This window comes from Myodes glareolus, chromosome 6, assembly GCF_982192425.1.
Source record: "Myodes glareolus chromosome 6, mMyoGla1.1, whole genome shotgun sequence".
Taxonomy (NCBI): Eukaryota; Metazoa; Chordata; class Mammalia; order Rodentia; family Cricetidae; genus Myodes; species Myodes glareolus.
The window spans coordinates 25,910,688-26,020,450 of NC_142031.1; the positions used below are offsets into that span (position 1 = coordinate 25,910,688).

The 109,763-nt window shown below is 49.1% G+C and overlaps 4 protein-coding genes and 1 pseudogene across 5 annotated transcripts; 4 read left to right on the forward strand and 1 right to left on the reverse strand.

Moving 5' to 3' along the window:
- Positions 1-23,415: 23,415 nt before the first annotated feature.
- Vax2 (ventral anterior homeobox 2) lies at positions 23,416-51,237 on the forward strand. The gene is made up of 3 exons (XM_048416637.3): positions 23,416-23,662; positions 46,412-46,599; positions 50,568-51,237. Exons 1-3 carry the CDS (start codon positions 23,416-23,418, stop codon positions 50,997-50,999), a joined length of 867 nt encoding a protein of 288 aa, XP_048272594.3. The 3' UTR covers positions 51,000-51,237.
- Positions 33,612-33,708, forward strand: LOC125388564 (U6 spliceosomal RNA; annotated as a pseudogene).
- A 2,516-nt stretch (positions 51,238-53,753) lies between the features above and the next one.
- On the forward strand, positions 53,754-74,281 carry Atp6v1b1 (ATPase H+ transporting V1 subunit B1). Its single transcript, XM_048416660.2, has 14 exons — positions 53,754-53,947; positions 60,676-60,731; positions 67,240-67,338; positions 67,488-67,581; positions 68,089-68,166; positions 68,960-69,099; positions 69,883-69,984; positions 70,576-70,673; positions 71,427-71,550; positions 71,772-71,922; positions 72,070-72,152; positions 73,469-73,573; positions 73,726-73,855; positions 73,941-74,281. Exons 1-14 carry the CDS (start codon positions 53,830-53,832, stop codon positions 74,102-74,104), a joined length of 1,542 nt encoding a protein of 513 aa, XP_048272617.1. The 5' UTR covers positions 53,754-53,829; the 3' UTR covers positions 74,105-74,281.
- A 5,200-nt stretch (positions 74,282-79,481) lies between these two features.
- On the forward strand, positions 79,482-87,700 carry Ankrd53 (ankyrin repeat domain 53). 2 transcript variants are annotated; one of them, XM_048416659.3, is made up of 6 exons: positions 79,482-82,078; positions 82,167-82,296; positions 82,531-82,730; positions 84,503-84,667; positions 85,048-85,168; positions 86,804-87,700. In XM_048416659.3, the coding sequence occupies exons 1-6, from the start codon at positions 81,840-81,842 to the stop codon at positions 87,482-87,484; spliced, it is 1,536 nt and encodes a 511-aa protein (XP_048272616.2). In that variant the 5' UTR covers positions 79,482-81,839; the 3' UTR covers positions 87,485-87,700. The 2 variants fall into 2 exon arrangements, with proteins under 2 accessions (XP_048272616.2, XP_085546654.1); XM_085690528.2 differs by lacking the exons at positions 79,482-82,078; positions 82,167-82,296 and having other exon boundaries at positions 82,435-82,730.
- Positions 87,701-89,804: 2,104 nt separating this feature from the next.
- Tex261 (testis expressed 261) lies at positions 89,805-95,136 on the reverse strand. The gene is made up of 6 exons (XM_085690529.2): positions 94,993-95,136; positions 94,344-94,423; positions 93,021-93,174; positions 91,471-91,538; positions 90,876-90,978; positions 89,805-90,736 (listed from the first exon to the last, which is right to left on the reverse strand). The coding sequence occupies exons 1-6, from the start codon at positions 95,060-95,062 to the stop codon at positions 90,621-90,623; spliced, it is 591 nt and encodes a 196-aa protein (XP_085546655.1). The 5' UTR covers positions 95,063-95,136; the 3' UTR covers positions 89,805-90,620.
- Positions 95,137-109,763: the final 14,627 nt, after the last annotated feature.

Below are 109,763 nucleotides of genomic sequence, written 5' to 3' on the forward strand. Positions count from 1 at the left end.
GTCATCAAAAGTTTCCCAACCAAAAAAATCCCAGGACCAGATGGTTTCAGTTCATAATTCTACAAGACTTTCAAAGAACTAATACCAATACTCCTCAAATTATTCCACACAATAGAAACAGAAGGAACATTGTCAAACTCTTTTTGTGAGGCTACAATTATTAAGAGTCAAACCACACAGAGTCATTACTAAGAAAGTGAATTACAGACCAATCTCATTCATGAACATTGATGCAAAAATACTAAATAAAATACTGGCAAATCGAATATAAGAACACATCAGAACCATCATTCACTATGATCAGGTCAGCTTCATCTCAGACATGCAGGCACGGTTCAACATATGAAAATCTGTCAACGTAATCCATCCACCATATAAACAAACTGAAAAATAAAAACCACATGATTATCTAATTAGATGCTGAAAAAGCTTTTGACAAAATACAACATCCCTTCATAATAAAGGTCTTGGAGAGAGCAGGGATATAAGGAACATAATAAAGACAGTGTACAGCAAGCCAATAGCAAACATCAAACTAAATGGTGATAAACTTCCAGCAATTCTACTGACATCAGGAACAAGACAAGGTTGTCCACTCTCTCCATATCTATTCAATATAGTTCTTGAGGTCCTAGCTAGAGCAATAAGACAACAAAAGAAGATCAAGGGGATACAAATTGGAAAAGAAGAAGTCAAACTCTCACTGTTTGCTGATGATATGATAGTTTACATAAGTGAATCCAAAAATTCTACCAAGGAACTTTTATAACTCATAAACACTTTCAGTAATGTAGCAGGATACAAGATTAACTCAAAAAAATCAGTAGGCCTCCTGTGTACAGATGATAAAGGGGCTGGAAAAGAAATCAGAGAAACAACATCCATCACAATAGCCACAAATAGCATATAATATCTCACAGTAACTCTAACCAAACAAGTGTATGACTTGTATGACAAGAACTTTAAATCTTTGAAGAAAGAAATTGAAGGAGACATCAGAAAGTGGAAAGATCTCCCATGCTCTTGGGTAGGCAGAATTAACATAGTAAAAATGGCAATCTTACCAAAAGCAATCTACAAATTCAAGCAATGCTCATCAAAATCCCAGCAAAATTCCTCACAGACCTCGAAAGAACAGTACTCAACTTCATATGGAAAAACAAAAAACCCAGGATAGCCGAAACAATCCTGTACAATAAGAGAACTTCTGGAGGCATCACAATCCCTGACTTCAAACTCTACTACAGAGCTACAGTACTGAAAACAGCCTGGTATTAGCATAAGAGCATACAGGAGGACCAATGGAATCGAATCAAAGACCCAGATATTAATTCACATACCTTCAAACACCTGACTTTTAACAAAGAATCAAAAAATATCAAATGGAAAAAAGAAAGCATATTTAACAAATGGTGTTGGCATAACTGGATATCAACATGTAGAAGAATTAAAATAGATACATGTCTATCACCATGCACAAAACTCATGTCCAAAAGGATCAAAGACCTGAACATAAAGTCAGCCACACTGAACATCATAGAAGAAAAAATGGGAAGTATGCTTGAATGCATTGGCACAGGAGACCACTTCCTAAATATAATGCCAGAAGCACAGACAGATAAACAATTAATAAGTGGGACCTCCTGAAACGGAAAAGCTTCTGTAAAGCAAAGAACATGGTCAACAAGACAAAACAGCAGCCTACAGAATGGGAAAAGATCTTCACCAACCCTACATCACACAGAGGGCTGATCTCCAAAATATACAAAGAACTCAAGAAATTGGTCATCAAAAGAACAAATAACCCAATAAAAGAAAGTGGAGTACAGACCTAAATAGAGAACTCTCAACAGAGGAATATAAAATGGCTGAAAGACATTTAAGGAAATGCTCAACATCCTTAGTCATCAGAGAAATGCAAATCAAAACAACTCTGAGATCTATCTTACACCTGTAAGAATGGCCAAGATCAAAAACACTGATGGCAACTTATGCTGGAGAGGTTGTGGGGTAAAGGGAACACTCCTGCATTGCTGGTGGGAATGCAAACTGGTACAGCCCCTTTGGATGTCAGTATGGCGATTTCTTAGAAAGTTAGGAAACAACCTTCTTCAAGACCCAGCAATATCATTTTGGGGTATATATCCAAAGGATGCTCAATCATGCCACAAGGTCATGTGCTCAACTATGTTCATAGCAGAATTATTTGTCATAGCCAGAACCTGGAGACAACCTAAATGTCCCTGACCAAAGAATGGTTAAGGAAAATGTGGTTCATTTACACAATGGAGTACTACACAACAGAAAAAAATAATGACATCTTGAAATTTACAGCAAATGGATGGAGCTAGAAAACACCATATTGAGTGAGGTAACCCAGACCCAGAAGGACATTATCATATGTACTCATCCATAAGTGATTTTTAAACATAAGGCAAAGAAAACCAGCCTACAGTTCACAATCCCAGAGAACCTAGACAACAATGAGGACCCTAAGAGACATACACGGATCTAATCTACATGAGAAGTATAAAAAGACAAGATCTCCTGAGTAGATTGAGAGCATGGGGAGCGTGGGAGAGGGTTGAAGGGGAGGGGAGAGGCAGGGAGGGGAGTGGAAAAAAAATGAGGAGCTCAATAAAATCAATTAAAAGTACATATTTCAATGTAAATATTATTACAAAGGATTCAAATTATTGAGCAATAAATATGTGGAATTATGGACTTTGAAAGTTAAAGTTTATACTTAGAAATAGAACCTGAAGAAATGGCTCAGTAGTTAAAAGCACACCCAGACTCAGGTTCAGTTTCCAGCACCCACATGGCCGCTCACAATGATCTATAACTCCATTTCCAGGGGATATGACACCCTCTTTCTTTTTTATTTACTTTTTTAATTTTTATTTTTTTATTACTTTATAGATAATACCAATCAAAATTTCCACTTCCTCCCCTCCTCCTACTTCCCTCCCACTCCCTCACTCACCCTCCCCCCTCTCCCTCCAGTCCTAAGAGAAGGCAAGGTACCCTGCTCTGTGGTAATTCCAAGGCCTTCCCCACTCCATCCAGGCTTAGCAAGATATGCATCCAAATAGAATAGGATCCCAAAAAGCCAGTACATGCAGTAGAGACAAATCCCATTATCATTGACTTCTCAGTCTGCCCCAATTGTCAGCCACATTCAGAGAGTTCAGTTTGATCACATGCTCACTCAGTCCCAGTCCAGCTGGATTTGGTGAGCTCCCATTAGCTCAGACACACTGCCTCAGTGGGTGGACCAACCCCTCATGGTCCTGACTTCCTTGCTCATCTTCTCCCTCCTTCTGTTCTTCAACTGGACCTTGGGAGCTCAGTCCAGTGCTCTGATATGGTGACACCCACTTTCTTTTGGCCTCCACTGGCACCAGGCCTGCATGTGGTGGACATACATACATTCAGACAAGACAACCATAAGCATAAAATAAAATACATAGTTATTTTTAAATATGGCCCAGCTACTTTACTCCTCGCAAATAGCCAGAGAATCCCACACCCTACCACAGAGATGTTTGCACATTCACCTCTACCGATGCTTTATTCACTATAGTAAGGAAGTGGGACCAACCTAGATGGCCATCAACAGTTAATGAATAGTGAAAATCTGATACATCTATAAAAATGAAATACTATTCAGCTCTAAAGAAAAACCAAATCACAAAATTTTCAAGAGAGTTTAGAATACCAAACGAGGTCACCCAATTAGAAACAGAAGCCATGTGCTCTCCCTCATCTGTGATCTAAAAACAAATGTGCACGTGTAGAACAGAAAGGGCAGCGTTAGGAGAAGAGGACCAAGTGCAGGGAAGGACACGGGTCCTGACGTAGGATGGAAGGCTAATCATTTTTCTAGTTTAAACTCTGTTGTGGACTTTCCATCTTTCTGTGGTAGGTGATGTATAAAAATGAATTGATGGTGAAAGTTGAAACCCAAAGAACGGCCCCACAGCTGCAGAATGGCCACGGTTCATTAAGTTTACAGACTTCCGGCCTGGACAGGAGCTTGTCCGCCTGGCTACTTTAACCTCGGCTCCCTGACCTTTTCATCTATTTTCAAGTTTCTTTACAATAAAGCAAATTTCATTTTAAGCAATTGTTTCCAGTTTGCAGTACCTGATCATGATTATTATGTTGTTGTTTAAAATAACAACACAGTTAGACTCCCAGCAAACTGTCATTCTGGACAGGAGGGTAAGAAGTGCTCCCACCCCTGTCCTCCACGGCCTCCTCATCAAAACTCACAGGATCTGCTTTCCTGGAACTTTGGGGAGAAAATATTTCTTCCTGTGTTTCTGAGATTTTTGTTTAATAAACAACATTCTCAACATCACGTCTATTCTCAAAGTTAAGTTCGTTGGTACAGGAGAAAAGTCCTGAGAAAATAAAGATAAAGAAGACAAACGAAAAGTGTTTGTGTCCTCAGAAGAAAATAACAGTTCTCTATTGATGTGGGGTTCCCCTTCCATATGCTGTGAATATGTTTTATTACCATATTTATTTATTACCAGCTGCTTTGGGTCTATTGCAGTACAGAATAGAGCAAGGTGTGAATTTCAAGCAGAGGTAGAAGTAGAAAAGAAGGCAGAGTCAGGGAGACACCATGTAGCCCCCTAAAAGAGACAGACACCCAGGAACCTGGTAAACCATGAGCCTCGTGGTAAAACACAAAATAATAGGAATGAGTTAAAGGGTTAATTTAAAATGTAAAGAGTTAGTTAATAAGAAGCTTGAGCTAATAGGCCAAGCACTGTTGTAATTAATACAGTTTCTGTGTGATTATTTTGGGTCTGGGCAGCCTCTGCCTACACTCTATCCAAAAGGGAACCCTGAGCATAGCATCTGCCACTTGCCATTGTGTAAATATTTCCACAGTGGCAGTTAGAGTTTTTGCAGTGTGTCTACGTGCACAATTGAGATGAGGCATACTGCAGCTCTCGTCCTGCAAGGCCAGTTCCTACACATACCACAGGACAAGACATGTTTTTCTTCTCAGGGATCAGACTATCCAATAGGAGCCTTTTCTCCAGTGACAGTCTCCAGGAAGTAGAGAAGAGGCATTGACTACAGATGTTGAGATGAAAAGACTGTGACACTCTGAAATGCCATCGGGGAGACACAAAGGAAGGGAAAGATGCAAAAACCCCAAGATAAGGTGTAGCCTGAGCCCCGATCTCCTGGGAGTCGCTAGCCTCAGACTGCACTCATCCATTTGGAACAATCCCACCAATAAGACACCTTTGCTGGTTGGAGGCTCTGTCTGTAATCTCCAGAATGAAGTGTTCCTCCTTGCTGGCCACAGAGGCCTGGCTGTCTCACCACTGCCACCACTGCAGCCCTGACGTGAGCATGGGTCCCCACCCTGAATGTGGCTCATGGTCACATTCTCAAAGCAGGTGACTTGCCAGGGAAACCCCTGCGAACTGGGTACTTGCTTGGAGCAAGATCCACTCCCATCTCAGAGCCCCGTGCTTGGCCACCAGTGACATGGTAGGAGAGTGCCATGTGTGTCTGCGAGAAACAAAGTCCCTTTCCACGGGGAGAACAAAACTCTAGGGCTAGGACATTTCTGGGTCTGTGAAGGCAGTGGGGACATGCAGCAAATGAAATCAGAGCCAGAGGAGGCCAAATAAAGGGTGCTGGGAAGAATTTGTGGAGGGTTATTCTCTGTAAGGTTGTGGCACCTGTGGAAGTTTATAGTTTTGGAAGCATTTCTGAGACTACCAGGTCATCTGCGTAGGATGTGTAAGAACCCTTTCTTCCTACTGTCCTGACTTTCCTCATTTTGTTGTTGTTAGGGTTGACACTAGCGACTCCATTTTGATTTTCTCTAACACCTTCTTGCACCCTTCCCAGATCCTTTCAGGTCTGGCAGTCATGAGCCGTGACTCTGGATCGGGACTGCACAGTCTACGGACAAGCATCCTCTCAGCAAGAGGCAAAACCTTACAAGGAACTTTATCAAAAGTCTATGAATTGTTCATTTCATGGTCCAGCCAATGAGGGCCAGCCACCATCCCTTCTCATCCTTCCAGCCTCAAGAGGTCCCCTGCCCTGTGTGCTCACCTGCTCCGAGCAGTGCCCACTCAGAGAGCGCCCCGGCAGATCTCTGTCTGACACCATTGTATAGGAGAGTAATCCAGCACTCAGGAGGCTAAGGCAGGGGAATCACAAGTTTGACTAGCAACGGCTACAAAGTGAAATCCTATCTTAAAACCAATCAACCAACAAATTGTTCAGAAACAGGAGTCTGTTCTTGAGCCAGAGGAGTACATCAGGACAGGTCCTTTGGGAAGCAGACGTCATGACAGGATTAAAAATACACTAAACGCACAGAAAGTGATCAGCACAGGTCTTGGGGCTAATTGGGCGGGGCTGGACTGGGTCTGGACAGGACAGGGCTGGGCTGGGCTGGGACTGAAGGGGAGGGGGCTGGGGCTGGACTGGGGCTTGACTGGAGCCAGGCTGGGGGCTAAAAGGGCTGGGGCTGAGCTGGGGCTGGGGCTGGACTTGGGGGGTACCTGGGCTGGAGGGGATAAGGGGTTGGGGCTGGGCTGGGGCTGCAACAGAGTTGGTAGAGTGCTTGACTACCATGCATAAAGCCCTAGGTTTGATCCCCAGCAGCACCGTGATTCACTCCTGTAATCCCAGCACTTGGGAGTCAGAAGCAGAAGGATCAAAAGTCCAGGATCATCCTCAGCCACACAGTGAGGCTAAGAACCAATGGGGCTACAAGAAAACTTCTCAGGAGAAAAGGAAAGGAAAGGAAAGGAAAGGAAAGGAAAGGAAAGGAAAGGAAAGGAAAGGAAAGGAAAGGAAAGGAAAGGAAAGGAAAGGAAAGGAAAGGAAAGGAAAGAAAAGAAGAGAAAGAAGAGAGAGGGAGAGAACTAGCGATACCATGATTGTTTGACTTCCTTCACTGCCTAGACCAGGACCTAAGCTATTTCAGCAAATATCAAAGCTGATGTGAAATTTAGCCCCAGGTTCTAAAAGTGAAGAGAACCTACGGGTTGTACCCCTCCCCCTCCCCCTCTCTCTCTCTCTCTCACACACACACAACACACACGTAATTTTTAAAAAAGAAACTATGAGCCAGGCAGTGGTGGCACACCCCTTTAATCCCAGCACTGGGAGGCAGAGGCAGGTAGATCTCTAAGTTAGAGGCTAGTCTGGTCTACAGAGCAAGCTCCAGGACAGTCAGGGCTGCACAGAGAAACCTTTCTCTATTCTCTATAGCTTTCTTTACTTCTTACTCCATGGCTGGTTGTGTAACTGGGTGGCTGGCCCCTGACATCCTCCTCTCCTTCTCTTTCCTTTGCTCTTTAATCTTTTCCCCCCAGATTTCTCCCCTGTTTATTCTCTCATCCCCCCAGCCCATCTGTCCTTTCTCCTACCTAGCTATTGACCAGTCAGCTCTCTATTAGACCAGTGAGGTGTTGTAGACAGGCAAGGTAACACAGCTTCACAGAGTTAAACAAATGCAACATAAAAGAATACAACACGTCGTTGCATCATTTAAAAAAATCCACCACATAAAAGAATTTAACACATCTTAAACTAATATTCCACAACGGGCATCTGGCACAGTGATGGAGGAAATGGGCTTTGTAATGGCTGTGTGGCTCTGGACAAGCTACCTGCCCTATCTGAGACTTGACTTCCCCCGTCTATTAAATGGACCAGTGGGGCGCACTGGGAGGTTAGGGAACTCAGGAACCCAAAACAAAAGGCTTGCCCAGAGGGTACCCTTTGCATTTTTCTTTTCCATATTGAGTATGGGTGTTTGGTCTGCCTGCACGTCTGTGTCTGTGCACCACATGCATGCCTGATGCCTTTGGAGGCCAGGAGAGGGTATGGGATCCCATGAAACTTGAGTTGCAAGTGGTTAGTTGCAAGCTAACCTTGTGGGTGCTGGGACTTGAAACAGGTCCTCTGTAAGAACAGTCAGCGCTCTGAAGCACCGACTCCTCTCTCCAGTCCCTTAGCCCTTCTCTGAGCGCTCCACACTTGCCTGAATTGACATCTGTTCTGTGACGTTTTCTGGGGCGACATGAAGGGTCGTCTCTCCTGAGTGGGCACCAACCACAATCAAAGTGACCAGTCCACACAAATCTACCTTGGAGAACCGAAGAGTTTATTGGCTTTACTTCTAGGAGCCTGGGTGTCTTGAAGGCAGTTGTCATTACTGAGAGGCCCACCCCAGCATGAGTGACTACTCAGGAAAGCTGAAAGCCTGGGCAGCCCCTCCCAGCTTACAGCCAGCTGCACAGAATAGTCTCCTCTCCCCAAAAATGGGTCCTGTTTATACAACCCTGGGGAGCAGCCTTGAGTGTCCCTTGAGCTTGAGGCCTCTGCACCTCCCTCCCTGCAGGTAAGAATGCTTCCACTAGGGGGAGCTGCAGGCTCTCCTTTCATAGTTGTCTGAGGTGTTTGGGAAACCTTCCTTGGGATCTCTCTCTAAAAGGAGATGTTCCTTGGGTAGTTGACTCTTGTCTGTCCCAGGAGCCAGCACTGTCCCAGTCGGAGGTGGCTGCTCAGGGGGGCTGGTATGCAGCCAAAGAACTAAGCAAGGTTGTGATTTGAATGAGAAATGTCCCCTATAGTCTCTGACATTTGAGTACTTGGTTCCCAGTTGGTGGCACCATTTGGGGAGGCTGAGGTGGTGCAGGCTTGCTGGAGAAAGTCACTGGGATTGGGCTTTAAAAGTAAAAAGGCTTTAGCCACTTCCAGTCAGTTCTTTCTGCTCCATGCTTACGGTAAAGGATGTACATTCTCAGCTCCCGGTGCCTGCTGCTTCGTCTGCTACTGCTGCCCCACAGTGAACTCTTACCCCTCTGAACTGCAAGCCAAAATGAAAACTCACTTGTAAGATGTTTAGGTCACGGTGTTTTGTCACAGCATAGGGAGTTCCAAAATATCCAGGGCTCTGTGCGTGCGTGTATACATACATATATGTGTCTATGCATACATATGTGTAAATGTATTGCATGTATGTATACATATGCGTGAACATATGTGTGTGTGTGTGTGTGTACATACGTGGTGTGCATGTCCTTGAAGGTGAGGAGGAAGCAGGTGAGTGTGACAGAACGCCGTCACCGAGTGTTGACTCAGACAGACACCTTCACATCTTGGACCCCGGTGCTCTGCTCCTGAGCAGACAGACATCTCAGAGATTCTTTTCTGCGGGTGAATTCAGAACTCTGCACACGGAGTCTTGCAGTGGTGATGTTTGAGGTGACGAGGATGGATGAGTGGAGTCACCTGAGCTTTTTTTCCTGGAGGAGAACAATAAGAGGGAGCGGCCACATACAGGGAGAGTTATGCTATAGTGCCAGGGAGAGGGTGTAAGCTTAAAACACAAGGCTTCTTTTTCTTCCCACCTGAAAAGTCCCCGCAAAAGTCAGTAGGTGGCGCCAAACCAGGCCAGGTTCCCTGCCAGGAAGGGTGTGTGCCCCAGCAACCAATTGCAGGGAGAGCCTTTCTCCGCAGTGTCTGGAGTGGGCGTCTAAACCCCACCCGGAGGGCCTCTAGATCGGCCTTAACAGGACTGTAATAACAGCAGGGGACTGATCAAGTCAACCGCAAAGACGGGAGGAGCCAGCTTTCTCAGCACCAGATAAAAGAACGATGTAAATAGGAAAGGAAACCGTGGGGGGAGGGGGGGGACAAGGCTCAGCATGCAGAAAGCCCTGGCACCGACCCCCAGCACTGTATAAACTGGGTGTGGGGGCTCAGGCTTGTAATCCCAGCACTTGGGAGATGGAAGCAGGAGGGTCAGAATTTAAGGTCATCCTTGGCTATATAATATGGGGCCACCGTGGGCTACATGAAGACCTGTCTCAGAAATAATGAAAAGAGGGTGTCAAATGCCTTTCAGCTCAGCACTCAGGCAAAGAGCAACACTCTGGCAGGTCCTTTGGTTAGTTCTAGGGGCAAACTTAACTGAAACAGAATGTTTGAAAAGACTCCGCCCTGTACAAGAGCTTCCCAGCAGAGTGACCGAAACCAGAACCAACCCAGACACTGCCTTCTGAATCTGCTACATTAGAGAACCAAGATTCCTCGGGAGAAAGAATTGGCTGAGTCAAAACTGTAACACAGAAAGCCACATGAGAAACGTAAATTTTGCGCTAGAAAATAAGGGATACCGAGAATGCTAAAGACTGGGCAGAAGAAATGGTTTGCTTTTCTTTATTTTTCTTTGGTGCTGGGGAAGAAACCTGGAGCCTCACACACGGTGCGCCACAGCCTGGTCCCAGGGTTCCTTTCCTTGGTGATGATGACGTTCTCAAACTGATCAGAGGGTGGCTGCGGGATCCTGAGAGTTTGCTGAAATCCCCTGAAAGGTGCCTTTACCCAAGCCAATGATGTGATAAGTAACTCAGACCCCAACAAAGCCATCCCCAAAAGGACAGAAAATGATTTTTTACAGGACTGCAACATTGAAGAGAATTAAATAAATAGTGACAATAACCAGAAATCCATTTTAGCACAGCAGGAATCCGTTTGATCACGTGGCCTCAAAACTCCACCTTGTAAGATGCTAATTAATTACGGAGCGGAACCGTAAGTTTAAGGAGAAAGTCTGTATCCCATTTTACTCTGTTGCTGTGGTAAAGCACCCTGAAAAAGAAAACTGCCGGGGAGGGTGGGGGTTATCCAGCTCACAGTTCCAGGACACCGTTCATTGTTGTGGAGAAGTCATGGCAGGAACTGGGAGCAGCCAGCCACATCACATCCATGGTCCAGGAGCAGAGAGCGGGTGGTTGCATGCGCCTTTAGTCCCAGCACTAAGGAGGCATTGGCAGGTGGAGCTCTCTGAGTTCGAGGCCAGCAGGGTCTACAGAGCAAGTTGCAGGACAGTCAGAACTGTTTCTGGAGAAACCTTGTCTTGAAAAACAAACAAACAAGTTCGCGCGCGCGCGCGCGCGCGCGCGAGAGAGAGAGAGAGAGAGAGAGAGAGAGAGAAAGAGAGAGTGAGAGACAGAGACAGAGACAGAGAGACAGAGAGAGAGAGAGACAGAGAGAGAGAGAGAGAGAGAGAGAGAGAGAGAGAGAGAGAGAGCGCAGAGAGAAATACACGGAACTTGCGACTGCTCAGTTCACCCTCTCCAGGATTCTAGACCTGAGACCAGGGAATGGTGCCGCCCGTAGTAGACTGGGTCTTCCCACAGCAGCTGTCATAATCAAGACAATTCCCAGACAGCAAGCTGCCAGATCTTTCTCACTGAGTCTACTTCCAGACTGACAATCAAAACCGTCCCCCTCAACAAATGCCATCTCTCTCCAACAATCAGGCAATTTCTCCAATAAGAGTAAATCACAATCATGTGCCTCTGAGAGAATGCATAAGCCCTCAGAGTGACTTCTCAGATGTCCTCACCACAGGTATACAATCTGAGTTCAATCGCAAGAACACAAGAGGCAAATCCACATCGAGGGACATTCTACCAGACAACTGGCCGTGAAGGTCAGGCAAAGACTATCTTTAGTGTCCCCAAGCTGAAAGGGATCAGAAAGAAACAACAACCAAATACAAAACCTCAGACCCTGCATCCATAAATGAGGAGCACTCCAGGACACTGGTGAGGTTTCACAGGGCTGAGGACTCAGGGACAGGCAGCTTTCCTGATTTTAGTGACTGCATTGTGACCCCAAGAGAATGCCTTTGTTCATTAGGATGTAAAATAAAGCATTGTGACAGCAATTTATGCACAAATAGGCTAGTATAAGGATTCTTTATACAGTCCTTTTCTGCATCAGATTACTTAAACTAAAACAGGAGGCAGCTGAGGCAGGAAAATCATAAATATTTTCAGGCTAATCTGGGCTATGTAGTGAGTCCCTGCCTCAAAAATCAATTAGTTAATTAATTAGAAATCTAAAATGCATGCAAAAATCGGTGTGTCCTTCAAAATTATATTGCAAAGCAAACAAAAAATGAATGAACAATTTCTAGCTGAGAGACTGAGAGGATTTTTACGACAGAATTAATGAACAATACTGAATTAAAATTTGTACTAAAAAAAAAAGAAGAGAAAGGATATTATTGAGACAGTTGATAAAAGCCAGTAGGATGTGGAATCAGTGTTAAAGTGTCCTGATTTTGTTCCCAGCACTGAGGTGGGTGAAACCTTCCTCTTACAGGGAAACACACTGTAACCCTGAGGAGCAAGGACACAATGGGAGTCTGCAGTTTGTTCTCAAATCCCCACCACACTAACTAGAGCTGCATGAAGGGAGAAACGGATAAAACATCTGAGGGCTGTCTACTATTCTGCTAACTTCCAGAAATTTGAAATTTTAATTTTCTTAAAATCAAAACTAAAATTAAATAAGAAAACTCATTGTCACAATCACAAATTTAGACACAGACACACAAAACAATATATATATACTATATATTGTATATATTTATATAGTGGGAACAGAGATAGATACACTAAACATAGTGTTTGGGAAGGGAGACAGAAAGGAATACTCTAAAAGAGACTATTTATCATTATTATTATTATTATTATTATTAAATCATTATTATTAAGACTAGAGAGGCCATCAGACAGAACAATCTTCAGGTTTCTTTCTTCTCTCTTTCTCTCTGTCTAGAATATATATTCCAGGGTAGCTTCAAATTCAATCTGTGACCAATAGTGTTCTAAATCCCCAGCCTCAACCCCCTACCCCCCAGTGCTGGGTGACAGATGAGTGCCCCCAAACCGCAGGAGAGTAACTGAGGTAGTAAGAAACCAATAGTTTGGACACGCACTTGATTCCCTCAACCAGGATTAACTTAGACACACACATGGTTACTGCAGCCAAGCTTAGCTTACACACCCACATGGTTCCTCCGGCTGGACCGGTCCTGAAGCAAAGACAGACTTCTTCTTCCCACTTCTGTCTAGTTAGGTATGCATCTCTGCTGTGTCCTAATTGTAAAATTAATCTTACAACACATGCATAGTCTCATTATGATAAAATTCAAATGCTGCATACAATGCTTAAATTATTTACACTGTGTCCAGGAAATGAGTGCACACGTGACACCTCAGGATTGGATGGTACAAGCAAGAGAATCAAGAGTTCCGGGTCCACTTGACTCCAGACTGTGTCTCAAGAAAGAACTAAACTAAAATATGTGTCAGGGTGGCTCAAGGAAGGAACCAGTTCTTAGAAGACAGGTCCCAAGAATGAAATGTCTCTTTCAAAACCCAAACCACAGTAATCATGTAATCTAGTGATACTCTAACCTTCTCAGATCCTACAAATGCCTGGGATGAGGAGGTCTATTTCCTAGTCCCTTGACCAAGATGGCCAGGGGGTAGCCTTCCCTGGCTTTCCCACCTGCACTCTGAGATACATCCACTGCTATAGAGTGTCCGGTATCCCTCGGCAAACCCCAGAGCCAAGAGGTCTGTGCTGGCCAAGCTCCCCAGGTGGGCTCTGGTTCTCTCCACTCCACTAACCTGTTTTCTGTGTTTCAGCAGCAGCGTTCACTTCCCAGATGAAAGAGAGAGCTCAACACAAGCTTCAGCGACTGCCTCTTCCTCCTCGGTAGAAGTCTCTCCCCCTGTGCTCTGTCCAGGAACACCCCTGGATAGGTTCGGGAGTGCGGAGGGCAGGTTAGAGAGGGGACACAGTATTGGTGTCTGGGATTCCGATTTTTGCCAAATAAATTCCAAAGTAAACGCCTCTGATGGCCCTTTTAGAAATGCAGGCCCATGGTGGATTCTCCACAGTTGAGATTTCTCCATGCCGCCGTTGAGCCTGTAAAATGATGGTTTGAAGACTCTAAGGCGGAGAGACGGCTGCAGACAGGAAGACTTTGGTTGTGAGCTATTTCAGCACCGGCTAGCTGACTGCCCCGGGGTTGTGACAGCAGTTCCGCAAAGTAGAACAGGATATTAACCGGTGTTGAAAGGAAGACTCTTGGGGCCACTTACTGACTTGTGGGCTAACCTAGAAAAACCCAAAATCAGACACCTGACGTGGGACACCTAGTGTAACCATAGTAAGGACTGGAAGTTCAAGGTCATAATAAACTGGAAGACAGCCTAGGCCACGGGGACCTTGCCTCCTAAACGTACGGAACGGACAGAGAAATGACTCAGCGGGTAAAGGCTCCCGCCGCCAATAAAACTAATGGCTGGACGCATGCCCAGAACCCACGTAGTAGGACAGAACTCGTTCCTGAAAGTTGTCCTCTGACTTCGGGCTTGCAGATGTGCATAAATGTACACACATAATAAACAGATGGAATTTTAAGACTACTAGTTAAGGAGGCCAGAGGTTAAGAGCCCGACTCTTTGGTTCCAGTTATAAGGATCCGATGCCCTCTTCTGCCTGCTGTCCACCAGTATCTGCACGGGAGTAGGCCTGTGTGCAAACACAGACACACAGACACACAGACACACAGACACACACACACACAGAGAGAGAGAGAGAGAGAGAGAGAGAGAGAGAGAGAGAGAGAGAGAGAGCCCTAATAAATGAATCCTTTAAAATATTAGTTTGTTTTTTAAACAGAAAGGGCTACATACAAAACGGCACATTCAAGGTAAATTTATTCAGAAATCAGGATGCGCAGGGATGAGGGGCCACGCCAGAAGAGCAGGGGTAGAGCGGCGGTGGGAGGCTTTCCTTCTTCAGTCCATTATTTCTGGGGCTGCCCCTGGAACGCTGTGGGCCCTGCAAGCATCTCTGAGTGGAATCCCCTTCCTTTAAACAGCTGAAGAGTGAAGAGGTGGTGTCTTCAGCCCTGGGCGTTTTTCCAGAGGAACTGGGAACCCGGAAGGGCATTTGCATTGTGTCTCAGAGTCAAGCCACATCCACTAACTGCACTCGAACCCGAGCGGGTCCATCTGGAGCCGCCTCTCTGCACCGATTTCTAGTCTGCAGCCTGCAAGTCCGCGCCAGCACCCAGGGCCTGCAGGGGAGACGTGTTCAGAAGAGATCACCGGAGGAGCCGCCCCGCACTAGGGTTGCAGGACTGGAGCCGGGCGCTCCACACGCAGGAACCCAGATCCCCTTGGCACCACACCCCAGGCCTCTCCCAAGCCACCTCCGCTCCCCATTGCTCTCTGCCACCAGGGTCTCAGTCTCCAGAGCGCAGGAAATGTGAAATTTCTCTCCTGCGGGAGTCCACTAGGTCTTTCTCCAAAAAGCTAGCCCGAGCAGGATCCAGACCCGCCGGATTTCAACAAGAACAAGTTCACCCGCGTACCCCATTCCCCAGTCCGCCTAGCGCCGGAGGGAAAACAGAAAAGAAAGCGGGGACCAGGTCCCTAGAGCGGACTGTGTCACCGTGGAGACGGGGTCACCTTCACCCGGAGACACAAACGATTCATCCCCAACACCGGCAACATTGTGGATTTTTTTAAGGTCGCCAGCACGGCCAGGACTCGGAATTCCACGGTATCGATCGCCACGTTTGCACCCCATGAGAACTTAGGGACTTTTAGGGGATAAAAGGAGGAATGCTCATGACCCAACAAACGCTCGGGGCTCGGAGTCACGCAAGCATTTCTGTCTTTCGGAAAGAGAAAGAGTCTCAGCTCCTCCCAGCTCTCGCTCGGTATTGCAGTACGAACGCGAGAGAGGGATGCGATTATTTTAGACTGTCTCATAAGCCCCCTCCCCATTTGATCCACAAGGCCACTGATGCCGGGAGGAGAAAAAGATTCTTGAGAAGACAATTTTATCAGCGTGAGCCTATATATTTATCCGGCTAGAGAGATAAGAAATAATATTAAAAAGAAGAAGCGGGACATGGTAAGTCACGCCTGTGGCCTCAGCATTCGACAGGCTAGGGCAGGAGGAAGGCCAGCCTGGGCTACTGAGCGCCTCAAACAGAAAGAATGAAAAAAAAAGAGAGAGAAAATTAAAATGTAAAAGAATAGGGAAATTTTTCCCTCAAGTTGGGCACACGCTCAACTAGGGAGCTCTAGTGGGGTCCTGTAATCGGCACAGAGGAGCGTGGGGTCCCCTCTCCCTCTGGTCCCTGGCTAGGCAGCAGCCAGGCCTGCGCGGATCCCTGCGGATTCCCCGAGCCAGCCTCTGCCAAGGACCTTGACCTAGCAGGGACTTGGTCGCTACGCTTAGCTCCCCCTGACCTGCTTTTGAACCCGCTAATCCCACCCCAACTCTTTCTCGCGACGTTCGCTCCACGCGATAATTCCCACTGACCCCACAACCCCCACTCCCTCTCGGCACCACCAGGGCTCCACACTGGGTCCCCACTCAGGCCCGAGCTCCCCACCAAAGCAAACGACCTAGCTACAAACACCTCTCCTCTTAGCTCCCCTTAATTTAATTCGTTTCTTAAAACAATAGCAGTACAAATATCGGCAATGAATCTGGCAAACTGGGGGTGCGGCGGAGTAGTGGTAAGCCCGAAAGCCAGAAAGGCTGGAAGAAGCGCAGACCTACTGAGGATTTGAGGGAATTTTATGTCTGAGATGGGGCAAGAACTTGAATCCCAGAGATGGGGCCTGAGTCTGTAGGGACTCTTCTTAATCTGCCAAATTCTTACAATTCTTCCTATCTAGAGTCTTTTCATAGATGTATGTTTCCCTCTGTAAAAATTAAAACTGGTTGTTATTTTACTCGTTGGTGAAATTAGTCCACACCTGCACACCCGCCCAAGCTGTGAGTCTACAAGTTTGCTGGAAGTTGTTAGTTTTGTTCTGTAGCTGAACGGTGCTGAAGCAAGGCGCATCCTTTCTGGTCCTCAGGGAGAGGCTGTATAATTGTATCCTTGGATGCTGTTACGCTGAAAACCCGAGCTTGGACCCTGCGCCTGCCTGGTGCACATCTGTGAACCACCTGGTGGGGTGACCCAACCAGGACTTCCGAGATCCCCAGCCTTGGCTTGCATCACACAACATGTTTGACTGTGCAGGGCAAAGCCGGTGATCTCCAGAGATCTGTCTGTAGATCTGTCTATCTGTCTGTAGAGGGACTTGAATCTGTTTGGCTTCCAAAGGTGACAGACTAATGAAGATTATTCTGGAACATTGCAGCTGTTCCCGGAGAGAGGCATCTTACAAAGTCCTGAAGCTACAACTGCAGTGTGTGTGTGTTGGGTTGGGGGGGGGGAGCTCAGCCAATGGCTGGCATCTTTAGGCGATCCCAGGAGGCTCCTCGAGCACCAGCTGAGGGCTGCTCTTAACTCCACATCTTGGAAGTCATTTCCCAGAGTCAAGACTAGAATTGCGCATGGAGCTCATGCAAAAGATCCTGTGCTCAATCCCCAAAGGGCTGATACAGTGGGAAGCCCATGTCATCCCAGACTAGGATTCTCTAGAAATTTCCCAGCCATAGGCCAGGGAGCAGAGAGTTCTCAGGTTCTCCTTGAAGCAACAGGGCTTCTGGATCCTCAGTGCTGGAGACATAGAAAAGGATGGTCGGTGGCTTTAAATATTAAATAGGCAGTGTTCCTGCCATGTGGAAGCCACAGCAGCCAGAGAGGAAATTATATCTGTTACTCTTGATAAACACTAGAAGCAAAAGGTCTCTGCAAGCCCACTGGAATCAAGTACTTTTAAAATGCTATTTTATTGAATTCATTCAACCAGTGACAGACCACAAATTTAAAGGCACAGAAGGCCACAAAGGGCCACTGGTACTGACTGTCTCTAGGCTCCTCCGCAAAGGTAGACAGGGAAGTAGTATGGGCAGTTTATGCTGGGCTCCAGCAGGCACCTGGAAATTCTAGGCTTGAGGACTGAAACCTGCTAGTGGACAGCTCCACCAGCTCACTCCACCCCCGTTTCTCCCAGCAGAAGACTGATGTCTAGCCATCTCCCACAGCGCTCTTCCCGGGCCAGCAAAGGCTACAGGGTTGATGAACAGCTGAAGCATCTCGGGCTTAGAAATGCCTCAATTCTGGCTTCCAGGTAGACACCAGACTAGAATTACAAACAAGGAAAGATATGGTTGTGCCAGGTCCCCCAGGTTGGATGCCTAAGAACAGGGTTCTAGTTTGTGCTTCATATTTAATGGCCCTTTGGGGAAACAGAAGCTTAAACTATACTGGCTGATGTGCTAACCAGGGGCCATGGTGGCCAGTTGAGCTCCTTCTGTACTTCTACCCAGGACAGACACAGGGGGAAGCTGAGGTCATATGAGAAACTTTCCCCCACCCTCCTTTGTTATCATGACCTCCTCTGGTATCTGGCTTGACACTTGAATAATACAAGCATCTGTTTTTCTCTGGTACCAATGACTGCAGGCATGGAAACAAGTGGTCTACTAATTAATTTACTTATGATAACAATTCCAGGGGGTGGAGCTACTATTTTCATTAGATAGGTGGGGACACACTGGCACAGAAGCTAAGCAACCCACCAGTTGGTGACAGCAAGGATTAGCCAAGACCCACAGTTCTTAGTCATCTCTGCAGGCACCATCATCCATGCAAGCCAGCAGCCCCACAATGCCTCCTGATTGAACAGAATTGGTAAGGATGCTTCCAGAAGGTGACTGGAAGCATACATACACCCAGGTGAACAGCAATGCTACCTGAGCCTCTCCTCTGTCTTCTCCCCAGAAATTCCCCTCCTAGCTGAGCTGCTGGCTGGACACCCAGAATCAGTAAGGCTCCATTGGGATGCACAGAAAATTCAAATACAAACACACAAAAGTGCCTGCCACACAGTGGATGCTAGTTATAAGAAGCAGTGTGTTGCTACGTGCTACACATGATGAACCTTAAAGCACACTGAGAGAAAGAAGCCAGCCACAGGGGTTCACACTCATAGGAAACACTCCAAACAGGCAAATCCACAGTCAAAGCTCAGGGCTGAGAGGGAATAGGAGGAGCGTGAGTTTCCCCTCAAGGTCTCTTGTAGCCCAAGCTAACCTTAAACTTGCTATGAAGCCAAGGATGACTTTGAGTTCCTGATCCTCTCCTCTCCATCTGCCAAGAGCTGAGATTACAGGTATGGGGAAGGGTCTGGAAGTGGAGCCCAGGGCTTTCCATTTGCTAGACAAGCACTCTATCTGGGCTGCATCCCTCACCCATGAAAGTGTTGTTGGCTACACTTACCGGTGATACCCTCAAATCTACCAAACCGTACATTATAAAATGATAAGTTATGTGTTTATTTGAGCTATTTCTCAATAAAAGTGCCAATATCGCACACACCACTACCACTCTTGTCCCAGTCCTGTGACCCTCAGGTGGGAATCACCTGGAGACTGCCTACTATGTCTGTAAGAAACTTCTGGATTACCATGCACCTGCAGCTGAACACCAGAGATTTTATTACAGGTGATCTGGGTGGGTTCCTATTGAACAAGCCTTCCCTGCCTTTCCCCTCCCTTAAAATTCTCTGGTGCTGTTGTCAAAACCAGAGCCAAGATGAATACTGTCTGCTCCACACCTGCCTGTCTGGCACCTGGATGCAGTTAGCAGACCTTGCCTGTCACCACGTGCCCCTCCAGTGTGCCTTTCTTGGAGACTCACAGTCTCCCCAAGGTAGTCTCCTGGCAAGGCCGGGGACTCAGCAGCTCTGGAAAATGACAAACTCCTTGCTAGAGCAATGGGTGTTGGCTCACTTTAGAACTCTGGCAACCTGGTTAGGTTTCCTGCAAGAGCTGAATGAATAGACAGAGTGAAGTAGGGGAAACAGCCTGGATATCCTCCAAGAGACAGTTTAGACAAGTCAGAGTCATATCTTGGAACCCAGAGTGTTGGGAGAAAGAATCTAGCAACTGCAGACTGATAATTACCTGCCTTGTGACCTACAGCACTGCTGCCATCAGGGGACTCCAGCAGACAAAGGCCAGCAAGAGCAGAGCATGAGGAAGCAGGCTGGCGGTGAGTCCAGAGGTGACAGGTTGATATCCGCCACTGGGATTGGTAGCTCTAGCCTATAGCAGTTTCTATTCAGCCTCAGCAGTGACCTCTCAGGCTCTACCCACTCCCACTGTCCTACAGCACAAGGGTCCAGCTCCTTCAGAACCCGGGTCACAATCATCCTGTGTTGCTTAAAATGTATCTGTAGGGGTTATATGGGATGGCTCAGTGGTTAAGAGCACTTTCTGCTGGTGTAGAGGACCTGGGTTCAATTCCCATCTCCTACATGGTTGTTTACAACCATCCCTAACTAGTAACTCCAGCTCCAGGGAATCCTTCCTCTGACCTCCACGAGCACCAGGCACACACATGGTGTACAGACATACATACACACAAAGCACTCATACATAAAACTAAATCTTTTTTAAAAAATGTGTGTGTAACTACACATGACAAAGAGTGGCATGTTTGACTTTTTAAAAATGTGTCCACAAGCCTGGTTCAATTCAGCAGGAGGCCAGGCACCAGAATGTGAGGCACCACGTCCCCAGCACCTCTCTGCCTCCACAGGGACCTGCTAGAGAGCTCACTGCCACACCCGCCCCTTCTCTTTCAGCAGGGTTACTCGGCTCAGGTGCCATCATATCCCTATGGGAAAGGGATGGGTCGGACAGTGGTCCTCTGGCAGCTTTGTCAGTACCGAGGTCTGGCTCCCAGATGGGGGCTGAAAAGGGAAATGAGCAGGGTGGACATTTTCTGTGAGCTCTGCTTGTTCTGTGAGCCAGGACTGGGTCTACAAGCAGTTTTTCCTGCTCACCCCAAACTCCAAGCTCCCGTGATGACAAATCTAAGTACTGGATTACCTGGGGACAAAGCAAAAGTTACTCTGGGCCTCCCCAGGGATCTTTGGGGGGACTTCCAAACCAGGGAAGAGGATGACAGTGAGTGAGCAGGCAAGCTCAGCACACAAAGCTGGAGGACTGAGGAGATGGCCCACCCTGCCCTCAGCAAGAAGGAAGCAGCAGGGAAAAACTGGAGTGAGCTGGGTCTACGTCATCGTGTCCTCCTGTCTTCCTTCACCATCTTCCTGTCATAATTTCAGGGTTTTCACTACGCTTCAGAGGGAAAGCTGTTAATAGAGTGCGTGCCTAGCATGCGAGAAACTTGAGTTTAATCTCCAGCTCTGCATAACTCCAGACACACACCTATAATTTCAGCATTTTAGTGGGGCAGAAGGATCAAAAGTTCATCATAGCTACATGGCTGTGAGTTTGAGGCCAGGTTGTGCTACGTGAGACCCTGAAGAGGAAGAAAGGAGAAGAGGGGGAAGGAGAAAGAGGAAGAAACAGAGTGGGGAGGGGTGGAAGGAGAAGGAAGAGAGATTCTCAGGGTTGTGGCCAAGTTGAGTTGTGAGTGAGGCAGCAGGTGGGTGCTGATACCCAGGAGAGTACAGTAAAGTCCAGGCTTCCTGACTCCCTAACTTGTATGAAAAAAACCTTCAGCCTCCAGAATCCTCATCAGCTATAACTCAGATACACCATGCCTTTAGCCCTGGAAGGAGAAGGGATCCCAGAGCCACTCCTCTCTACAGGTCCTCCCTTCCCAGGGCACTTTCAGACACCCAGGAGAGCCAACAGCATCCCATTACCGCCACAGACTGTGGCACTCACTGACCAAGTGCATCCAAACTTCCTTTCCCAGGAGAGCACTAAAGAATGCAGTCTCCCTGAGCAGAAAAATGCACTGGCAAGAGACCAGTGGCACCGAAGGACCAATCTCCTGAGTGCTCACAGGTCACCAGGGGACCCAGAACAGCCCAAACCCCCAGACCCCAGTTCTCTGCAAAACTCTCCAGGAGGAATGGCCCAGCTTACTATGGTACTGGCTCTAGAAGAGGCTCATGGGCTAAGACTGACTTCCTCCCATTGGTGAAATGAAGGCTTAAAATCTTGAAAAGAAACGCAGCTTGTTGGAAGGGTCCAGAAGGAGCCACTTCACTTCTATAGGCATAGAAACAGCTTCATGGGAGGCAGGGGGAGGAGATGCCTGGGCAGAGAGTGTGAGGTCTCGCTGCCACTAACTTGTTCTTTGGTTTGCGTTTTTCTTTCTCCACTAGCTGTAAGATGTAATTTTAAAAATTGAGATAAATGCAGATGGAGCAGGTAAGGTGACCAGTGTTAGGGGCACACCCCTGTGGGGGCATACTTTCCGTGGGGGCTGGTGAGAAGTCCTACAGCCCTCCAGAGGCCAAACTGCGGTGAATCAGAGCAGGGCTGGCCACATCGCCCTTATCTCAGCTGAGACATAGAGTCCGCTTTAACTATCCAAGCGCTAGTGTTCCTTTATCTCTTCTCCCCCCACCCAAACATCCTGTGAACTCCAGGCGCCCACAGTTGGTACACACCGCTCCTCCTCTGCAGGCTCTATCACGTGCCCCGGGAGCCATTCCCCCTCTGTATCCTTGGCTTAGAACACTCTGATAGTGTCTTCTTCTCTCTCCCACTCTCCCAGGCTTCTTCCCTTCCTTTCTTTCCTAGTATGGACCAGCAGACACTCTCTCTTTACCCCTTTCCTTTCCTTTTCCAATACTTCACAAAGACCCAGTGAGAGTCGCTCTGTCACCGGTGCGTCTCTGCCAACCTCCCGTTTGGCTAAGGACACCTGGGACTGAACAATGCACACAATCATTTTCACACACACAAAACATAGGCCAAGGCCTTGACCGACTCCCCACGCTTACATATTTGTTCACCCTCACAGGGGCCAGGGGGATACTCGTCCGTGCCTGGTAATCACACACACCCTCAACCAGATCTTGGGGCCTCCTGAAGTATCTTGGGGCCTCCTGAAGTATCTTGGCTTGAACTCACACCAAGCATTTGGCTCCCCTCTAGTACCTGGCTTATCATCCCAGCTCTGTAGGTAGAAAAAGGGAAGGGACCGAGATGGGGGGCGGGGAAGTAAGTGTCCCCTAGCCTTTAGGGAAGGAGCCACGGACCTTGGTCACACTTACACGTGCCAGAAACCAGCAAACCTGTTTTCTGCAGGGTCGCGCCTGGGTCGCCTTCCTCGCACACTGGGTAATCCATCCAGCGGAGTCAGCCTGAACAGCTGGGTGCATTTCCCTGTGGATACAGGGGACAGTGAGGAAAGGCGTCTAGAAGGACCGGTGGGGAGTAATAAAGATTAGGAGCGGGTGTGAGGCCGTCTTCTGTAAGTCCGGACGGTCCGGACTCCCACTTCCAGGCTCTAAACGAGGCGCCACACGCAGAGGTGCAAGGACACCGGCCCCTCCCCTTCTTTTCTTTCTCTCCGGTCCGTCCACCTCTTCTCTCCCTCCCCTTTTCCCTCCTCACCTCCTCCCTCTTCCTCCCCACTCCATCCCCAATCTCCCGCTGCGCTGCGCCTCGCCGAGCCAGCCGGAGTCCCAGAACCCTAGCTGGCACCCAATCGCCGACGGGGGGCGGGGCCCTGAGAGGGGCGGGGTCGAAGAAGGAAGGGGCGGGGAGGGGCGGGGAAGGACCTGCTACCCTAAGCTTGGACTAGCAACTGCCGCCGCCAAACCAGCAGTGGTGGTGGGCATGGGCGATGGGGGCGCGGAGCGGGACCGCGGCCCCAAGCGCCGGGAGGAGCATGGTGGCCGGAGCGGGCGCCACGGAGACCACGGCGGAGCGGAAGATTTGCGTGCTGACACGGATAGTGGGAGTCCGAGGGAGGTTGCGGCGACCTCGGTCTCCAGCCCAGCGGGCTCCAGGGAGAGAGGCGGAGATAGCGAGGGACAGCCCGCGCTCGGTGAGACGGACCACTGCCGCCGCATCCTGGTACGAGGTAAGGGGACAGCCGCGGCTCTGGTTCCTTGGGCTACCATGCTGCCCTTCTTGGGCACTCTGACCTCTCTACAGCGTCCATCACTCAGTTCATATACTGGTTCATTCATTCGGCAGTACACCCAACAAATATTCCGAGTGCCTATTGTGTGCGGGACACTGAGTTGAACGTAGGGGACAAAGCAAGGGCTGGAAAGAGTCCCTGTTTCTCCGCCCAGCAGTTCGTCCTCCTGGGCTGATCCTTTTTCTCTAGGCCCATCCCGGCGGGTTGCTGTAGTAAGAGATGCTAATCAGTTGGGGAATCAAGACCCCGAGAGCCAGGGCCCTCGGACAGCGGTTCTCAGAGCAAGAGTGTTGAAAGTGTCACGCGCGCTCCGCAGGGACAGGATAGGGAGGAACCCGAGTGGGCAGATGCTGAAGAAGGCCGACCCTGCAGGCAGGCGGAGTGCTTCCCCGCCTTAGCACAGCCATGTTTCCCAGCATTGGGCCTTGCGTGGGTTAGTGCCCACACAAGGCTCGATGGGCCGAGGAAGGCTGGCTCGCCGCGGCTGCGCTGACCCAGTTCCCACTAGCTTGGACGCCGACTCTGGGCGCCCCATCCGCCTAGACTGGCTGACTGCTTTCTTCCTCAGCTCCGTTTGCGGTCACTCTGTTTCCCAATCCTTTTCCCGCGGGGAACTACCCTTCACAGCACTCTCCTACCACTGCCCATCCAGACTCAGGCCCCGGTATCAACCTCCTGGGTCTGGGCCTCTCCAATGTAGAATTCTTTCTATTTTTGGGTCCTGCCCTCAGCTGGGCCTGGGGCCTGTTGTCCTCCGCCATCCTGGTGTTTCGGATTCGCTGCTCACTTGGCTTCCCCTAGCTGCCCTTATGGAGCCTCTTCATCCCACGTGCTCAGAAGGCCACCGGCCACAGCAAATTTCCTCCCTTCTGCCTAGGAGAACCTAGGTTTCTCTCACCTGAGAGAATACCTTGGAGCCAGTGGAGTATAGCTTCCTTGTATCTTTGAGTGGCCCTGGACCTCTGAGATCCAGCTAGGGCAGGGCATAGGGACGGCCTGCCTGAAGGCATAAGAAGCTGTCTTGAATTCAGGAGAAGGGAAAGGAACACTCCTGGGAATAGGTGTGGTCACTAAAAGATTGGGTGGCCAGTGCCACTCTAGGGACCCGCATGGAATTAAGGCAGTCACACCACAAAGATGTGAGGACTTGTTGGTCATTTGGGGTTAAATTAGAATTCCGTTCTGCCGGTTGAGGGGTTCTGAGTGCAAGTGTATCACCAGTTGAGTTTCACTGAGGAAATCTGCAAGGCTTCCCTCCAGAGATGAAGGCACAGTCTAATGTTCCCAGCTCCTAGGGTAAGGTCTCCAGTCCTCACCAGTGCTGTGCATCAATGCCGCCTAAGAACAGATCTATCTTCCTGTCAGGTTGACTGAGTTTGGAGCCCAAAGACAACCCACCGCCCATGAACCTTTATGTAGAACAAATAAACCTTGTTCATGGGCATCAATGGGATTGTCTCTGGGGCAGACTCTAAAAGGTGGAAGTAAAAAGTGGCCCCCTCTTTCTGGGATAGAACCACTTAAGTCATTCAGGGACACATACGTAGGGTTGCCTGTACATCGTCAGGGATACACTTGTGTAGTGTACTCCCACAAGGCTGTTTGTTCTCTTACATTTGTAAAGTATAATGGAATTATTAACTATGAAGTACAGTTATCCACCTGCCTGCAATGGAAAGCAATTGCAGCCCTCACAAATCCCTCTGCCCCTCCCCCATTTAATGACAAGGATGTTATTACTGGCCTGAAATGCCCCGGATGTCGTTTACTGCTAATCCCTCCGAGGCAGAATCACTAGTGTCCAGCACTGCTCAATTACTTGAAGCCCCACCACAGCTAAGGGTGGATGGAGGCTTCCATAAGTGAAACCAGCCCAACACTGGGGCAGGGAAGCCTTCATTGTCCAAAATAAACAGCCCTCACATATGTCCTAAGCACATTTTACCCTGGTCCCCTGATCCTCTGAAGACATATTTTCCTCATATCTTCCAAGGCAGTCATTAAAAGGTGCAAGGGAGAGGATCTTTGCCCTGGCTGCTGGGAGGGTAGGGAGGGTAGAGAGTGATTCTTTCCACCCTCCCTCCCACCCCTGGTTGTGGGATGGATTGAGAAAGATCCTTAGCCCTGGAAAGTCCAAAGACAGCTGGAGCTAGAGGTGAGCAGCATTGGTGTCTCATCTCTGGCCTGACTGCCCTCCAGCCTTGGTGGTTTCATCTCCAGCGAGCTTGCTAAGGATCCAGTGTGCTGCCAGGACCACAGAAAGCACTCTGCAGGATCCCCACAAATATTTGTTGAAGGAAGGAGTGGGGAGCCCTTGGGTGACCTACAAATCCTGTCTGATGGATGGGGCAGTGTGATTTGGTAGTCAAGCCCCTGTTAACTACTCCCCCCCACACACACACACACATACACCATGGACCCAGGGACTGGGACTGAGCTCCTGGGGAAAGGTGAAGAACAACTGATAAAGGAGAATCAGACCACCTTGAAGAAAAGGAGGGGGCGGGGTGGTTCTTCTCTGTCTTCTAGGTAACCCTGCTTGGCCAATGTCTCAGATTTCCTCTGAGAATGCAAAGTTGGGAGTCCAGGAGGCCCCCTGTTCTGCTCACCAGCCTTCAAAATGGAGGCATTCTCTCCAGCGGTTGGCATAAGTACTGTGCACCAAGATGACAGACCAGACAAGGACACACCACAGGCTTCCACACAGTGAGGCTTCCTCCAGGACTCCACAGTCTCTAAGGCCCCTAGGCATCTGTTGTGCAGGGCCTTTGGCCAAGGAGGGGTAATGTGGAAGGAACCTTTTGTTTTATCTTGGAAGGGGCTCACCAATGGGGGCAGGCGAGGAATGGGGCCTCCAAGCTCTAACCTCACCCTGTTGTTGGTCAATCCTGTGCTTACTCTTTCAATGGAGAGGGATTGGGACAGGCAGAAGAGAGACAGTGTAATTTACAGAGCCCTGCAATTGATAAATAAGCCTGCCGCCTCCTTTGGCTCAGCCCGGTGGTGCCTTCCATATCAATCCAGACAAGAAAGCTCCACAGCTTTATGGTCAGTGCCAGGAGGCACCAATAATCTGCTCTGTCAGAAGAGCCCCTTGGAGCCTGCTGCCTCCTCTGCAGGTCTCCAAACGCTAGCCAAGACTCATCGGAGGCACCCCAGCCTTTGGGAGAACCATTTCCGAAAATGGCAAATCCTTCAGAGGAGTCCACCCGGCTAAAGCGCTCTGGAGAAGAAACTGGACAGATGCACCCGGTGCTTGGGGACCCAAGAACACTGGGTCTTTGACTTGAAATGACTTGAAACGACTTGAGCATGATTTGGCCCTTCAAAACTCGCAGCCAGCCGGGTGGGAGCACCCAGCACGCACACCCAGCCCAATGGTTGTGTGGGACTGGCCTGCCTTCTACAGCTGCACCGGGGAAAGCGGCGCAAAGGACAGTGGCTTCAAACAGCTGACTCTCTTCCACCACGGAAGGCTAGGCTCGATTTCCACGGGCCCCTGAGCCTGGGGAGACCTCCAGGCTGCAGGCCTGGCCTTGCTGGGCAAGCGCCGTGCTTCAAAGCCAGGGCCTCATTGAAATACAGAGAGCTAGGCAAAGTCCCAGTCTTGGGCCTCTGGGGTGTCCCCGAATCTCAGTCTGTGGATACATTCGGAAATCTGGTCCGGCACACAACCGCCTGCCCGAAGCAGATGTTGAGAGCTCTAGAAGACTCGTTCAGGAAACCGCATTTTGGAATTTCGGAAGATTTTGTTTGTTTGTTTGTTTGTGCTTGTTTTTTAATTTTAGTGTTTGCCGGGTGCACTTTAATTTTTCCCCGTTGTTTCGTTTGTTGTCAGAAGAACCGCATTCTCGCCACTGGTCTGTGCCCCGGTCATTTGGTTCTGTGTTTTCCCCTCTGTGTACTAGCCACACTCCCCACAGGAAACCGAAGCAGGCCGCAGAACGTGGCCTTGTTGCTGCTCTTCTGACCAAACCTCGTTTTTTTAGAGAACGATTGGGACGAGTTAGAGGGCTCTACACAATCACAGGACCCAATGAGGGGTGGCTGGGAACAAATCCCTGGAAAGCTGGAGCTGGGAGTGTGGATCGCTGGGGCTGGGGAAAAATCCGTGTCGCGTAGCAGGGCGGCCTCCGCTCTAAACTCGCCTTCAGGCTACCGGCGCCATCCGCTAGAAAGGACGTCTGTGCATCACGTAGGCCTCGACGCCATTGCTCAGCTGCCTCTGCCTTCTGTTTCTCTCCGGGTTGGACACATCTCTTCCATTTCATTTTAATCGGGGGCGACAGGGGGAGGTTTTTTGCCTTCCCTTTCCTGTTTGTTTCATATGAAAGAAATTGGCCTGGTTCTCCGGGGATCCGACGGCTGTGAAAGCCCCTGTTCTGCACCGCAGGTGGAGTCGGTCTGAGAAAAGGCGCTAAGTGCAGCAAGCCCTTCCGCGGAGAGCCAGAGTAGCCTAGGAGCTCCTAGTAGCCAGGAGTATCCTGCAGAAGGGAAGGGCCCCTAAGCTCTTCCACCGCCTGCAGACGCCGGGGTTTTCCAGGGGCCTAGACACTGCGGAGAAGGAGCAGCGACCGGTGGGGATCTGGTCTAGAAAGCCAAGGGCGGATGAAATTAAGTAGGTACAGGTTTCGTTGTTGTGACCAGAAGCAGGGTGTCAGCCTGCAGAGGCGGCGCCCTCTAACCGTTTGCTCTCAGAGCTGTGCCTTCCTTTCTTCTTGACTTAGTTCACAGACACCACCGTGCACTCCTGTGTACCTGAATGAATAAAGCCCGAGGAGCTTCTCAACCTGGAGATTTGCTGTGGAGACTCGAGGCTTCCAAACTGCGGCACTGGGCTCCTAGACAGCACAGTGGCAGAAAGGGAGGTGTCAGGAGAGCGGGCAGTCGGAATCCCCATTCTCTCTGTGCCCCTGGGAGGTGGATTCCTTGCCTGCCCAGCCCACGCCATTTTTCCTTTCTCAGCACACAGTAGGCACTCAAATATTTGCCAAATAAATGAAAGAAGACCATTTGCTGCTGTGACCTATTTCTTAAGCATGAGGCGGCTAGTGACCACTCCCCAACGAATGGGGAGTTCGTTGCACATTTGTTTGGACAGGAGGAGCATACAACGTAAATGCTAAGGTGTGAGGTCGTCAGAACCTTATTCTTAAAATTCCTAACTTTGGGAATCGCTTTAGAAAAACTAACATAGGACAAACTTAATTTCGTGTGTGTGTGTGTGTGTGTGTGTGTGTGTGTGTGTGTGTGTGTGCTGATCATAGGGCTGGGAAGGCATTGTTGAATCTCTTGAAAGGTCGTTGGACTTGCAGGATAGCAGTGGAAGTGCCAGTAAGGTTCCAGCAGAACCTAGCCTAAACGGATTGTCCAGAGTGGTAGCCAAGAATTTGCAATGGGTGCAGAGACAGGAGGATTGCCTCAGCTTCAAGGTTAGCCTCCTCATGGTCTATCAAAAACCAAAAGTAAAACAAAAACGAAAACAAACCAAAACAACAACAACAAAAATATCTAACAACAAATTAGCTAAAACCACTAGATAATTCTGCGTCCTGCCAACCCACAAGGCTATGGCAGCTTAGAAAATAGAGCTGTTCTTTCTTTTGCTGAAGGTTTGACCTCCCCGACTCTGACATTTGCCTGGGTGCCCTTGCGGGCTTGCGGGGAGGAACCCACACCCTCATGGTACAGCTTAGGCCGGCCACACTCAACCACATCGACTAGCCCGTGGAGGGCTTTAATTCCAGAATACAAGCCTCACAGGAAAACAGAAGCACAGGATGCGGGAAGCCGCATCCTTTCCTTGCGTGCTCCTCCAGGTGATTTCCTTATCCTATTTTGAAATTCACCTTTAAAAACTCTTAAAGGTTCCACCAGCTCAGTGTCCTTGATGGTGCAGTAAGCTAATCATGTTGCCCGGGGAGGACCTGCATTTGGTCCAATTTAGTACAAATACCGTGAAATGAATTCCCAAGGCCCCAGGCTTTGTGCAGATTTTTGTAATGTTTCAGTGAAATAAATTCCTAGCAGCAAAACTGCTGATTTGAAAAAGATTTCACTCAATTGTCAAGTAGGGAATCACCAAAATCTCCATAATATCATCATCTTTATTATATTATTATTATTATTATTATTATTATTATTATTATTATTATTATTATTATTATTTGGTGTGTATGTGTTCACTCATATATGGAGGTCAGAGGACAATTTCAGGAGTTGGTTCTTCCTACCATCTGGGTCCTGGGGAAGGAACTCAGGCTGTCGCTCCCAGGTTCTCTGCCTAGGACCTGCTGAACCTTCTCACCAGTCCCCAATCTCCCGCTCCCCCTTTTAAAGTCTAAGGCAAAAAACTCTTCCACTCTTTTTGGCCATTTGCATGTTTTTGCACATTTGTACAGCTATGTTTATTTTCCTACCACTGCATTTAGATGTAAAGAATTCTTGCGTATATTTAACAAATATTTGGTTTCTTTGTATGGCTCTTTGTCACATAGCCGGTGCCTGATGAGTGGACATTGAACTATTTTCTGTTGCTATTGCATACATACTGCAGTAAATAAACCTGGGGGGGGGGGTTGTTGGTTGGTTGGTTATTTTCATTTGCTGGGTATATCTGTGAGGGAGCTCCTCAAAATGGGTTACTGGGTCAAAGGGTGTCTTTGTTTGATTGTCCTTGGCAGTGACAATTTGCAGGGCTACCAAAAATGCTGGACAGTTATTTTCCCATACCCTCTCTGCACCTCAGGTGCTGGACAAGCCTCCCCCCACCTTTGAACTGTTTACCTAACCCCATCTCTAGACCTATTTTTTATGTTTGTTTGTTTGATTGATTGATTCAGAAGGTTGCTTGTTGTTAAATATTTTACAGTATGTGGAGGGAAGGAATGGGTGGGTGTTGTGTATGCACAAGGCCAAGAGAGGTAATTGGATCCCCTGGAGCTGGAGCTACAGACAGTTGTGAGCTGGATCATGCTCTGGTCCTTTGAAAGAGCAATATGCTTTTTCTACAAGAGAACAGTCTGCACTCTTAAGTGTTAAGTCATATCTCCAGCCTCTGGTTGTTTTTGGTTTTTTTTTTTACATTTTTATTTATTTATTGTATGTATGAGTGTGAGCGCTTGGCGGTCAGAGGACCACGTATGTGGAAGCAGGGGATGGAACTCGGGTCCTCGAGCTTGGCAGCATAGCACTTTGACCAGCTAAGCTATTTGGATGGTCCCTGGTTTTGGTATTTTGAGGCAGTATGTACATGTAGTCCAGGCTGGCTTAGAACTCACTATGTAGCCAAAGTTGATCTTGAACTCTGGAATCTTTGCCTCCATTTCCCCGTTGTGTGTGAGAGCCACCACACCTGGCCTGCTTACATATTGATAGATATTGTCAAATTAGTCTGCAAAAGAGGTCTAGTAATTCACACTGCTTTGCCTCATCCTTAGACATTGTGGGTCATTTAGACATGGTCAATGTCACTGGAGGAGGTGGCATCCAACTTCACGTCTTGGTTAGTGAAGCTGAGTGTCTTCCCACACCCGGGAGCCCAGGGGCATCTCCTCTGCAGCCAATTGCTGGTTCTTCATTTTGACCATATTTTCAAATACTCCTTTCCTCATCAGCCAATAGAAATTCTGTATATAGTCCCCCGCATTGCTCTCAGTTTTATTGTGGTTGTTCTAGTTTATAGCTTGATTTTCAATTTTATGATGGCCTTTGTTTTCTTTGGTGTAAGGTGTCTTTTTAATCATATAGTCCATCAAGCTGGTTTGCCTTGATATAGACAGACAGACAGACAGACAGACAGATAAAGACTCTTACTTCCCTGCATGATGTATGATGTTCCTAGTAATTGAAACATACAAACATGCGAGTTACATATTGCAAAATCGGGTAGTGTTTTCACAAACCCTTTTTCTCATTTAGCAAATGTTATGTGGAAATATATCTAGAATTCTTTCATTCTTTTTTGAATAAACTTCACAGTATGCAATTGTGTAGCTAACATGTTATTTATTTAACTATTTTTTTACTGATGGGTATTCAGGTTGGTTCTTTGTCACAATTCTAAACTCCGTGTGTGCGTGTGTGTTTTATTCATGGGAATGTCAGTGTGCACGCCCTAAGCACCCAGTACAAGTGCATGCAGAGGTCAGAGCAGGACAAGGCATGTTGTCCTCTATCCCTTACTGCCAATTGCCTTGAGAAAGGCTCTCTCACTGAACTGGAAGCTCCACATTTTGCCATTTCTACCAGGCTGACTGACTGATGAGTTCAGATCCATGTGGTGTCTCTGCCCTCGAGTGCTGGGGTTTTAGGCACACACCCTAGCTTTCTTTGTGGGTTCTGGGAATTCAAACTTAGGACCCTGTGCTTGCAGATCAAGCTCTCTTACCCAGCGAGTCATCTCCCTAGCCCCAAGGCTGCATCTTAATTAAACAAGTAGTTTTTTTCTTAATCTAATTTATGGGAAATATGGCAACAGTGAGATCATTCTTCTATATTAAGGAATTGTTGCTTTGGTTTTTATTATTGTCATTTCGTTTTGCTTTGTTTGAAATGGTGTCTGATCCTGTCTTGTAGTCATTCTCCTTCCTCTGCCTCCTGAGCTGGAGTTGCAGGTGGCCCTCCACACCTGGCATGGAATCACTCTTAACTTTTATTGCCATACTATTCCTCTGGCCAAGTTTCTTAGAGAGTCTCTTTGTGGGTAAAGTATTACGATGGTTTGCTAAAAAGTGTGGCCATACCAAAGAAATAGAACTGTTTCCGAGATAATAATTGGAACACAGGGAGGCAGTGAGCATCCATATGCCATTCTCTTTCATTTTGTATGTGTTTGAAATGTATCATAACAAAACATCTACAATAATTGAAATCATTTCACATATATACAGTGTGGTTACAATTACAAGATAAATTCATAGAAGTAAAAATTTAAAAACATGCCAGATAGTGATGGTGCATACTTTTAATCCCAGCTCTTGGGTGGTAGAGACAGACAGATCTCTGTGAGTTCGAGGCCAGCCTGGTCTACCGAGTGAGGTCCAGGATAGCCAGGGCTGCAGAGAGAAACTCAAAAAAAAAAAAAGAAAAAAAAGAAAGAAAAGAAAAGAAAAAAACTAAATACAACAAAGCCATTCTAGGTATTTATATATTTTATATCAAATGTGCCAGCTCACATTCCCAGCAAGCAAAATCACACGTGTAATTTCACTGCTTCCTTCCAGAAGAAAACCTTCCAGACTAAACCTTTACAAGTAAAAACAAAAACAAAAACAAAAAAAAAACACAAACAAACCCTCAGAGTTTCCAACTACTAGTAAGGTTAAACCTACTAATATTTATTCTGCATTCTTATTTTATCTGTTGTACACTTGATTACTTCTGTGTTGAATTAACTTCTCTTACCTCAAGTTTGAAAGAGTTCTTTTTAAAAATTTAATATTTACTTACTGTGTGTATATGAGTGTATTGCCTGCTTATATGTATGTGTGCCTTGTGTGTGCAATGGGTGCTTGTGAGCCGCCATGTGGGAGCTGCCGTGTGAGTGCTGGTTGTGAAACCTGGGGCCTTTGTGGAACAGACGTGCCCCCAATGGCTGAGGAGTCTCTCCAGACCTGCAAGGGCTACTTACTAACACGAAGGAAAGAAACCCTTCTGTGGCTTGTGTTGTAGACATCCCTCGGGTCTTTTTCTTTTTTCAATCATTCTGAGATTTATTTTGTTTGTGAATCGAAATTGAAACTGTCATCACATCTAATGACTGTCTCCTTTGGGCATTCTAGATTTTAGTTCCTGATGAGAAATGGAGAGGGGAGGGGGGGGAAGAAGGAGTTAGAATGTGGAAATGCTGAATTTGTGGAGGGAGGAATCCATTCTACACAATCCCGTGCAGACGCACACATACATTGGAAAAGACACGGAGAAAATTAGCATGGCCCCTGTGTGAGGATGACATGCAAGTGTGTGTAGCATTCCATATTAAAGGAAGAAAGAAGAAAGAAAAGAAAAGGGTGCTAGGCACACTTACCCTCCTGGTGTTTTTCCTTGTCAGTAGCATCAATGCTATGTAAATGTTGTTAATGGTCATTTTTTTTTTTTTTTGGTTTTTTTGAGACAGGGTTTCTCTGTAGCTTTGGAGCCTGTCCTGGAACTAGCTCTTGTAGACTAGGTTGGCCTCGAACTCACAGAGATCCGCCTGTCTCTGCCTCCCAAGTGCTAAGAGTAAAGCCAAGTGCCACCACTGCCCAGATCATTTAAGAAATTCTTCACTAAACATTTTGATTTGAATCTGCTTGGATCCTTGAACAAGCACAGAAACACACATCTAAGAGTTGTCTGACAGGTCAGGAGGAAGGTTGGGGGACAGCGGGAGAGTACTTGTCCCATGTGCTCAAGGCGCTTGGTGTCATCCTTAGAACTAGGGAAAATTTTGTCTTCAAAGCAAACTAAATACTTCAAAACATTAAACAAAGGATGCTGGGAGAAATTTTCCTTCTCTGATCAACTTCTAGTCCCCAGAGGAAACAGAAGGAAAGGCACATTCCCTGCCAGACATACACACACATACACACACACACACACACACACACACACACACACACACACGACTTGCTACTGTGTGGGTACATATGAACACACAGGAGTTTACTTTACAAATACATAACACACACACACATACCTACACATATACACATAGATACACACACATACATACATATACACACATGCACACATACATACCTACACATAGATACACACACAAACAGACACACACATACATACACAACTTCACACATACTTGCTGTCTCAAGTGACAGCGTCTGGTGAATGTCCACCCGGGGTTACTAGATGAAGACATTCCTCATTCTTACTAACGGCTCCAGAGTAGCCAAAGACTCGCTGGCTTCACCAGCCATTCTCCTATTATCAAGCTTTCAACATGTTTTTTGTTTGTTTTGCTTTTAATGAAACTACATTGCAGTGGATTTGTCTTCATCAAATTCCAGTGTTTCTTTAGGACAGACAGTTCTTCAAGGGCTCTAGGAGGGCCCTCATATTTATTGTTGTCTATGTGCTTATTTATGGATTGTATTGATTTTATGCTGTTGGTCTCACACAGACAATGGCTCTCCAGTACACCATCAGTCCCTCTGCCTTTCCTCCTCTCCCTGCAGTCCTATTTCCTCTTCTCTTTTATGCCGTGTGTGTCTGTGTGTGTGCACATACATGCATACATACATACATACATACATACGTACATGATTTGCAGTGTCTCTGAACAACTCTAAAACCCCAGAGTGTGAGAGAACATGTGTTTTTGTCCAGTTCTGCCTGATTTCATTTAACTTCAGTTAATGCAGTAGCCTCTATTTGCCAGCAAATGGCTTCTTTAATTAAAAAAACCTCCATCTTTAGAATCTCTGTGTGCATGTGTGACAAGCCACAGCACTTGTATGGACGTCAAAGGACAACGTTCTGTGAGTCTGCTCTCTCCTTCCACTATGTGGATCCGGGAGACGGAAACCAGGTCACCAGATTCAGTAGCAAATGCCTTAACCCCCTGAGCTCTCACCAGCCCCCAGTTTAATTCTTCTTTATGGCTGAATAAAACTCCATTGTGTTACCACATTCTATTTATCCACCCCTCTGTTGATGGACACCTCGGCAGAGCCTGATTCTTGGCTATTGTGAATGGGGCTGCAGTTGCCTCCACACCCAATACTCTTCATATTGTGTCCATTTGCATTTCTATTAGAAGCTTCAGGGAACCTAATTACTCTGACTCTGGCCAGCAGCTTTCCTAGTCTGAGAAATATGATGTTTCAAAAATCCCAAGGACCTCAAACTGCTCTCCTGGTCCTGTCTCTGACTTACTGTCAGCCTGGGCACTTCCCATTTTACTTTATTTTTAAAGTTTGCTTATTTTTACTTAATGTGCATGAGTGTTTTGCCTGCATGTATGTCTGTGCACCACATGCATGTGCAGCGCCATGGAGGTCAGAAGAGGGTGTCAGATAACCTGGAACCAGAGTCCCAGACAGCTGTGATCTGACATGTTAGTACTGGGACTCGAACCCCTGTCCTCTGGAAGAGCAGCCAGTGCTCAGCCACTGAGCTACCTCCCCACCAACACTTTTTATTTTAATTAACCACTTGTCTTTCTTCATCTCTGGAGAATTTGTTCAGCTTTCCATGGTACCGGCCAGCTTTGGCCCTGGCCTCGAGTGGCTTGTGTGTATTCTGACCTTGAGACGGTTCTGCCTGGTAAGTGTTCAACTCTCACTCCCTGGAGAAGCATTTTCTCAGAAGCACTCTCATGGTCATTGCTTTCCTCTGATGTCTCTTGTGTTTTTCCTTGATTTTTGAAGCTCTGTTGTTCACATTTAAGTGTTAATTTGGTGCTGCATACAGCGTCAGATAGATCGCCTTATTCCAAACAATGCGCTAAGTGTTCAGAGCCAATGTCTTGAACAGTCCTGCGTTTCCTCCAGCTAAATTGAAATGCCATCTTTGTAGGACATTCAGGATCCCTGAGGTGGTGTGGCTCTGCCTCAAAAAGCTCCTCTCAGAGTCTCTCTCACCACTTCAGCGACTCTGGATTTATCGTCGATTTTGCTGTTGTGGCAATGTGCGCATTGTCTCCTTTTTCTGTTTTGTTTTATATGTGTGTGTGCATGAATACAAAACTTTGTAAATACAAAACACAAATTTGTCTATTTGTTTGACACAAGGTCTCTCTATGTACAACCCTGACTGTCCTTGGAATTCATTACATGACCAGGCTGACCTCAAATTCAGAGATCCTTCGAAGTCTGCCTCTCAAGTGTGCAACCACATCCAGCTCTAGTTGGATGATTTTTATTGTCACATAGTCATTGTACATGGTGATGGGGTCACAGAGCCATTTTTTTTTCTGAGGCTGAGGAGATGATTCCTAGTAGAGCACCCATGCGAGGTGCAGGAGGCTGTGTGGGGCTGTTGGAGCCAGGAGGCAGACACAGAAGGATCCCTGGGGGTTGCTGGCCAACAGTCTAACCGACCCAGGAGCTCCAGGTTCTCTGTGAGAGTCTATCTGAAACAATAAGGTGGACAGCAATAGTGGAAGATGCCTCACATAGACCTCTGGCTGTCACACACTTGAATATCCACACATATGTACACACAGAGACATTTTCATACACATATATCATATGCTTTGACCAATTTATCCCTCCTTTACATTTCTCTCTTCTAATTATTCCCATTTGTTCCCCCAGTCTTGCTTCTACTTTTAATCCTATATACACTTATATATCATATATGCTTTTTCCCCCCGCAAGACAGGGTTTCTCTGTAGCTTTTGAGCCTGTCTTGGAACTCGCTCTTGTAGACCAGGCTGGCCTTGAACTCACAGAAATTTGCCTGCCTCTGCTTCCCAAGTGCTGGGATTAATGGCCTGAGCCACCACACCCCAGCTTGCCTCTTTATTTTTTCACCCAAGACAGGGTTTCTCTGCGCAACCCTGGCTGTCCTGGAACTCATTCTGCTTTTCAAGCTGGTCTCTAACTCTGAGCTCCACCTGTCTCTGTCTCCTGAGTGCTGGGTTTAAAGGCGCCAGCCCTGGCCCCATCACCGCCGCCACCACCATCTGGTGCCTCCTTTGAAAGACTTTTCCTTAACTATTTAAATTTCCACAGTAATCTTGCGTGAATTTTCCATAAGGAATTTTTATAGTGGCAATATTTTTTTCTGGATCAAGGCAGGAAGAATCTTGTCTCTTAGAAACCAACACATTAAAGAGAGATGTGGTGGCGTGTGCCTGTGATCCCAGTACTCCAGAGGCTGAAGCAGGACGATTGCTGAGTTCAAGACCAGTCTGGGCTACATAACACAACCTTGTCTCATAAATGAAAATGAATAACCACAAAGTCACACACAACAGCTTCTTGCAGAAAGGGCTTTCCTGGGGCAAGGTAGGAAGTCACGTCAGGGAGGGCGGTCAGGATGCTGTGGGAGAAGGGCCAGGGGCCCCTGTTTGATCTGGAGATTGAATTTGTAACTGTCAGGTCTTTTTTTTTTAAGGAGTGCGCCGCCACCACCTGGCCAGAGTTCCCTTTTTTATTTATTTATTTATTTATTATTTATTTATTTATTCATTATGTATACAATATTCTGTCTGCAGGCCAGAAGAGGGCACCAGACCCCATTACAGATGGTTGTGAGCCACCATGTGGTTGCTGGGAATTGAACTCAGGACCTTTGGAAGAGCAGTCAGTGCTCTTAACCACTGAGCCATCTCTCCAGCCCCAACTGTTAGGTTTTTTCATTATCTTCTCTGCTCCCATTTTTACATTGTTCTGTTTAAAAATTATTTTTTATTGTAAATAAATCAGTTATATTTAAAAATAATTTAAATTTATTCTTTCTCCCCTTTTCCCACACAGGATCTCTAGAAATAGAACCTTGTCTATTTTACTGGTCCCTATGTCCTCAGGGTCTAGAACAGTTCTTGGCACATTGATAAATATCTATTAAATGGTTAAATAGATATGATTCTTCTTATTTACATAGATGGAATAGTACTATACATCTTATTTTAACATATTTTTCAATAATATTTTATGTGTATAATGGCTTTGCATGTGTGTGTGCCACATACATGAAGTACCTGTGGAGGTCAGAAGAGAACTTCAGAGTCCCAGAAACTGGAGTTGCAGGCAGTTGTGAGCCAGTTGCTGGGAATGAATGACCCAGGGTTCTCTGCAAGACAACCCAGTGCTCTTAACTGCTGAGTCATCTCTCTAGCCCCCTAACTGTGTTATTATATGTTACTTTCTTACACTTAGTATCAGTTCACATGATCCTTACATCACTCTTTTTCACTTCTATTAGATACTTTATAGTAAGGGTCACAAGGGGTTCAGTTATTTCCCAGTCGAGAACATAGAGTGAGCTTTGAAAAAAATTTATTGTTATTGTTGCTTTGAGGTTGGGTCTCACTGTATAGCCCAGACTGACCTGAAGCTCATAGAGATCCACCTGCCTCTGCATTTTGAAGTGCTGAAATTAAAGATGTTCACTGCCGTGCCAAGCCTATGTTTTGAGGTTTGGTTTGTATGTGTGGGTATGAGGGTGTGATAAGTGCATAGGTAGAAACTGAGTCACTAGGTGTCTTCCACAATCATTCTCCGTGTGTTATTATTATGTATTTCTGTTTTGTGTAAGTATTTGTCCGCATACATATATATGCACACAGGTAGAGAATCTATAGAGGTCTGAGAGGGCTTTGGATCCCTTACAACTAAGGATGGTTGTGAGCCACCCTGTGGGTGCTGAGACCAAACCCGGTTCTCTGCAAGAGCACTAAGTGCTCTTAACTGATAAACTGTCTCTCCAGCCACTTCATCTTGGTTTTTGAGAGGTGGTCTCTCACTAAGCCTGGAGTTCATCAATTCACTTAGCTGTCTGGCCACTGAGCTCCAGGGATCCCTGTCTCTGCCCCCACTCCTGCTGGGATTGCAGACACCCACTTCAGGTCCTTGTGCTCACGCAGGGATCCCCTCGCCCACCGAGCTGTTTCTACAGAGCAGGGTTTTCATCCAACTGTTTATTGTATGTTTTATCTTTGGTGTTTTGCTCAGACAAGCTTTCCACTTTAATGGAGTCAGATGTGTCTTTTGTGTTTCTTCCAGTCTCCTGTGTATCTGCTTAGAAAGCTCCTAATAGAATCAGGGGTGGTGTTGCACATCTTTAATCCCAGCACTCGGGGGTCAGAGGCAGGCGGATCTCTGTGAGTTCGAGGCCAGTCTGGTCTACAGAGTGAGTTTCAAGACAGTCAGGGATAAGACACCTTGTGTTGAAAAAAGGGCACACTTCTAACAAGCAAGGTCCTAAGAAAGAGTCCTGGAACTGGAGAGACAGTTCCACAGTTAAGAACAGAAACCTGAGTTCGATTCCCAGCACCCACGCTCCAACTCACAACTCTCTGTAACTCCAGTTCCGGAAGGTCTAATGCACTCTTCTGTCTCCTCGGCCACCAGGTCCACACCTGGTAACCAGATATACATGCAGCCAAACACTCACACACATAATAAAATAAAGTAAATCTGAAAAATGAAGTACCATATTTTTGTAATGTCTTTACCATATTAATTTTTAAACCATTTTTAATTCACCATTTTATAATCAATGACTTGCTCTGAGATTTACTTGAAACTTGATATTTATGGTGGGGGAAAAGGTTTTCACTTAATTTTATTCCAAATAAATGATTTGTGGTCACTGGTATATTTAAGCTTGCTTATAAGCATACCCTGTCCTCATTTGGAATGTTCCTTCCAGGCTGAAGGAGTGGCTCAGCAGGTAAGAGCACTTGCCACTCTTGTAGAGGACCTAAGATCAGGTCCATTTTGAGTGGCTTACAAGCAACTGCATCTAACTCCAGCTCCAGGGGATCCAACACCCTCTTCTGGCTTCTGTGGGCACTGCACACACACGCGGGACAGGATGGTGGTGGATACACAGCTCCATCTCTGGACCCCCTTGTCTGGTGGTAGTGCCCCCTCCACCCTACTGCCTATTCGAGGAATTGCACTGGAGCTCCGTTCTACTTGTCATAGTCACACTCTATTCATTTACTTGGTATGTTAATATAGAGTATTTTTGACATTTGAGAGACATATGTCAAGGTCAGGGGATAATTTTCAGGAATTGATTCTCTTCCACTGTGTGTGTGTGTGTGTGTGTGTGTGTGTGTGTGTTCCAGGAATTGAACTCTGGTCATCAGTCTTGGCAGCAAGCAACTTTACATGCTGAGCCATCTCCACAACTCTAAAGCTCAATACCGCTTTAGCCTCATCCTGGCCATGTAAAATCGTGGTCTATCAGTTGCTTTAGCCTCATCTTGGCCATGTAAAATCGTGATCTATCAGTGGCTTTAGCCTCATCCTGGTCATGTAAAATCGTGGTCTATCAGTGGCTTTAGTCTCATTGTGGCCATTTAAAATCGTGGTCTATCAGTTGCTTTTTTTGCTGCCGTGACAAACACCATGGCCGAGACGACTTACGGGGTATATTTGGGCTTATGGTTCCAGAGGGTTAGAGTTCACCATCCTGGCAGGAAAGCATAGTAACAGGCAGGCATGACAGCTGGACTAGCAAACTGAGAGCTCACGTGTTGAACTACAACCACTCAGCAGAAATTATGTGCTAGGAACTCTCATTGGCTTTTGAAACCTCAAAGTCCACCCCCAGTGACAAACAAAGCCATAGCTCCTAAACTTACCCAACAGTGCCACCAACTGGGGACTGAGTATTCGAAATCTGAGTCCATGGGAGATATTCTCATTCAAATTTAACCCACGGGTGGGTTAGATTTTTTTCTAATAAACATTAAAATACGTTTTTGAAATGGCAGGTATTTCTCATGCGCTGTTTCAAATCATCTTACAGCCCACGGTGTGCACAGAGAGAGCGGGCTGTTACTATTGTTCTCTCTTGGTTGGTGACTCTGTGTGTTTGATGACAACACCGGACCCTGGGTTTGTAGTTTGTTTTTGTCGAGGTTACCTGCATATTTTGAAAGTCACATAAGTTGTAAGACACGTGCAGAAGGATCCCGAGTAGCCACCACCAGCCTGGTGTCGCCAGACACTTCCTTCGTCAGGAGTGTCTCACACATAACCATGGCACATTATCAAAGCCAGAGGACAGCCAGGAATGGGGCCGCACACACGCGATCCCGGCACTCAGGAGGCAGATCAAGGAGGGTCGAAAGCTCCAGACCAATTCGGGCTACATAGAAAGTTCCAGGCTAACCTGAACTTAGGAATTTTTGTCTAAAAAATTCAAAACAAAACAAAGTGCAAACGAGAAAATGACATAGAAAATTGCCAGGGGGGAGGCCTGAGAAACTGGGCCCTAGGCCTTGCTTGAGTGCCATCTGTTTGTGCTGTCACCATCTCTGTCTCCCACAGCCCTGCGATGCTGCGTCACACCCACAGGGTCACAAAATGACAGATCCAGAACCAGTGCTGCACCGCAGGGAGCTTCTTTCTTAAAAAAACTTAAAAACTTGTTTTATTTTTAATCCTATGTATATCTGCATGTGCGTATGGGCAGAAGTACAGGTGCCCTCAGTGTCCAGAGACCAGAGTCCAGTTCCCTGCAGCTGGATTACAGGCAGCTGTGAGTGGTGTCCTGGCTGCTGGAAACTGAACCCAAGTCCCCTATGAGAGCAGCAAGTGTTCCTAACTTATGAGCCAATTAGCTAGTCTTTCTTTTAAAGCCCTGCTGTCCTGGAATTGTACTATGTAATCTAGGCTGTCCTTGAACTCACAGAGATCCACCTACTTCTGCCTCCCAAACTGAAGTCACGCACCACTATACCTGGTCTACAAAAGGCTTTGTAATGCTCCCCTTGTGTGGTCAAATCATCCATCTGCCTCAGTCCCTGGCAGTCACCTTCATAATTTTGTCATTTTGATGTTATATAAACAGAAGCATGTGTACACGACATCTGGGAACTGAACTCGATTTTTTTTTATGTATATGGATGTTATGTCTGTGTGCCACACGCACATAGTGCCTGGATGGCCAGAAGAAGGCATCAGACCCTCCTGAAGTCACAAATGATTGTGATCCGCTCTGAGTGTGTTGAGAATTGAACCCAGGTCTCCTGGAAAAGCAACCAGTGCTCTTAACCTCTGAGCCATCTCTCCAGCCCTGGCTTTTCACCCCCTGTGCACACCAAGTCCATCATCAGCGACCCTTCTTCCCTGCTGAGTGGCTTCTCATTGTAGGTTTGAGCAGTTTCTCCAACCAGCCTGCCGCTGAAAACATCCACTTTCCTTTTGGAGGTTCTTAAAAGGAAATTTGGGGCCAGGTGTGTAGCTCGGTTGACTGAGTGCTTGCCTATCATGCATGAAGCCCTGGGCTCAGTCAGAGCACCAAACAAACCAGGCGTGGTGGAATATACCTGCAATCCAGCAGGAGGATCAGGAGTTCAAGGTCATCCTCTGCTACGTGAAGCGCTGGGGACAGCCTAGGATCATGAGTCCCCCATCTCAAAAACAAACAGGGCCCAGAGAGATGGCTCAGCGGTTAGAAACAGAAGACCTGGGCTTCTGATTGCCGACACCCATCTGGCAGCTCACAATTGTCTGTAAATTCATTTCCAAGAGACTGAATACCTTCTTCTGGCCTTCAAATCACACACGCACAAATACAAGCAAAATACTCATATATATGAAATAAAAATTAACATTAATTTTTTAAAACAGCAAAAAGAAAATCTGCTATGTACAGGTCTTTGTGTGGACATAAGATTTCACTTCTCCAGGACGAACACTCAGGAACGCAGTCAAGGGGTTGATTGCTAGTGTTTCTTTAGCTCTCTCAGTAGCCACAGGCAGCTTCCAGAGTAAACCCAACGTCTGCATCCTCAGTAGCCTTTGGCTTGCTCCCCTCCCCCCACATTTGTAATTGCTTCTGTTCTAACAGGCACACCTCACTGTGACTCTGTCTTGCTTCTCCTATCTCCTATGCGTGACCTGGTGCCTGAAGGCTGGTCTGCAGCTGCCTTTCTTGTGCAGTGGTCCCGAGGGAGAGAGCTCACCTTACTCCACTCCTGGATCTTGTACAATGAGAAGAGGGTGTGCCCAGGTGTGGCCTGACTTCCTGCTATTCAGGCTCATAAACTTCAGGGTGTCTCAGGGAGCCAGGAAAGAGGAGAAGCCTACATTACCACATATAAGCACCCTCCCTCCTGCCTGTCCCTGAAGATACCCTGCTCAGACCCACACCTTTGCAGAGTGGGAAGAAGTCTCTGGTTTCATCTGACCACTGGTGATAGAGGAAGCTAAGCAGAGAGAACCAGCTCCTTCACAAGGTTTCCATATTCTTCTGCTATATGGAAAATATTGGACTAAGGTGCTAAGCCACCCCAAGAGGCCCGTGGTTCCTACACACCAATAGCAAGACCTTCATCTATCAGACCCACTCATCTCCGAGCCTGGGTGGGGCCTGGGCTGGTAGGGTTCAGGCCCCTCTGAGCAGTGATGTCCTTCTCCCCCAACCCCGTACCATACCTTCCCTGCTCCCACTCACCTGTTTCCAGGGCTGACTGCACATGAAGATGAGATCAGGACTGGAGCACCCCTGAAGGGTGAACATCCACCGGGACAAACAGGAGCCATAAGGGTCGGATCATGGCGTGGGTGTGGGACGGAGGGGCTGAGATTCTAAAAGGAGGACTAGAGTCCTTTTGGGACTGCAAGGCAGGCAGCACCCCTAAATAGATATCCTGTCTTGTATTCTCCAAGTGAACTACGGACTTTTCCAGAAGATTCCTTTTGTCAACTGCTAAAGTCTTAGCTGAAACTTGTCAGCTATATGAAGGATGCTCCAGCGTGTTCATGGCTGGGGGTTGCTGTTTGCATGCTGGGGATTGAACCCAGGGCCCTGTGCCTACTAGGCACGTGCTTCGCAGAACTACATCCCCATCCCAACTCTGCTTGTTGTTCCGCTGTTATTGTTGGTTGAGAATGGCTTTCACTGTGTAGCCTAGGCTTGCCTTGAGCTTGCTGATATCTCTCTAGCAGCGGGTTTACAGAAGGAGTGTGCTACCCCTCTGGGCAGAATCAGGTGTTTCTGGAGTTTCCTGAATGCTGATAGGGGATCTTCAGGAATTTACTTAAAACTTGCTCCTCATCTATAAAATGGGGAAATGACAGGTCCATCTCCATGGAGACACCGGGAAAGTTCAAACTCAAGACCAACACCAGACCTGGGGCAGTGGCTGAAGAAGCACTCTGACCCCTTTGTTGCTACTCTTGCTTGTTTACAGGAATATAATATGTTAGGACTAAATCCATGACCCTGTTAGCCCCACGCTCTGATCTCTGCTCTCCCTCTTCCCGACAAGTCTCCTGCTTTCATATCTTTAAAAAATACTTTAATTACGTGTATGTGTCTGTGGGGGCCTATGTGCACATGTGTGTAAGTACCCAGGAGGTCAAAAGAGGGTATAGGGTACCTCAAAGCTGAAGCTATAGGTGTCGTGAGTCTCCAGATGTGGGTGCTGGGAACAGAACCCAGATTCTTTGCAAAAGCAATAGTTGCTTTTCACTGCTGAGCAGTAAGTATCTCTAACCCCATCTCACCATGCTTAGGACTGCTATGTAAGCCAGTTTACCTTCCCAGCACATAGCAAAAGCCGTCTCCGCGCCCCCTGGTGGACGTGATGGTCTTTGCAGCTGCGGGAGGTGGCACTTTTGCAGAGGTTCCCTTGAGTTGCTAAATTGTTGTTGTGGGTGTTGGTTTTGTTTTGAGACAGGGTCTTTTGTACCCCTGGCCTTGCAGGTGTGCAGCACCATGCCCTGCTGAGCGGGTGGTAAGCTTTTCAGGCCGGTGCTCCTCAATTGAGCGGAACAGCACCTTGTTTGACTGGTGGATCCCACGGGGTCCAGTGCCGCCCTGATTATTACCTGTGCGGACAGATTTCACATCAGTGGTGGGGAGTGTAGATTAAAGCGTTTCCCTTTCCGAGCGCTTTGTGGTGCTCTGTTGTGATCGTGGGCCGTAGGTCTTTGGCCTTTCTTTTTTGTTTTGGTTGTTTCTGTTTCTCCTCCTCCTCCTCCTCCTCCTCCTCCTCCTCCTCCTCCTCCTCCTCTTCCTCCTCTTCCTCCTTATTCTTCGAGACGGGTTTCTCTGTAGCTTTGAAGCCTGTCCTGGAACTAGCTCTTGTAGACCTGACTGGCCTTGAACTCACAGAGATCTGTCTGCCTCTGCCTCCCAAGTGTTGGGATTAAAGGCATGCGCCACCGCCTCCACCACCACCTGGCCTTTGACCTTTCTTAAATGGACCCCAAAGCACTAAAGAGGCTGTGTGTGAAAACTGTCAGCCTAGAGTCTGAAGTGGCTCAGTGGTACAGGGACACAACGAGTGGGGTGGTTCCCTGGCTGGAACCCAGAAGCCTAACAGGGTGGTACCAGACCTTGGGCTTCTCCTGGGGTTTCCAGCCTCTATTCTGATCTCTGTATCAATCAGTTAACTCCTTATAGACCCCAGGAGGGACCAGGGCTTGTTGTCTCCAGAAAGTCTTCTGTGACATACCACATTCAGTTCTGATCCATCTTCTCTGGACTTGAGAATGTGGCCTGTTTTGTTCTAGTTATTCCTCATTCTGCAAAGAGAACAGAATCCTGGGTGAGCATTAGTGAGTCTGCCCAGGCTATGATAGCTGACCTGACATTTTTTACTGTGGGACATTCACCTCTCTCTCCTTCTCCCTCTCCCTCCTTTCTCTCTGGTTCTCTCTCTCTCTCTCTCTCTCTCTCTCTCTCTCTCCCTCTCTCTCTCATCTATCTTTTGTCTCTCTCCCTTCTCCCTTCTTCTCAACCCCCCCACCATCCATTCATCTTTATCTTCATACCCGTGACATACATATGACTAACTACCTGGGGTTGCTGAGGAAGCTTGGCTCAGAGAGGCCCAGCAAGTTCTCTGAGCTCAAGTATCCAGACAGGGACCTGAGGATTCCTGACAGGATCTTATTAGGCCATGAGTTCAAGGTCAGCCTGGGCTACAAAGTGAAATCCTATGAAGAAGAGGGAGGAAGTGGAGGGGAAAAACAAAAACAAAAACAAAACCACAGATGATCTAACACAACTGGTGGATTAACCTGGCTCCCTTCACGGTCCTTGCAGATGCCAAGGGGACCATCCGGGAAATTGTCCTGCCCAAGGGCCTGGACCTTGACCGCCCCAAGCGGACCCGCACCTCCTTCACAGCGGAGCAGCTGTATCGCCTGGAGATGGAGTTCCAGCGCTGCCAGTACGTGGTGGGCCGAGAGCGCACAGAGCTGGCCCGCCAGCTGAACCTCTCTGAGACCCAGGTGAGAGTCAGGCCAGGTTTCCACCATCATGGCCTGTATCTGGGGAACGTCTTGGTGTATTAGGCCAAAAGCTGACATAGAGGGGTGTGGCTTAGAAGGAGCATACGTAAGGGAAAATTTAGAGCTACAGGTAAGACAGGGCCGATAGTGTCAACAAGAGGGCTGTGAGTGAGGGCACAGGCCTGTAATTCCAGAGTCAGGAGGTAGAGGCAGAAGCATCAAGAGTTGGAAGCCAGCCTGGGTTGCATCATGAGACTCTATGTCAAAGCAAACAAAATTTAAAAGATAAAGAAGAAAGGGAGGAAGGAGAGAAGAAGAGAGGAAGGAGAGAGGAAGAGAAGAAGTAAGGTGAAAGCAGGCAGAAGCACGTGCTGGGCAACCATAAGGACCCGAGTTTGAATCCCCAGCAGACAGTGAAAACCTGAGTGTGAGCTCCTGCAACCCAATGCCCCGTGTGGGACTGGGAGACAGAGAAGGGGAATCTCCTCACCCTTCTCGCCACAGGCATTTGCAGCACAGTGGAAAAGCAATGAAACCCTGTCTCAAACATGGTGGGTGGCAAGGATCGACACCCTAGGATGTCCTCTGGCCTCCACAGGCAGGCCATGGCACACATGCTCATATTCATACACGTGAATGTTCACAACATTTACATACGCGCAGGGAAGGAGGGGAGACAGAGTCGAGTTTCAGCAGAAGGGATCGTTCATGTGTAAGGAAAATGGGAACCCCATAGAGAAAAGGGACATTCAAGTACAGGGAATGGGTGCTTTAGGAGATGGCTGTTCTGTGTCACTGTTCGACGGCTGTGGAGAGACACCATGAACAAGGCAACCCCTATGAAGGAAAGCGTTTAACTGGGGGCTGGCTTACAATTTCAGAGGTTCAGTCCATTATCATCATGACGGGGAGCTTGGCAGCACACATGGCGCTGGGGCAGTAGCTGAGAGCTACCTTCTGCTCTGCAGGCAGAGAGAGGGTGACACCGGGCCTGGCTTAGATTTTCAAAGCTCTAAGTCGACCCCTGGGTGACATACTTCCTCCAACCAGGCCACACCTTGAAATCCTTCTAACCCTTTCCAATAGTGCCGCTCCCTGGTGACTGAGCACTCAGATGTGTAAGGCTGCGGGGTTGTTCTCACTCAGACCACCGTGGGGATACTGGCAGGTAAGAGGTGCCTCTGGGTGGTATCACTTGGTCCCAGGGAGCAAAGACTCCAGGAAGTCCCAGGCACAATGGCAGGAGCCTGCAGTCCCAGCTTCTTAGGAGGCTGAGGTAGGAGGATCGTGGCCCCTGAGCAGTCCAGGGAGAACTCAAATAAAACAACAAAGGATTCTGGGAAGTGATGGTCTGTGGCATAGTAGGCTGGGAACCTCTTTCTTCCTCCTAGTCCTTTCTCACCTGCTGTCACCTTCCCATTGTCTAAAGGTGACTGAGTTCCTCTTGTGGCTTCTCTAGAAGGACTGGCATTTTAACAGTAGCATGCTGGCTGCGGTGTGGCTCAGCTGCTAAAGTACTTGTCTAGCATGCAGGATCCCCAGGACTGCATGAACTGGGCATGGTGATAATTACACCTGTAATCCCAGTACTCTTTGGGTGGGGGCAAAATGGTCAGAAGTTCAAAGTCATTCTTGGCTACATACTGAGTCTGAAGGCGGTCTGGGCTGCAGGAAACCTTGTCTCAAACTGTATAAACAAACAGGCCCAGAGCCGGAATGCGAACAGATGAGGCTTAACTGGAAGGAGAGCCTGACTCAGTGGTCCTCTCCCTCAACTGGACAAGGGACAGGCTAAGGACAAGCTGCCAAACCCCAGTGCCGACAGAGTCACCAACTAGCTTAATAAGTGCTACTCCGGCTCTCTAGTCCCCGTACATTGTCCCTGCCCTAGGAGTCCAAATCAGCAGACTCGAGGAACCTCCTAGCATAGGAAAGAACCCAAGCCACCTCCACACTCAGGCATCCAGATTCTGTATGAGCCCACAGTCCCAGGAAGTGGCCTTTGAAGATGAATGTCTACTGCATGCCTATCATCCCTGCATTCAGGAGGCTGAGGCAGGAGGATGCAGGCTTTAAAGCCAGCCTGGGTTTCATAAGGACACCTTGTCTGATTTCTAAATTATTAATGGCATTTTCATTTTCAAACGAGCAAGCCATAGACTCGAGCACTAACCTCAGCCCAAGGAGATAATCTCCCGGGGGGGGGGAAATGTCTCTCAGCCCTGGAAACAACGCCCCTCTTCTGTTGAGGGACTTTGTGGCGGCCCTGCAAACTATCAGGACATGAAGTCACCAAGCATTTCTTGAGATCCAAGATGGCAACCTGCAGAGAGCCTGTGCAGAGCACTAAGGAGCCCAGCAGGGGCAGTTAGTGCCAGGAAACACCCCACAGGATACTGCCTGGCCCTTCAGCAAAAGGGCAGAGCAGAGCCTGAAAAAATCAGTACAAGAAAAACCAAAAATTTCTTGAAGGAGCAGGGATGGTTCAGAGGGATCTGAACCTGTCTCAGATTCACTGAGACTCCTGAACCAGCCTCTAGAAATCCTGGGGTTGATGGCAAAAAACACAGAGGCACAGTCATGAAGGTGCTCTACCTGCAACACATTGGAATCTCCCACAGGGTGTTCTAGAAATCCTGATACCAAGTCTGGAGACTGGAGAGATGGCTATTCTTCCAGACAACCCGGGTTCAATTCCCAGTACCCACATAGCAACTCACAACTGTCTGTAACTCCAGTTTCAGGGGATCTGACACCTTCACATCAATGCACAGAAAATAAACTTAAAAGAAAAGAAAAAAGAAATCCTGATGCCTCCATCCTGACCCAATCCTAATAGGAAGAATTTGGAATGAGCCCTGGGCACTAGGATTTACAGTGTACACAGGAAATTTGTGTGCAGTCAGTCTCTTGACCAACTCACATGACAATAGATGAAATGCCAGGCCCTCGCCCCAGCCCAACCTCCCCTTAACCTTCTCTCCACATCTAGGGCAACCTGCTGGGAGTCTCCTTCCCAGGCCTTCCTCTCCTTCTGCACATAGAACTCTGCCAACAGATGGTGCAGTGGGGGCACAGTCCCCCAATTTTGTTTTTCTGCACTGTCCATACCCCTTGTCATTGCCTTCTGCCCAGAATGGGTTTGTACCTTTCCCTGTCCCAGCGCAAAAGACAATGATGTTAGCGCCTCTCTCACTTCCTTCTCTCAGAGCCACTCACATGGCTGGACCTCTGAGGTCCTGAGAAGTTGGGGAAGGTGAGAAAATCTCCCCACCCTTTCCCTTTAGGGCCTCTGGGCCACCATTCCCTGCCACACACTGTCCCTGCTCACGGGTGAGAAGCACACACTCAGTTGACAGAGTATTTGTCCAGCATGCACAGAGCCCTGGGCTGCATTCCTGGCAAGGTACACCACTGGATGTGGTGGTATGGGCCTATAATTCAGCACTGTCATCCCAACAGGACGTTCAGAAGTTCAAGGTCATCCTCAACTGCATAGCAAATTCAAGGCCGATCTGGGATCAGGAGACCCTGTCTAAAATACAAATAAGTAAGTGGTAGTTGCTTGATTTGCTCGGATCTCAGTTAAGAGTCTGGGCCTAAGGCAGTGCTGGGAATTCCTACACCTAGGAGACGTCTAAGACCAGACACCTGGATAAAAGCAAGTGTGTTGGCTGTGAAGGGGAAATCTGACCCTTCAATGGACCCCCAAACTCCACCTCCTGTCTGCCAATCTGCTCCCATAGGCCAGAGCAACAGTGTCTACACTTGGAGACTTGAGGTCTCCAGTCAGGTCCTCAGTACAGGCGGTTGTGAGGTGACACTAACAATCTGCTCTTCTTTCTCCCCCTTTTCTCCCCCTCCCCACTTGTGCCCTTTTACCCCAACCACCACCTCCATTTCTCTTGGCTCTGTCTCCTGTCCTTCCCTTTCCCCTTCTGAAATCCCTGTGTGCCTTCTGCCCCAAGGTGAAGGTCTGGTTCCAGAATCGCCGCACCAAGCAGAAGAAGGACCAGAGCAGAGACCTGGAGAAGCGAGCATCCTCTTCCTCCTCCGAGGCCTTTGCCACCTCCAGCGTTCTGCGGCTGCTGGAACAGGGCCGGCTGCTCTCCGTGCCCAGGGCCCCTAGCCTCCTGGCACTGACCCCTGGCCTCCCAGGCCTTCCTGCCAGCCACAGGGGCACCTCCTTGGGTGATCCCAGGAACTCCTCTCCAAGCCTCACTCCAATGCCCTTGGCCTCAGCATCGTCCCCTCTGCCGGCCATCTGCTTTTCCGCAGCTCCGCTCCTGGACTTGCCAGCCAGCTACAAAGTGGGGTCCTCAGCATTTGAGCCCTACATCAGGCTAGAGCAACAGAAAGGAGGCAGTTCTGGCCAAAGTGACAAGAAAGCCGACACTTAAAGAGTCCCATCCCCGCGCGACACCAAGTCCCCAGCACAGCACTGTCCCAGCCTCTTGGCCCCCCCGTGAACTGTATTGAGCAGGCCTGAAGAGGAGAGGAGGGCACAGCATGCGCCTCTGCACCTGCCCTCTGCCCTCAGCTCAGAGACTGAACCAAATGACTTTGGTCCCAATGTACTCTCTGATGTGTGAGTGTCATGGGTGTGTGTGTGAGTGCTTGTGTGTGTGTCTCACTGAAATAAAGAAGGGAACTGGTCCCAGAAGCACCAAACCCACTCCCTTCTGTCCTTGTTCTCAATGTGTAGCAAAATGGGAGCCTCAAAAGGGAAGAGGTAGGCACTGGGTGGTCCACAGGAGGGAGGTCACCATTAACACAGTTTTCATCTGAGCTCCACAACCCTACGATATCTGTGCTTCCTCCGGTTAAGCATTCGCTTATGTAAGCTTTTCTTTCAAACTTCAAACTACTTGTTGGGGTGGGCAGTCAGTCCTTCGAGGGGGTGAATAGGGCAAGGTGAGAGGATTTCTGGGAGGGCATCAAAGGTACCCAGAGCAAGGCTGGCCTGGAGGGAGCACCTGCGCAACATGAAGCACGCAGAAAAATCTCAATATTGCTTTCATTTAGCTTTTATTTGTAACAAATACAGATTCTCAGAAAGCCGTTCACCCGCTCCGCCACTGGCTTTTCTCGTTCCCGTGGCAAAGCGCGTAGCAGAAGCGAGGGGGAGGAGAGGACTGGTCCAGCTTATGGTTTGAGGTGCAGTCCATCTTGGCAGGAAGGCAGAGCCACAGAAGCAGGGCAGCTGGTCGCACTGCACCCTCAGTCAGGAAGCTGGGATGCGTGCGTGCTCTTGCTTCCTTCTCATCCTCACTGTCTTCAGTCTGGTCGGCCGTTTCCTCGTGTCCCAGTCTCAAGTGCCACATTTCTCTATAATGGCCCTGGCCTCTCTAACAGCCCAGCTGCTTCCATCCCTGCTCTGACTGTAATGCTAAACGCTTCTCTTTGATGGACTGTACATTTTCCATATCTTTGCTCTGCACGCATGCTGCTCTCTCTTGCTGCCCAAGATGGGGGAGCAGGAACCATGCCTCAGCCTGAATGCTGTCCTAAGGTTTTAATTGCTTTTCTATTGCTATAATAAGACACCACAACTAAAGCAGTTTATAGAGGAGCTTATTTGGGGCTCATAGTTGCAAAGTTAGAGTCGTGACTGTCCTAGTGGGTCCTGCAACAGCAGCAGAAAGCCCACACATACAGATTCACAAACAGGAAGAAGCAGAGGGCAAGCACTGGGAATGGTAAGAATTTTTAGAAACCTCAAAGCCCAGCCCCTACTACTAGGCCACACCTCCTAATCCCCAAACAGTTCTACCAAGTAAAGACCTAGTATTCAAACATGTAAGGCTACAGAAGTCAATTTCATTTGAACCACCACACCTGCCATGTGGGTCCCTCTGCCCAACAGATCAGTCCAGTACCTGTAAATTCAGTCTCACCCAAATTCCCAGTAAGCAGGCAGAATAAATTCAGCTTCTTTTCTAGAACATATGAATCACTTCTAGCCCATTTCGTCATTAAGCCCTTGTTCCCCTCCGAAACTTCATGCACTGGGCTTCAGCTGTCCATATCTCTCAGGATCCTAGGCTTCCCCCAGAATGGCCAGTTTCCTTCTTCTTACACCATGCTAGGACTTCTCCAGGCTGCAGCTGAAAAACTCTTCCCCATTCCCCTCACAAACCAGTCCCAGAGGCCGACGACCCACATGGCCAGTTGTAGTAACAACTCCACTCCTGGTGCCAATTTTCTGTCTTCGTTACTTTTTCATTGCTATGACAAAGTCCCCGCCAAAGGATGAGTTTGTTTTGGTTCGTGATTTGAGATTACACTGTGGTAGGAAAGGCATGGTGGTGGCAGGAGTTGGGAGGGCTCTGTGTATCTCCTAGATGATTCAAAGTCCTGTCGAGCTGGAAGTCAAAGTTAGCCATCACACCTAGCTACCCACAATGGTAACCTTTTCATATCGAGTGTATATCACAGAGAAGACTAACACTGGGACCACAGACGAAAGCTCACATCATTTCGCCTGCTGTGTAGACCCACGGGCGCGTGCAACCAGGACATGCTCCTTTGTAGCCACACCCAGCCCCCACCAGAGATCTTTGTCAGAATGGTAGAATGGCCTGTGAGAGAGAGGAACAGAGGCCTGACAAGGACCAGTGCTGGAGGGGGGTTAGCAAGCTGGCTGACAGCTCAGACTGATCCAGGGAATATGGTGGCTTCCTGCAGGAGGTGGCCTGGAACTGACCAGGAGATGAGCTTCAAAGGCGGTAGGTGATGGAGTTGGAGAGGGAGGGGACCCAGTATGGCTCAGGACAAAGGTGCAGGCTGTGGGGACAGTGAGAAGACAATCTGCCAGGAATAGGGCATGGGGAGACCAAGGAGTCAAATGGTGAGGGACAAGGACTTGAAAGAAGGCAAAGCTGAAGCCACACTCGCTGTGGGAACTGTGCCGGGGGACATCTGGGCACAGAAGGTAGAAAGAATGCTTGCCCCTTGCTCTGTCCTTCATTGCTTTTGGTACCCAGGGGGCAGCCACTACAGGATCTGCTCAGTCTGTGCATGAGAAACCTTCAGAGTTGGTGCGTGCCAACTTCCCTGTTTACAGTCAACCTAGCAGTGGAGGGGTGCAGACTGGGGGGCAGGGACAGAAGGAAGGGGAGGGGTGGCCGCTGGCACCGGCTGAGCAGCCTGCTCCAGCTCCAACTGGAACTGAAGTCTTAGGGCTGCCACCAGCCTTCTCAGGCACTCATTCCCAGCTCTCCACACACCATGGCCACGAAAGTAGACATCAGGCCTGGGGAACTCACCAGCAATAGCTGTGACCCAGGCACAGCTCGGGAGCATACGCAGGCTGTGACCCGAAACTACATTACTCACCCCCGTGTCAGTGAGTATTCATGTCCAGCTGGCGAGGGGAGCGGGCTGCTGGGACCATGCTTTCGCCTCTGCAAAGGAGGACCGAGACTTAGAGAGGTCAGGGGACTCTGGGTCCAGTGGAGTCGTGCAGTGGCATCCGCTATGCATGGGTCACCTCTGCAGGTGAAGGGATGGAGGTTCCCAATCTGGCTAAGGAGAGGGCCAAGTAGCAACTGTTATCATCAGGACCCCATCTAAAACCCAGGGTCCAAAGAGAGCTTGAGAGAGACAGAGAAAGCAGAGAGGGAGGGAGGGAGGGAGGGAGGGAGGGAGGGAGGGAGGGAGGGCAGGAGAACACATGTGGGCATGTATGAGTGGGCAATCGGATCTGCAGTGACGTGTGTAACAGTATAGTAGTATAGTCAGGGGCACTTGACTTGAGGAATTCAGAAGCCAGGGAGTTGTGCCTGCATCACCTCCTAGGGGAGAGAATCTGTATATAGAAGTATTACTAGCAGGGCATTCTCCACGGGCCGGGAAAGAGGAGGGCAAAATGTACAACAGTGTGTGTGTGTTTGTGTGTGTATGTGTGAGAGAGAGTATGCTTGTGCACACAAGGTGGAGGTGTGTGTGCTCACATGCGTGTGCATACACATTTGGATATAATGTACATGTGTGTTCAAGGGAAGAGAGAACATATGTGGGTTTATGTTTACATAATATGTGCGAACACATGTAACTGTGGTAATGTGTGGATACTGCTGGGGTAAGAGCGTGTACTTGTTCACACATGTGTGCCTTCCTCATTTTGTGAGCAGGCAGCTCTGCGCCTGGTCTGTAAGGGTGACCCAAGTCGATGCCAGGGACAGAAAGCCTGGTAAGGTCCACAGGGCCAAAGCCACCTCCTACCATGTTCTTGTCCAAGGTCACTCTCCCTGGCCTGGTAAAGTCTCAGGCAGCCCAGCTCACTGAAGTAAACCAGCCTGAGTGGCCCCAGCTCAGCAGAGCCTGAGGCTCCTCCTAACAGGGTGTGCTGGGTGGCAGGAAGGAGTTAGACACAGTCACCCATTCTTCACCCTGACTCCAAAGCTACCCAGGCCCACAGAGAAGGTGTGGCTATATACAGGGCATTGGACAGCTGAGCTCAGAGCGAACAAAGTCTGTTCAGCCTTGGGGAACAGAGCCCTGGGACCAGCTGAGGCTGAGACAGACACAGTGTGCACCGCTACTGAGAAAAGGTGAAAGGGGCAGGCCAGGTCTCTCAAGGCGCCCTGAAGGCCCTGCCTCATGGACATAGAGTCTATGGACATCCCCCCACCCCAGACAAAAGCTTGGGTCACCAGGGCCCAGAAATCAGTGGAGAGAGGAGCCCCATTATGCCCAGAGTTTGGGCCATGTGATACCCTGCTCCTGCAGGCCCAACCCCCTGTGGGCAAAGGAGAGCTGCCAGGTTGGGTGGGGCAGGAGCCTGGACCTCCAGGCTCAGCTTTCCTTCTGGAATGTGGCCTTGCAGGGATCTACCAGGATCTCCTGGCTCAGCCTTTGTGCAGCCTCCCCTCACCCCAGTTTTTCTTCAGGTGGGAAGGCTTAAGCTAGAGCGGCTCTCACCAGTTTCCTCCTGCCGGCCTGCGACTTATTTATTGTCAACACCCTGCAGGTCCTGACACCCACCCCCCACCTGAGACATTATGATCACATCCACAGTGACCCAGCAAAGGCTACTGAAGTGTGCCCTCTGGGTTCTGCCAAGGTACCCTCACCTTGCCACAGGCTGAGAGTCCTCCCTCAGGGTAGGGCTGGCCTAGGGGCTGGGCTAGCCCTCCAGGATACCCTCCTAGTCTGGCTCAGTCTAGTTCCTCATATTCCTCTATCCGTCTTGGGTACCTGGACAGAGTTCTTCCTGGGAGATCAGGCCAAGTGTAGGAATGGAAAGAGTCCAGAGACCCTTCCCCTGCACTGATGCGCCACCCCACAGCAGGCTGTCCCCTCTTTGCCCTCCTCCTCCAGTTAGGCCCCTCTACTCTGAAACTCCAAGCACTAGCTTGGGTTTGGACGTGAGTGCTGGCAATAATGACCTTGAAGCAGGGTCCTCCTTTAGTGGAGCAACTTGCACTTCCCCAAGGGCCTTGGCCTATTGTAGAGGTAATGCAGCAACGTGGGATCACTGGGGAACATTACATGTAAGGGTGTGGACAGCGTGTGCAAAGGTGCAAAAGGACTTGTGACCGCCTGGTTGGAGGGATGGAGTCAGGTCATGTCATTCTTCCAGGGTTTGAGAGCCAAAGGGGAGGAAGTCACAGTGGAGTCCGAACTAGTCGGTTCTGATTCTAAGACCACCATCTTCCATTGGCGACCCCCTCCCCTAGATCCCCCAGCTGGGATGGGGGTGGAGGAGCAAGACCCGCTGCCCTAGGCTTGCCCCTACCCTGGCCTCCAGCCTGCTGAGGGAGGGGACAGGACACTGCAGGTGTGGCTGGTCCAGCGCTAATTAGGACCTTGTAGGAGCCCTGCTGAGCCTTTGAGGGAAGGCTGTGGGGAGGTGGGGGTAGGGAGCTCTCTTCCACACCGCAGCTTCCAAGACAACTTCAGTGTCAGAGACAATGAGAGGGGGTGGGCCGGGGGAGAGGTCCCCTGAAGTCTGGGGAAAGCCCATTCAGGGAATGCCCTGAGGTCAGTGGAGACAGAGGGCTCCTGGCAGCTCATCACCCTGTGTCTTTCTTCAGGGTCAAGTGGGCCATCTCTGGGTGGGCAGTGACTTAATCCCTGAGGGCCCCAGCACCAGCTGAACCACTCCACTTTAGTTTACCTCCTCTTACCTCTGTGTAAGGGACCCAGTCAGGGTGCCCACCAGTCAGGGATAACTTTGTTCCTCAGTTTCCCTTTGCCTGAGTCCTAACTGGACGATTCAAAGATGGGTGTGCTGGCACACCTATGATCCCAGCACTTAGAAGGATGAGGCAGAAGGATTGTCACGAGTTTGAGGTGAGCCTGATATAGAAGTGTGAGTCCAAAGGAAGCCTGGACTGTAGATTGAAACCTTCTCTTTCTCTCTCTCTCTCTCTCTCTCTCTCTCTCTCTCTCTCTCTCTCTCTCACACACACACACACACACACACACACACACACATACACACACACAAATCCAGTAAAACCAGATGGTTCTGAGAAAAGATATAGTCTTGTGTTGGGGTCTGGGGGTTTCCAGGGAAGAAGTTGGGGAGAAGCACTGCAGGAGGCAGGCAGGGGCAAGGCCTGAAGGACTTGCAGTCTGTGTTCTACAGTGAGGCCCACAATACAGAGAGGAGAGCTGTGCCTTCCTCCAGCCACTTGCCCACTCCTGCCTCCAGCTAGGGGCTGGATCCTGCAGTCTGGAAAGAAGGCTGTGGTGCTGAGTGGAGACTCAGAGACCTCATGGTGGTTGCCATGTGGTCTGGCCTGAGGGAAGCTAAGATCTTACAACCTGACTCCCAGAGGGCTGGGTAGGCCACCCAGCATTGTCCCTGTCCCCTTCACATCAGGCAGGGTACCCAGCATCTCACCCTCCATCCCTTCCTCCTTCACTCAGGCAGGGTACCCCCAGCATCACACCCTCCATCCCTTCCTCCCTCACTCAGGCAGGGTGCCCAGCATCACACCCTCCATCCCTTCCTCCCTCACTCAGGCAGGGTACCCAGCATCTCACCCTCCATCCCTTCCTCCTTCACTCAGGCAGGGTATCCAGCATCACACCCTCCATCCCTTCCTCCCTCACTCAGGCAGGGTGCCCAGCATCACACCCTCCATCCCTTCCTTCCTCACTCAGGCAGGGTGCCCAGCATCACACCCTCCATCCCTTCCTCCCTCTCTCAGGCAGGGTGCCCAGCATCACACCCTCCATCCCTTCCTCCCTCACTCAGGCAGGGTACCCAGCATCACACCCTCCATCCCTTCCTCCCTCACTCAGGCAGGGTGCCCAGGCTATAATTCCCCACCCTCCATCTTCAGGCGGAATTGCTGGACCTCAGGGTTCAGGGATTTTGCAGGACAACTGCAGGACAACAGGAGCAGGCTGTCAAAGAAAAAAGCAGAATGTCCTATCTCCCAAGGTTGTGAAACCTTTGGGCTTTGTGGCTCTCTTCTCTCCTGAGACAACCCACTTACTTACTCTGACCCACACCCTGTATACCCTTGACCCCAGACTCATTGTTGTTTTCCCCCAGCTCTATGGATCTAGCAAAATGCCAGTTCTCTCCAGGCTTGGAAACATGTACCTGCCAGTCTAAAAATTTCCCCATACTGGTGGAGTGCTGGTCCTGACTCTGCCTCTGCTGGTCTCATCAGCTCCACTCCATTCTATCCTCACAGTGGAGGTTCCATCAGAGTGTCTGTAGTGCCCACCCCCACCGCCAACCCCTACCCTCAATACTACAAACTTTCTCATCTTTTTCTCTGTGGTCTTCAGCAGGCAGGAGACTGGGGTGTGGTCCTTGGGCTGGGCATCAGGACTCCCGTTTGGTTTGGGGATTAGGGGATACCTGTTGGCCCTGATGTAGGACATATGGAAATAATGAACTGATAGAACCACTTAGTACTTTCCAGAACTCAGCCAGCCCTGTGTGAGGAGTGAGGCAGTGACCATCATCCCTGACAGCTCTCTCTACACTAGAAGCCAACCTAGAGGAGTCCTGAGTCACCTCCCTCCTCTCTGTCCCCTAAGGCACTGAGCAGTTAGCAGCCAGAGGTTATTTCTGCTCTGCTCTTTCCTCAATTCCCTGGGACTGGCTGGAAGGCTCCCCTTAACCTGAGGGTTCCCCTGACTTGAAAATGCTTCTTCCCTGAGCATCTACTCTGGTCCCAGGCCCACCCCACCTTTCATCTCTTCTGCCTACAGGGCTCTGCACCTACCTCACCTGCCCATCTTGCCCCCCATGTGGTCCATCCATCCTGCCCTTCATCTCTTTCCCACCTTAGCAGCCCTGTCGTTTCTCAGAGTTTCAGTAACACCATGCTCACTCTGCCCCTTCTGTGGGATATTAGGCTCTACACTTTGGGCTGTCATTTGTTTGCCTTGCCTAGTGGCAGCTGCATGGCATTCAACAGCTAGAATTTAAAGAAAGGAAGTGAGAGGAAAGATTCCCAGGGAACGGGGCCTGGGTGGGGAAGAACAGAGCCTGGGCTGATCTGTAAGAAGCCCTTCAATGGGGGACATTGTGGGTTCCCTCCAAGGATTCAGACTGTGGAAGAAGAGGGGGAGAAAAGGAGTGTCCAAGGGGATGTGCCTAATGATGTAGTAGTCTTCTTGGGAGGGGGTTGAGGGGGAGACTGAGAGGGAGCCATTGCACGTGGGTGGTAGGGCTGGCCTGAGGGACAAATGCAGGGTGCCGAGCTAGCTCTTCACCCCAGGAGGGGCTTCTCCTGGAAGTGATATAGGTGGACCTCCATCAGGGGCAGAGGGAAGAAAGATGATAGAGGGGCAGTAGGTAGCTCTGTCTGGCAGGAAATGGTACTCTGGCAATTCTGGGCACAGCCTCGAGTTTTACAGAGAGTCCTTACACTAGGGGGGTCCTTGAAGAGACCAGCAAAACGGCCTTGTGCGTTCCATCTTCCTGGTGCATGTGCTGTGAAACAGCTTAAATGACTGACAAGGCATGAACAGGGACCCTGGCTCCCTTTGGGGCCAGGCATGCTGTGGGACAGTGTGGGCTGATGTGGGGCTCAGGGCAGGCCCTTCCCAAGATGTGCCACAAGCATGGCAGTGACTCTGAGCCAGGATTTTCTCAGTCCCAGGCCCATTGTGCCCACCTCCCCTGAGCTCTGTGTCTTGTGAGTGACCCAATTCCTTCCCAGCACCCCACTCATCTGGTCTGGCCAAATTACTCGTCTCCATTGTATTACTGGTGCCCCCATAGAATCCCTGGAAGAGAGTAGCTATAGTACTCCTCCGCCACGATCAAGGAACCACACCCTCCTCAGAGTCCCTGAGCTAACCCCAGCAGGACCAAAGGTAGGCTTCCTAGCTGATAGTTCTTGGATCTCACCCTGGGAGTTCAGCTCTCTTCTGAGAGAGAGAGAGAGAGAGAGAGAGAGAGAGAGAGAGAGAGAGAGTCTTTCTGGTATGACCCTCATCTCCACAACAGGATGTCCATTGAGCTGGTGGGATCTGGCCAGGCTTGGTGGAGGAAGCAGAGGGCTACAGCACCCTCACCTCACAGGGCTCATCAGTGCAGGGTGGAGGAGGGCAGTGGGGTCTGGGAAGGGCCCAGGAAGCCACAGCTGTGCCCAGACGCTTTTGGAAAATTCAAGTGGAGATGGGAAGAGGGAGTAGGTGAGGTGGGGGTTGAGGCCAGAGGGGAAGCACAAGGGGTGGAGAGCTCAGCGGGCCTGGGCAAGACTCTGAGGAGGCCTCTGCCCCAAGCCCTCCTCCAGCATCCTGCAGGTGTCGAGACAGTGGGGGGTCTGTGGCAGGGGCTTGACCCTTACAGCAATGGTGGCTGGCGCTGTCACAGCTAATGACCCTGATGGCCCAGCCTGAGGAGGAGGAGGTGGGGTGCACAGAGGGCAAGAGACAGGATGCTTCTCTCTCTCTCTCTCTCTCTCTCTCTCTCTCTCTCTCTCTCTCTCTATCTCTATCTCTCTCTGTGTGTGTGTGTGTGTGTGTGTGTGTGTATGTGTCTCAGCGAATGTGTCTGTGTGTTTCAGTGAACGCACATACATTTTCCTTGGCGTTAGAACATAGTGGAACTTAGAGATGAGAACCTCACCCACTCCTCCCCTCCCCCAGCCTACAGGACCGTGTGCAGTGTCAATGGGCCTCTGGTGGTGTTGGACCAGGTCAAGGTAAGATTCTTCAGTCTCCTTCCTGGCCCCTAGGCCATACTCAGGGTTTCTTTTAAGCTGCCCATCCAGAGGTCTTGTTTTGTTCTTTCTAACTCTGTCACCCCCTCAAGTCTCCTGCAAAGTTTCTTCTTCACACTTTGTGGGAGGCTATGCCACTATTCAAGGACTGGGGCTGGGTGCTTGGGGCTGGGGTGAGTCCGCTGACCCTGAAAATCCTGTTCTACACAGACTGGCCCACCTTCGTTGGTCAGTCTCCTCCTCTTCCTCTTTCTTTTCCTCTCCCTCCCACCCCATCCACTCAGGAGATCAAACCCAGGATCTTATGGATGCCAGGCAAGCATCCTATCTGAGCTACAGTTCTTTCCCTGCCTGATTTTGTTTAGCGGGTTTATTGCCTTGTTTCTTTTAGGCCCGAGTTAACATTCGGTGGCCAGAATTTTCTTCATGCTGCCTACCCTTACTCTCCAGTGAAAGGACAAACACTGAGAACAGCTGTAGTTTCAGAGACTCAGGCTCACAGGGAGAAGAGCAGAGGAGGAAGGAGCGGGACTTTGCTGTAGAGCTCATTTCCCTGGTGTCCCTCTGTCTCGCTGCTCTTGCGCGCTCTCTTGTGGTAGAGACGCCAAACGGCTGGACTTTCGCACTCCCATCACTTCAGATTCGGGTTGGGGAGGGCCTCTCCTAGAACTAATAACCCTCCCTGCAGGGGCAAGAAAGTCCTCGGGTAAGGGGTCACCTTCGTGTCATCTTTTCACCAGTAGAAACAACACCGCCGTCAGTGGCAGTCATCGCTGCAAATCTGAGCAGGGAAGCCCTGGGAGAGTGGCCCGCCCTAGTCACTAGTCCATCCACCACTTCCCTAATCCATAAGGTCAGTAGTGTGTGGCCATCAGGGGACAAAATGACAGCCGCACACGGTGGTAACTTGTGGCACTATAACATATCACCAAATGTTATTACATTTTAATAACAAAAATAATACTTTTTTTTTCCTTGTATCCCAAGGAAAAAAAAAAGACAGTTAACCATCTGTCTCTTTGTCTCCTGTCCCGTGGGACAGCTGTGTGAGACCTGCAGGTTACGCTCATAGTCAGGTGAACAGCGCATGTGCGGAGAGATGCGTGTACTCCTGCTGAATGGTTACCCCGCAGGTTGTGTTTCTGGGTTTACTGATATTTGTGGTGCTTAATCTTCAGTGCCAACTGTACTGAATTTTAGACTCACATAGGAGACAGACCACTGAGTGTGTCCGTGAGGGCATTTCCAGGGAGGTGTAATTGAGAACGGAAGACTTGCCCAAAATGTGAATGGCACCATCCCATAAGGGGATCCCAGGCTGGATAAAAAGGGAAAAGGGTCGGGCGGTGGTGGCGCACGCCTTTAATCCCCGCACTTGGGAGGCAGAGGCAGGCGGATCTCTGTGAGTTTGAGGCCAGCCTGGTCTACAAGAGCTAGTTTAGTTTGAGGACAGTACAATCTCCAAAGCTACAGAAAAACTCTGTCTCAAAAAGGGGGGGAGGGGAGGTGGGAAATGGAAGCCGAGCACCAGAATTCATCCCTCCTTGTGACCTCACATTCTGCCCCAAGCCTTTCCCTACATGGTGGACTGCATCCTCCAGACCAAGTGCCAAAACAAAGCCTTCTTTAAGTTTCTTTTGTGGCAGCAAAGAGGAAAAAAAAGACTAATATGGATTTATTTCACAGTCCCATTCTGTTTATGGGTTCCACTATTAGAAAAAGTTCATGAATACACATCCTTTTAGATTGATTCATTGATAAGAGAAACAGAGACAGAATTATATGTTCAAAAGATAGCTGCATTTTTTAAATTATGAACTGATTGGCGTATTAGCTCAGGCTTCTTATTAACTTTTATAACTTATATTAGCCCATAATTCTTGTCTGTGTTAGCCACGTGGCTTGGCACCTTTTTTGGCGAGGCAGTCACATCTTGCTTGTTCTGTGTCTGACTTCCTCTTCCGTAGCTGCATTTAAAGTAGATATTGCCATATTGAGATTAGTGATGTCTGCAACCTCATCCAGCTTTATTTGTCAAGGGAATCTATATGGCAATCTTCATCATTTAACTGACTTTAGCCAACACAGTTGTGGAGATCACAGGGACCTGAAAAGGAGGGTAGTAAGATTCACAAGGGTCAGTGTTCATTTCAAAAATGAACTTTTTTGTTGTTTTGGTTTTTCCTAGTGCTGGTTATATAGCTATTACAAGTAGAGGTTGAACAAACAATGTCTTTGTCACCATTATCTGAGTTCTTCCTTATACATTTCCTATTGTCTTGTTTCACCCAGGAAGGCATCCCTTCTAGACTTTATCTGATGCCTGTAGTTGTCTGCTGTCACATCTGCTCACAATTTAAGCTCAAGAAAGGAACTGTAGATTATCTGGACCTCAGTATTCACTCAGTCATTTCTCTAGACCCTGTGTTTAAAAATTCAGCATATTTCTACATGATGCTGAACATAATATTTACAAGTTGCTGTTTCTATATTACATCTTATTGTATGTTAACATTGTCAATATCACCTAAAATCATAGAATGCAGAATATATTTTATATTTACAATCATCCTTTCCCAATTAAACAACTACTCTACACAAAAAAAGTAGATATTGCCAGAAGGTGTGTCTCAGGAGCAGAGTGAGTGCTTAGGGGGCTCACAGCCTTGGATTCTATCCCCAGCACCACAAGTAAATAAATACACAGTCAGATACTGGATCAGGACAAGAGTGATGCTCTGATAGGTACAGTGATTGGACCCCCAGAAGGGGCTGTGGGACCACCATCCCACATCCCTGGAGAGCCCGAGTGTGTGTTCATCTGTGACCGATCCCTCTCCTGGCACCCCTTCTCTCTTTCCTCTTCTTTCTTTTCGGGTATTTTGTTTGTTTTTTGAGACAGGTTCTCTCTCTTTTTTTTTTTAATTGATTTTATCGAGCTCTATATTTTTCTCTGTTCCCCTCCCCACTTCAACCCTCCCCCGAGGTCCCCATGCTCCAAATTTACTCAGGAGATCTTGTCTTTTCTACTTTCCATGTAGATTAGATCCATGTATGTCTCCTTAGGGTCCTCATTGTTGTCTAGGTTCTCTGGGATTGTGATTTGTAGGCTGGTTTACTTTAAGTTTAAAAACCACTTATGAGTGAGTACATATGATAATTGTCTTTCTGGGTCTGGGTTACCTCACTCAATATGGTGTTTTCTAGCTCCATCCATTTGCTGCAAATTTCAAGATGCTAATTTTTTCTGCTGTGTAGTACTCCGTTGTGTAAATGTACTGCATTTTCCTTATTCATTCTTCGGTTGGGGGCATTTAGGTTGTTTCCAGGCTCTGGCTATGACAAACAATGCTGCTATGAACATAGTTGAGCACATGTCCTTGTGACACGATTGAGCATCTTTGGACATATACCCAAAAGTGGTATTGCTGTGTCTTGAGGAAGGTTGTTTCCTAATTTTCTGAGAAATCACCACACTGGCATCCAAAGGGGCTGTACCAGCTTGCATTCCCACCAGCAATGCAGAAGTGTTCCCTTTTCCCCACAACCTCTCCAGCATAAGTTGTCATCAGTGTTTTTGATCTTGGCCATTCTGACAGGTGTAAGATGGAACTTCAGAGTTGTTTTGATTTGCATTTCTCTGATGACTAAGGATGTTGAGCATTTCCTTAAGTGTCTTTCAGCCATTTTAGATTCCTCTGTTAAGAGTTCTCTGTTTAGGTCTGTACTCCATTTTTTTTTTATTGGATTATGAGACAGGATCTCTTGTAGCCCAGGCTGGCCACAATCACTATGTCTGAAGGATAACCCTGAACTTAGAGGCACCTTGTGCCCTCTCCTAAGTGCTGGTTCTCTCTAGTTCCATAGTCCTTATTTTTAAACAGTGGTTTTGTTGGGTTTTGTCTGTAACCACAGAGTTTTTGTTTTAATGCTTTCTTTTCTTTCTTTTTTTTCTTTCCTTTTCTTTCTTCCCACTATTCTGGAACTCACTCTGAGGCTGGCCTCAAACTCACAGAGCTTCTCCTGCCTCTGCCTCTCTAGTGCAGTGATGACTGAAGATACAAGATAATCCCACACTAGTTCAGAATTATGTATAATAAAAGGTTATTTATTTAGGGGAGAATTGCAGATAACTGTCCTAGATCACAGTCCTCTGCATGAGGACTCTGCATGTCCCTCTGCATGGGGGACAGGAACAGAGTCTAGCAACCAGAAGTGAGAGCCCGAAGCAAGAGAGCAAGCACAGGCTTTACAGCTGCATTTATAGTATAGGAAACCACGCCCAAGTAAACTGGTATCTTAAAGGCTATAGGCTGAAGGAGAGGAAGGAGTTCTTACTGCAGTGCTGGAATCAAAGGTGTATGCCACCACTGTCCGGCTTTTATTTTCATGTATGTGTATGTATGTCTGTGTACATGTCTGCCATGTGTGTTCAGGTGCCATCAGGGGATATCTGGAGTTGGAGAATATTGTGAACTTTTAACCACTGAGCCATCTCCAGGCCTTCACAGACAATTAATAAAACGGACTTCACTGGTAGGCTCCCTGATAGAGTCATCTTGTATCCTGAAATCAGCGCTGAGTGTTTATCTTCATTTAAATTTGCTTGGTTTTTTTTTTGCAAATGTTCAATTAGAATTTTGCGATCTCTGTCCATGAGCAGGCAGCTTACAATTTGCCCATAAGAGTTTTATTTTGGTGTCAAGATCATACTTACCTCATAAAATAAATTAAACCCAGTACTCTTTCCCCCCAGGCTTTTGAAAAACTTAAGCAAATTTCAAATTATTTGTTCTTGCTTGTTAGAATTTCCTGGCACAAATCTCTGTGGCTCATGCTTTGAACTATTTAATAGTTTTAAAATTACAGATTCTTACTCAGATTTAAAAGGAATAAAAATGGTATGTGTGAAAGTATTTGATATGGTTATTAGCATAATTTAATATCCAATAATGTTAATTCGGCTCATTATATATATGTGTGTGTATATATATATATATGTCGATCTATACATATAAAAAATGAAGCTTGTGATTTGACTGAATTGAGTTAAAGCACATGGAAAAATAAATGTGAAAAGGTTAAAAAATTACAAAATCAGCCAAACTAGTAGAAATCTTTAATCCCAGCACTCAGAAGATAGGCTAGTGGATCTCTGTGTGTTCAAATCCAGCCTGGTCTACATACCAAGTTCCAGGCTAGTCAGGGATCTTGTCTCAAAAAAAATTATAAAATGGATCCTTTTTATTAAATTTTTGTTGGTTTTGGTTTGAGTTGTATTTGCCTAAATCTTCATTCATTTCTTCTAAATCCTTATATATATATTTCTTTCATTGTTTTCTGAATATGATTAGTAGAGCTTGTTGTAGGTTCTTTTTCTAAAAGATATTTGTTTTCTTTTTCTTTTAAAGATTTTATATTTATTTGTGTGTGTGTGCGTCTGTGTATGCACATGAGTGCCATGCCCACAGAGATCAGAAGACAGCATCAGATGTTTTCTCTCCTCTCCCCCCTTTATTTCTATTCTGAATGCTCCTATGAGCATTCACACACAAGATTTTATATGTAGATACAGAGATGGAAATATAGATATATGCATTTATTTCTCAGGTAGATATCTAAGAATAAGACTGCTTAGGTCAAATAGGACCTCTATGGAACTGCATGTTATGGTTCTAGTTTCTTCATATCCTCAGTAGTGTGTGCTAGTATCTGATTTTTTTTTCTTGTCAGCCACCCTAGCAGGTGTGCAGCGGTATCTCATCATGATTCTGATTTTCATTTTCTTGTTAACTGAGAAGAATGGGCACGAACATGTTGCTACCTGCCTACTGGCCATCTCTGCATCTTTAGAGAAATGTCTATTCAAATGCTTTCATCAAATCCTTTCGCCATAGGAGTCCCTTATATATTTTATTAACCTGATTTTTGCTTAAATTTCTAACTATTACACAGATGTCAACCCCAGGTCTAGAGCTAGGAATAGGTTGTTACTAGTTCATGGTGACACCTGGCAAACAGGGAGTCTTTCTTCTGGTGACAAGTGTGCTCCTCTTTGGTGCTCAGAAGACCTGGGTGGCCACAATGGCCACTTGGTGTTATTGAACCCCACTCCATCCCCCCCCCACACCTGGCACTATGCTAACAGCTTGTCTGTATGGTTCCCATCCTGGTCACAGCAGCCTTGTGGGGTGGGGCTTATTCTTAACACCCTTGTTTTAAGGAGGAGAAAACTAAGGCTCGTGTGTTAATGATTTCAAGGTTGGCAAGCTGCGCAAATACTTAGCCACCGCCACAAACTTGCACTAAGAAAGGAGATTTGCCCCAAACCCGTGCTTCTGATTAAAGTCCCAGTTCTCTCCAGGGTGCCCCCTCCCAAACAAAGCCCCTTCCTCACACCAGGACACGAGAAGACAGACAGTAGCTTACGACCAGAAGAAGAAATGGGAAATGACATGGGCTACACCCTGGGTGGCTCTTCTCCCAACAGTTTGCCCAGTATGCTGAGATTGTCAACTTTACCCTTCCGGATGGGACTCAGAGGAGTGGCCAAGTGCTTGAAGTGGCTGGGACCAAAGCCATTGTCCAGGTAAGCGTGCAACGGGGAGAGCAGACTCCCAGTCTACAAGCCTGGGGGGAAAGAATGGTTACTCTGCTCAGAGATGCATACTGAGGGCCTGTGGTGGGAGGCCTTGTTCTCTCCGCTACCCTCTCAGAATAACAAGCCGTAACTCACAGGTGTTTGAAGGGACCTCGGGGATTGATTCCCAGAAGACCACCTGTGAATTCACCGGGGATATTCTGAGGACTCCTGTGTCAGAGGACATGCTGGGTGAGAGAGGAGTGACAGGGTGGGTGCTTCTCTGTCTTTCCCTCCTGGCTTTTCTAACAAAGCCCTTCACTGCCTGTACATGTGGGTTTTCTAAGTGCCCTCTGAAGCCAGAGGTTACATTGTCTCTCTCCCGCTCCCATCCCTAGGACAGGGCCCAACATACAGAACACGCTCAATAATGAAGGAGCGAGGCTAAGTCATTACAGGTGCAGCTGGAAATCACCTACTGGGAGGCCAGGCTGAAAGGGATGACCAAGCCCTCCCTTACCTGGCCTGATCCTGATTACTGATCAACCTGGGCTGAGGCCAGTGGTCAGGGTGACTCCAAATTGCCTTGCCTGTGAAAATTCCCGGCAGAGGAAGGAAGACACCCTGCCCTTTGCAGGGACAGTCATGGAAGTCAGCCATGCGTGATCGCTGGGGGCTAAGGGACTGGATGATGGGACTCTGGAGGAGTATGAGGAGCTGGGAGCCCTGACACCTTCCTGAACCCCTTTTCCCTCCCAGGTCGGATTTTCAATGGCTCCGGCAAACCCATTGACAAAGGGCCTGTCGTCATGGCAGAGGACTTTCTAGACATCAATGGTGAGAGAGTGGAGGCTCTGCACGGCTTGGAGGACCCAGCCCTGGCACTTGCCCATCCAAGCCATCATCTCTGCGGCCCACCCTTAGACGTCCTGCACACGCCTAGGCTAAGCATCGTTATCCCCGCGGCTGGCCGGATGAACAGGCAGAACAGCAAAGGCCTCTGTGCCCAGATCCACCACAGAACCCCAAACTGCCCCCTAGCACTGCATTCTACCTTTGCTCAGCACCTCCATCCATCCCCTGTGGCCTTCAGTTCTCTGGCCTCTGTCCTGGGAGCTGGAGAGGGGGAAGCTTACAGCAGAGAAGGATCCCTTCCCAGGATCCCAGCTGTTCTTCAGGAAACCTTCCTGACTCCCCCCTCCCCCACCCATCCATTTTCCAAGGCAGTAATGGAGGCCTGTGGAGCTCCCTCATTTGACCAAGGCCACACAGCAGGCTAGTGGCAAAGCACACATCTGTTCACACATAGTCTTTGAGGCAATCATCACTCAGGTGCCTAGGTGTTGCAGGGTGCTAGGGCGCAAGGGCAATGCTATCTAAGATAGTATGGAGCCATGGCTTTTTAAACTTGAAGCAATTGAAATGAAAGGAAATTCCATTGTTAAATCTCATCTCATATGCACAAGAGCCATGGGTGCCTGGATGACACATGCCTGGGTGACGCTGCGCATGCAGTTTTTTCCGTGTTGCAGAAGGGGCTGTTGAACAGCTGGTTGGCAGAGAGACAGTGGCGGTTGGTGGTGCATGGGAGGGCTGGAACCTGAACCTGGCTCCATGATCACCCTCCCAGGCCAGCCTATCAATCCCCATGACCGAATCTACCCTGAGGAGATGATCCAGACAGGAATCTCCCCCATTGATGTCATGAACAGCATTGCCCGTGGCCAGAAGATCCCCATCTTCTCCGCAGCGGGGCTCCCCCACAATGAGGTAAGGGGTGCTTAAGCAAGGATCAGGAACAAGCAGAGGCTTCTAGGCTAGCCCCAAGCACTTCTGTGCCGAGCAGAGTAGCATCCACCCTGGCTGGTGTTTCCTGTCAGCTAAGGGTCAAGGTTGCATAAGAGACCCCTCTACAACACACACAGTCACACATTACCTCTGGAAAGGGCTGTATGCTGTCCCAGAGAATGGAGTGCTCACTGGCTTCAGAGAGCCCGAGTGGACTCCAGCGTAGAAGCCCTGCTCAGCTGAGCCGCAGCCTGTGTTCGGCTGTCCTCGTACTGGTGTTGCCTGACTGCCACCACCAGACAAGAACCATGTGGTTCTCTCAGAGCCACTGGTGTGACAAGGTTTCGAGATACCCCTTCCTCACCATTCCTGACGGTGTCAACCCTCTCTCGAGTCTCCCTCCCCAGCACATCTTGGGTCAGAGGCTCTCACAGTCTCACACATTTTAGCCTCACACGGCCCCAGCAGGCTGTGGGAGGTGCAGGCTCTGAGAGGCCCAGCTATCCTAAGTTAAACTGCCCGAGTCCATACCGAGACTATTGCTCTCTGGGTCTGCCGCCCTGTTCCTTGGGACAGGTGCCTTCAATCCAGATTATCTCCAGCCCTGAGAAAGACTGCAGGACCTAGGGAAGTTCCTGCTCTTCTGGACTTGGATTCTCCCTGGCCAAAGTTCCTAACCGTCCATTCTCTTAAGTGATACCCAACAGGCCAGATGTCACAGGGCTCTGGCTCTGACTGACTCCCTCCTGGCCCATCCTGTCTCAGATTGCTGCCCAGATCTGTCGCCAAGCAGGACTGGTGAAGAAATCCAAGGCTGTGCTGGATTACCATGAGGACAACTTTGCCATTGTCTTTGCAGCCATGGGGGTAGGTGGAGCTGGAGGCACATCCTGGAAACCGTGAGAAGCAGCCTTGCCTACCTCCGCTCTAGCACAGCCTATTCTGATGGGGAACACTGAGTCCTGCACCCCGAGAGGCCCCTGAAGTTTAGCCCAGTCCAGAGATAGAGACCACAGCAGGACTAAAGTGGATAGGGATGGACTCAGTGACCAGGGCAGAGTGATCCGTGATGCATCCCAAGGCCAGAGCAGTTATAAGATGGGTCATACTTGGCCTGGGGTAGAAGCCCAGGGAACCTACAGAGACAAGATGTCTTCCGAAAGGGGATACCAAAGGTCCTCAGAGGGTTCAATTGGAGACTGAGGAGCTGGGTGGGGATGTAACTGTCCAAGGGAGGGACAAGAAGAAGTTGGAGGTTTAAAAGGCCGAGGTTTGTAGGGGACCTGACGAGTCCTTCTTGGACCCTATGGCCACCTCAATGACGATTCACCCCCCCACACACACACCCATGACTGTTAAGTTGGTCAGTCCACAAGCTCTGGTAAGAAAAGTTGGTCATGGCTAAGTCCCGCCCTTGGCCACACGGCCTGCCTATAGCTCCCCTGGCGACCTGTCTAGGTGAACATGGAGACAGCCAGGTTCTTCAAGTCAGATTTCGAGCAGAATGGAACCATGGGAAACGTCTGCCTCTTCCTGAACTTGGCCAATGACCCTACGTGAGTCCTTCCTATGCTCAGACTGCCCTTGGGTCTTCCGCTTTCTTAGACCTGGGATACTGGGGTTCAGGACATTCCAGAACTACAGCCCTAGGCTGGAGCTGTGAGAATAACTCTTGATTGTACAAATAGGGAAAGTGAGGCCTGGGGCATGCTAGGGAGCTAGACCAGGACCCCACCTACCCCTCTGCTCCTCACACCTGGGCTGCAGCAGCTGCCCCAGCCAGGAAACCTCTCAGCCCTGTGTCACCTCCGCAAGGTCATCACTGGAGAGACCCGTTGTTTATGGCATTTATTTAGAAAATGCCCTGTTTTGAAAGTTTTGAAGATGGGAGTTTAAATCTGGGGTTTGCATGGGTGAAATTAAAAATCTAATAACCTATCCCCGGTATTAAGGATACCCCCAAACTAAATAACAGAATTCTGGAGGCTGAGATGGCATTGCTAAGGGAAGGTCCGTAGGCCCAGAGTCCGGAGCTGAAAGTGGCTAGCGAAAGGAAGCATGCCTAGGAGAGCCTCAAGCAGGGAAGGACATTTTTTACTCACCTTGGACAGTAGGCAAGGGAGCATCAGTGTTGCCGGGAAGTGTCCACTCTTGAGAACCATTGTCTTGACCAGCAGTCCCGGGATGGGCTCATCTTACCTGTTCCTCTGCCCCCATTCCCCCAGCTGACCTTACACTCCATTCTGGGGCTTTATGGGGCCCAGGCCTGGGTCACCAGGCTCCCTGAGCCCTGTCCTGCTTGCATCCAGGATTGAACGAATCATCACCCCTCGTCTGGCACTGACCACAGCTGAGTTCCTTGCCTACCAGTGTGAGAAGCACGTGCTGGTCATACTGACTGACATGAGCTCCTATGCAGAGGCTTTGCGGGAGGTACGCTGGCTGCCGGTGTCAGATTCAAACCACCCCTCCCTGTTTCTCCCTTGGTCTCACAGCCACCCTGATAAAATAAATTCACTCTTCTCAGGGAGGGTCAGAGCTCAGTCACAGACTGGGCAGGCACTCCTCTTCTGTCTCTCAGTCCAGCCTCCTAATCTCCCTTCCTGAGTCCAGCCTTTCACCTTCTGACATACGTGCTGTTGTGGGTATTGCAGGTCTCGGCTGCCAGAGAGGAAGTGCCAGGTCGCCGTGGCTTCCCTGGATATATGTACACGGATCTGGCCACCATCTACGAGCGAGCTGGCCGTGTGGAGGGTCGGGGTGGCTCCATCACACAGATTCCCATTCTCACCATGCCCAATGACGGTAGCTCCAGCACCTCCTACCCTCCAGAACCCATCCCCCATTTCCACAAGCCTCCCCATCACTCCCATGCTGAGAACAGAACTCATGTGTCTCCAGGTAGATGAGAGCCCAGCTCCCATACACTGAGGACAGGGTATTTGCTTACAGATATCACCCACCCCATCCCAGACTTGACTGGCTTCATCACAGAAGGACAGATTTATGTGGACAGACAGCTACACAACCGGCAGGTACTGTTCCTCCCAATAGCTGCCTCCTTTCTCTTTATATTTGCCCCTTTGCCACCAAGACATCAAAAAAGGGTCATACATCACTCCTGAGCAAGAAGGAGAAGAAGACTGCCCAAAGTTACACTATCAAGAGCTAGACACTGGGGGAGTCTGTGCTCCATGGCTAGCCTATGGCTATATGACCTTGAAAAAAATGATTCTAATCTCTGGGTCCCTGTTTATGTATCACACCAATGCACTGGGGTGGAGTACATTAGTATATATGAAGCATACTGGGGTACGTTAGCACATATGGAACATATAGAAAGCATACTGGGGTACATTAGCATATATGAAGCATGTAGAAAGCATACTGGGGGTACGTTAGCATATATGGAACATATAGAAAGCATCCTGAGGGTACATTAGCATATATGAAGCATATAGAAAGCATACTGGGGTACATTGGCATATATGGAACATATAGAAAGCATACTGGGGCACATTGGCATATGTGGAACATATAGAAAGCATACTGGGGTACATTGGCATATGTGAAACATATAGAAAGCATACTGGGGTACATTAGCATATATGGAGCATATAGAAAGCATCCTGGGGACACATTAGCATATATGAAGCATGTAGAAAGCGTACGGGGGGTACATTAGCATATATGAAGCATTCAGAAAGCACTAAATATAAAGCATTTCTCTCCCGTTTATAGTTATTGGCTTTGGTGACACTAAATAGGGATGACAGGGCTTGGCTGTAGCTCATTTGGTTAAGAGCCTGTCCAGCATGTAGGAAGCCCTGGGTTCCATCCCCAGCACTGCGTAATCCAGGCAACATAACCTGCAATCCTAGTGCTAGGGAGGTGGAGGTGGGAAGATCAGAAGTTCAAGGTCATCCTTAGTTACAAAGCAAGTTTGAGTCAGATAGCCTGGGCTACAAGACACCCTGTCTCAAAACATGAATGCGCGCGCGCACACACACACACACACACACACACACACACACACACACACACACACACTTAATCTTCAACTTACTTGTAAAATAATCAAATGTTTTGAAAGGTGGGTGTTCCATGAACTAATTTCATCTCGCTGCCCCTAGCTCCAGCTTCCTTCCTGCGTGGACTCACCTATGTAGAAAACCCTCCCTCTCGTCACCTGATAACCAAGACCAAGAATCTATGGGCAATAAAGTAGGCGGAATGTAGCCGCCCTCTTTTCCCTAGGATGAATAGGAGTCTTCTGAGAAGGGCGCGGAGGAGCAGGTGAACGAAGGGAGAGCCTGGGTCCTGCCACCAGCTTCCCTCTTCTGCTCCCCAGGTCTATCCCCCCATCAACGTGCTACCTTCCCTGTCACGGCTGATGAAGTCGGCCATAGGCGAGGGCATGACCAGAAAGGACCACGGAGATGTCTCCAACCAGCTGGTAAGGAGAGGGGCGGTGGATGCAGCAACCCCGATTTAGAAGCTGGTGTTGTGAGTCCCACCTGAACTGGAAGTTCCCGTCTGGGCAAAGCTCGTCCCCAGCAAAGGGAGCTCAGCCTGCAGGAATGGTGAGCCCACGCTGACCTTCCATAGTACGCCTGCTACGCCATCGGGAAGGACGTGCAGGCCATGAAAGCGGTGGTGGGGGAGGAGGCACTCACTTCGGAAGACCTGCTCTACCTGGAGTTTCTGCAGAAGTTCGAGAAGAACTTCATCACCCAAGGTGGGGCGCGGCGCGGGACGGGACCAGGACGGCCTGGCCCTACCCTTCTGGACGCGAGGCCTTCACGCTCACGCTTGGTCCTCAGGTCCGTACGAGAACCGCACCGTGTTCGAGTCGCTGGACCTGGGCTGGAAACTGCTGCGCATCTTCCCCAAAGAGATGCTGAAGCGCATCCCGCAGAGCATGACGGACGAGTTTTACTCCCGCCAGGGGGCGCAGCAGGACCCCGCGTCCGACACAGCCCTCTAGAGCAGCCCCAGGCAGCACCCTCTGGCTTATGGTCAAGCCCATGTCTTATGCCCTATGTTGACAGGAGTGTCTTTTGGTGAGAGTGGGGGCTCTTTTTAGGGGCATGCTGAGAATGAAAATGGTGGTGGGGCGGGGGGCGGTGTGGGTCCAGTCTATTAAACCGCACTCTATACTGAACTTCACCTTGTACTTTTATTTTAGAAGCCCCATCTCCAAAGATATAACTGAAATGGAAAACAAAAACAGTAACTGAGATGAAATTTATCTCTGGTGAAAAAAAGATTGGGAAAAATTTGCTAATTGTTGCAGGTGCAGATGATACCATGCGATTTGTAAAAGTCTTTAAAAAGAAAACAACGAGGCATAGTGGAGCACGCTTTTAATCCCCAGTAGTTGGGAGGCAGAGGCTGGTAGATTTCTGTGAGTTTGAAGCCAGGTCTACATAGTGATGGCCTGTCTCAAAAAAAAAAAAAAAGAAAAAGAAAAGAAAAGAAAGAAGGGAAGGAAAAGAAAAAGAAAGGAAGGAAAGAATGAGGAAAAGAGGGAGGAAAGGGAAGGGAAAGAAGGAAGGAAGGAGGGAGAGAGGGAGGGAGGGAAGAAAGGAGAGAGGGAGGGAAGGAAGGAAGGAGAGAGGGAGGGAGGGAAGGAAGGAAGGAAGGAAGGAAGGAAGGAAGGAAGGAAGGAAGAAGGAAAACTCAGCTGCACTCGTGCCCTAGCAGCCGACAGCAGAATTCCTCTTAGGGGAATATTTACAGTTCAAATGAGAGCTGAGCTGATCTGGCTGATTGGTAAAGTTGCACACTCTTCAGAAGCCCTGGGTCCTGATCCCTGCACCACATAAACCAGGAGTGATGGTGTGGACCTGTAATCCTAATATTTGGAAAGTGGAGATAGGAGGATCAGAAAGTCAAGATTATCCTGTACTGCCTAGCAAGCTGAAGCCAACCTGGGCTACATGACACCCTATTTCAAAAAATAAAATAAAATACAAAATGGTTGTGGCTCTAGCCTACTAGTAAAGCACTCAGCTACTGCACACAGTCTAAGGGTGGTTCCTAGCCCTGCAAAATACACATAGGATGGCTCAGCTAGGAAAAGCACTTGCCACCAAGTCCAATTGCCTGACTATCTGAGTTTGGTCCCCAGAACTGGCATGGTGGAAGAACACCAAATCCCAAGCTATCTTCTGAATTTCATGTGTACACCACACACACACACACACACACACACACACACACACACACACACACATATGCACGCACACACATGCACAAATAAATAAATAAATGTTAAGGGAGGAGGGAAGTGAGCTATGTGTGGCAACACACAGTCTTAGTTTTTCATCTTACCACTAGGAAGCATAGGCAGGTGGATCTCTGTGAGTTCCAGGCCAGATTGGTCTATATAGTGAGTTCGAGGACAATCTAGGCTGTATAGTGAGACCCTATCTCAAAGAAAGAAAGTTCAGGAGGGAGGGAGGGAAAAAAGGAAGGAGGGAAGGAAGGAGGGATGGGGGAAAGGAAGGGGGAGAGGGAGAGAGAGGAGAGACACACACAGAGAGAGAAAGAGAGAGAGAGAGAGAGAGAGAGAGAGAGAGAGAGAGAGAGAAAGAAAGAAAGAAAGAAAGAAAGAAAGAAAGAAAGACAGAGGAGGAGTGATGGTGGTGAGGATTCTAAATCTCAGCTCTGCGGGCTGCCTGCTCTCCTCCAATGCCATCCCCTCCAGAACTGCAGTTACAGCCACGCTGTGAGCTCTGGGAGTCCTCAGCAGGAACATCCAGTGTCTTTAACTGCTGGGCCATCTCTCCAGCTCCCTAGTTTGCTAATTCTTTCCTGTGCACTTTCCCATCTGTCACTGGGCTCTTGTTCTAATTTTCAGTGTGATTTCCAGTTCCAGAATGTTCACTTTGTTCTCTTTAAATAACAACTCTGCATCAGTGCACTGTACCTAACAAGATGTCCCAGCCTTCATTCCGTAGTTCTTTAGCTCTGTGAACAGGCTTTTAAACGCTACTGAGAAGTTTTATTAAGTCTGGCATCTGGGCCCCTTCTCAAGCAGTTTGTGCATTGCCCAATTTTATTTTTATTTACTGCTTTTGGGTTTTGGTTTTCCATTTCTTTGTTCATCTCACACTTTTTCTTCTGAAAACTCCTTTTTCCAGTAATGTATGTTAGCAACTCTGATCTGCCCATTCCTTTCTCTGGGACTTGGTTTTGTTGCTTATGTGTTGGTGCCCAAGATGGATTTTAGTAACGTCTTTCCCTTCTCGAAGCCTTGGATGTAACTACTTCTGGAAACATGTAGCCCTGCAACATGGCAACTCTGGGGCTGTGATGGTTTAGGTAGGGTCCTTGCTGACTGTCTGATCTCTCTGCTTAACTTTCTGCCTTTGCTGATCTGACACCCAACTTTTAGCTCCCACTAATCTCCAGGCTCTTGTTCTATTTCCCATGATGCCTCTGGGAGGAAACTTGCAGAGATCATTCTTGTCAAAGACCTGATTGACTTGTGTTCTGACCTAGGAGGGCTCCCCAGTCTCTCCTGGGGTTCCTCTGGTAAACCAGTTGGCCTGCTAGCATTTTTTAAAAAAATTGTTTACCATCCAAATCTCCAGGATTTGAACTTCTCCACAGTTTCCTTTGATAGGGATCTTTAGAATTCTCAATCCCCACAGATTGACTGGTTATAACCCCCAAGTCCCTTTGTGGGTGAGCAGATCACTTTTCTCAGTAATATCATGGGTTTGGGGGGATTTTTGGGGGGGGTTTTGGTTTTGGTCTTTTTTAGATTTTGAGCAATAAAAACTCAAAAGAGTCCCCACCTACCCTTTGAGAAAAAATAGCTGCCCTGCTCCTGAGGGCCTGATAGAGAAGGAGCGCGCCTGCCTTTCTCTTAGCTCCCCAGTCTGTGGCATGGAGAGCTGGCATCTTGCTCTTCGCAGTGAAATGTCCTACATCTTCAGAGATGAGGAGGGAGGAAGCCCCATTTTCTCAACCATGACCACCCACTTTGGAGCTTCTGCAGTTCTCTGAAATAGGGGTGAGACCTAGGAATGGCCATGGCTCCGATGCCCTGAGTCCTCCTGTTCTTAATAAAATTTTGACTTTGTGACTATTTCCTCATTTTATACACCTTAGGGCAAGGCTTTTTGTTTTGTTGTTTGTTTGTTTGTTTGTTTTTTGAGACAGGGTTTCTCTGTGTAACAACCCTAGCTCTTGTAGACCAGGCTGGCCTCAAACTCACAGAGATCCATCTACCTCTGCCTCCCTTAAAGGCCTGTGCCACCACCACCTGACACAAGGCTCTTTTTTAAGTTTCAATTTTGAGAAAGTTTCACTATGTAGCCCCAGCTAGCTGAGAACTCACTGTATAGACCAGGCTGGCCTTGAACTTGTGGCAATCTTTCTGCCTCTGCCTCTGGAATGTTGGGGCTGCAGGTGTGCATGGTCATGCCTGACTCACATGTTATTTCGTAAAATAATTCCCATCTATCCTGGTTGTTTCTGAGGTTGTGTCTGCAGAGCTCCTGGGCTTCCTTCAGAAATGGAGGCCCCATTCAGAGATTTGAAACATGTTTACCTGACATGTCAGGCACCTAGAACATGCCAGAATCAGTCTCTCTCTGTCATTGTCTCTGTATCTGTCTCTGTAACTCTATCTGTGTTTCTGTCTCTGTCTCGCTCTCTCTTTCTCTCTCTCTCTCTCTCTCTCTCTCTCACACACACACACACACACACACACACACACACACACTCCTGCACACCCCAGGAATCTTCCTGTCTCCACTTTCTCAGTGCTGGGGTTGCAAGCATGTTATCACTCCTGACTTCCCATGGACTCAGGGGATCTGAAATCAGGCCCTCACATTTGTGTTGTAAGCACTTTACCAATTGAGCCATTTCCCCAGTATTTCCTTCTGGAAGCCTCTTGGGATCGCCTTGAATTGTCATGGTAGTTACACGGTAGATAATGAAGTAAACTCCAGGATCTGCCAGTTGCAAGGAGACTGGCCGACTGGAAACCCCAGTGGAAGGGACTAAATACCTGCCTACCGTCCACAGGCCTCTTTGAACCTCAGGAACTGCTCTGAGGTGCATGTGAAGGACCTGTTCAGGATGGGCATGGTAACAGAGTGCTCAGGAAAGCAGATGGGGAGAGGCCAGCACCCCAGACACTTGTCTTCCTCCACTATGGTCCTATAGGCAAACGTTTCCTGCCCTACCTGCTAGGACTTGTCATTCAAATTCCATTTCTCTCCCAAATACAGATGATGCTCAACCCACAAAGACATTAGCCTTCCTCACACCCAGGATACTGACCTGAAAGCCCTATTTCCTGCCAATTACCAGCATAGCCAGGCCCTAAAGCCCAAGAGAGCACACTGACTGATGGGAGTCAACTCAGTCCTGCCTCTGTCCTACTATCAGCAGCATGTGCCCCTTCTGGAAGCACAGGCTAAGCCGCAGAACAAGAGTGAGAGTGAGTGCTCAGCCCTGCCCCATGCACATGTGCCCCTTGCTCAGACAAGCCAGGCCTGGCGGGCCAAGCCCAGCTCCTTACTCTCATTTATTTGCTGCTGCCCAACAGTGCAGAGATGACTCTCAAGGTCCCTTGGGTGTCACAGTACCCTGGCCCACACAGCTCATTCCAGTGTCCATCATGCCAGTCCTAATCATTGTACCCCATTGCAGATTTAACCAGAGAGCTTTTTACTAGTTAGACTTTCCTCAAAGTGACAGAACCCCAGTTCAACATAGCTTAGACTTCAGAAGGATCATGAAGGGATTTTAGGATGGTGTGGGACAGCAAGCCTTGCATGCTGGAGACAGTACCTCTCTGGGTCCTGTGCCTTCTCCAAGCACTGCCTCCTCACCCAGCCTTCTATCTCCCTTGTCAATTAATTACTCCGGAGGCACGCCATTACCCCTGCTCTTCAAGTGGAATTCTGGCATTTCTTGTGGTCAACTGTCTATTGTTTCACCAGGCCCTCTGCCCAGCTGCCTGGGTCTGGCTAAAGGGTCCTCGAGAAGAGCATCCTTCCTTTCTAAGGCCTCTGTCCAACTTCCCTATCTTCTTGACTCATTCTGGTGACTCTCTTGCCTCAGGAGTCCTCTTTCTTCCTCAGAAAGAATATAAAAGCAGGACTATCCTGGCTGCATGGGAAAATCACCTAATCCAAGCCTGGGCTCCACACCATACCAATTAACCAAACCTGTTGATATAAGTATTCTGTGTTGGTCTCCTCACCCCAGGGTGGTTGTGATATGGCATGAAGATGAAGACTATAAAATTTGAGGTAGAAACAGGAGGGTCAGGTGTTTAAAACCAGCTGGCTACAAAGATTCCTCTTTAGAGAAGCCTAGATAAATAAAACAAATTTTAAAAAATAAAAGGAGGACTACAAAGTACTCCAGGCATAGATAATATCTTCAAGTGCACATGCAACATCCCGAGTAGCAGCAGTTGCCCCCCAGACCCATCCAAGGCACCAGACAACCTTTGACCTTACTTTACTGTAATGTAAAGTCAGCTGGCAAACTCCACCTGCAACAGGAAAAGCTGTGATTTGCTCGTTTTGAAGGTGTTTGGCAGGAGCACCAATTCCTGATCACTAGGGTTCTCAGAGGTAGTGATCTTTATAGTTCAGAAAATGAGGTTCACTAGCCATGCCTCCAGTCTCCAATGTGTGAGTTTATTCAGTATATAACAGGTAAAAGCAAAGATTAAGTAGCAAATGACAGATAGGCAAAAGCAACAGATAGAAGACTTGATGTGGGATTCCCCTCTATATGCTGTGATTATCATTAATGAATAAAGAAACTGCTTTGGACCTATAGCAGGGCAGAACTTAGCTAGGTGGGGAAAACTAAACTGAATGCTGGGAGGAAAAAGGTGGAGTCAAGAAGAAGCCATGGAGTTGCTGCTGGGGACAGACTCCCTGAAACTTTGCTGGTAGATCACAACCTCGTAGTGATGCACAGATTAATGGAGATGGGTTAAATTAAGATGTAAGAGTTAGCCAATAAGAAGCTAGAGCTAATGGGCCAAGCAATGATTTAAATAATACAGTTTCTGTATGATTATTTCGGCGCTGAGCAGTCAGGAAACGAACAAGTGACCTTTATACAACAGAAGACATCCATCAAATCAGGCACTCCAAACATCTGTTCAGTCATTGGCATGACTGAAAGCAAGCAAAGGCAAGAGCACCAGGTTGAAGCTTTCAAATCCAGCAGAAACTGATTGTTGAGGTAGTCAGTAGGAGTTCCTATTGAATTTCCTCTCCATGGGTGGGTGAACTTCCCCATGACTGAACTTCTGGTCTTCCTTCCTATTGCTGGCATTTTTATGTCATGGGATAAATAATTGTAACATCTGTTGGGAACCTTCCAGCTCAGACGACACAACATTTTACTCCTGGGCCGCTCTGCTGCCTCTCCCAACCCTGACCCAGAGTTAGGATCCACACTGCTCCAGAAAAAGCTGTTGTGGAGAATTATTATTATTATTATTATTTATTGATATTTATTTTTAATTTTTATATGGATGGAGGTTTTGTCTGTGTGCACCACATGTGTGCCTGGTGTTTGGGGAGGCCAGAAGGGGGCATCAGATTCTCTGGAACTGGAGTTACAGACACTTGTAAGCTGCCATGTGGGTGCTGGGAGCCAAACCTAGGTCCTCTAGAAAGTCAGCAATGCTCTTAACTGCTGAAAAATCTCTCTAGTCCCAAAACATTTAAAGCAAACATACTGGATTCTGGGACAGGAAGGTCGCTCTCCCTCCCAGAGTCCACTTTCAACAAGTTAAACATCACATGGTTTAGCAATATAATGTACATTGCAGGAAATTCTAGAGAAAAGTGCTTTTAAAAAATTAGATTTACTTTACGTGTATAAGTGTTTTGCCTGCATGTATATATGTGCACCACTGACATACCTGATGCCCTTAGAGATCAGAAGACGGCATCGGAAATCCTGGAACTGGAGCTACAGGTGGTTATGAGCCATCATGATGGGTGCTGGCAACCGCACGGATCCTCTCTGAAAGATCAGCAAGTGCTCTTAACTCCTGAGCCATATCCCTAGCTCTTGAGAATCTCTGTTTTGTACCTCTGCACGTTTTAAGGTACCCTTCCTCCTTCAGTTTTTCTGGGGCACACATATACTCCAAAGGCACATCACAGGAACCCACTTCCCCCAAATGGGCCTCTCCTCCTAATGTCTACTGTGTTCTAATAATGCTAACTCTGGAGTGCAGAGTCCCAGGCTTGCACTACTATGCCTGGAACATTTTTGGAGGTAAGATCTGATTGTGTAGCACAGGCTACCCTGGAACTCTCTATCCTTCCGTTTCCCAAGAAAAGAACCAGAATGGAGTAGCTCTGCTATGGACAGCCCGTGTGACGTAGCGATTGCCCATTATGCTGCTGCTGTGAGGACGTAATAATTTAGTATGTGGAATGGCAAGGGTAGCTGGTTCATAATGCAACTTCAAATACAAACTCACTGTGTGTGCGTGTGACACCCGGCCCTGCTTTCTACGGACAGAAATGGCCACACTCCATTTCCCAATCGCACTTTCCGTTTCATCCCTGTGTGATTCCAATATAGGTTAAGCGTGTAGTGAGCCGGGGGTGCAGAGTTTCCAGGCTTGCGGTCTCCGTCCCTCCCACAAGTCCTGGCTGGGACCAAACGCGCAGTGGAGGCGCGGCCCGTAGACAGGGGCAGGTCGCATGCGCCGCTCCTCGCAGCCGCAGCCTTGTCTGTCTTGTGTGCACCGCCGCCGTAGTTCCAATGCCCGCGCGCCAGTTGTGCGCATCGCCCCTGTGCAGCGCAGGACTAGGTTCTTAGGTTCCGATGGGAACTTGGGCAGAGAAGAGCAGTCCGGCCCCGATGCACCGGGCAGCACGCGGCAGACAGAACACACCTTCCCCAAGGCTTCAAGCAGCAAATCGGAGTCCTCGCAGCTCAGGTAGGTAGGCGCGCGCGGGTTTGTGGGCGACGGGGAAGCCCGGGGAGGTCACCAATTCTCCTTCTCACCCCCGCCCGGCCGATTCTAGCCCTTCAGAGTCGTTGGACCATAAAGTGATTCCGAGTTACTCTGAGTTGTTCGCAGCCTCGGTAGGCAATGTGGACTGGCTTCGGTTCTGTCTAAATCGGGAGCACAAAGAGGTCATAGTCGACGACAAGGTAAAGCTTGTAGCGTGGAGGCAGGGACTGAAACTCCCCAATACCCGAGAAAGACCTATGCCTTTGGTCCTAATTACCCATTCATAGAAGGCCCACTTGAAAGCAGGGGCTAGGGGATGAAGGGATGTGAGTACCTCCAGGGACACAGGGAACAAAGAGGACAACCCCAAGACAGAGGCGGGGTTGTGGCCCCTGCCCAATCCTGTTGAGCCTTCTGGGCGCTCCACTCCACAGGGCTTCACAGCCATCCACTTCGCAGCCCAGCAGAGAAAGCTTTCCTGCCTTCAGATCCTGGTAGAGGAGTATAAGTTTCCCGTGGATCTGCCTACTAACAAGGGCCAGACGCCCCTGCACCTAGTCATCCATAAGAACAGGAAGTCGGACATCCTCCCCTGCGTTGACTACTTGCTTAAGAAAGGGGCAGCCATCAACTCGTAAGTCCAGCCTGTTGTAGGAGAGACACTTGGGACTCTGGGTCGCCAGGCAGGTGGAGTCTTGCAGGAGCAGATGAGAGATTCTGAGAAGGACAAGGATTCCTGTCTGGAGAAAGCAGTCAGGGAGCCCACTTAGCATCCTGGTTCTTAGGAGACTGAGCTTCCTGAGAAGGCAGATCTAATTCCTAGAAACTTGGCTCAGGCAAACCGCGGTCCGCAAGCAAGTCACTCAACCTCTCAGCCGCAAAGTCCTAGTCCCCACACTCAGGTGTACACTGTGGGGCCTCACGGAAGCTCGGTTTGGGAACTGGCTGTCAGGGTTGAGACTGGGAGGACGAATGTGCCCATGCAACAAGGTTTTTATGATAAAGAAGTTGGAGTTATAGGTGATTGTGTCTGGCGGGGGAACCAACCTCGGGTCCTCTGCAAGCTCAGTATATTTTCTGAACTGCTGAGCCACCTTTCCAGCTCCATTTTTGGGACAAGGAAAATGCACAACATACTAGAGACTGCCTAGCCTTCTCTGCATGCTATCCAGCACCACACCCATGCTGGGAGCACAGCAACAAACACAGGGAACCCAGCCCTGCTTTCACAGAGCTGACTTTCTAGTGACTGCACAGGGACTAACTGAATGAATGGCCAGAATCCCGAGAGCTTGGCTAGGAAGAGAACAATGGGGTGATTGGTGGAAGTGCCAGGGAGGGGTCTATCTAAAAGAAGCAACAACCTCTAAGAAGCTGGCAATGTCTCGTGTAGTCCAGGCTACCCCCAAACTGGTACATCTTGAACTTCTGATTCTCATGCCTCCACTTCCCAGGTGCTAGGATCACAGGTAGGCATCATCACACCTGGTTTGGCTCAGTGCTGAGATTGAACTCAGGGCTTTACATATGCTAGGCAAGCATTCTGTCTAAGGAAGTGCATCCCCAGCCCCAGGAGGTGACGTTTAATTACAACATACAGAGATTGGAAAGACCTCAATGGATAAAGCACCCGTTGTACAAGTGTGAGGGCCTGAGTTCAAATCCTTAGTATCCATGTAAATGCCAGCTGGGCATGGTGACACTCCTGTAATTCCAGCCCATGGGAGACAGAAACAAGAAATCCCGAGCAAGATGGCTAGCTAGACCAGCGGAGCTGTGTGCTCTGAGTTCAAGTGAGAGAGTCTGTGCCTCTGCATATAAGGTGGAGGATAAGAGAGGAAAAGGAAGACACCCAAGGGATAACCTCTGACCTCCACACGCGGATACACATATACATGTAAACACGCATACAAACATATGCGCAGGACATACATTAAAATTAACTTCAATCTGAGGACCAAGTGAGCCAATTTTGCCAAAAGCCAGGGAGGAGTCAGACTTGGTGGTACATAGCTCTCTGTACACTCAGCACTAAGGAGGACAGAGGAGGATGAGGTTCAAGATCATCCTTGGCCACATAACAAATTCGACATCAGACTGTACCACAAGAGACCTTGTCTCAAAAATCAGACAACAGTGGATGAGATTGGTGATCCTGAAGCAACCCAGAGAGCCTCCAGGCAGCTCCTAGCTGTCATATTCAAACACAGCCTATCCTTAGATTTGCACTGTTCATACTAGTCTGTCCCTCCTTCTAGAGAAGAGAAACTTAAGGACCGAAGAGGAGCTGGGTTATGGACCGGATCCCTCATGGTAGTGGCAGAGTGGGCACTGGAAGCTGGCTTCCCTACCTATCTGATGCCCTTGCCTTTCCCTTTGCTCTTTACCCTGTGATATACCTCACAGTCAGACATGCCATGGCTTCACACCCCTGCACCTGGCTGCCCGCAATGGCCTTCTGGGATGTATGAAGGTCCTGGTGCAGAATGGAGCCAATGTGCACACCCAAGATGCCATGGGTTACAAGCCCATCGACTACTGCAAACTATGGAACCACCGCAACTGTGCCCGGTGAGCCTATGACAGCAACTCCAGCTGCTGCTGCTTCTGGCAAGGTCCTTCCCCTGGGCTGAGCCTCCAGGGGGAGGGCTGAGGAAGCCGGGTGGCAGCCGGGGAAGTCTGGGAAAGAGGCCCCATGGAGGATATTGTCTACATGAAATTGGCCTGACCTCGCCCCTTTAGATTGAACATTGCCTTCCTTCTTTGCCTTCCCCTCCCCCAACTCTCCAAGGCCATCAGCATCTCTTTTAAAGGGCCCCTGGGCATAACACTGGGGTGCCTTGCTCTTCTCTGCCCTGGCAACTCTTGCCATTCCACCCTGGCCCTCAGTGCCCCACCCACTGAGGGAAGCCCGACTTTTGTAACATGCCACACCCCCACCTTGGTGCCAGGTTCTTGAAAGATGCCATGTGGAAACAGGACAAGAAGGACTTTGCCCGAGAGATGGGGAAACTGAAGACCCTGAAGGAGAAGCTGATCATTTTGGAGTACCGCTACCTGACTGAATATCAAGTAAGGCAGAGCCCCACTTCCCAGGGAGCTGGGCCCTGCTACCAATTAAGAGGAGCAGCTGCAATACACTCCTTCACAGAAGGAACTCCTGCCCCCCCCACCGTCCCTCATTAACCACTCCTTTAGGCCAAAGGTCCTGTCCTGTGCCAGAAAGCAAATGCAGCCTGAATTATGGGGCATTCATATATCCTACCCTGAACTGTACACTAGGCTCCTGCTAAGCCCTGCAAGTCCGGCATCAAGGTGTGGTTCCTACTCAAGGAACTTAGGTGCTAGGGAGAAGCAAGTTATGCTCCTGGGGGAGAGTTGATGAGGGTGCCTGAGCAGAGGCCAAGGAGTTGTCTCTGAAGATAGACAGGCATCTATTATCCATATGGGGTAGGGAACCCGCAGAAGGAATCGCTGTTCAGAGTACATGGGGCACACAGGAACATCATGGAGGCAGAAAACAGAAAATTTGGGGATCAAGTATGAGTTGGGTGGAGATGGACAGACTAGAGGTTTGGCAAAGGTCCAGACCAGTGAAGTGCTTTAGCAAGGAAAGGGTTCAACCAAATATAACCGTGGAACATAGAACATTCAAACAGGAACCTTAGAAAGAGCTTGGATTCTTTCTTTTTTCTTTCTTTCTCCCTCTCTCCCCCTCTCTTTCTTCATTCCTTTGTTCTCCTCCTCCTCCTCTCTTCCTCCTCCTCTTTTTTTCTCTTGCTCTGTAGGCCAGGCTGGCCTCGAACTCAAGAGCACAGATTCTTAAGTGAACGATATGGATAGCTCCAGGGCCCTGCCACCATTGTACTTCTCCAGTTGTCCCAGCTGTGCCGCTGTTCATGGTGTCCTCCTTGCCTGTCACCCAGCCCTTACAGCTAGCAGGTTTTGTCGCCCTGACCTCTATTCAACAGCTCCCCGCAGATCTCTACTCAAGATCCTCTTGTTGGCCTCAATGGGTCACATGACCACTCTTCTTCCAAAGACTAGAACAAAAAGCAAGCCAGATGCTGCCTGACTTAGGACTGAGCAGAACTGATGGAATTAGGACTCCTGGCTTAGCCTAATCAGGGTCTGCCTCTGGAGCTGGGTCAATCTCCAAAGCACCTGGTTACTTAGCAACTGTGCTGGAGTGAGACACTGAGATAATAGGGGTGGGGACATTCCAAGTGAAAGTTTCAGTGCTGGGGTGGTAAAGACAGAACTCTGGCTGAGTCCTCACCACCCAGTCTGGCCACTAGGTCACTCTATCCTCCTGGATGTCACTCCCAGAAGCCTGTCCAACTTCATTACTTTCATTCAATGCCAAACCTCCCAACCCTTCCTCTTTCCCCCCCCCCCCGTCTGGGGACAAACCAGAGCCATCTGAGGGTAGGACTGTCTCCTTGAGACAGGAGCTACCTCTGCAAACTTGGGGTTGTCCCCAGGGAGGGATTATGTCTTTGTCTTCAAGCTGGAGGTCTCCTTTGAAAGTCTTTGTCTCCTCCACAGTTTGGGAGTTCGGTCAGAACAAGGGATGCTTTCTCCATCTGAACAAGGCTCACATAAAGCAGCAACCTGCCCACTAGGCCTGAGGTTTCCCAGGGCATTAGCCACAGGGTCTTCTGTCCAGAAGGAGACCACACTGCACTGTGTCCTTCGTTGTTGCAGAAAGAACAACGAATTCGGAGAGAGACTCGTTTCAGAGCATGGCTCCAAGGCAAGGGGCTGAGCCGGCCCCAGAGCACCGCTGACTCCAAGCAAAAGTCACTGACCCTCTCCAAGACTCTGAGACCCCAGGCTGCCAAGAGCTTCCTGACCTATCCTTCTGTAGAGGCTCGACTGCAGAGCCTGCCCACACCCGAGGTGCCACCCAAGCCCATCTACAGGCAGACTACCACCATCAGTCGCCCCAAGTTGTGGAATTTTAGCAATAATCCCGCCAGGTCCCCGACCACAAAAATTGGCTGCCCTCAAGGTATACGCCTGGGTGTGCACCCAGACCCCTATAAGGAGCATGACTTCTGCAGATTCCTGGAGGTGACTCCCAATTCCCTCGGAGGAGCATGCCTGCGCACAGTGGACAATCACTTGGTGACACCTGTACCCCAGCTGCCGTTTGAGTTGATGGTCCGGGCGCTGTACCCAGGGGCTACACCCTACAGGATCAAAGTGCCCCAGGGCTTGTATCCACTTGACATCCTCAAAGTGCCCCAGAAACGGCATTTGGGAGATACCTCTACCAACACGCTGGCTATGAGCCTGCGTGATACATTTGATGAACCTTTCCTGGCTACCCTGGAAGCTAGCCGGACAGGAGTGGCCCCACTCTCCAAGGGAGTTCTCACATAAAGTTGTTCTGGAAACCTCCTGGTGAAGGTGAAGTGTTAAGATTCATATTGTGGGGGGCTGGAGAGATGGCTTAGAGGTTAAGAGCACTGGCTGCTCTTCCAAAGGTCCTGAGTTCAATTCCCAGCAACCACATGGTGGCTCACAACCATCTGTAATGAGATCTGGTGCCCTCTTCTAATATGCAGGCAGAACACTGTATACATAATAAATAAATTTTTAAAAAAAGATTCATATTGTGGCAGAAAGGACTGGGGGAATACCCATAGAGTTCATTCCCAAGCCCAAGGGCAGGAGCCACCCCTAACTCCCTCCTTCTAAGAGCACACATCCTAGGCTTCCCTTTTCTCTGCAGAGAAATTGCCTGGTTCCCTGGGACAAGGACACCCAGACAGAGCAGTAAGATTCAGAATAGAGGGTCGGTAATTCCTGGGGCTCACTGCTCTACCTTAACCCACCCCTAGCACATGAGGAACAAGGCTTCCAGGACAGGGCGCCCCTAGGAATCCTGCCACCTTTCCTTCCTGCCTGCGGCAGACCCTGACTGGGGATGGGAAAGCAAGTGTGATATCCAGTACAGGCTTCTCTGCCCATGGGCTGCTGCTCCTGGCCCATGCTTGCTCCTGGCCCCCCTGAAATGTATGAGGCCGCAGGTCTAGGAGGCCGGGCAGTACTTCTGCCGAGAAGACCACATGCGGCTCTGATGTGAGACCTGTCTAGGAAGCCACCCTGGATCCCATGCCCCCAACACACTACAACTCACTCTTTACACAAAACGTTTATTGAGTGCTTTCCATGGGCCAGGTGCCAAAATCAGGTAGCTGATAACACAAAACTCCAAAGGCTTTCCTGCCCTCAAGGAGCTTCCAATCTAGTGGGGAAACAGATCATACCACAGGTCAGCGAGCCTAGAGGGATCTGTGTGGCGGCTGGGGTTAGGAGAAGAGAGGGGACATTCACAGCCCCTTGGAGAAAACAAAATCCAAGTGGAAAAGTGGCCAGCTATCAAAGTGAGTAGCGGGAAGGGTACCAGTGCGGCAAGAGAGCCATGGTCTCTGCAGACAGGGGGCTGAGGCCCAGAGTACAAGTCAAGTGATGAGGCCAGTAGGGACCAGGACACCAGGAGCCTCACACACCATGCTAAGGAGTCTGGACTTTATCCTGAGGGCAGTGGAGAGTTGGGGAAAAGCCTTGAGGCCAGGAAAGACTGGGCAGCTGTGCATTTCAGAAAAACTACTCCAGCTGGCCACAGGCTAGAGAAACACAGGAGGCTGTCCACACAAACTAGGTGAAAGACGACAGAAGGAGCGGCTCGAAGTCAGAGACGCTAAGAATAGACTGGATGTAGGGCAGAAAGAGAAAGCAAGATCCTGCCTGGCTCCTGAGCCATCCTGGGACCAGGGCAGGTACTAGAAAAGCAGGTGAACAGAGGAGATTTTGAGGTCAAATTGTTTCTGTGCCCAGAAGGCAGCAGAACTGTGGCTGAGAAGTTATAGAGGAATTAGGGCTGAAGGTGTCCCTAAAGGCACCAGCATGGCTGGGCTTCCTCGGGCAATTCATAATACAGCCAAAAAGCAACACTGTGCACACAGCAATGAGAAGCCTACACAGAGACAGAAAGGACAGAGAGGTAAAAGGACAGCCACAGAAGTGCCAGGGAAGTGTGAGTCAAGAGGTAGACCATCAGCTGTGGCAGCTACCCCAAGATCCAGTAGGTGACATGTGATGGCTTCACCAGGGTTAGCCTGGGAAAGCCCTATCCAACAGGTAAGATGAACAAAGACAAAGTGGATGGCAAGGCCAAATACGGCCAGTCTCAGGCCGCTGAGGAGCAGCAGCCTCAGGTCCTGTACCTTCACCCACTTGAGTGGCAGAAATAGGTCTGGAGATCTCACCAGTGGCTGCAGCACAAAATTCAGGGTGAGACTCAACAGAAATGCAGAACCAAGGAGATGAAGGATGCATGCATGAGGCAGATGTTCACGAACCTGTCCATCTGGGCACCTGCCAGACTCGCTGTGAGGTATGGGATTCGGCCAATGGCAGCTCTCGTGGGGCCTTCATTCCATGAAGCTGAGTCCTTGCAAGGCACTGTAGTTGGAGCGCAAGGTCAACAGATGCTGGTCTGTGCCCAGGATGGGGCCCACCTTCTTAGAAGGCATAGCCCACATCCCTCCAGAAGCCAGAAGCACAGGAGTGTGAGGCCGTGTGCTCTGAGCAGCAGCCTCTCCCAATCCCAGAAGCACAGGAGTGTGAGGCCCGTGTGCTCTGAGCAGCAGCCTCTCCCAATCCCATTTCTCAAGAAACAGGCCACAGCCTAGGCTGCCTTGAAGCCAATTTATTATTTTTTTTCTCATTGAGCCTGAGATAGAATTCACCAAGAAACCTCTCCTCTTTCTCAAAGGAAGACATAAATAGGATACTGTAGATGGTCTTCTGCATCTCTAACCTGTCACAAACCATTTCTGCTCCCTTCCATCTGGACTATCACAGTCTGGGGAAGGAAGCCATGGAAAGAGGAAGAAGTCTCAGAAAAATGGCCTCTATCCACTATTCATCCTCATCTCTATTCCCTTCCCACTTAGGGCCACAAGAATTTCTGCAGAAGGGCAAGAGGCAGAAGAGGAGTCCCTGGAGCAGAAGGCTAGCCCAATCTAGGCAGAAGGTTAGCGGGCAGAGAGGAAGATGAACTCCTGGGTGTTAAGGCAAAAAGTGCCATCTAGAATCTTTATTCAAAGGGGAATCAGCATTGGACAAGACCCACAATTCAGCAAAATGCACTTTTCCTGGAAGTGCCAACCCTCAGCTCTTCCCTATGGTCACCTGCCTGAGAACTTGCTGTCCGTTCCTCGCTCCATAGACCCTTCCCTGCCTGCCCCATCAGAGCCAGACCCGACTCTGGGAAGGGGAGGGCTGGGGACATAGCCTCCTGGCAAAGCAGGCTCTGCTACCCTCTCTGGTGCCCCTGGCAGCATTCAAGCCCCCTGAGGAGGGTTCCCTGGGGATAGGGCTTCTGAACAGAGGGGGAAGGAAACCTGGGCTGGCAGAAGACACCCTCCAGGCTCCCAGGCACTATCAGCCCAGAAGCCCAGAGACCTGGCTCTACTGGTCTTGCCCCCGACATGCCCTCCCCAGAGGGTCAGTATATCTTCTGCCGACTGGGTAGGATGGCCTCTTTGATGAAGGAGAAGACAACCAGGATGCCTAAGCGCTTGCCTCGCTTGCCTTTGGTGAAGTAATTGGAGACCACGTCATCTGTGGAAATACAAGGCAGGGAGATAGTGTGCATGCGCGCATGCATACATGAATGCAGCTCTCACCACCCAGAGCTGCAGGGTGCGCTCTCAGTGCTGGTGCCAGTCCCCCCAACATGACCTAACAAGCCTTTCCTCACCTCCTGGCTGCATGGTGGAGGGCAGGACATTGTCCCCAGCCGAAAGCGACACGAAGAAAGCAAACGGGATTATCCACAGGCAGAATGTGAAGTAGGCCAGGACCTGGGGACAGAGACACTGAGCTGGGAGAGCCCACCCCAACCCTTCAGGGACTAGCCCTCAGGGGACAGGACTCTGACACTGGGACTGTTGGGAGAGGGGAAGTCCAGCCGAGACTGAACACAGCCCCTCCCCAAAGTGACACTGTTCTTCTCTAAGGTTTCAAGGACTGAGTAGCAACCCCCTAGCCCCCAACTCCATCAATTCCTGCCTTGTGAGGTCTGAGTCTCACAGGCTGGTCTGTGCCCCTCTTGGACTTGAAGATGACCTTATTGGGCGGCAGGAGAGATGGGGAGCAGTGTTCTCCTACCTCAGCCAAAGGGATCCCTTCTATTTCTCTGACAACCCGCCTTCCAAAATCCTACGTCTTTTTGTTTGTAAGAAACATGGTTCCTGGATGGAGCCAGTTTTGGGTCACAGCAGCACTCACAAAGCAGATCATGGAAGTCCCTCCACTCCCCCATCTCTGCCACTATGCACAGATGTGCATCTTACCTCAGAGAAAGGATAATATTCTTCCGCAAAAAACTGAAATGCCAGGTAATGGTTCACCACCACTAGCCCTGTGGGGATGGAGAGTCTGATCACTGTGTGGTCACCAAATCCAGAAGGCCACCAAAACTGGAGCCCCAATTCTCAGTCTTGATTCTGCACCAACTCACAGCATGCCTCTGTCTAGAACTCAGTCCCCATCTGTTGAGAACAGGTGTTCAGTTCCAACTTTTTCACTGCAGAAGGCAGCAGGAATAGAACCAGAAGGTAGACTGGAACATTCTAGCATGTTGTAAAAATAAGCTTTTTGTGTTACATAATCCATGACCATGCTGTTGCTCTCCCAAGAGCGGCAGGTGAGGGGAGGGCATGGGTAGGCAGAGAGTACACCATGGCAGACTCCACTCCACACTGGACAGTCAGGGTTCCTTGGAAAGCTAGGCTGCGGAGAGGCACACCAGTCAATACTGGTGCGCTCTGGCCGCATACATTCTTCCCTCGTGTGTGCCAGCTCATGACAAAGAGCAAGCAAGGGGATAGCTACTGAGGGGCATGAAGGCTTGCTTTGTGGCGGGGGGGAGGGTAGACATCAGAAAGACCACATCCCCCATAACCACCTCACAACTTAATGCCTCTGTGTTCCCCTTTACCATGAAGACACCACTCTGCTATGTCATACACAAGGCATTGGGACGCCAGACAACAGTCTAGAGCCTCAAAAACCTCACTCGGGCATCCAAATGGCAGGCCGAGGGAGTGATGCCGGAAGCCAGAGGAGCCTTCTGGTGACCAGAGCTCCTCTGGCACACAAGGAACCTGGTACTAAATAAATTCTGAGGTAAAAACCACACCTGGCATTGAGAGATGCCCATCTCTAACAATCTGCCCTTCTGTGGATAACATTCAGTATTTCCCCCAGTGTGACCCAAAAATGTAACACTAAAGCAGGTCTCACACCACCTACCATCTTGACCAGGTTATGGTGAGAACCAGCAATGTCTGTAACCACTCTCTAAAACCTTTCTCATGAACATGAACCAACTAGGTCTACAAAATAGCTAAGGCCCAGGCATGAGACATGACTTTTCAGGGACAGGAAGTAGTACTGGAGGCAAGGCATGAAGGCAGGACCCCAGCCTGGGGCACTAGAAACTTCTGAGGATGTAGGAAAGGCAGCTAGCTAGCTCCAAGATGTCATCTCTGTGCCTTCAGGAGCTGTCTATCTGCCAAGCAGGCTCTATGTTTCTCAAAGGGACCAAAGAGTTTCTTAAAGGTGAGAATGTGCCCTCTCTAACGGCTTCCCAGGCCCTCATTCTAATTTGCCTTTTTGTCAAGGTCCTCCTGGCTGGAGCCCCTCCCCTGATAAGGGCTAGGCCCTGGGCAACAGGTTCTAGGGTCCTCAGTAATAAAAAGCCATTTTGCTCAGGCAGACTGGCCTCCTTGATGACCTCAGTGGCTCCTTAGCAGCTCCCCTCCTCAGGATCCCCTTCAGTGTCTGGGACGGAAGGCCCACATCCAATCACATCAAGTCCTCTCTGCTTGTCCCCTCTCACCGCATGACAGGATGAAGTTAGGTGATGTCAGCATGATGAAAGGGAAGGTCTGGAGGAGGCCAAAGTAGACGAGGTTGGTGAAAAGGCCCATGCCAATCATGCCGGCGGGGAAGTGCTCAAACACGTAGAGGCCGACCAGGACCGCTGTGGAGAACTGAAACAGGCAGAGGCGCTTGCTGTGGGGACCTTCAGGTCCCCTGCAGTCCCAGCCCCAGCCTGCTCTGGGAAGCACTACACACAGACTGGCTTTCTCAGTTCACAGTCACCTCCACAGCCACACTTAGCTGTCAAAAGGTGCCATCTTTGAAGGTCACTTCTAAGAGATGTTTGACAGTGATCCAAAGGCAGAAAAGCATCTTCCACAGCACTCCACCACACACCCATCCCTACTCATGACAGAGCTCACACTCGATCTGCTATCCTAGTCTTTACAGTTATGATATCATTGTTGGAGTTGGGGGCCCAAGCAAAGGCCACATGCGTGCCCACCACCCTCTACCCCCATTTCATAGTTCCTTGAATGCTGAGCACAAGCTACTGAATCAATTGCGTTAACTCAGTCATGAATCCAGCGGGTAGTCTGAGAAAGGCTTCAGTTGTCAGTGACGAAAGGTCTAATTGCTATACCAACCACACCCACAGCCTGAGCCAATGAACCGGCTGCCGCTCTGCCTGCACACAAACTCCAACCCCAGGCTATGTTCAGAAGGCAAGTAGCTGCAGACGGTAGGTGAGGGAAAGGTGAAGACCTTTTCTGTCCACACACCTTGCCACGGCAGCCTCGGCCTTCCTCACAGCTACTAGAGAAAAGTCTTCCTACAGCCTTGCTAGCAGGGGCAGGGACCAAGTCTTCAGGAAAAGAAGACTCCCATGAGGCAAGAGAAAGAGCCGGGCGTGCTCCCTTAGGACAAATCACTCTGATTAGAGGGCAATAAATAGGCATTACAAACTGTCCTTAAAGTCGCTGTTTAAGTTCTAGGCCTGACTTGGGGCTGAGAATCTGGGACTGAAGACAGTGAACACAGAGGGAGATAGCCACGTGCAGGCAAAGACACGAATACCTGTCATTGCAATAGCTCCACTGTACCTTAAAGAATGGCAGCGGGCTATGAAATATGCCACATGAGGATGGAGGGCAGGGGTGATCTGGACCCTGTAGTGCAGACTCAAGCGGTAGTGTGCAGGGGAAAGGAAGGTAAGAGGGACACCCTCAGAGTTTGGGTTCTCAGTACCACAATCGTTCCAAACCAAACAATCGCCACTTTCTGCTGATGAGGCAGGGCGAGCAAGCCCTGGGTGACTCCGGGAAAAGCTGCCACTTACCCAGATCATATATTTGATGATTCTGCTGGTGGCCACTGTATATTCTTCTATCAGCTCCGCCAGGTAGTAGAGTCCGGCCGCTGGATTGGCAGGGGAGGGGTGGGGTGGAGTGGGGGTGAGGGTCACAGGAGGGGACAAACAGGAAGAGTTCAGCGAGGGCCGCTCCTACCAGCCGGCTCATCCCGTAGTCCTCACCAACCCTCCCCAGACTTCAGGAAGTCAGGAAGAAGCCAAAGCACCCGTGATCCCCTTCTCGTCTGCACTATTAGAACTTTGGCAGGACAGCTGCAGAGAAACTGGATTTGACTGCACAACATAAGGTTAACCTCTGCCCCAGGAACCTTTAACTTCAGTCTCTCAATCAATACCTGCAGAACACTTAGCTTACAGGCCGGGCGCTGTACGCTAGCACACAGCAGCCGGGTGAGACAGACAGGGGCCTTCTCTGCCCCGGCTGGAGGGGACAGGCAGAGGGGGCAACCCATGGCTCCGAGAGCAAGGCTGCGCCTCGGAGACCATGTGCCCCCTCCGGAAGGTTCGGCCGAGGTCCAGCCGAACGAGCTCGGGGTCGCCCGCACCCAGCTGCAAAGCGCAGCAGCAGTTGGCAACTCGGGGCACCGGGGCGCGCGGCCCGGGTCAGCGCTCTCACCGACGGCCAGAGTGATGAATGCCACCTGGATGAACAGCGACAGCCAGCTCAGCACGTACATGAACCACATGGCGCCCCCCGGGCGCCGGGACGGGCCTGCGCGGTCCGGCTCCCGCGACACTGAGCGGCCGCCGCCGTGCTGTCCCCGCCCCACGGACACCGAGAGGAGCGGGGCGGAGCACCGCCGCCCGTGCGCCCCCGCCAAGCCCGCGAGCGCCGCCAACCGGCGCGGAGGATCGAGCTCACGCTGCACCCACCCCGAGAGCCCACATAGAGCCCAGGTTACTGGAACCAAACCTGGCCCAATACTCCAATCCTGCTCCGCACAGCCATGGTCACGACTTTTCTGGGAGAGGGAAGTTACCGTATCTCAGGTCACACACTAGGAAGCCGCATAGTCCGGAATTCCGGGTGCCTTTAAATGGTCACCTTCAATCCTAATTCTCTTGCTAGGTTTAATTCTTACGCACGGAAAGCAGGTCTGCACCTTTACCTCGGGACTAAGTAAGGCTACCGCTAAGCACAGACTGCACTTGCGACACTGCAGGCGGTTATCTGAGAGAGCACCACCTAGTGGCTAACAAGGCAAACTCTGAGTGCCGGTGTGCCTCTTAACTAAGACTTCATTATTAGCTCCGACTGGCCTTGAACTGTCAATCCTCCCATCTCCACCTCTCAACTGGAAGGATTTCAGATGTGTGCCACCATGCTAGAGCAAAATACAGCTCTTTTTTTTTTAAAGGCAGGGTTTCTATGTAGTCCTGGAATCTGCTATGTAAACTGGGTTAACCTCAAACTCACAGAGATCTTAGCTCTGCCTCTCAAATCCTGGGATTAGAGGTGTGGACCACCACATTCAATTCTTTTCTTTTTTGAAACCGTCTTACGTGCTCAGGCTATCCTTGAACACATTATATAGCCTAAGATGACTGTGTGCTCCTGAACTTCTTGTCTACAGATACTGAGGGCTGGAATTGTGGGTGTGTGCTACCATATCACATGCAGAATCATATTTGTTGATTCATAAAGTAAGGGCACATTCATAAACAAAACAAAGAACAAAGGCATTGGGCTGGAGAGATGGCTCATGGTTAAGAACCCGTGTTGCTCTTGCTGAGCACCAGGTTCAGTTCCCAGCACAAACATTGGGTGGCTCACAACCACCAATCCAGGTCCAGGTGGGCCTGATGCTTCTGGCTTCACCAGGCACAGACAGACAAATCCATAATTCAAAATAAACAGACCACACACAGTGGTATGCTGTTAGTCTCAGCACTTAAGAGAAAGAGGCAGGTGGATCTCTGTGGCACGAATAATAAAAACCCAGAGACAGATATTGCAGTTCTAGCTGAAGGTCAGGAAAGTAAAACAGCCAAGCCACTAGAGAAGTCTTACCTCTACCAAGTCTGGGCGACTGCAGACTGAGCGCTGAGCCTCTGTCTCCTCCCATTTTATATTCCCCTTTAGTGCTGGGATTAAAGGTGTGTGATACCACAGCCTGGCCTCTAGTGGCTTGGTTTTGCCCTCTGATCTTCAGGTAAGCTTTATTTATTAAAATATCACTATAGATCTTTATGAGTTTGAGACCAGTCTGGTTTACATAGAAAGTTCCAGGCTATGGATAGAGTGGGGGAGGGCCTTGGATGTCCCACAGGGCAAGGGACCCTTCCCTCTCTTAGGACTGGGGGAGAGGGGGGAGGGTGAGTGGGGGAGCAGGAGGGAAGTGGGAGGAGGGGAGGAAGTGGAAATTTTGAATGGTATTATTTTTAAAGTACTAAAAAAATTACTAGAAAAAAAGAAAGTTCCAGGCTAGCCAGGACTACATAGTTAGACCCTGTCTTAAAACAAACAATAAAAATTAAAAAATTAAATAAAATACTTCATGAAGGGAGGAAATGTGTCCCCTGATTCCTCTCTAGAATTGGAGATAAAGAAACTCAAGGCCCCGGAAAGCTAAGGGCACCCATGCTTCACTGTGCCAGCTAGAACTGGTACACCAGCAGGGTGCTGCCATGTCCTCCCATTTTAGAACCCAAACTGGCCTTGGCAAACAGGACTGAAGATCTGAAATTCCTTTGACAAAAGAAAGCGGGGGGGGGGGGGGGGCTGGAGAGATGGCTCAGTGGTTAAGAGCACTGGCTGCTCTTCCAGAGGTTCTGAGTTCAATTCCCAGCAACCACATGATGGCTCACAACCATCTGTAATAAGACCTGGCGCCCTCCTCTGGCATGCAGGCATATGTGGAGGCAGAATGTTATATACATACTAAATAAATAAATCTTAAAAAAATTAAAAAATAAAAAAAAGAAAAGGGGGGAAAGCCACTGTCTCCTGGCAACTGAGAGGCAAGCAGGAAGAAATGAAGAGCAATTTCTTCCACACCACAGGGCTCTGGAACCCTGGGGACCAAGCTGAGCAGGAGTCAGGGTGAGGAGGGTCAAACCCAAGTCTCAGTTTGAGGGGGGAAGGAAGGGGCCATTAAATTCCAAGGCCTCACTTCAGGAGCAAAAGACTGAGAGCCAAGGCCTCTGAGCAGATGGCTGACTTCCTCACAAGCAGAGCCCACTTGGCTCATGTTCTCACTCAGAGGTTGCAGAGAACCTGTTCAGTGTTACTCATCACACGCCTGTTGCCTGAATGCATGGAGAGAGGATGGTAGCTAGCTCAACCCCATATAAATGTCTTCCTCGGAAATCAATGACCGAATCACATTTTGCCCTTTTTTTCTAAAATCAAGGTCAGAAGATACTAAGCACTGGCAATCCCTACGCTATTACTCTGTGCCAGGAATGATCCTAAGTGATTCGGATGAGCTGACCCAGTTAGCATCACATCTAGGGCAGGAGACGCTACTATTACTGTCTCTGTCTCACAGACAAGACACTGAGACAGGGAGCTTCAGTTCCCATCCAAATTCACATAGCTGGTACCAGGGGGAGCCAGGATTTGAGTCTGGGCAGCCTGGCTCCGGAAACCATGTGGCTTTCCCTGACCAGCTGGTTCTGCCTGTCCATTTATAGCCTTCAGCCCAGAGGCTGGGCCCTGCCTCAGCTCCAGGCTTTCTCTTTCCTCTCAAGCTTTATCCTTGCAAGGATGCGCGAACACATCTTACAGTTCTTTTTTTGGTCACCTCTGTTCCTCTTCAGTGTTCCTTACCTTGTAACATTTTCACCGACTCACACGACCACTGAATGTAAGACGAGGGGCATTGACGTCAAGTAGTGGTCCCTACTTGGAACCACATTCAGCCTTGATTAGAAAACTGGGGTTGTGTGAGTTGTCCTGATGGCAAAACCCCTTCGTTGGAGCTGTTGACGTCTGCCCTCTAGTGGCGATCAGAGGAGTAGCAGAGAACCACAGCCAGGAGCGGTTTCAGGGCCTCTAGAAAGGAGTTTTGAGATTTTCCTTCCAGTCTTGCAGTGAGGGTCAGCCAGGGAGGCCTGAGAGCACCCACCACACACTGCATGCATTTGTGGACAGGGTCCACTTCAGCAGTGGGCCTCTACTACCCTGTCTTCCCAGGTTGCAGCAATGGCGGGGGGGGGGGGGGGACCTCGAATTTCAGACACCAGCAGAACTGGAGAATGGGGCTCCTCTTCCATCACGTGCCTGACCCTCCTCATTCTGTCAGCTCTCAGAGCCTTCCAGAAACAGCACAGGGTGGTGGGAGCCAGGGCAGATGAGTTCCCACCCACTTTGCTCCAACACAAACACTTGCCATGCCTCTAATAGATGTCTTCTTGTGTAGCGCTCACCTCCCAGGGGGCCAGTTTTCCTTTCATGGTCCATGAAGTGAGCAAGCTTGTTGTTTGGTATCCCGTGGCAAGTTAGCCAGAGCACAATCCCAGGAAAGGGTGGAGCAAACTGTGAAAGCTCTGACCACCGCGAGGCGCACACAAATCATCCGTAATCGCTGATCCAAGTTACCCTGTGCGTACCAGTCCCCATCCCCATCCTTGTCACACGCTGGGACTGTGGACCTAAGGGCTTTCTAGTGAATTGTCCTCAAAGGCTCTGATTATTGTTCAAGCGCTGTCTTCTAATGTGCCAGGCCCAACAAAGCCATGTGCAGGGGAAGCTGTGATGGTTTGGGAAAGAATGGCCCCACAGGCTCACATATTTGAATGTGTAGTCCCCAGCTGGTGGAATTCTTTGGGAAGGGTTAGGAGGTGTGGCCTTGTTGGGGAAATGTGTCACTGGTGGTGGGCTTTGAGGTTTCAAAAGCCCATGTCATTCCCAGTTGGCTCTCTCTCTCTCTGCCTCAAGAGAGAAGTTCTCAGCTTTGATTGCCTGTCGCCAAGCTCCCTGCCATGATGATCATGGACTCGCCCCCTGAAACTGCCAGCCTCCAGTAAACTCGTCCTTCTGTAAGTTGCCTCATAGTGTCTTATACAGCGATAGAAAAACAACCAAGACAGTCGCACAGGCTTTGAGGGGGAATGACAAGAAGCAAGTGCGGGAGGAGCAAACCCTAGCGTGTTGTTAAAGCAAAGGTCTAGAGACAGAGAGCTCTCTGAGTTGAAAGGGTTAATGAGACTATTACAGCCACAAGGAAGACAGGACCAGACTTCGAACACATGTCCTCATACACCAGCTGCAGAACTCGGTGACAGCTGGAAACATGTCTGTCTTCTGAGCGTGGTTAGAATCCCAGTCTGGGCTCTGGCTTCCCTAACAGCCAGAACTGGCCACTGTCCTCAGGATGCCAACTACAAAGACAAGTAGGAGTGAAGAGCAGACAAAGGAGATGTATTCAGTGTGGAATAAAGCCATGAAGTCCAACAGCCCCCAAGTTCGTCTTTCAGGGAACAGACATGACGTTTATGGCTCAGGAGAGGGCAAAAGCTAAGCATCCCTGGCGAAGGTGTGGTCGGTCCATCATCGACCCTTCAATGTCTTAGCTCCAGTCTCTCAGATCTGACAGGCTGTCAGAACTGTGTGAAATCTCTCTCTCTCTGAGTGACAAGCGCCTACTCTGGCTTCAGTCCTTGTCCGTCTTCCAGTTCTAAGATTCCTGCAGGAAAGTCAATTTCTAGAGGCCGTTGTCTCAGTACTCTGATGGCAAAGGGATTCACAGCATACAGAGAAGAATCCACATCAGCTTCTCTTCACCTACATTTTGCCTTGGGGCTTTTTACCTTTTTTCATTCTATATGTACTACTTACCTGCTTGCTCTGTCACTGGCTAGCTGGCCCTGGCATCTCTCTGATTTCTCTTTTTCTTTCTCCTCTGAGCCTAAATTCCCCCTCCTCCTTATTCTCCCTGCCCAGAAGTCCTGCCTTTACCTCCTCCCTCACTGTTGGCTGTTCAAGGTAGAAAAACAATACATCTTTCCATAGTAAATAAGTTCAGCACATCTTTATGGTTAAACAAATATTCCACAACATAAACAAATGCAATGCATCTTTGCACAGTTAAACAAATATTCCACAACACATACTATCATCTCTCTGCAATTCCTCAAGGAAACACACTCACCCCTTGCACTATTCCTATCTTTTGCTTGCAGTTGCTGGGTTAGCACAACACATCTTGCCCACACATCATTCAGTCAGCTGCACTTGTGTGTCACAGAAGGGACTGGAATCAGGTTCTCATCATAAAGAGAGCAGGCATGTCACCTGGGGTTGGCCTGAGTGCCCCCCTTCCCTTCTGCCTAAGAAAACATCTCTTGTTGGCAGCAGCAGTGTGTCTTGATTTAAAACAAAATGCAAGGCCAGGCCACATAGTGCACACTGTAATCCCAGCGTCTGGGAAGTAGAGACCAGAGCACAGCTATAAGTGTGCAGCTAACTCAACTACATAGTTCTAAGCGAGTCAGAGATACACAGAAAGACCTTGTTTCCATTGCGTGGGCCAGGAGGCGTTCATGTATACAGGTGTAAGTGCATATGGATATGGAGGCCAAAAGTCAAAAATGGTATGTTTCTTGTTTTTTGTTTTGTTTTTGTTTTTGATACAAGGTCTCTCACTGATGTGGGGCTCTGGCCAGTGGGTCCCAGGGTCTCACCTGTCTACCTCTGAAGTATTATAAGCACAAACCACTATGCTTGACTTCTTTATGTGGGTTTTGGGGGTCAAATTCGGGTTCTCATGCTTGCAAAGTCAATGTTTTACTGACTGAGACATCTCCCCAGCCTCCATTTGGTGGGTGAAATTTGATTTTTTTTTTTTTTTGAAATTTGATTTTTTGAGACAGGTTTTCTCTGTGTAACTTTGACTGTCCTGGAACTCACTCTGTAGACCAGGTTGGCCTTGAACTCACAGAGACCCACTTCTGTCTCCTGAGTATTGGGATTCAAGACATGCACCACCACTGTCCAGTTCCAGCTTCTATTTTTTAAAATGATTTATTTATTAATTTATTATTATGTATACAGTGCTCTGCGTGCATGTATGCCTTGCATGCCAGAAGAGGGCACCAGATCTCATCACCGATGGGTGTGAGCCACCATGAGGTTGCTAAACATTGAACACAGGACCTCTGGAAGAGCAGCTAGTGCTCTTTACCACTGAGCCATCCCTCCAGCTCCCATCTCCACTTAAAAACAATTAAAAACAAAACAAAACACCATACACACAAATGGCTTTTCCATTGCTGGCCTCAGCCTAGTCATTGACATATAAAAACTTCACAGCAGGGAAGCTGGGTTGGCAGAAGGAAGCAAGATGTTCATCGAATCCAAAGCATACAGCCAGAATGTCCCCACATGGGAATCCCTTTGTCTTAGGTAGGGTTTCTGTTGCTTAGATGAGACACTCTGATCTAAAAGCATGTTGGAGAGCAAAGGGTTTATTTGGTTTCTGCTGTAGTTCATCATTTAAGGAAGTCAGAATAGAAATTCGAACACGGCAGAAACTGATGCAGAGACTGTAGAGGGCTGCTACTTACTGGCTTGCTCCCTCCCCATGACTTGCTCAGACTGTTTTCTTATAGAACCCAGGACCTGCAGCGCAGACAAGGCGCCACTCGCAGTGGGCTAGACCTTCCCTCATCAGTCGCTAATTAAGAAAATGCCTTACAGCTGGGTTTTATGGAGGCATTTTCTCAATTGAAGTCCCTTTCAGATAATTCTAACTTGTGTCAAGTTGACATAAAACTAGCCAGCACACCTATCTTTTCTTGTCTTGCCTTGGTACTTCTTTCCATGCAGACAGAGTGGAGAGAGTTGGGAGGTATTCTCTTTCTACAGGGCATTTCCTCAGCTGCCGGCTCCTCAGCCTTCCCCAGTACCACTTGCCTGCTCTACATCTGAAAATTTTCTGTTTGCTCTTCAATATCCAGCTCAAATATTTCCTGAGAAGGTTATGGGAGTAAGCTCATGAAGGGCCATATAGGGCCTGCCGTACAGGCTCCTAAGGGGTGTGGGCATGAGTCATTCTACCTATGGGGCTACCTCTGGAAGTCATATTTCCGCCAGATCATGCCATCCTTTTGAAGGGGTGGAACCTTGACTCAAGCTTACCAAACAAACATATTCTCTTTCTCACAGTAGGATAAGGGGTCTAAGAGAAACCAGACTGGCTTGTATATACTGAGCTACCAGGTCTGTGGTAACCTCCTTACCAGTGTGTGGAGAGGCTAGCCATGGGAAAGGCTTTGGTGTGGTCTGTGTCCCCAGGTTACAGTTCCCAGGCCATCCTGGTTCAGCGGCCTCCCACAGTGGGCTCTCCCAGGAATGGCTAAGGTTTTTGTCTATCTTAAAACCACCTTGTGACTGTTCCAGAGCTGCTGCTGGTGAGCAACCTGGGCCCACAGGCGGCAAAGACTCTGACTGACTCCTGGGCCTCCCAGATACATCCACCGTGAGCAGATTCTCAGGGCCTCATCTCCACAGTTCCTAGGAGGTAACCAGGATGGAGCCATTGCCTCAGAAACAAGGACACAGAGTGTTCTGGCTACTGGCTTCCTGAGACCTCCCGCCAACATTGCAAATGCAAGGCATTGTAGCCTTGGAGGGGCCTGCACACAGCCAGCCCTGCTCTCTCAGCAAAGGCAACCCCTGTGGAGCTTCCTTAGCCCCATCCACCCAGAGCCTGCCTATCCTGTCTTCACCTCCGGCCCAGTTTGCAGCACAGCCCACCGTCCTCACTGAACCTTCCTCCTTGCTCTGAAGCAACTTTCCTGAAATTTCTTCCCCATGTGGGAGGTACCATGTTTGCTCACCCACAGCTAGGCCAGGCCCTAGACCAGGCTTGAGGGAGGCACTCAGAAGCCTGTACTGTTGGTGCAAAAACATGGCTCTCATCTCAAAGGGAATAACAGATTTTATGTTGAGCCAAATACAAGTGACCCACAGGTCAGGAACACAGGTTTAGTTTTCCCCAAAATGCCATATTCCTATGTGGAGATGGTTTCATTAAGTTTTTACAGTAACAGAACAAAGAAACTCATAAACTGAGAGACTCTAAAAGCATATTGGTGGAAACATTAGGTGATGGGTCACAGAGAACCAGCAAAAGCTCTATTAGAGACAGATGCTGTCTGGTGGCATTCTTAGACTTTGAATTTATGGAATCCGAGGGTCGGTTTGCATTCTAGAAAAGATGCATCTAGTCACAGGATGCAAGGTCACACACAGAGGTAGCCCATAAATGGCTACGAAGGAGGCTAAAAATAGCCCAAGATAATTTGGTCCCAGATCTGCGACATTCTGCCTCCACAACCACGGAGGTTCTCTGCACCCCACCAGCCTTATAGAGTCTTTGACACACGTGCTCCTCGGTTTTGTTTTGAACCTCCTAGGAAATTCAATTTACACTGCACTGGAAGGTGTTACTAGCCTCTTCTCACCTTCCTCATCGCCACCCTCCTTGCACCCTCAGGGTGGGAGACCAAAGGAATAGTACTCTGTAGCCAAAGCCAGAGGTCAAGAGGAAGCCAGACCCCCACCCTGGCTGCCCACATAGCTGCCCATGCATGAGAGAGACAGACAGACAAAGATGGGAGAAGGGAAAGGGGAGGGAGAGAGGGGTGCAAACATGCTGACCTACAGCACACAGTAGCATCCTGGGAAAGCTCCTTGAGCCTTGTGCCACTTGCTGTGGCCATCTGTCGCTCAGAAGAGGGTGGAGCCCTCAACTTATTCCTTGAGAGCCTCTGGGTCAGCTGGGGAGGAAGGTATTACAGATTTCAGAGGCTGACGGCTGAAAGACAAACCTAGAGACAATCAGACACTGGTTCAGTTTTTCAGAAAAGCTCAGACACAGAGCAGCCCCCACGGTGGGCAAGGCAGGGTCCCAGCAATGGGCCTGAGTAGGCATACAGTGCAGAGGTACAGGGGGCGTGTTCACAGAGGCAAGCAGGGAGGTTCCAGTTTGCCCTGGGTCAAACATAATATATGGGTCCACCCACAGACACAGGACACAGCTGTGGGCCTCCCACCTAACATCCGTAGGACATCCAAGCCATCCAGCTCGTTGCAGCCATATTCTACCCTGGAGGGAAGCTCTGACACTTAAGAGCCTCCAACTCAGGAACTGAGCAAACCGTGAGTCTCAGGAAGTCCCTGAAACAGACTAGATGCACGGGTCTCTTCCTCTGCAAGGCTGTATAAAGCAGTAAGGCTTCTGAGGAGACTCCTTGATCTGAGAGCTGCCTGCAAAGCACCCAGAGTTCCAAGGTTCCAGTTTTGTGAGTTGTCACCCACCCTGGGGTTGCTTTTAGCACTCATCTGCCTTGAGTGAGCCATATCCCTAAACTAACCTTTCACCCATATACCCATAACTCCACTAAGCCCATTGGTTCAAAGTTAGACTTCCCTGGTATCATAACTTTGGTCAGTTGTCAGCTCCTGTCTGGGGGTGAGAGGATGTTCAGGATGTTCAGCCACATCTCTCCAGAAGTAGTGTAACACACTTGTTCAGTTGAAGGGAGGGGAGCACAGCTGGTTTGGCATGGTTTTCACAACAATGCCACTTCCCTTTCTTTGAGGCCATCTGGGATAGACCAGCCTAGCACTAGAGCGCTCTCTCTCTCTCTCTCTCTCTCTCTCTCTCTCTCTCTCTCTCTCTCTCTGTTTGTCTGGGACTATGAGTCATGGGAATTAAGTTCAACTTTTCATGACTCTGCTGGAGCTCAGAGCCCTTGAGCACAGGGGTGGTGGGTAGTGAAAGCCTGGGCTGAGCCTGCCCTGTTTCTCACCTCCTACCAATGGGTACTGTGCATCTCAGTCCCCATGGGCATCCTTGCCTCTGACCATAAGGAGGTGGCTCAAGGTCAGCCTCAGGCTGGATGGAGTGCCAGGCTCACACCAGGTTTTGAGAGCTATTATTCCTTTTGCTGGGCACCCATGGGTTCCCAGGGCACCCAGTCGGGTCTGTATAGCTGAGTGTAGCCCCATATAGCTGAGTGTACCCCCACCACAGAACAGTCCCAGCTGCTGTGTATGTAAGCAGAGAGGGCCCTGTGTACCCGGCTGTGTGGCTGGACCGAGGGAAAGGGTCAGAACTGGTCCTCAGATCAGGGCTGGGAAAGTAGGTTCTTACTGAAGGCTGTTCGCCCTGACTCTCCCGTGATGGTTCCCATCCTTCCCCTCTCATTCAGCTTCTCTCTCTCCGACCCTGTTCCTCCACCTGCCATTTTCCTCTTTCAAATCAACTGGCTGCCACCTCACTCCATGCATCTCTTCCTCAGAAAGGCCCACCCTGAGGACACCAGCTAAAGACCAAGCGGCACCCTGCCTCCCTATCTATCTTTCCTCACTGGACCTATTGCTATACAACACCATAGACGCCCATTCATTTCCCACCTGTCCTGCTGCACTTCCAGCTCCACAAGGACCTGGACTGTGACTGCTTAATCCTAGGCTTTCAGGCGTGCATAGCAGGCACACACTGAATGCACTAACTGGACACACAAAGGTAAACCCAGGTAGCAATCCAGGCCACACAAATCCTCAGTGACAAGCATGTGCACAAACACACATCCAGCGACATGCCTGCACATGCACTGGCTAGTGGAGGCATGCCTGTTCACAAGTCTCCCTGGCTCGCCCCTGCTCCCCATGACCCAGTGGGAGTATTGTCACCCATGGCCCTCCATCCAGGCAGCTGGCCTCCACTCAGCCTCCCTGGTGCTAACTCGGCCTGACACTCTAGCTGCACACGGAGGCCTCCTGTGGAAACTGTGGCAAGCCCGCCACCATGGTGGTGACTGCTAATTGGCTCTGTGTTGGGCCCTGGGTCACAGCTCGGTCAGCCATGGCTGATACTTTCTTCCCACTTGTCTCAGGAAAGGCACTGCTGTCCCTTCTGCTTAAGCTCCAGCCAGCCATTGAACCGCACATGGCTGGCCACGTGGGACAGACCAGGCAATCCTGCTCCTTTGGTGAGAGCCCCTCTCCTCCCCATGCACACACACACCAGTGCTGCTGCAACACACTCCATCTTGAAAGGCAGAAGACAAAACTCAGCCAACATACTGGCTCTGGCTGGTCACTGCCTCAGGGTATGAAATTACCTTAGGAACGGCCCAAGCTCAGGCACCTGCGCCCAAACTGACCCAGGACCCGAGAAGCCACCATTAGAAGAGTGTTTTTCATGAGTTCTGCCTTCCTTTCAGTGTTTCTCTAAAGAGTACATTCCTGCCCAGGGAGAGGCAAGAAATAGTAGAGGTCTGGACTATCAGAAAAGGAAACCCAAGTTCATCCCTGCTTAGATTCAGTGGCCAAGTCTCAAGATGATGTCGCGATGTCTGATGGCCACTGTGTCCAGGGACCATGAGTGGACTGACTTCAGATCAGAAAGGGTTGTGTCCCATCCCTTCCCGACTCTCCTGGAAAGGGAAGTGGCTTTTTGTCAGCCAGCGGCACGCTCCTCGGTTGGTGCTAACTAAACTTTCCTTCCAGAGTGGTTTTCAGGTGCACATTGCCTGAGCCACAGGAGATATCAAGGCCTGGAGGTACGGTAGGGATCTCCCCACTCCCACTTTCCAAACCTCTTGGTCCCAGTGTGTACCCTTGCAGTCTTTTCCAGAGCCTGATCATTTTTTTTTCCTTCTATACAGTTTTGGTGGCTTTTTTTTTTAAATGTAGTCCTGGCTGGCCTGGAACTCACAGAGATTTGCATGAGTCTGCTGTTGGGGACTGTGGACCCCCAGACCCTGAATTTTCTGTAAACAACTTGTTATGTTTGCAGTTGCTCTGAGCACTAGACCCTCAGGAGTTCCTGATGGCAGGGGAGTGGTTTCTGGTGAGTTTGACTGGGGAATGGCTATCAGTTAAGGATCCCTATATAAGCTGCCCTGGAACATAATAAAGGGCGCATTCTTGGGGAATTCAAAGATGACCATGTCTCTGTTTGTGTGTGTGTCAATCTCCAGGCCCTTGCCTGCTAACCTCCCGTGGTACACTACAGGCACAGTACCATAGTACACGTAGTACAGGTGCTATAGGACCATAGTACACATAGTACAGGCGCTATAGGACCATAGTACACGTAGTAGCACAGATGCTACAGTCTGCCTCTTTAGGGATGGGATTAAAGGCATGTGCCACCATGCCTGGTTTCTTTCCAGCTTTTTGAAACCAGGTCTCACTATCTAGCCCAGGTTAGCCTCAAACTCTCCATATTTCTCCTTCAGTCCCTGGAATGCTGGGATAACAGACATATACAACCATGGCCACCAGAGTTCAAACCTTTTAAGGGTCGGAATCTAGAGACAGCCTCAAATCCTGCCTCCTCTGTGTCTTCTGTGTTCTCCTTGCCTGTCCTGCAGCCCTCGCTGTCCCTACCACTTCTGTTCTTCGGAGCCTAGAGTCAGAGCAGACGTGGACTGCAGTATGCCTAACCTGCCCTCCTTTCCCTGGTGCCCTGACTAGGAATACGGTGAATGGGTCTGAAGAACAAACACACACACACAAGCAACAACCAAAAAACCTGCACTGGGTCAACAACCCCAGGGTCATTGCTTTATATTTTCTGGGAAAGTACACAAGAGGTAATCTAACATTTGGGGTGTAGCTGCATTGGTAGGGTGCTTGCCTTGAATGCATAAATCTCTGGGTTCCTAGCACCACCTGAATGAGGTATAGTGGCCGACCTTTCCTAATCCCAGCACTTGGGGAGACAGGAGGATCAGGAGTGAAAAGGTCGTCCTCAGCTACACAGCCAGTGGGAGGCCAGTGTGGGATAGATGAGGCCCTGTCTGAGAAATAAAATAAAAGAGTAGCAGGTAACACTTCTGACCCTGGGTCTGGAGAGCTGAAAGCCACTGTGAGGGCCAGAACAGGCAGTGGCTGGCCAAAGTCTTGCCTAAACACAGCGGTTCTCAGCCCGTGGGTCGCAACCCTTTGTGGGGACCAAATGACCCTTTCACGGTAGTCACCTAAGATCATCAGAAAATATAGATATTTACATTATGATTCATAATGTTAGCATACAGTTATGAAGTAGCAACGAAAATAATTTTGTGGTTGGAAGTCCCACAACATGAGGAACTGTGTTAAAGGGTCGTGGCATTAGGAAGGTGGAGAAGCACTGCCTACACAGAATCTAGTGGAAGTAGAAGGGTGCTCTCCCCATGGCTCCTGTGCAGGCCACTTCTGTCCATTTCCTTCAGGTCTTGGGTCTCCAGCAACAATTATCTGCTTGTCCAGAATTATCTGCTTGTGCCAGGCACCCTGGCAGCTGTTGGTTCAGTCAAACCAAATAGAAAGAACCAAATGAGAAGGTCCTGACCTGGGGCCTCAGTAGGAGGTATCTGGGTATTTGAAAAGTTCACTGCTTTTGTGTCTTTTTCATAACAGTGATGCTTATCTAAGTGTCCCCCTGCTCCAAGTTCCTCCCTCCCATTTGTCCTACTCTGTGACACCTGCCAGACTTCTCTAGAGTAGAGTTGGGAGCACTTACTGGACACCTCCATAGTGAGATCCTAACGAGACCTCCTGGGCCCCATGTCCAGCTCTACCTTCACCTCCCCCCATGTCTTTCATTGGTCTGTGCTGGAAGCCATCTTTGCCACGGATCTTGCTTGCTCCCCATTTTAACATTTACCGTAACTCCTTGTCATGGCAGTATCTTACAGTCTCTTTGTGTCGTGGCAGTATCTTACAGTCTCTTGATGTCGTGGCAGTATTTTACGGTCTCTTTGTGTCATGGCAGTATCTTACAGTCTCTTGCTGTCATGGCAGTATCTTACTGTCTCTTTGTGTCATGGCAGTATCTTACAGTCTCTTGCTGTCATGGCAGTATCTTACGGTCTCTTGGTGTCATGGCAGTATCTTACAGTCTCTTGGTGTCGTGGCAGTATCTTACAGTCTCTTGCTGTCGTGGCAGTATCTTACAGTCTCTTGGCACTTTCTGAGCTATTGCAGCATCCAGTGCTGAGGTCAACATGGGAAGCAGTCCTGCCTAACGACAGACGTGGCAGTGTCCCATGTGCTAGATCAATGTAATCCTCTAGGGAAGAACCTTGGACCAGGAGTCAACTGCTCCCTCCTGGTGAGTGAATTCAGCATGCAAGAGATTTTCCATTGTGTCTCTCCCTACTGCCGCCATGCTGCTTCTTCTACAGGGAAGGCCTCCCTAGGGTCACAGGGACAGAGGCGAGAAGACAACACTGTAGCTTGCGGATGCTTTCCAGAACATTAGCAATCTTGTGAGCATCACGGGAATAGCTATTGGGATGTTGCAAGCTGAGGGTAGAGGGCATCAGACCTTTACAAAGCCACTTAAAAGCAAATGAACACCGTGGACTGCAACATCTTTATTGCCTCAGCCTTGCAACCGTTCACATCTTATAACAGGTGCCTGTAATTTGTGTGAGCTG

What these genes read in the sequence shown, in the direction of transcription:
- Vax2 (XM_048416637.3), top strand. Translation starts at nt 23,416, where the DNA reads ATGGGCGATGGGGGCGCGGAGCGGGACCGCGGCCCCAAGCGCCGGGAG. An exon ending in CCGCCGCATCCTGGTACGAG is followed by an intron (nt 23,663 to 46,411) that starts GTAAGGGGACAG and finishes CGGTCCTTGCAG; the next exon opens with ATGCCAAGGGGACCATCCGG. An exon ending in TGAACCTCTCTGAGACCCAG is followed by an intron (nt 46,600 to 50,567) that starts GTGAGAGTCAGG and finishes TTCTGCCCCAAG; the next exon opens with GTGAAGGTCTGGTTCCAGAA.
- Atp6v1b1 (XM_048416660.2), top strand. Translation starts at nt 53,830, where the DNA reads ATGGCCACGAAAGTAGACATCAGGCCTGGGGAACTCACCAGCAATAGC. An exon ending in CATTACTCACCCCCGTGTCA is followed by an intron (nt 53,948 to 60,675) that starts GTGAGTATTCAT and finishes CCCCTCCCCCAG; the next exon opens with CCTACAGGACCGTGTGCAGT. An exon ending in TCTCACCATGCCCAATGACG is followed by an intron (nt 71,923 to 72,069) that starts GTAGCTCCAGCA and finishes ATTTGCTTACAG; the next exon opens with ATATCACCCACCCCATCCCA.
- Ankrd53 (XM_048416659.3), top strand. Translation starts at nt 81,840, where the DNA reads ATGCGCCGCTCCTCGCAGCCGCAGCCTTGTCTGTCTTGTGTGCACCGC. An exon ending in AGGTCATAGTCGACGACAAG is followed by an intron (nt 82,297 to 82,530) that starts GTAAAGCTTGTA and finishes TCCACTCCACAG; the next exon opens with GGCTTCACAGCCATCCACTT. An exon ending in AAAGGGGCAGCCATCAACTC is followed by an intron (nt 82,731 to 84,502) that starts GTAAGTCCAGCC and finishes TATACCTCACAG; the next exon opens with TCAGACATGCCATGGCTTCA.
- Tex261 (XM_085690529.2), bottom strand. Translation starts at nt 95,062, where the DNA reads ATGTGGTTCATGTACGTGCTGAGCTGGCTGTCGCTGTTCATCCAGGTG. An exon ending in ATTCATCACTCTGGCCGTCG is followed by an intron (nt 94,424 to 94,992) that starts GTGAGAGCGCTG and finishes CTGCCAATCCAG; the next exon opens with CGGCCGGACTCTACTACCTG. An exon ending in AATATTATCCTTTCTCTGAG is followed by an intron (nt 90,979 to 91,470) that starts GTAAGATGCACA and finishes CTCTGTCCCCAG; the next exon opens with GTCCTGGCCTACTTCACATT.